Below are 132,608 nucleotides of genomic sequence, written 5' to 3'. Positions count from 1 at the left end.
CAGTTCCCTACACATGTAGGACAATCTTAGGCACATTATTAACACAACGGTCCCTACACAAACTAACACCACTCTAACTCTCCCAACAAAACTACATCCACACCTGCACTTGTGGTAAAGACACCCTTGGCAAATCTCGCCCAATCTGCATGCAGCTACATTCCGGCCAATGCCTCTGACTCCAACACTCACCACATCCACATACAACTCCGTTGCAACCACCACCCCCACCAATCCTCTACCACGATTCCCCCCCTGCGATTCAATCACTCTCTTTAACTCCTCCACGCCCCAACATGGCTGGACGCCGTCATGACAATGATGGGGATATCGACCTCGATGCGGAGGCTGACAATTTCTTTAATCGAAGAAATAATAACAATCAAGGCCGGCATCCCTTGGGAAAACTGGAACCTCCCAAATATATCGGTAGGGGAGATCCAGCCCGATTCCTCTAGCATTTTGATGCCGCATGCCGTACAGGTGGAGATCAATCCCATGAAACCAAGGTGGCTTAGTTTCCCATGGCCTTAACTGATGAAGCGTCTGAATGGTACTTAAACCTTCTAGTGGAAGAACGTGCCACATGGGACCTACTTCAAACAGAATTCAAACGACGCTTTCAAACGGAAAGGCTACAAGACGCTCTCCAACTCAGCAAGCTCGAACAAGGCCGCCGAGAAGATGTACACACGTACCTAGGTAAGATGAAAAGATTAATCGCCAAATGTGACCCACGCTCAAATGCAAAGTATCTCACGGCATGGTTCATTGCAAGACTAAGAAAGAAAATCCGAAAGGATATGAAAAAGATAAGCAGCTATGAAATGTTCAGTGCTACTCATGGCGGTAGCCATTGACATCGAGGATGGCATGACCGACTCAGACACTAGCAGTGATGACGGCAGATATAGTACATGCGATAAGCGCTCAAAAAAGGGTAAATCAAAGGACACTGCCGAAACATCAAATGAAGATGCCTAGAGGCCATGACCATGAAGCTAAAAGAAGACATGACTGTTCCCATTCGAACATAAGTCCCACAGCTACTCAGGAATCCAAATCCACGACCATATCCAAGAGCACCAAATCCAGCTCCTCAGGTAGTTCCCATACATCAATTACAAGCCGAGGAAGTAGACTCACCATTTGAGTATGAAGCAGAGTACCTAGTGTACTATGTAAAAGGTGCAGAGGGTTTAGTACCAGTTTATGCAAATCAAGTACGTCCCAACACATATCGCACACCAATCAAGTGCTACGATTGTGGCAAAAATCATCGGATCCCAGAGTGTCCTCATCGTGGTAGCCCAACTACTTTCCAACCCCTTTGTAGAGATTGTGGCATAGGACATGCCTGTATGGATTGTCCCATGAAAAATAAAGGCCGAGAACAAACAGAGGTTAAGCCTGATGTCCCAATCTACATCATTGGGGTGGACCATCAAAGTCTGGGTCTGGCAAGTGTAATATCACAACCTGTAAATATAATTACACGCCAACAGAAAGAGGCCACAAAGGACCCTAACATTCCAATCCAACCAAATCGACTTATGAAAAAGAAAGCACAAGTGCCTCCACCTCCGTCAAACAATGAGCAACCGAGCTCATTCACATCAACTCCCGAGCCTCAAATAAAAGAAGCTCCATATCCAAATGTAGAGGTGGAGAAGGCTCGTTTTCAAGCACTTCAACAATGGGTACAAAACGAACAAGCTCAATTTGAGGCTGAGAAACAAGCTCAAGACCCAATCCATGACTTAGCCCCACAAAGTATTAATACTGTACTCGAGCCTCTATTCCAACAACAGACTCCACAACATAATATACCGCCATGTCAACTTGAAGGATTGCACATCCTCTTTAGTGGCGGCATCTTTTCTAAACCTGCATCCATGTGCATGCAGTGTACCATTGATCATTAGATTGGTTGCCCACACTCTCTAGCATCCTGAGTTGCCCTGTGTCAATTCCCATCGGAATCCTCCTACGAAATCGTCCCAATCTTTGGGAAAGTTTCAAAGGATGGATTGAACTCACAAATCCCCCTCCACCTATGAATGACATCGAAGATATCCCTGTGCAGATGGGTGAGAGAGATGACATACACAACATTACCGTGCCTTTGATCCACAAGGCATATAATGAAGTCCAAGCCATAGTGGATGGTGGAGTAGGTGTAAATGTCCTATCAAAGGAGCTTTATGAAGAATGGGGTCTCCCACCAATGCAAAAGGCTAATTTCAACATACGCCTTGCCGATGATTGAATGGCGTGTCCACAAAGATCGTAGGAGTCTATTTTTTCCTTCAATTAACAATCTTGGATCTCCCCAAAAAATCCTATCAAATCTTACTGGGACATCCTTGGTTACGGGAAGCATCAGTCCTCCATGACTGGGGAACTGATAGACTCATAATCCAGAATCACGATACAGTAGTCAAGGTGAATGTGGGGACAGAAGCTATAAAACCAAATGTGCCTAGAGCATTGGATGACACATCTTCAATGACAATCTCAAGCAAATCAGCTCCCTTGCAACAGCATGCCATAGCAGGTGACTCACAAAGCAATGTTAATAACTGGATAGAAACATTGGCAACCATCGACAACTGCCATTCATTAGACCCCATCTTCTCACAGGTAGATGCTAAGGTGCTATAGGTAGATCCTCCACTCACACATGAAGAACCAATCGATCTAGAGATGCCATTCTTTATGGCTGACCTCGAGTGGAATAATGAACCTGAAGAAGGTACCCATACCAATGATGACTCAAATTTTCCTTGGGACCTTGAAACAGAGGCTAAGAATGCTAAAATTGAAGATCAAATCTTTGATAATGACTTAGCCATTCTGCATGCCCTAATGACAGTCGAGCTCCCAAAAGTTGAACCCCCAAAATTGAATAATAGCAGAAGATCCCGCAAGAAAGCTAGAGGAAATCGCAGAAAAGCCAAGGCCGAGCACTTCAATGAATTCGAATGAGTCCAAACAAGGATCATCGAATTGTAGCTTGCAAAGTCAGCTCCCTCAAAATTAGAACCACCGCCTCTTGAATGGTCCCCTGAGGCTGTGCAGCAAATGAACCCTTACTGGGAAACACCTTACCAGTGGAAAAGTTACCCCACATTTCCTAGCATAAGAAGTTTAGAAAGTATAAGCCACATGTGAGTATGAAGATCGATCAAGAGAATTTACTCCAAAAAAAAAAAAAAAAGAGAGAGAAAGAAGAAAAGAAAAGAAAAGGTCTCCAAGAGCCAAGCAAATTAATACTATGCCACCTGCACACATGGCACATGTCAGGCTAGTTCAACACCATCAAAGGCTGATCTTCAAGAAGTGCCAGAGTACTTCAAGAATTACACAAGTGGTAGTGTCCCCATAGCAATGCCAAGACCACTAAAAGAATCTGAAGTTCAAGCTGTGCTGCTAGAAACGTTGGATGGAGTCTGATTCAACACAACAATAAACGGGAGTTGGACTGAAGCGCTACTACATCATTACACAAGCCATCCCCGACAAAAATGAAGCTTTGGGAACCCCAACTCTTCAATAGTTTGCACTAGATTGTTACACGCGCACTCACTAGCATATGCACGTTTTTGCACATTAGATTATTACACATGCACTCACTAGATATGTACGTTTTTGCACATATAGTTTGTACTAGATTGTTACATGCACACTCACTAGCATATGCACGTTTTTGCACATTTAGGAAGACCTAATCAATTTCGTATTAGGGATGACCGAGTCTTAGTTTCCCTATTAAATCCTACAAATAAGCATAAAGTTAGACACATCACGTCTACATCATCGTTTAGCCATGATGTGCGATTAGATGGTTGCCATGGGAGAATTTCTCGGTCATTGGAGCCAAGATCATAATAATTCAATGGGATGAGGGGGGAGGAGTGGTGGCACATACACCCAACTTTGCTAGTAGCCCAACCTAGCATAGGCGATCATATACATCATCGTCTAGCCATGATGTGTGATTAGATGGTTGCCATGGGAGAATTTCTCGGTCATTAAAAAATGCTAATCTGGGCGGCGTGTGAACTAGATGGCCCCTCATGCAAAGTCATTGTCATTATAGTCAAAACTAAAGAAAGGAAAGATCAAAACAGGACATAAAATTAGCATTGAGTCGGTTCATTAGGCTGTAATAACAACAATAGTTCTCATTCTAAACTATTGTTATTACAGCCTGATACACCAACTGAATGCTAATCTAAGCTTGTGAGCTCGATGGTCCCCCATGCAAAGTCATTGTTATTACAGTCTGATTTCGTGTCAATGCTAATCTGAGCCTGTGAATTAGATGGTCCTTCATACATAATCATTGTTATTACAGTCTAATTTCGACTGAATACTAATATGAACATATGAATTAGTCGGTCCCTCATGCACGGCCATTGTCACTAAAACAAGCTCGGTGGCTATTTGGGATTTATATTTTCCCTTTTTTAGGATTTCTTAATCGAGATTTATTGAAACAAGTGCAGTGGTTGTTTAGGATTTACTAAAGAAAATATTTTGTGGGGGTTGCAAGTTATTCCTAAACCAACAAAAATGCATTTCGTTGCCAGTGCCTACCTCCTCTAGCCTTAACTATCATACACCTAACCTGTCATATTCATCAATGTAATGTGTGGGCAATCTATCGGTACACTGGTCTTCAAAGATGGCAAAGATCTCACAAGACGGCTTGATTTGACAGATTAGAATATGTGAACAATTACATCTTGGATAGCAGGAGAGCAAACTATTTTTAAAACCCAACAGGTCTCGAGTGAAGGAACATCGAAGGAATAGAGATGGAAAGCCACAGAGGCAATGACATTTTTCCTACCGCTTGTCCTGAGCTTGATGAAGCCATTTCGCAAGGTGTCCCTCGACAACCCAAGATTGTCGTAGATGAGATCGATCGCTTGGAGGAGGAACATAGAGTTCCCAAGAGTGTCATTTACAAAATGGTCATATTGCATGAGGAAATGTGGGAAGGCCTTCAATACTATAAGAACCCACAGTTTGCGAAGTATGTTGCTGAAGGCTCCCACTATGCAAAGTGTCAAGCCTGCATCCTAGAATCCTTGCGTAAATACAAAGTCCTTCAAAGATCTCGGACTTAATCTCTTGGAATCTTGGATATATATTACCTGGGACTTTTTTAGGGGCTGACCACCCCTCTAATACAGTCGGCTTTTCAATAGAACTTGAGTTAAGTAGTAAATTGTCTTCTTTGAAAAAAATAAATAGTAAATTGTCTTTGTATTTATCCATACTTAGATACGATGGTGGTCTCTTTTCAAAATGTAGAAGAGTAAAACTCGGTTGTATACTACCTGGGTATATAGCTTTAGGGGCTGACTATACATTTGGCTTTTCTATATAACTTCAGTTTTAAAGCAATAATTCACCATTTATCCATCCTTGGATACAATTGCTTCACTCAGCTAGACCTTTAATTTGAAAATGTTGCATTTAGTTGGATTCGAAGGTTCTATTTTCTTATGACTGCTTCACTCATGACGTGGGATTCGATGGTAATTCTAACCGTGTGATATGTTCTTACAGTAGTCTATCTCAGCTTAATGCTAGTTCTCATTCTAAACTATTGTTATTACAGCCTGATAAACCAGCTGAATGCTAATCTAAGCTTGTGAACTAGATGCAAAGTCATTATTATTACAGTCTGATTACGGCTCAATGCTAATATGAGCCTGTGAATTAGATGGTCTTTCATGCACAGTCATTGTTATTACAGTCTGATTCCGACTGAATGCTAATCTGAACCTATGAATTAGATGATCCCTCATGCACAGTCATTGTCACTAAAACAAGCTCGATAGTATACTGTTTGGGACTTACATTTTCCCTTGTTTGGGATTTATAGATTGGGATTTAGTGAAACAAGCGCGGTGGTTGTTTGGGATTTACTAAAGGTTTTATTTTGTGGGGGTTGCAGGCAATCCTAAACCAACACAAATGCATTTCGTTGCCAGTGCCTACCTCCTCTAGCCTTAACTGGTGTTTGAGCTGACCCAATCACGATTGCATGATGTTCCAACCACCGAGCTGGTTTAGGACCATCACATTAAGTCCAACTGGCTCTGATGTTTGAGCTGAACCAGCCACACGGTTGCACGATATTCCAACCACCGAGTTGGTTTAGGACAATCACATAACTAGTGTTTGAGCTAACCCAACCACAATTGCATGATGTTCCAACCATCGAGCTAGTTTAGGACAATAACATTAAGTCCAAGCCAGCCTGGTTCTGGTGTTTGAGCTGAACCAACCACACGGTTGCATGATATTCCAACCACCGAGCTAGTTCAGGACAATCACATTAAGTCCAGGCCAGCCTAGTAAACTATCCCAAAGCTCAATCACAAACAACCACCGGGCTAGTTTAGGCAACCACTGATCTACGTTGTATCAAGAAATGAAACAAGTAAACTATCCCAAAGCTCAATCACAAACAACCACCGCGATGGTTTAGGCAACCACTGACCTACGTTGTATCAAGCATGTGTATGATGTGCTCGTCAAAAATCTTTTATCCCATCTGCTTTCTACAAATGTCCTTGTTATTTGGAGAAACTCTCGAGAGATGCACGAAGAGTGGAAGAAATGCCTAATCATCTCGATCCGAGTAGTCTATGGGCTTCAACAGAATGCAAGAAAAGGAGAGGCAGCCTAAGTGCAGAAGTCATTGCAATAGTGGAGATGTTTTGGCACGAAAATACAAGGTGTTGGTAGGGTTGTCACTCTATGAACTTTAGAGTGCAGGCTAAAGCTTGTGAAGACTCAAGAATGGTATTTACCTGAATGGCCTGATGTTGCTTCCTCGAATGCTACCACCACTCATGACATCACAGCTCGTTTTCTTCGCTGTGATGGTAATGATTGAATGTGTGCATCTGCAACAACTGCTTCCTGCTGTTGCTCAACAACAAGGAGTCTTCTGTTCCTTGTGCCCTGACCAAGCTTTTCAGCTTTTCTATCTCACAGCCTCTGTTTGCTTCTCTTGTAAGCCATGGCGAGCTGCATGTCGCCATGGCAACGATCAATGAAAGATGACAATGCCAAACCAAAACAAAGAGAAGCTAGCTGGTGAGGCAAGTAAAGAATAGAAGACAACTTACCTGAAAGAAGACAATGGCAAACCAAAGTCTGCGCAAGGTCATGTCAGGTGCGTGCGGGTTGCAAGGCATTTGCGGGGCGGGGGTAGGTTGTAAGGTACTTAATCTTCCAAGATTTGATGGGCGGGAGGTGTGAAAATTTAAAATTTACGGGAGTAGCAAAATTTCAACCGTCAGTTTTTCCCCCTTCGACGATACACGTCAACAGAATTCTGATAGTTTGATGAACAATACCATCTTTTGTATATTTTTCTAAAAAATAATTGTTGCATCACAACACTAGTCATGAGTAAGAATGACTTAAATGATTAGTTGAATAGTAAGAATCCGTTTGGATATACTATGAGAATCTTGGGTAAGAGAGAATATGTTACATTTGTTCCAACCAAACAAGATTGAACAGAATTAACAGGGGTTTAAGGACAATACATTCAAGAAGCCACCTGGAAATGGATAAGTGGAATGGGGTAAGTACTCTATGATTTTTCATGAGAAAATGCCCATCTTGAAACTAAATATAAGAATAATGGAATAGAAAGAGCTGAGCAGACTTGAACTAGCTTGGCATGATCTCTGGAGTCTTATGATTGGAAATATAAGGGAGATACTGAATAAAAAATGTACTGATGTTGCAAATAGTAGATAGGATAAAACACACACACACACACACACACACAACCGTGATACTTACACACACACACACATACACACACATGTCCCCTTGGAGACCCTTGTGATACATGGGGATGCTTAAACATGGACTATTCTTAGAAGGGAGATGAAGAGCTTTTTAATTTTTAATTTTATTGGACTGGGAATTTCAATTATTATTGTAAACATGGGATTAGGATTTATATTTACATACTTTATAGATTACCCTTATTACAAAGTCCATAGCCTTCAGATGTGGGGAACTCATATGGATCTCCATAAGCCACATGGATTGTGATGGGGGAAGGACATTAGGAGGTGAAACATGGACTCCATGTATATTAATAATGTGTATTTATCCCCTAAAACTATCAAAAGGGCTTACCTACAAATGTACATGATCAAAATGTGGAGTTTGATCAGGTAAGGGTGTGCTAATTCTATTTCCATTTTCTCAAGACCTGTGAGTTTTGCATCAGAATTCCAAAGTAGTACATTCCGAACTGATCAAAGCACTGTCTGAATAACTCCAAGCTGGAGATTGTTTGGTGCTTTATCCTAGAGTCTTACCCATCTGCCCCATTGAAGTGTCTATCCACCATGAGAGCACTATGATGCTTCACTACAAAATGCTTATAAATATGGAAACAAGGACTGTTGATCTGGGAGCATCCATAAATGTGAGTATGGTTTGAGCTACTACTAGGGAGCTTATGCACAAAGTCTTGCTCAATCTTTAGTATTCCCTTTTTGAACAAAGTGTTTTGTAAAACATGTCAATCCAACTTGTGTGGACGTGATCAAGGAGTAGTCAGCAAATTCTGATACAAGTCATGATGGAACAACATGCCAAATATGCCAAGGATCAAGCTTGTAATACTATTGAGAATAGCCAAGCGAATTTACAAATTTGGTGTAAGTGTGTACAAGAAAATAGTTAACAAATTGAATTTACAAGGGTAGCTATGAATATGAACACCGATGATAGATCCGGCATGGCAACAATTGACACGTGGTTGCTAACAAGGTGGTTGCTAACAATGCTAATAATGTTGGTAGATGTTGATGTGAACTTTGCTGATGTGCCTTTTGTGGCATGTGTTGGGTTGATGTGGCCTTTGCCCCAAACCTATATGAATAACAACATGGCCTAAATAGAGTCTAAAGAAGAGGAGTTGATGGCATCAATGGAAAAGAATGAGATTGGGCATTGATGCTTGAAGATGCTACTAGCTTCTTGCCCTTTTTGGGAATGAACCTCGCACTCTCTATCCTTTTTACGAATGCTCCTTTTAGTTTCGCTAAGAAGTGAGACTTTAATATTGGCATCAAACGTTTATATGCCCTAGTAAACTTAAAATTTGAAAGATTGCCAAGATTTGAAACTTTTATGCAAATTTTTAACATTTTCACCAAGATTTACATATTTTACTTAGAAATTCAAAAGAGACTATATAAAATCATACTGTGTTGTTTCGATATCATGAAACTTAAAAAATTAGCTTGATAAACTTTCGTCAAGATTTTATATTAATATAAAGTGTAGCTTCGATAGAAACATCCATGCAAGTCCTCGTGCTCTCTTACCTTGCAACTCTTAAGTCTTTTGCAACTTTGGTGTGGGTTGGTCATTTTTCTTTGTGTCCTTTACGACAAGAAAGAACATCAAGAAAACTTAATCATTATGCCTACTGGGATTTGTAAGTCCTTATGCAAAAAGTGTCATGCCTACAAAGAAAATGCGAATCCTTGTGAGCCTAGTCCTAAAAACATGTGGTTATCCAAAATGTTAGATAGTATATGGCATAGATTTTTGGTGTACCTAGATATCAACTTAAATATGAATATGTACTAGCCAACCTTATAGGTTTTTTTCCCCACAAGCTATAAAAGCTTATTCCATGAGCTACATCTTTTGTGATCCATGAGTTGCTATAGATTTTGGATTCCATGATTTGGAAAGTTTGAGAAAGAAAGAAAGAAAAAATCTATCAATGTTTGTCAAAGCTCATGGGTCTATGAGACAAAGTACAAAATACAAAAAGTGGCTTACTACATCTAGGTAGCCAGAGAATCAAGGGAGTGCACAAGGCTTAGCTCCTCCCAAGTTATTATAAGGCATAGCTACATTCTAGTACTATCATAAGGTGGCCTTTGTAACATTAGTTTAAGATCAAGAATCTTTGGGTTTTGCCATAATTAATGCTTGCCCATCTTAGTAAACCCCCCATTTGTGTGCCTTGCATGCTTCCTTTACTTTGATGAGTTCAATGTTTCTTTGTTTGAGCTAGATCAGAGTGAGCTCGTCAAATATCCAAATCTTCCTTTAACTTATGTGTTTGTCTGAGGATCTTAACTCTTGCTACCCTTGCTCGAATGACCTAACATCATTGTCCATGGCAAATGCCCACGGCTTCGTGCCTATTCATTGCCTGATCACCCACATAAAATCTGTCTAATCTCACGTAGTCCATCATGGCTTTGCTGCCCTCGAAGCAAAGGCTTGCCTTGAAAAAAACTTTTGAGAATTGGAATCCTTTATTCCCATGACTCAAACATGAACTCGTCGAGTTGAAAGGATGAATCAAAGAAAGAGTCATACAGCTGTCTATCCCATGATAGGAGTACCCAAATAATTCATCTTTGAAGAGTACCTTCCCTACATTTTCTTATTACGACAAATCCTCTTTAAATGATGGAAAATGTTACATCCTGAACAGGGGTAACCATGGTTTCACCCAGCTAGGCCACGGTTGTAACAGGCTTATTAACATTTGATAGCCAGGCGTGAAAGGGACATGAAGGTCAGCCTACAGATGAGGGATATGATTTGGGATCGTTCACTATCAGGTGAACTGGCTCAAGAACACCTAAACGAAGGAAAATATTACATCTGGAACATGACTAGCCATGGTTTAACCCACCTAGGCAACTGTTGTAATTGGATCGGGCTTATTAACTCTTGATAGATAGGCATGAAAGGGACTTGAAGGTCAGCCTACAGAGGAAAATTATTTGGGATCATTCACTGTCAAGTGAACTGGCTCAAGAACATCTAGAACTTGTACTCATGTCCTGAGGTACTTCCATGACCTATAGTTAAGTGGTGAGTCTTCTAGCTTTCCCTAGAGAGTTATTCTATGTCATTTTCTGATTACATTTCTCTCAAATTCCAAATGTGAGCCATGCCTAGACCCAAGCTAATGCTTTTGAGGAAGTCAAAATTCGTCTGCAAATTGGTGATCGTTGCCCCATAGGTCAACAGGCACTTGGTTATCAGAAGCAGCCTGGCATGGGAATACATTAACTTACTTTAGCTATCAAAATCGATGTCTCAAACATCCCAGTTCACCTTCTACATACATTCCTGATGGAGTATGAACTTTATACATCCTGATTGTGGTTCGCATATGAGATTTTGAGCCCATTGCTTATGCAGTGGTGTCATCCTGCTTCAACATGTATCCACTTGCTTGGTATTATTTCTTTTTTATTAAGAAATGAAATGTTTTCCTACTGTTTAGTTACGGACAATGGGGACTAGGTCTAGCATTTGAGGGTGGACCCCCTTGCTTGGGGTTATGGGCATTAGTGACCCACAAGAGTGATGGCCTCTCTTTGAGAGGGACATCTAGAAACCACACCCCACCTGAGTACCCAAACATGGGACCAATCAAATGCACAGATTGCATACTGACCTAGGAACCATTCAAGAGAATGTTCCCTGAGCTTTGGGTGTGGGCCTGGCAGCATGCCAAGAGTAATGGAGATACAAGATAAGACGACAAACAAATGAGCTCAGTATGGTTCACTTATGACCTTAGAGTACGTCAATAGATAGTCCAAGCTGTTAGGAACCCGTGGGTGCAATCAGAATTGAGTTCTGACAACTTTGAAATTTTAGGGTTTTTGGGAGTGACGTGGCAGCTGACACGTGGCAGACTGCCACATGGAATCTGGGTTGGCAGGTCAGTCCACCTATCCCACACATGTGGCAGCATGCATGGCAAGTGACAGGGCATGCAGACCAAATGTTTGGCCCCAAATGTGGTAGATTTGGGGCAGGTTGTAGGCTTTCCTCTTTGGGACTGCAACCCACCAAAAATCTGGGACAAGTGTCCACCTTCCACTCTAAGCCTGGGGGGGGCTGAGCCTATAAAAGAAGGCCTCTCCCCTTCTTTTCCTACATGAAAATTCGTCACTTTTCTTCTCCCTTCTTTTGGATGATGCAGCAAAACCTCTCCAACTCCTTAGGTGTAGCCAGCTTCTCCCCAGGCCATTCTCACCTCAGCAGCACTTTCTCTCTCTATAACAACACATTCTCTCTCTACAGTTCCAGCCCCTCCTCTCTAAAAATCCGCCCCCTCTCAGCTCTTCTCGAACAGCAACAACATCCTCTCTCCTTCTCCTAGCCTAGAGCAGCCACAGCCCCTTTCTCTCTCCTGTTGCAATCTTTCTCTCTCTACTATAAAATTTCTCTGTCTACTGTTCCAGCCCATTCCCCTTGCAGAAATTTGCTGTGCACCTCTGGAACAGCAGCAGCTCCTCTCTCACATCCCCTCCCTTGGGATCAACATTGGCAAAATCCGCAATCAGCAGTTCAAGTATGTGTTTGGCAACTCGCAATCATTTCATTCAAACGCCTCTGCAAAATCCGTTGTCTGAATTGATAGAAAGCACCGAGTAGTTTACAAGTGGAAAAGCAGCCAAAGCCCGGTTTTATGCAGACTGAACAAAAAAGCCATAAATTTTTAAAATCCATCACTTGGGACTTTCCCTGCATACTTACTTTTCTCATTTTCTAAGATCGTAATGGTAAACAATAAATCAACATTCATTTGTAATAGGCCTTTTGTACATGGGCAATATGGGTTAACTTCTTTTCAGATCATCCTCAACAAGAAAATCCCTTTCTGATTTCTCCAATACAGCGTCAATGTCAGCTTCGGATGGTAGGAATCCTAGAAGTGGCAGGGGGAGTAAAGAAGATGCATTACAAAGAATCAAAAGTAGTGCCAGATTATTGAAATTCTGACTTGTCACCCCCAAAACCTGAGTGAGCCATGCACCCAGTAGACCACCAAACACATTCCCCCCATTGGAAATGGACATAAGGGTCGCAAAAAGAGTGGCCTCTATGCCAGGTGGGCATAGTCTTGCTGCCAGAACCAGGATAGGCATAAATGAAGCCTGCAAAAAGGCAACAGTGTTATGTCCATGCTTTCAAGTGCAAAGAACACATTTTAAAGCTACTTCGTTAAGAGAATTGATATTTGCAAAAGTGAAGAACGCAGAGTTTCCTGAAGGCAACGATAATAATGGATCTGAGTACTGAGTATATATGAGGTGAGCGCTTGAAGATAGGATTTGAAGGGGCCAACTCATTGCACACTCATGGTGTAACAGTGAAAAGATGTGAAGCCTTCTGCAGGCCAGCCATTTACTATTACATTTGTGAACATTGGCCAACTAATACTGTGACCCAGGAAGGAATGTCTCTTTGATACAACCAATGTTTTTTTAAAACTTGAATGCAGTAAATGAAGAAAATCACATCCAAAGACTAGATGCGAGGTAAGACAAAAGGTGCTTTGAATAAAGCTAAAAGAGTGAAAATGGGACGCCAGGTCTCTCCTCAAAGGCCACTTCTATTAACGCATTGACAGGGTCTCTTATACCTGGCAGACCTGCCAGATTCGTGTGAGTACTCAACTTAGTATTAAAACTCTGGACTTCCGAATCAACTGCAAACGATATGGGATCTCAACAAGTTGGCCAATAGATGATCTTGATTAAGGTACGACAACTTCTATCTGCATACCTGGCCCTCCAAGCTCGCTCATGATGCAATCGAGCAATGATGGGGTCCACTGCTCCTCGCCGGTAGAGGCAAAGTGAAGATCCCAGAAAGGTTGGGTGCGGGAGCCAACCACCCCGATGGAGCCCCCTTTGAGGGGCTGCAAAATCAAAGGATACGCATAAGGAACCTCCAGAAAGTTCGGAGGCAGAACTCCCTCGGCAGGGGCTGCCCAAGGCAAGGTCTCGGGCCCGGGGCTGGAAGAAGGGGCCACGCAACCCTAATGTGGTCGAGGAGGCTGTGTCTTGGGGAGAGCTGGCTGGCTTTTGAGGGGGGGGCGGTGGTCGGGTGGTGATAGAGGCTACAGCAGGGTGGGCAGGAGGAGGGGGAGTGTCACGGGGACATCAAAAGTGATGTAAAGTCTCTTTGTAACTCAACCCACGCTTAACTTAGGGTTAACATTGGTTAACTGTAGTAATGGTTCGGCCGTGAGGGACTGGCTAGAGGACGTGCACGCTTCCTGAAGTCTAGGGGCAAAGTCTAGGTGCACCACTAGGTCCTAGGGGCAAGGCAAAGGCTTTAAAGAGGGGTCTAAAGGTTGGGCTCAAAGACAATCAACGTTGTCCTTGGTATGGGGGTTAGGAATTTAATGAAGGGGCAAATCGCAAGAAGGAGGTGCCATTTGTCATGCATGTGTATGCATGCCCTTCCTCCACCTTCCATCTCTCTCCCCGCACCCTCCCAGAGGTCTTGGACGTCTAGCAGAAGCTCCCTGTGTGGTTGGCATTGCATTTTGCTACTCTTGCTATTGTTGTGCTGCTCTGGGGGGACAAGCATTTTTCGAGCGAAATCTTCCGAGCGTCCGAGCGAAGGAAAAAAAAAGCTTCCAACGATGCAAAAATATGGCAAAAATGGATCAGAAGAAAACATAGTTTCACTTAGAAATATGTAAAGTATTATAGCAATTCCTATTTTATACAAAAATCTTTATGTGAATCTTTAGGAATGGTGAGAATATAATGGGATGGCTTTTGAAGAAACCCACATGTAGGGTAGACTTCTCTATGAAAATTCCCTTATGATCCTTCTTATAACCACTTAATAGGGGCTGGGATTGAAAAACCTCTCTCAACCTATCTTCATGAAAGGGTTTCTTCAAAGAAAACTTATTGAAGCAAGCCATCCACGTAGTTTCGCCAGCGAAACCCCTTTGAAGTAGGTTTTACAAGGTAGTTTCGCCAGCGAAACTACCTTGGACGACACTTTTAAAAGTGACATAGCATGTCCATAAATATCTTGTTATTTATGCTATAAAAACACTACAAAGATATTGCCATATGATATAAATGTGTTAATAAGTAATTATATATGTATAGTATTATTACATTGAGAGTGATTATGAGGGATGTTTTTTAAAGGAATTATTTTTCAACACTTTTTAAAGATAATAACAGGGGTACAAAGGGATGTCTATAAATAAGAAAATTATGTTGTGTAAAAATGAATGAGTGACTAGTCTGTATATTTTTATGATAAGGGATCTAGTTCTAGTGAAAATAGAAGTGTAAAAACCATGTTTCCTAAAGAAATAAAATTTTTTTAATCTCTTGAAAAACACGCTCGGATAAATCTGCTCATAGGTTTTTGCTCATAAAATTGACGCATCCCTGCTTTGGCTGCTCCCCTCCCTTTGGCATGTTTCTCGACGCAGCTTTGCTGCAGGCACCCATCTCGAGAGACTGTATGGAAGTTGGCGTGGATCTCGAGGTAGGAAGGCGGGCATTTCCTGCAGTCCATGCTGTAAATAGACCTCCCTATAGATTAAGCTTCACAGAAGAAGCTGAGGTGCGAAGACAACTGGAAGAATACCTCAAGCTGGGGCAGATTCAACCCAGTTTTTCACCTTTTGCTTCGCCGGTGATATTAAAGAGGAAGAAAGATGATACTTTTCGCCTCTGTATAGATTACAGAGCATTGAATAATATCACTATTAAGCACAAGTATCCGATGGCTCGGATCGATGATTTGCTAGATGCATTGCATGGAGCCGTAATTTTTAGTAAAATAGATCTTAAGTGTGGCTACCATTAGATCCGTATTAGAGCCGAGGATGTGCATAAAGCCGCTTTTAGAAGCAGGTTTGGTCATTATGAGTTTTTGGTAATGCCCTTTGGACTTACCAATGCTCCAGCTACATTCGTCACGCTTATGAACGATTTACTACGTCCGTATATCGGAAAGTTTGTAGTACATTTTATTGACGATATTCTGTTATTCATTAAAAGTATTACTGAGCATCATGAACACTTAAGAATAGTGTTCAGTACTTTGAAGAAAGCCACTCTTTATGTAAATAAGAAGAAAACTATACTGTGTATGGTTAGACTTGAATATTTAGGATTCATAATTACTCCAGAGGGGGTAGAAATGGATCCAAAGAAAGTGGCTGCGATACTGACTTGGCCAATCCCTCAGAGTCTGACCGCTTTGCGATCATTCTTGGGATTTGTCCAATTTTATCGAAGGCATATCAAAGGATATATCGCCATTGACTGATCTGACCTCAGATAAAGTACCTTTTATATGGGGACAGAATCAACAGGAAAATTTTAACACCTTAAAACAAGCTGTGGTCACAGGACCGGTGTTAAAAATAGTTGATCCCCAGAAACCGTTTTTCCTTGAAACCGATGCAAGTGGGATTGCGGTAGGAGCAGTTCTCCTCCAAAAGGGAAGGCCAGTAGCCTTTGAAAGCAAGAAGCTTTCTCCCTCTCAAAGAAATTCGCCAACTCATGAATTAGAGTTGTATGCTGTTGTCCATGCTTTGAAAACATGGCGACATTATTTGTATGGATCAGAGTTTTATGTGGATGTTGATCATGATACTCTCAAACATTTTTGTAAACAACCTGACTTGAGAGGCCGCCAAGCTAGGTGGGCAGAACTCATGCAGGAGTTTAATTTGACGATTCGGTACCGAAGAGGAAAAGATAATAAAGTTGCTGATGCGTTGTCACGCATTATGCATAACATAAGTTTCACGGTATTAGAGAGTGCTCTAATGGCCGAGATTAGAGAAACTCAGAAGGTGGACGAGTTCGTCCAAAGCCTTTGGCCTAAGGCTCATGTATTGAAACCTGGGGAAAAGGATGACCTGGCATCCAGAAAAGGCCAAACTTATGCAAGATATGCCATAAGAGATGGTATGCTGAAAAGAAATGGCAAGGTAGTAGTGTCATGTGCACGGATTGGTATCTAACGTGTACTAGGTACACAAGACTAGCTCAGGTAGCCTGGGGAGGCTTAGAGCTAGGCAGGCTTGATTCTCGGGTTGAGTGGCAAGGGTACGAACCAGTTAGAGGTCTTCGCTATTTTTGGCGCTTGGGGCCCGAGTCTATAAAAGGGGCCCAGGGGTTCAGTTCTCAGAGAGCCGATGGGAGCAAGTTTCGTTCCCAGGTGCTAGGTTTGATCCTGGATAGAGTCACGGATGCGCGCCTGCATCTTAGCGTAGCCCAAGGCCCAGTAGCAGATCCCAGGCTTCACAGCGCCACCTGGTGTTATGGGACACCAGGCTGGTTAGGATCTGGTTGGGAGTTCGTGCCAGTAGCTCAGCTCGTGGCTCGGAGGGGACATCTCCTGATTCGGGATCACATCCCGTAGATGTCATGGTTGGGTGGTGAGCAACCTGCTCAGTTTCTCACGTTGTGTGTGTTCTTGTGTTTGCTTGCAGATCAGAGGTTTCAGGAGTGCTGGGACGTGTCAGTTGGTATCAGAGCCAACTCCTGAGATAGGAACTTCTGTTCCAAGAATTCTCGACGATTTGTTCCTCCAGGTATGCCCTAATTTTGAAATTTGTGCTGCAAAGTTTTTGTAGGATCATCGGTTATGGAAAGTGGTCAGGATTTAGGGAAAAGGTAGGAAGAAGAGAGTGAGGATGAATTCGAGATTGCTGAAGGTTTAGGTAAGAGAGGGTGTGAGGTGTAGCTAGGAGAGAGTGGAGAGGATTGAAGGAGAGGCGTGAGAGGGGCTGTTGGGTAGACGAAGGGTTGACAGGAACCCTAGGGGATTCCGAGTTTGGTCAAGGCTGCGCAGTGGGTTAGGTGACGTAGGTAGGTGCGCCAAGCTGGAGCGTGATTCGGCCAGGCAGGTAGGTGCGCCATAGGCTGGAGCAAGGTGCGGCCAGGCTGCTCGGGGAGGCTGATGTGCGAAAAAAGCACCACCCTCCAAGTTGGGAGGGTGGGCTTTTCTAGAAAGCATAGCTTCCTAGATTAGCTGCACCGTCTCCTTTATAGCCTGGCGAGATCTCAAGCTCAGCCACAGCCTATGCTAGAGTGCGCCAGAAGACCTCTCCACACCTCTACCAAAATTTCGTCACCTAGGTACGGCTACAGCTGCAGCAGATTTCCGTACAGCACAGCCTGCAGCGGAACCAGCAGGGGGAGTCTCCAGGTTCACCTACTCGAGCTGATCGACAGCTTAGTACCCCTTCTTCTCGGCCAGCTTCTCTTCTTTCGTCACCTCCTCTTGGGACGGTTTTTTTCTCTGCTCCACTCTCCTTCCAGCTTCCATTCCACCAGTCACTTCTCTCAGTTCGCTACTCTTTTCAGATCAGATTTCAGACATGGCTGATTCTGTAAATCCTGAGTTTGCCATGGGTGACCAGGATTTGGACTACCCTGCGGAGGAAGACCAGGGTCTCTACGATGATCTGATTACGAAGAAAGCCTTCAGTGAATTCACCACTGCTCTTGATGGAAAGTTTGAGCAAGTTAATGCGAATCAAACGGGGTTGACACAGCAACTCCAAGGGATTCAGACTACCCTCATACTTCTAACTAGCACTGTTCAGGCGCTCACACATGTGGATGCCATGGCTTCAGTGTTAGGTCCGAACATAACTCCAGATCCTTTTCCCGGAGATCACAAGTCTCGTACCAGGGAGGTTGTTGACACTTGGTTGCACAAGTGGCAAGTACACTTCAAGTTTCACCCGTACCCAGATGACAAGAAAATACAGCTTGCACCCGGGTTCATGTCAGAAAAGGCTTTATTATGGTGGAAGGAACTCCAACCCAAGCCTGCAACATGGATAGATTTCGAAGGGGTCTTCAGGAAGGAGTTTCTGAAGAAGGAGGACGACTATGATATCGTAAGCAAGCTCAAAGCCCTCGATATGTCCAAGCTGAACTTGACTTTTGAAGTTTATCTTCAAAGGTTTCAGGATCTGCAAACCAGAGCTACAAAGATGGATCCAGTAACCTTGTTAGGTTTCTTTGTGAATGGTTTGCTAGACTCGTACAAGTTGCAGATCAAGGACAACAAGTGTACCACGTTGCAAGAGGCCATGAATTACGCGCGTATTTATGATGATACCATGGCTAGTGCAAAGGGAACCACAGTTTCCGACACAAGTGGGAAGAACAAACGGAAGTTCTTCCAGTCTACCATTGGTACCGGGGAGACGAAGTCTATAGACAACGCCTCCAAGAAACACTTGACTCAGGCGAAGAATGGTCGTGCCCGTTTTCTTCGTACCTTGAAGCTAAAGAAGGAAGGACGTTGCTTCTTCTGCGAGGAGTGGGGCCACACTAAGAATGATTGTCCAAAGCGCAAGAATCAAAAGCAAGCGCTGGGACCGAAGCTCCAGGCGGGTCCGGGTACCAAAGCCAAGGGAGCGAACCAAGTTTCGATGACAGGTATTTCTGTAAATGTCATTACCTGCCCACTTTTTTGTAATTGCACTTTTAATACTTCGTTATTTGGTTCCCATGATCTTTTCCGAGTTTATGGAGAAGTTAGGGACCAAAGCATTCACATTCTCTTTGACCCGGGCAGCTCTCACAACTTTGTTAATTACAAATTTGTGTAGAAGATGGGGCTGTCCACGATACCTAGCGATCACACCTATGAGGTGCAGCTTCCAGCTGGGAAGCAGTTTTGGGATCGCAAGATTGAAGCGCTTCCTATCCGGATTCAAGAATACACAGGGGCTCTTACGGGCTATGTTATGCACTTGGAGCATGTGGACTTGTTAATCGGAATAGAGTGGTTTAAAACCCACGATATTCGGATTGGATGGAAGGAACATACCCTTTCTTTTGTGGATAAGGACACCCAATTTTGTATTCAGTGTGATAATATTCCCTCTTCTCAGGGACTTATTGTATCTGTGATGCAGCTTCGGAATATATTAAACACTTCTCATTATGATATCTATCAGTGTGTTTTGATTCTGCTTTCTTCATTTGTTGTCTCTGTAAATAACAAGAATGATTTAAGTGTGTTTGAACACCGTGAATTGAGAATGTTATTAGATGGTTTCAAGGATGTATTCCCTGCTCAACTGCCGGAAGGTTTACCTCCAGAACGCGCAGTAGATCATCGCATAGACTTAGTACCTGGGGCTCAACCTATTAGTGTACCACCTTATACGATAAGCCAGCTTGAGGAGGATGAGTTAGCTTCACAGCTACAGGATTACCTAAATATTGGCTTTATACGCCCAAGTAAATCACCTTGGGGAGCACCTGTCTCTTAAGGAAGAAGAAAGATTCTACATGGAGAATGTGTATAGATTATAAACGATTGAATAAAGTGACAATTAAGAATCGATACCCTCTACCACGTTCCGATGATCTGATAGACCGTTTGGCCGGAGCGGAGTATTTCACTAAGATTGATTTGCGTACGGGTTATCACCAAATCCGTATCTATGCTAAACGCATAGATAGAACCGCATTGCGAACTAGGTATGGCCACTACGAGTTTCTTGTATTACCTTTTAGTTTGACCAATGCTCCAACCACCTTCCAGCAAATGATGAACGATTTGTTCCGAGATTTTCTTCTATTCCAAGAGGGCAGACCTGTAGCTTTCAAGAGTAAGAAGCTAGACGACACCCAATATCATTGGCCCACACTAGAAAAGAAACTCTATGCTGTAGTGTATGCCCTTAAGGTTTGGAGACACTACTTGTATGGTTCGAAGTTTCTTGTATTGACTGATCATCAGTCAATTAAGTATGTGTGTGATGGGTCTGAATTAAGGGGACGGAAAGCTAGATGGGCAGAATTAATGCAAGATTTTGATTTTGAAATACGTTATCGAAACGGTTCGTTGAATAGTGTGGCAGATGCCTTAAGTCGAGTCAAGTTTGTAAATGCTATGTCATTTACGGAAATATCCTCAGACCTATTTCAATCCTTGAGAGGGCTTTACGCAACTGATAGTCATTTCAGTTCTTATTGGCAGAGAGCCCAGGATGGGAGCTCCATGGTTGACCAGGACTCAGGGATTGTGCCACCTACGGTACAGGCGGCGGGAGGTCAGCGGATGATTAGGAACGGCTTGCTGTTCCGGAATGGAAAAATTTGTGTGCCAGATGTTCTGGAACTTAGATCCAAGATTCTCTGGGAGTGTCATGATGCTCCTAGTGCTGGACATCCAGGTATACATCAGACTCTGTCTCTTGTGAAGCATACCTTTTATTGGCCTAAGATGCGTGCATTTATTGAGAATTATGTAGTAGGTTGCCGGGTTTGTCAGGTTACTAAGGCAGAACGCCTTAGAAGCGCGGGTTTATTACAGCCATTACAAATTCCAGGTAATAAATGGAAAAGTATTTCCATGGATTTTATTACTGGTTTGCCTCGAACGCGCAAGGGTCATGACTCCATTTGGGTCATAGTCGACCGTCTGACAAAAATGGCTAGATTCTTACCTACTAGAACAACTATTTCAGTTGTTCAGCTGGCTCACGAGTTTGTGGACCACTTGTTTAAGCTGTATGGTTTACCCTCTGACATAGTCAGTGACAGGGACTCAAAGTTTACAAGTAACTTTTGGACACTTGTTTTTGAGAAGTTAGAAACTACTCTAAGTATGAGTTCCTCAGATCATGCACAATCCAATGGCAGTACAAAGAAGGTTAACCAATTGGTTGAAGATATGCTTCGGGCATATGTATCTAAGAGACAGTCTTCATGGGAAGATTATCTACCTATGATAGAATTTGCTTATAACAGTGCAAAGCATTCGAGTACTGGTTACAATCCTTTTATGCTTATGTACAGGTTTCAACCTAAGTCACCAGTTATGGTTGGGTTAAAAGGGATTCAAAATGATGCTGCAAAGAACTTCTTGCAAGACATGCAGGAAATGTGGCAGTTTGCCAAGGAGTCCATTAGAAGTGCCCAAGATCGGGACAGATTTTATGCTAATAGACATCGTTCACCTAGAGAGTTCTCTGAAGGAACGATGGTATATTTGCGAATTCCCAAGGAATCCAAGAGCCTAAGTACTGGTTTAGTTCCGAAATTATCCCCCAGATACTGTGGTCTGTTCAAGGTCATTAAAAGAATTGGACCAGTTGCATATCGACTAGAATTGCCTCCTGATGTTAAAGTACATCCAGTCTTTCATGTCAGTAGACTGAAAGAAGTCTTGGGTGCGGATGATCAACTTGTTTCTCCTCAAGAGATAATAGAAGTTACAGATTTGACTTTTATTCCACATGAACCTGAGTGTATTCTTGAATTTCGTGACAGACAGATTCGTAATCGATCTATCACGGAATACAAGATCAAGTGGAAGGATCGTGTTGCGGAGGATGCAACATGGGAGACATTACAAAACCTCCAAAGAACATTTCCGGGTTTTTTAGCGAACTCAGGAGTGAGTTCTTAGAGGAGGGGAAGTATGTCATGTGCACGAATTGGTATCTGACGTGTACTGGGTACACAAGACTAGCTCCGGTAGCCTAGGGAGGCTTAGAGCTAGGCAGGCTTGATTCTCGGGTTGAGTGGCAAGGGTACGAATCAGTTAGAGGTCTTCGCTATTTTTGGCGCTTGGGGCCCGAGTCTATAAAAGGGGCCCAGGGGTTCAGTTCTCAGAGAGCCGATGGGAGCAAGTTTCGTTCCCAGGTGCTAGGTCTGATCCTGGATTGAGTCGCACACGCACGCCTGCATCTTAGCGTAGCCCAAGGCCCAGTAGCAGATCCCAGGCTTCACAGCGCCACCTGGTGGTATGGGACACCAGGCTGGTTAGGATTTGATTAGGAGTTCGTGCCAGTAGCTCAGCTCGTGGCTCGGAGGGGACATCTCCTGATTCGGAATCACATCCCGTAGATGTCATGGTTGGGTGGTGAGCAGCATGCTCAGTTTCTCACGTTGTGTGTGTTCTTGTGTTTGCTTGCAGATCAGAGGTTTCAGGAGTGCTGGGACGTGTCAAGTAGTACCTAGATTCTGATCTCAAGGAGAGAGTCATTCGACAATGCCATGATAGCCCATGTGCGGGACATCCAGGAGTCAAGAAGACATGATCTCATGAAGCGAGATTTCTTTTGGCCAAAGATGAAAAAGCATATTCATGAATATGTGACATATTGTTTTTCGTGTCAGGTAAGGCAGAACGGATGAAGCCACTTGGCCTTTTACAGCCCTTGGAGATACCACTAAGTAAGTGGGAGAGCATTTCCATGGACTTTATAGTAGGGCTGCCTACGACACAAGGTGGATATGATTCTATCCTTGTGGTGGTTGATCGTCTTACCAAGATGGCTCACTTCATTCCAACTAGAGAGTCTGTTAGTGCCCCGCAAGTGGCGGATTTGTTTATTAGACATATATTTCATCTGCATGGATTACCTAGATCCATAGTGTCAGACATAGATGTCAAATTTACCGGTCATTTTTGGACTGCAGTATTTGAGACACTAAGGACTGAGTTGGAAATGAGTAGTGGGGATCATCTAGAAACGTATGGTCAGACGGAAAGAATCGACCAAATTTTAGAGGATATGCTTAGAGCATATGTGTCATTGAGGCAACATACATCGGACAAGTGGTTGCCATTGTTGGAGTTTGCCTACAATGATAGAAAACATTCCTCTACAGGGTTCAGTCCGTTTGAACTGAACTATGGTTATAGGCCAGCGAATCCAACTATAGTTGGAATACCTCAGAAAGTGCCTAGTGCCGCGAACTTTGTGGTTCAGATGCGGGAGATGCTAGCACTTGCGAGAGCTAACATCCGCCAAGCTATGGATAGAGCTAAGGCCTATGCGGATGAAAACCGATCCGCTAGAGAATTTAAGGAAGGAGAAAAAGTTTTTCTCAGAGTTGCTTCGCACTCTAAGTCTTTGACTGCAGGAGAGTGTGCTAAGTTATCTCCTCGATATTGTGGGCCATGGTTAATTCTAAAAAGAATAGGCAAGGTAGCCTATAAATTAGAATTACCACAAGGGTGTAAGGTGCACCCAGTGTTTCATGTTTCTCGTTTAAAGAAATTTCTGCATACTGGTGACTCACTAATCGAAGGTGTTGTTTTGTTTCAGGAGATAGAGGATAATGCAAGACGCAAACCAACAAGAATCCTGGACCGAGGAACAATGCAAGTACGCAATCGGAAGATACCCACGGTGTTGGTTGCATGGCATGGTCTACCTCTATCAGAAGCTACCTAGGAATCCGTATACCAGTTACGGAGAGTGTTCCCAGATTTCATCATCGAGGACGCTGATGCTTGAAGAGGGAAGGAATGTTATGCTCTAGCCGAGATAGCATGACCTCGGAAAGATCGGTGGGCATTTTCCCTTAGATGACCGACTTTTGTAATATTTTATGTGCGTAAATAAAATGGTCAAGGAAAGTAACTGCCAAGGTCCTAGGTGAGGGTGTATTGGCATCGACTAGGTTGTTTTGAGTGCTCAGGCCTAGGTGCACCTAAATGTGTAATAATGCCAAGGGGCAAATGTTTTAATTGTGCCAAGAGAGGGGTAAATGGTGTACCAAGCTAAAGGTCTAGAATGATGACATGTGGCAGAAGGAGCCATCTAGGGAGCTGAGGGCTTGTGGATATGCATGAAAAGAAATTGAATTTACATATCTTTTGTACATGTGATCCATGAGATAGGTTGGGTGAATATTCGGGATGCCAGCGCCTGTGATTTTGGATTAGCTAGTGAATCAACGACAAGCTGAGAGTTTAGAAAGTGTTCGTAAAAGGGCAGGAGGAAGACAGAGGCTAAGAGAGCTTTACAGAGGAGCACAACATCAGTGGCGGTGATGACCAGCAAGATAGTGGGGCACAACCGGTTTCTCCTGAGCATGCCACTGAGGACTCACAGGACAAGGTAGATGAGGCAGAGGAGCTTGATCCCAATGCCCTTTTTCAGTTGCGAATGCAAAAAGTGTAGCGGGAGGCCTGTCGCAGGATTATGCAAGCTCCTCCCTCCCCTGGAAGCATAAAGACAGCTCAGAAGAAACATAAGAAGCATAAGAAGACTCCTAGGCATGTTTCTTTCAGTGGAGAGCCTTCAAAGATTCCTTCGATCACCCCTATAGCAGGTAATGCCAACAACTTTCTCGGTCAATCAAGGACAGCAAGCCCTTCCTCAGCCATGATGCATCCAGGATATTTTGGAGGGGGATCGGTTTTCACGCAATGGTGGCGCCATCCGCAGAGGCACCCCGAATGCTAGGTAGCTTTATGGGCAGCACGCAGCCCGGAATGCATAATTTCCAGCAACCTATGATGGGTGGAATGCCCCCTGCAAATGCCAATATGATGTACTCGAACATTGGGATGCAGCCTCGAATGCAGCCAGGAATGCCTGGGACAATGGGCAATACTTGGAATATGCCGCAGATATAGGGAGTGGGACCTGGAATGCAAAACCCCACCATGGGTATGTGTGGAATGGCTCAAAATACGGGAGTAGTAATGGCCCCACCATTTTTGCAGCCCCCTGTTTATCCTAAAGGCAAATTGAAATATTACAAGGAGGGAGGGGCAACTGTAAAGTTTGAGACCTTCAATGGGATGCAGGACAGATTGAAGGCTTTGACATTCGTATAGCAGTTTGATGCTACCTACTTAGGTGGACACTTCACAGAATCCTCCAAAGTCTGAAAGGCGGCACCTTTTTTAAGGGCAATGCGCTCCAATGGTGGACAAACCTTCTCTTACAAGACAGAGCACCTACCTTTGGGTCGAATTCAAGCAGGTCTTCTCAGCAGCATGGCTCACTACCACTTTTGAGGTGAATATCATGACCGCCTGGTACAAGTTAGATGCTGCAGATTGCATAAATTTGGAGGGCTATAATAAGAAATTTTGGGAAGCCCTACTACCAGTGAATTCTTATAGACATGTACCGCTGTCCGAGCAAATTGAAAGATATTGCTGCAGGTTGCCAAAGGAGATTTGGGACTACTGCACGAAGACAAGGGTCTCCAATATGTCCCAGTTGGTTGAGAATGCCACTTACCGCTTATGCACTAATGCAAGGGAAAGTTTCTGGTTCAAAGGAAGCTCATAGGAGACATCAAGGTCAAACAGCAGCAAGATGGAATCCCCTAAGAAGTTCAGAAAGTTTTCGCAACCGATGAAGGCAAAGTTTGTTGCAAGATAGAGGCGAGTACCGACCCGTATGTCAAATGAGGAAAAGCAAATTCTTTATGATGCCAACAAGTGTTATATTTGCGAGGAAAAGAGGATTGATCAGAAGAATAAAAAACCCAAGCTCACTACTGGTCTTTTGCCAGACTTGGTTGGGGCTGTTGAGACTACAGATGTTATAGAGTTATGCCGGGCATGGGGCAAGATAAGAGACCAGACAGCTTTGATGTTTTTCGATCCAGGAGCAAAGGCCAACTTCATCTCTCCAGAGCTGGCTGGAAAGTTGGGAATTCAGGCAGAAGAGATGGGTCCGTTGTGTGATGCAAATATGGCTTGTCCAAGACTCAGCCAGTCAGTTACTCCGGTGATAGGCAAGCTGCGGATGCATATTCAAAGCTACGTGGACACACAAGAGTTCTATATTATGCCGTTGAATGGTTGTGATGTGTTAGTGGGGATACCTTGGCACTTTCGTGTTGGGGCTGTTTTGGATACAAAGAATAAAACAATCACAATCACTCACCGTGGCAAAGCCCACGTTCTTGATGCTAAATTTAAGGGAGAATCCATCCCTATTGTATCTGCTTCTGCCATTGGCAACGTAATGAAAAAGCATCTTTCAGCATACTTAGTGTTTGCATCCGAAAAGAAGTCAGTAGAAGAGTAGTCTCATTTTTCTAAGCTGGAAAAACAACGGACAGATTTTCTTTTTCAGTTTAGGGAATATTTTTCCGACTCAATTCCACAGGAGTTGCCCCCTGAAAGGCCAGAAGACCACAAGATAGATATAATCCCTGGTAGCAGCCCTCCTAACCAACCTCCTTACAGGGTATGAACAAGGTCAACGATTTGTTGGAGAAGGGGCTGATTCAGCCCAGCTCTTCACCTTACTGCTCACCCGTGCTGCTCACCCGTGCTCTTGGTCCAAAATAAGGATGGATCCTAGCGGATGTGTACTACAGATCCCTCGATAAAATTACCATTAAGAACAGATTTCCTATACCCATGATAGATGATATTTTGGATAGGTTACAGGGGTCTGGAATGTTGGTTATGACCAGATCAGAATTCAGCCAGAGGATGTTCACAAAACAGCATTTCATACCACATTTGGTCTGCACGAGTTTCTTGTCATGCCATTTGGGTTAACCAATGCACCTGCCACCTTCAACACAATGATGGACATGATTTTTAGAGAACACCGAGCCTTTGTTGGCACTTTCTTCGATGTGTTCTCTCAGGATGAGGCTGAACATAAGAAGCACCTGGCAATTGTTCTTGAGGAGCTACGGAAGCATAAGCTGCTTGTCAATGCCAAGAAAAGTGAATTTTTCATGCATGAGATCCATTTTCTCGGGCACATTGTTTCCAGGGATGGAGTTAGGATGGACCCCGCCAAGGTAGAGGGCATCAGGAATTGGCCACACCTGAAGAACATCCATGAAGTACGCAGCTTTCTGAGCTTGTGCTCGTACTACAGGAGGTTCATTAAGTATTTTGCAGAGATTGCATCTCCTTTACATGCCTTACAAAAGAAAGGGGTCACTTTCAAATGGGGTCCCAAAGAAATTGCAGCTTTTCACCTACTGAAGGAGAAACTCTACTCAGATCCTGTCATTATTTGGCCAGATATTCGCAAACCCTTCGCTGTCCAAGCAGATGCATGTGGGAACAGCGTATGAGGGGTACTTATGCAGGATGGTAGAGTCATGGCATACAAGAGTAGAGCATAGTTACCAGTAAACGGGAACATTTCGGGAACGTGGGGGGTCGGAACGGGAACGCGAACGGGAACGGGAACGGGGGAACAGGAACGCCATGTCATATGACACGTCATCAAATCACATGGAAACATACCAAAATATTCAATTAAAATGGGGGTTGCAAGGAGGCTGAGTGGGTGAGAGGAGGGGCTGAGTGGTTGGAGCAAGTAGGAGCAGCAAACTATGGCAAAAATCATGGCCAAAAACAGCAATTAAGTGACTTTTACCACTCCTGTGAAGTGTCAGAAGCTGAAACGCGATTTGGGAACACCGGAACGCGATTTGGGAACGTTTCCATGGAGTTCCCTCATCTGAGAAGTTCCTGGACGTTCCTGTTAAGTATGCCTTCTGGGAACGGCGTTCCCTAGTAACGATGGAGTAGAGTGCTCCAGGATGCTGAAATGAATTTTGGCATCTATGAGAAGGAGATGTTGGCTGTCATACATGCTCTTTTGACTTGGAAGCATTATCTTTTGGGTACTAACTTTCATGTTCAGACCGATCATCTAACACTGCGGTGAAATATGACAGACAGAAGCCAGCTGGACTACTGCAGCCTTTACCTATTCCCAATCGCCCCTGGCAAAGCATTGCCATGGATTTTATCTTTGATCTTCCTCGTACACCATTGCGACATGATAGGATATGAACCATTATTTGCAGATTCAGCAAGTAGGCCCACTTTATTCCCATAAGGAAGAAGATTACAGCAGACCAAATGGCGAGACTTTTTATGTCTCATGTGTTTAAACATCACAGGATGACTCAATCAATTGTCAGTGATAGAGACCCGCGGATGACAAGTCTTTTCTGGAGAGGTATCTTTGAGAATATGGGTACCACGCTGAAATTTTCATCCTCTTTTCATCTTGAATCTGATGGGCAGTCCGAAGAAGCCAACTCCACTGCCCTTGATCTTCTCAAGTGTTATGTTTCTGATCAGAAAAATCGAAATGGGAGCAATTTCTGCCACCTGTTGAGTTCGCTTACAACAACACTGTACACTCATCCACACTAAAATCCCCCTTTGATATTGTGGCAGAACGGAAGGTACCTCCCATTCTGCATACAAAAGAGAAGATTTTTGAAGCGGACAGATTTGTGGAGAGCTTAGATGTTGCTTACCAGCAGGTCAAAACAGCCCTCCAGAAAAGCCAAGAGAAGCACAAACGGGCAGCAGATAAGCATCGCCACGAGTTACTCTTGAAAGAGGGTGATTGGGTGCTGCTGCGTTTTCAGAAAGCACCACTCAGGAAGATGAAAGGCAAGACCAAAGTGTACACAAAGCTGAATTATGGTCCTTTTCAGGTTTTTTTTTTTTTTCAAAAAAGAGACTTCTATTAAGAAAGAAAGAAACCCGCTAGAGCAAGCTCTGTGCGGAAATACACCATGCTAAGCATGTAATAAAGAACACCTCAGAGAAATGAGGTAGAAAGAAACCAAGGCTGAGGCTGAAAATGCCATCTCAACCCTGTAGAAGTCTCAGCAAAGAAGGAAGAGTCTCTCCAATCTCTGACAAAAGTAACTCTCCTGGAGGAGGCTGCTCGAGATGATCCCTGCATGGTCGCCAAAATGGCCATCAGAGTGTGTATCGTATTTGTCCAAGTACTGGCCAAGATCTGAGAAGGGTGAACCTGAGAACCCTCCAAAGCCTCAGTGCATCTGGCTCTCCAAATGTGCCATGCTGCATTGCTAGCTAGGATCTCCCATGGAGAGTCGACCGAGGAGTGAGCAGCCCTGAAAAGAGTGGCCGGAACATCCTCTAGAGAGCACAACTCCACAAGGTGTCGTCGGATGTGAAGAGCCCAAGAGGAATCAAGTCTCTCAAAAAATACCTGGGGCCCTGAAAGAGTAAGCCAAGCCACTGATCCCCAGGTCATATAGAAAGGTAGGCGAACAAAAGTGCTGAAAAGTCTTGCAATCCCCTTCCATATGATTCTCGCTTGTCTACAATCCCAAAGGCAGTGTTGTATTGTCTCCAAAGCAGAAAGGCAGCGAGGGCAAGAAGGGTCTGCTCAGAACTTGGACCTCCAATGGTTTACTGCTATCCCACCATGAATAGAAAGCCAAAAGAAGAGAGTGATTTTTCTATTCCGGTGAGATTTCCAGAGTCTCTGCCCAAAAAAATTCTGCAAGTCAGCAGGAATCTGAAAGTTCTCCCAATGATGAGCTCTGGTGGGCCTCCAACTCTTACAGCTGAGTTGGAATTTCCTAGCATTACTGACCGTGTAACGAAAGAAGGGGATGCCCTTCTCTCGGTGCCCTTCATCTATCCATTCCCATTCCCATTCCCCAGGGTCCCACTGCAAAAACTTAATTGGGACACCTCCATAGAGCCACAGCCTCCATGAGCCAAGGGCGAGGAGAAGCGGGTCAGGATCCAAGTACCACTGTGAAAGAGAGCCATGCTCCATGAAGCCCACTATCTTGACTGGCTGAAATGGTACCTCCAACAAGATATTGTCTGTGGATCTGGACAGCCTGCCCCCCGAAGAAACATCAAATACTAAGGCATCCTCATGTGGGTCAAGAAAAGAAATCACGTTTAAAGGAACTCCCAATCTGAAAAATTCCCCCATCCAGGTGGAGCAAGTAATAGGCATGTCATCTGTGTCCACCCAATCCAAGGGCAAGGCTGCATCAATCTGTTGGACTCTCCCTGGACTCCCTCTGAGATTAAGAACCATCTGGGCCTGTTGGTCTGCAGGAAGCTTCCTGAAGGCTTTCCATGCTCCCACTGTAGATGCAGGGCCCTCTCCCATCTTAGCCACTGCATGTAAGGAGAAGCTCCAAGTGGTCTGCCAAGCTCATCCAAAATCCTGTCATTCCACATGATAGGCTACCTTTCAATCTCTTCACGGGTGGATAGGGGAATCCTGCGAAGAGTACTCCTGAAGCTGGCCCATGCTTTCAGGATAGCAACCATAAGAGGGGAAGAGGGAGACCTGAGGTGGGCTCTGGTGAAAACCCATCTAGTACTGTGTGTCCAATCCTCTCCTGAAGTGGGCGTGCGAGACTGTATGCATCTGATTAAAAAATCCTTCCAAGGCTCTTGCCCTGGCATAAGCCCTCTCACAACGAACTTGCAGAGTAAAGCTCTGCACTGTAGATCTGGGTCGATGATATTCAAAGCCCCTTCTCTTGTAGGAAGAATCAAGGTCTCCCAAGCCACCCTGGCTGTAACATCAGTTGTGCCATCTAGACCACTCCATAAAAAGTTTCGTACAGGCCTCTTAAGCTGAGTGATACAATCCCTAGAGTGGCACCAACAAGAGCATACAAACCATGCTGTGGCTAGAAGAACCTGGTTAACCACCACCACCCTGGAGGCCAAGTCAAGTTTGGCTGAGCTCCAGAAAAGGAGCTTTCTTCTGATGCTTTCCAATACCGGAGCAAACTGTTGTGAAGGAGAGATGCCCACCCCAACCTGGCAGCCCAAATATCTGACGGAGACGCCCCTCTGTACCCAAGTGAAGCCAATATCATTACCCCAATCCGGGGTGTCATCCTCGCAAATCCAAAAACCACTGGATTTATGCCAATTAATGTGTTCACCTGCAACCGTGCAAAACAAATCCAAGGCTGTCCGGAAGGAAGTGAGTGTCTTGGGGGAGGCATCCAAAAAAATAGCCGTGTCATCTGCCAACTCACTATCCAGGAGCTCTTCTTCCCGGCGGATAGGAAGCCTCAGCCCATAAATATCAGCTTGAGATCTAATGTAGATACTCATAGCTTCCGCCACAAACAGAAAAAGAAACGGGGCAAGAGGACATCCCTGGCGGACGGATCTGGAAATATGCAACCTGTCCCCTCTTACCCCCCCAATGAGCAACTGGCTATGGGCTGATCTGTAGAGAGAGGATACTCCTCTAATCCATGCATCTGAAAAACCAAAGCGAGATAGAGTACCCTCTAAAAAATCCTAGTCTACTCTGTCGTAAGCTTTCTCAAAGTCCAAGAGTAGAATGGCCAATCTCTGGCGGCTCTGCATGGCCCATTATGAGGCCTCCCAAAATGAGAAAATATTATCAAAAATACTTCTGCCATGCACAAACCCTGTCTGCGTGTCATGAATCAAATCTGGAAGAAAAACCTGTAGCCGTAGACTAATGGCTTTCGCCAGAATCTTGTAAAAAGTGCCCAATAGAGTCATGGGTCTCCATTGAGACACAAGATTCCTATTACCCCCCTTTGGGATGAGATGAATGAGACCATCTGTAAGTGAGTCCGGCATCTCACCAGAGTCCCACACACCCTACAGGGCTGATGCAATGTGATCACCAATCTGCTCCCAAAAAGTAATAAAAAAGGAGGGGGTAAGTCCATTTGAACCTGGGCACTTACCCTTGTGAAGGGCAAGTAATGCAGTCTTGAATTCTACATTGGTAAAAGGTGCATCCAGAGAAACATACATCTCATTCTTCACCAATACAGCATCATCAATGGCCTGTGTGCCTGGATCTGCAGTAAGAAGGGATGCAAAAAAATCTGAAGCTACACGCATGACAGCATCAAGATCTGACTGTAACACCCCGTTTGAGTCAACAAGCTGCGAAACACTATCTCTACTATGTCTGGGCCCATGAGTAGAGAAAAAGTGTTTGTTTACCCTGCCAACCATCTGAATCCAAAAGGATTCCCGTGCATGAAAGGCATATTTTGCTCTCTGATCCAACAATGTCTGCAAATGAGCCCTTGCTGCAGCAAGGCGCTCCTGAATCCAAGCATCTGTGGGCCTCTTCTGCTCTTCCCTCTGAAGGGACGCTAACTGCTGGCGTATACCAATCTCACATCTAAGAATCTCACGTCTCCTGGAATCCGCGACTGTATGATAATAGTCACTAATTCTGGATAAGGCTGCAGCTACCTGAGATAAGTGGACAGCTCCACCCTGTATGTGAGAAACCCAAATTTGTAAAATATCCTCCGTGAGGCTCTCCTCTGCATAAAAAGCATCCGGAATCCTAAAACTAGCAGAGCGTCCTCTCCGATGAGGCTCAAGAATCTGCAACACCACTGGAAAATGATCTGAGGTGGAAACCCCAGTAGAAATGCATACAGATTCTCCTCTGTAAGGTGCCCAATCGTCTACATAAAATATGTCAATCCGTGCATGAATGGGCATGTGTATATAGAAAGAGAGACCGAAATGCAAGTATCTCCCCATGTGCCCATAGCAGGCGACCAGAAGGTATGTCCTAAAAGCAGTTTGCCAGACTTAGAGCAATCACTGGCATCCAGCTTGTGTTCCTGGATAAAAAGGATATCAATAGCACCTCCAGTGACGCCTGGATGAAGCTGGTTCCGGATCAGCTGCCTACGGCGACGGTGTGGAGCTCCGCCTAGGCCCTGTATGTTCTAGCTGACTATCCTCATCGACAGGAGGATGCTAGATGGAAAGGCTTACCTGACCTAGTAGAGGAGACCAGCTTCCCCTGGGCCGAAACACTCCTGCTGAGGGCAGGAAACTCAACAGGTGAAAGGATCCCCACACCTGCTGAAAGGGAGGCCCTATCAGAAGGAATCCCAATGACCGGGACCCCTAAGGTGGAGGGCACAAACTCCTCATCATCCATGAAAGTTGCCGAATCTGCCAATGCCGAAAAAGAATTCCTGATAAGCAAGTATGGCCGAGGAGTGCGAAGAAGACCTGCACTCGTGGAAGATGGAGGAGAAGGACCTGCCAGGCCTCTATCAACAGAACTGGAGCTGGGGGTTGAGGAGGCCTGTGGCTGTGGTGAAGAGGAATCAGGAGCCCTCATCTGCGCCTGCACTTTCTCGGTTGTCCTGACTGTGGCACAAACAGTCTGCGGGGAAGTACCTGTAGCCCCCTCGTGGTCAGAAACCAAGGGGTCAGAAACCAAAGTGACTGGGGCTGGTGGATCTAAAGGCCCCTCCTGATGTGGAACTGTAGTGTATGGGGCTGCAGCAACATCCACCTCTGGAGTCTGGAAGACGTCTGTCTGGACAGGATCAAAAGTCTCCTCCTGAGGTAAGGGAGCCGCTCTAATAGCTCTCCATCGTGGTACTGGGTGTGCTGCGGGCATTGGGCGCCCTACTGCCCCTGGTGGTCCTAGGGTTTGCGAAGCAGGGCGCCTTGTTGCTCTTGGTGGTCCTGGAGTGCGTGGTACAGGGTGCTGGGGAGGTGCAGTCCTAGTGGTACGTGAAGGAGCCGCATCAGAAGACCTCTTGGGCCTTTTTCTCTTCCTTGGGCAGTCTCTAGCAAAGTGCCCAAGGATCCTGCAAATCCTGCACTGGTCCTGTCTACCTGAAATCTCGACTCTCTGTCGAAAGAGAGAGCCGTCTGGACGCTGAAGCATAATGTGGTCATCTGAGATGTTAGGGTCAGAGACAATGACCCTAACACGAGGCACCCCGTCTGCACTGACTGCCTCTGCCGAGGAAGAAGGCATGCCAGGAAGGGAGGGGATCTCAGTGACCACTCCGACCAATAGTGGCAAGCAGTCGATTGTAGACCTGGGGAAGACCAGGAAATCTAATGAACAGTGATGTGACCTGCCTGTCCTCCTCGACCGAATCCAAGCCCAAGGTGTAGGGTAAAAGAAAGATCCTCCTCGAACCCAAAGCCAGGGGATTAGCTTTGAGAACAAGGGTTGTGGACTCGTGGGAGTCAAAAACCACTTGGAAGAATCCACGTCCCAAAAGTCGAATATCCCTGAGGTGTGGGGCGAGGTCTCCTGGTAACGCCGCCAGCATCCAGTCTCTAGCCTGTGATCTGGAAGGGTGTGACCCAAAGATGCGGGCGAAAAGTGATGTGGAGCCCTCTAATTCCACATCTTTCTTGAGCTGCTGTAACTCGTCTTCTAAAAAAATGACGGTTCTCGCGGCCAATGGAGGTGGACAAAGATTGGCTGAATGGGGATCCATTTGCCAATCGATGTGAAAAGGCCCATTCCAACACTGAAAAAGCTCCGTCCGTGAAACTACTGCCCAGGACGCCCTGAACGCGGGCGCAGGAAGAAGGAGAAAGAGAGGGTAGGAAAGAGGAGAAGGGAAGGAGAGGATAGACTGAAGGGGGAGACTGAGGTAGGCTGAGGGGGAGGCGTGGGGAGCTGAGTTAGGAAGAAAGGGAGCGGGGAGGGAGAGGGAGGAGGTTTTTTTTTTTTTTTTTTAAACCCCTTTTTTTTTTTCCCCGGGGGGAGGGGCCTCCTTGGGGGGGAGAGGGAGGGGGAGGGAGGGGGGCAGGGGAGGAGAAGGGGGCGGGGGGGCTGGCGGGGGAGAGAGAGGGCGGAGGAGAAGGGGGCAGCGGGGAGGGGGGAGAGGGAGAGCAGTGGGGGGGGGAAAGAAAGAAAGAAAGAAAGTTTATTAAAGTCTTCGGGAGACCGTGAAGGTCTATGAGACTAAAGATAACTCATACAATGAGCATAACGGTGGCGGTCTCAAAACGGGCCAGCCAACCGTTTCTACAAAAAAAGAGGTTATGAAGGATGGTATGTCTAGTCCTGATACAAAAAATGTGTGTCTACCTCCAGATGATACAAAAAAGAAGGGAGGGGCACCAAAAATGGGGCAGAGGGGGGAGATACAATATATATGTGTAGGTGGTGATCGTCAGAGACCAATCATAGAGGGGCCGTCAAATGGGAGGCCGGAAAAAACCCTGCGATAGATGATTGGCCTCTGACGTCACGCGGCCTAGTCGAGCTCGGTCATCGGGGGCGGCGGGTGGCCCTGTGGATGAGGGCAACGGTAACCCCGGTGGGGCCGGCAGAGAGCAGAGACGAGATGTCATGGACCCGGATGTGTGAGTCTGTCCGTTGGCGTAGCTGTCGTGGCTCTGGCTCTCGCTCACGTCCGCGTCGTCGGCTAGACTGAGGAGAGGTATCCTGTGACTGGAAAAAATCAGTGATGGGCCGCTGGGTGTCCTCACGTTGTGTGTGCTGCGCGTGTCGCCGTGCTCGGAGAGAGGTATCGAGTCATCTCATGTAAGAAAGCGGCTAGGCATCGCTGATCCGGAACTGCAGCATGTGTGGGAGGGGGCCGAATCCGTCGCGGAAGAGGCAGTGGTACCGGCCTCGAATGGCATAATAGATAGGACATCTGAAAGCAAAGTGCTCCTCCGACTCGATCTCCTGCAAGTCGCAAAGTGGGCAAAGGTGGCCCTCTCGTGGGATACCCTCTGCGCGTCCGCTCTTGATCCGTAATCGGTGTGACGAAATCCTAAACTGACCAAGGGAGATCCGGAGTGCATGTGGTAGATGAAGCTGTGTGTAACCCAGAGGTGTGATGAAGCCCTCCTGTGAGATCTAGAGGCAGTGTCGGCGGTAGAAGTCGAGCTTCACAGGAAGCTCGGGGTGAAGAAACCATGTCCGCCAGGTGTGGAGCTGGAGCAGATCCGCTCGAATGAGCCGGTTGACCTCCTGGTCAGTGGGGGAGAGGGGAGATGGTGGAGCGTCGAGGCTGTACTGAAAAGGAGGCAACCGGTCTAAGTCGAGGCCCAGTCGGGTGAACCAACTGAAAAGACGACTATACCAGCATCGATGGTCCCCATCAACGGATAAGGCCATAGAAGAGGATAGGGCTAGCCAAGGTAGGCAGAGGCGACCGTCGGAGGAGGAGCTGAAATCCCTGACTCTGTGTAGATAAGTGATAGCCTGGAAAGCCGCATCGAGCTGTAGGGGTGAGGCGCCGAACTCTGCTAGAATGATCTGGTGTGGTACCGATGGTTTGCTACGGATCATCCGAGCAAACATCAGTATCTATAGGTGCTCGACTCGAGCCCACTCTGTGTCTGAAAGGTTGGCCCCCCCCCCGGGCTACCGTACATGCCTGTTGGGCGGACCAAAGAATAAAAAAGGAGAGACTTGGTCCGTGGGTCCTGGAAGTGGGAGTGGTAGCACTGTCTCTCCAGCCTGGCAAGAGCGGCGTAGCCCCGGCTGATCCTGGCCTGCATGGCCGGGCGCATTGTGAAGATTGGGCCTGAGAAGACAACGCCCAAGTATGTGTAAGAGTCAACTATCTCAACAGGGTCACCGGCGAAGAGGCACTACTCTCGGTGCATAGCGGGTCTAGAAGTGTTGAAGATCATCACCTTGGTTTTCCCAAGGTTGACCTTCAAGTCATGTGTATCACAGAAGACCTGAAGTCCATCCAGGTGTCGCTGAAGACCAGTAGCAGAAGAGGATAGTAGTACTACATCGTCTGCGTATAGGAGAATCTGGATGACAGCCTCCGCAAGAGAGCAGCCTGCACCTCCGAATGTCCTGATAGAGCTCGTCGATGTAGAGGCCAAATAGAGTGACAAGGGAGAGGGAGGGCGAGGGAGGGGGCGGGGGAGGAGAAGGGCAGGGGGGCTGGCGGGGAAGAGGGAGGGCGGAGGAGAAGGGGGCACCGGGGAGGGGAGAGGGATGACGGGGGAGGGGACGGGGGAGGAGAAAGGGGGCGGGGGGGCTGACGGGTGGGGGAGAGGTAGGGCGGGGAGGGAGAGGTAGGGGCAGCAAGGAGGGAGAGGTAGGGGGCAGCGGGGGGGGGAGAGGGAGGGCGGGGAGGAGGAAGGGGAGGAGCAGCAGCTCATCTCAGGTTTTTGAACGCATTAATGATGTAGCTTACAGGCTGAAGCTACCTGCCACTTGGACCATACGTAATGCCTTTTATGTGAGTTCGTTGAAGCCTTTACAGGGCGATGTGCCTGCTGACCTACTTCATGAGGATCAGCCCGAGGTTGAGGAGTTGGATGAAATCTTGGTTCCGGAACAGATTTTGGCACATATGCAAAGAAAAGTGAAAGATAGAGTTTCCTGTTGCTACCTGGTGAAGTTAAGGAATTATCCTACACTGGATGCAAAGTAGATGGAGGAGGGTGACCTGGCAGAGTCACCTCAGATTTGCAACTCTACCTGGAAGCGTTTCAGCTTGCGCCCACTGCAGTACAAGCTCCTACAAGTTCAGCATAGCAGAGATCCAGAGCATTTCCTGGTGCTGGAAAGGAGGTTAGCACCTCCCCTTCCTTGATTCACACTGCTCATGTATCTAGAGATCGCTTGGTGGCACTGATTGTCTCACCCGAGATGCTGCTTGCTGACATTACTTCTGCTGTGAGGTCTCCATGATGGGTGTTCATGACACTCGACACAGAGGATGCATTGATGTATGGATGGACTCTTAAGCTCTCCTAGCCCATATTATCATTATAGGTTGTATCTTACAGATGATGTATATTCTGGTATGGGCTATTTCTGCCTATTTACTTTACTTTCACTGTAATTTTTCAGCAGCAAGCTAGATAGTTTGTTGTTTTAAGAGGAGGCTATCTCACAGGGATGTGAAAAGTGATGTAAAGTATCTTTGTAACTCAACCCACGCTTAACCCAGGGTTAACCATGGTTAAGTGTAGTAGTGGTTTGGCCGTGAGGGACTGGCTTACCCCAGGTTTAACCATGGTTAAGTGTAGTAATGGTTTGGCCATGAGGAACTGGCTAGAGGACGTGCACGCTTCCTAGAAGTTCCTAGGGGCAAAGTCTAGATGCACCACTAGGTCCTAGGGGCAAGGAAAAGGCTTTAAAGAGGGGTCTAAAGGTTGAGCCCAAGGACAACCAACGTTATCCTTGGTATGGGGGTTAAGACTTTAATGAAGGGGCAAATGGCAAGAAGGAGGTGCCATTTGTCACGCATGTATATGCATGCCCTTCCCCCACCTTCCATCTCTCTCCCCTCACTCTCCCAGAGGTCCTAGACGTCTAGCAGAAGCTCCCTCTGTGGTTTTCGTTGCATTTTGTTGCTCCTGCTATTATTGTGCTGCTGCTCTAGCTGCTCCCCTCCCTTTGTCAATTTCGTGAGGCAGCTTTGATGCAGGCACGCATCCTGACAGGCTGTATGGAAGCTGGCGTGGATCTCGAGGCAAAAAGGCAGGCATTTCTTCCAATCCATACAGCCGTACGGACTGTACGGAACATGGTCCATCCCTCCCAAGGTGATGTACGGACTGACGGAGCATGGAGATCGAGGCATCCGATCCCAAGGTCAAGGCTTTGGGGCAGATCTGATTACATGTTGAAGTCTACAGCTCTTTCTTGCATTCTCTCCGCTCTCTTCCTTCATTTCTCTCATCTCCCGGTAGCTAGAAGCCTCCTGCACCCTGCGGGGAGCCTGGACAGAGGATAGGTGCGAGGAAGGAGGTCGCCCCTCTGCCATAGATAGCAAGAATTGGTTTCAAGTTTTGTTTTTCCTTGTTACACGTCAGAAGCCATAGTGAGACTGATTATGAGACAGGAATTACAGCGAGCCTTTGTTGGGCATTCGGTAGATGTTTTGATACTTCTGGAGCATATGTTCTCCGCCATGTCAGCAGCAAAGCAAGAAACTTGGAAGCGCTTCATTTCACCGCCATGTCAGCAGCAAAGCAAGAAACTTGAGATGTAAAATGAGACGCTTGAGTTTATCCAACTTTCGAGCAACCTTTCTTTCTCTTTCAGCCAACAATGCCGTGATGATCTCTTGAAGATTTAGGCATTGGGCTCTGCACACAGGGGGTTCCATAGGCTGCACGATGATGTTTGATCAATCCTCCATTGTTTTACACTCGGGATAGCCATGCCAAGCGCTCCCACAGCAAAGAGTGAAGATTCCGAATGCAATTACCAAGAGGAGGTACAGCACGCTATAGCCCAGATTTGGCTCCCAAAGGATGCCTGCCCGCAAGATGGGTGGGGTCATTGGGCAGCAAAGGCCATCCACAATAGCAGTGCAGAGTTGCACGCCTAGGTCTTGAGGCACAGGCAAGCTCTAAAGATGAGAGACATGGCCCTCGGGCATTGGCATCCACAAAGAGGTTGAGGGAGCGAGAGCCAAATTCTGCTTGGCTAGCTGATAGACATGAGCGTGTTTGCTTGACCCTACATGAGACCAAGGCCAGATGGGCAATACACATACAGTTTAGTCCATAACAGAAGCATTCTTGACAACATCTACATAGTCTAGGAAGCCACAAGTGGGTGCAGAAGGAGTCTCAACAGCTCTTGGATTTCAAGAAGACCAATGCTAAAGTGAATTGGGCCGGGAAATCTCAAGCCAATGAATAAATGAGTAGATTTTCTCACAACATTTGAGAAAGCCCTCACATGTGGGGTTGATCTCAGCTTCAAATGGGTACTCTGAGGCCAAACGGCTCTTTATATGGGCTGACACCCAGAGGACATACCCCTGCCAAGTACATGTAATGAAAATGGTTTAAGGATAGTTTCATTCAGGCACCAGGGCACCTGCAGATTTACCTTTCCCATGCATTACAGATCACCATAGGCAGCTCTAAGACATAGGGATTTGAGGCTCTAACTCTTTGTGACACAATGGACGTGGAGACAGAGGAGCATTTTCTAATGCGATGCCCCATATACTACAAGATCTGGGGGGGGGATATCATTGTCTTTTCACCCATGGGTACACAGGTGTGGGCAAAGTCATTAATTACCCAATCTAGAGATGTGCCGCACTATTCATACATGAGGTTATCAGACTCAAGTCTAGACTCATGAGGCCCACCACAAGACCTGGCTCTAGACAACAAGAGATCACAAACTTCATTTCACAGGAGAGCTGTGGTTGGGAGACACCGCAATCGTAACATGGAATCCAAGGCCGCCTCACACCACCCTTGAGCACACACTACTGAGAGGAGTTGTAGACACCAGTAGCAAATCTCGGATATGTTCCAGAGACACCGCAACTCTTGGTGAGATCCCCAGTGGGGCCCACATAGACCTCAGGCTAGTCATGACTGATACATTTCATAGACACAAGAGAGATGACATGACATGATTCGAACAAATCCCAACACATCGAAGTAAAGGCCTCCCTACTTCATCCCAATGGTGCTGCTTATCTCCTTTGACAACCCCTGTGTGGTGCGTGTAACTCTCTCATTCAAGATCACGACTACCATATAACATCATGTGCTATGCCAAAGCTCGAAGTTGTACAATCAAGCGAGCCCCAAGTACTCAATCAAAGGCCTTTCAAAAGTCCATTAGCAATATACTATCTGCTTCTAGTAACGAGCTTCCTCTATGATTGCTCTGAGGGTGATAATGTGGTCCATTGTGGATTGGTCTCGACTTAAACCTACCTGCGTAGTCACTCGCATGCCTGCGCATTCAGCATTTCACCGGTATCTATCTCAAGGACTAACCCATACACCTTGGCCATCAAATCGCAAACCATGACAGCCACTAGTTAATTGTGGAGATCCTATGCCTTGTTGATAGTGTCAGAAATGTTGTGCAGTCATGTGGAGGGAGTTAATAAGGAGAAGAACTTTGGTATCTGTGTCTAATTGCTCATCTATGTGCTCTAAAAGGGCTGCAAGATAGCTATATATATATGATCTAGTGATTTGTCAAAGTCATATTGGTAGTACATAGATGAGGTGGCCATGTGAGTGTCCTAAATACCTTGGGGGAGTGACATCTTTGAAGGATAAGTGGGAGTGGTATGCTCCTGGGATGAGGGTGTGGACTGTGAGATCATACATCTTTGAAGTGAAGCCAAGGATCCCATGATGGAGTCCCCCATGAGGGCAGCATATATATCACTCTGATCTTGGCCATCTTTGTAACGCATTGTAAATGAGCAACTCATTGTCGGTGCAAATGTCCAATAGATACATCCCATATTGTGTGACGTTGGCCCTGGCATGTACATCCTTTGATCTCCAATTAAAGCTGAGCTCTCCCATCGTATATGGGAGTATGATGGCATCCTCTTGGAAATCAAGGATCTCTAGTTGCATATCCCTGGTCCTGGTATTGAAGTCCCCCCTAAGAAGAATCTCACCTTGCTGCGTGTATCTCTTGATATCCTCATACAATGCCAATAATAGTGAGATATGTCCCCTCCCAGAGCAGTCCTACCATAATCAGATGTCTATGTGGGGAAATAGCATGCTACAATGTACATGACCATGGTCCGTGGTCTCCTAAGCTAGATCCACCACGTACCGCCTATGGTCATCTGTACCAGTGACTGTGATTTGTGCCTGAAGGTGAGAGCAGAAAAGAACTACTACTCCTCCAGACCCTCATATGTCTCCATCTGAAGGGATCTTTGACCAGTATGTAGACTACCACATGTACCCATGTACTTTGGGTTGCCTCTCTCTAGGCTCTGTGTGTCTCAATGTATATAACGAGATCTGTCCCTCAAAAAATAATGGTAGGGCCACAATATTTCAAAGGGCAAGTGACAACCCACAGGCTCTGTACCCCTACTTGGGAGGGGTACGGGGTTCCTATCCTAGATAATGACCCTCCCGTCTTTGTACACCGCCACTTTTCCTCCTCCCTGCCTTCCATGACCTTCTTTATGACTTGTTTCCTTCACTCGTCTTGCATAAGAGTAAGGTCCTTATTGGTGTAAACAATGGTAGCTTTTAGGTTGGCTTGTTTCAAGACATCTTGACGTGATGATGAGAGGTTTCTCCCATGAATCGTCTTTCCCTACCCTCCATGCACTCTCAATTTGTGTTTCCGCAATCCCAAACTATGGATGCAATGAAAAATGAGACTCATGCCTGATGGCAATGATGGACGAGATTTGAGAGATAGACATGTTACCCCATGGTGATGGCTATAGCATTGTGGACTATGTCATGGAGTCCCCTTTCCATTCACAGATTATTGATTTTACAGACCTTGCCCTTATGCTGGGAGCTGAGCATGCACCCTTATCCTTTCATCTCGCCCTCCATCAACCCATTCAATTCGATTGCCCCCTCCTCCTGCATATATGGTAGCTACATTATGCTTTCTACAGGCATAGACAATTAGTTGCCTTTAGATGCCAAATCCCAACTCCTTGTGCTTCTATCCACATTACCTCATGACATCAATTCCATGAAAAGGAATCTATTCCCCAAAATGATTGGTACCAACGAACGGTGCAAAGCGTTTAAGCCAAGCTCGCACTCCAAGATTCAAACAAGGAGCAGATCACAAAAGAATACCAACGTATGGTGCAACACAAGAACAACAATTTCTTGTAAGACAAGCAAAACTCTTGAGCATCCTCCACAATAGCAACTCTAGATGAAACTCTTGAAAATGAGAGAACGCCATGTCCCATTCAGGACATGAGACTTTAGGAAGCCTACACTGATTTCCTTTATGGTTTACCCAACCAGCCCACACCAAACATAGTTCCTCGACCTATCAGCTCCATACTCTCAAGAACATCTTCTTTCATAAGATGCTCTCAAAAGGTTACATTGTGGCAAAGCCAAGGATTATGAAGGCCTCCAAGAGAAATCACCATGCACTTAAAAAGACATGAGATTTTGTGGAGAAAGAAAGAAAGAAAGAAAGTTTATTAAAGTCTTCGAAAGACCGATGGGTCTAGTGAAAAACTTGGTACAAACGAGTTGTGGTAGTGGAGCTACTAAATGAGCATCCACACCAATGCAAAATGCGAAAAATGTAGAATGGTAGTAGTAAGTCCTAAGTACAACATAGTCATGTCGGTGATCGACTATATATCAATCTCATCATCATCATCAACAGCAGTAGGACATCAGGGTGGATGAGGCAATGGGGGCATGAAATCGGCAATAAAGTGTTGTCGGCCACTCAAAGGTGCAGCCCTGGCACATCTCCTAGTTGTAGCTCTGCGTCTAACCAGGGCTACTGTGACTCCTATCGGTCAGACTCCGACTCTAAACAAGGAGGGGATGTCCCCAAGTGTGATCTGTGTGTCAACCCTCTGTCTGAGCTGTTGGGTCACAGGCTCCGAGTCACGGTCATATCGAGGCCTCGTCTCGTGGGGGTCCATGTGATCTGGCTGAAAAAACTCCGTGATAGAGCTCTGAGAGGGATTAGCCAAGGAAAAAGTCTGATCCTATCTCCGTGCTCGAAGTATCCTCTCGGAGTGTCTGAGTACCTCATGAATGAAACCTGCCAAACATCGCTGGTCTAGGTAGGAGAGGAATTGGGCCAAAATCCCATAGCTATCTTTGAAGAGGCAGTAGAAACGCCCTCGGATCTCATAGTAAATAGGACACCTAAAGATGAAGTGCTCCTCTGTCTCAACCTCCTGCATGTCACACAATGTGCATATGCGCCTCTCCTTGGGTAGTCACTCTGCTTTGCTGCTCTCAAGACGAAGTCTATGTGAAGAGACTTGGAACTGCCCAAGAGAGATCCTCAGTGAGGGGGGTAGGTAAATCTGCGTGTATCCTGGTGGGTCAATGAAACCCTCCGCTGTGATATGTAAGAAGTGATCTCTGTAGAAGCTAAGCTTCACTGAGAGTTCACTCGGTCCCAACCAGGTCCGAAATGTGTGCAACTGTAATAGATCCTCACGGATAACCTGGTTGACCTCCTGTGATAGGAGGGGAGAAAACGGAGCATCCATGCTGTACTGGAAGGGAGGTAGTCTATCCATGTGGAGCCCCAGTCGCTCAAACCATCTCTCTGTGCGTGCATACCAGCACCTCGGGTGCCCTCCTGCTACAAGTGCAAGTGCAAGTGCCATAGAAGAGGACAGAGAGGGGAGTGAAACCCCCACCATAGGAAAGCCCTAGAATAGGCCAACCTAATTTAGGTTTCAGCCGACCTGCTACAAGGCCAACCTACCACATCACCCCAACTGCAACATCAACTGTCGATCAAACCACATCATCGCCACCTTGTGTAGTCTTGCAATGCCACATCATTTGTATGGCTGCCATGTCACCGTATCAGATCAAAACAGCCACATGGAAATTCGGCCTTGCTTCATCCACCTACCTATCCATGTTAAAGGTGGCTTAAGTATAAGACATTGATGCATCACTCATCACCTATCACAATGCTCCTAGCCTATCCTCATATGGGGCCCGGGGGTCTTACAAGTGAGCATCTAGATCTAGGTTGATGTAAAAAGGGTGGAGCATTGATGCTCCAACAACCCCCCCTAAATGTCCAATCTCTAGAATATTGCTCTGAAGACAGAGGAAACCTCTAGCATATACAAAAATGTGATTTTGCATGGTTTCAGTATCCACTGCTAGGTACATAGGATGTCTATCACATATTTATCTACAGAAGATGATTTGGCATGGTCTCAGTATTCACTAGTAGGTGATTTGTCTGAGTATTCACTGCTAGGTACATCGGATGTCTATGACTTGTCAAATTACAGCAAAATAACATGTGTGTAATGGGCTATTGATCCACAATGTTACATGTGACAGTGGGCATTGACGAGGCATGGACATGACAAATAGCATAGAGATGCAATACGAGGGTTTAACCCCCTACACAGCTATCAAAGAGAATTGGTGTCCTAAAATCTTTGGGACGTGATACAACAGATTTTCTATTGAGGTTTCACTCATGTCTCAAAATCGATTTCCTGAAGAATTTTTATCATGGTTCTTTTCTGTATTCAGATTTGTCTTCAATGAAAATGCCTACTTTGGATGACAGGTTCCCTTATCATACCTCCATCTAAAAAGCAATCTTGCAAAACAGCTAGCCCACTTGTCACAAGCCAAACTTGCTGCCCAGCCTCAGAACTTGATGTGTCTCAAGCATCCCCAATTTGAAAGACATGCTTGTCATCCATCAAGCCAAAAATTAGAACAGCAGTTGATGAAACTTCCCTTACTATGCATAGGCAGATGTGAAGTCAACAGGCTACTTCTTCGTTATGGCCTCAAGTTGGCCTTATAGGTATTGGCAAGGGGTTCTGCAAGGGCAAAGGCACATTTCAACGCTAGGAAGCATCCCCTACAGAAAATTAAAGTGCAATTGTATGCTGCATTCTCTTGTCTATTTCTAGTCGACTTTAATGACTTTAACGAACAAAAATGGAAATATTGTAGCATGAGTCATGAGAAGATTAGACCTGGCCAAGCACAGTCAAGATCAGTGTGTCACCCATGGCAAACCATTCGTTACTTATTCCTAGTTGCTGATTTGCTCCAGTAACAAGCAACAGCTGGAAACCACACAACAATAGCCAGATCATAAACCAAATTAAGAGGTAACTTAGCTAGAACTCCATGACTTGAACAAGCTGGGGTCCTTTTGAAAACAGGTTAGGAAGACACCTGTGTGAGTGATAGACCACACCCAAGTATTGTGGTCCAAAAAAACATCTTCCTTAATGAAACACTCTTCAGTAATCCATTGTAGACTCCCACCCCTGCAAGTGAAGCCACCGATGTGACAAGCCTAACACGTCCAAGGAACTCTGGGCCAAAACCCAGCTTGTTTGTCCTGTCAACCAATCAAACATGGACATTTGTATTCAATTAACAACTTGCAGTCAAAGCGTATCATCTCCAAATGCAAACAAAACACACACACAAAAATATTTACAATGCCTTTCTTTCAAGTATTAGAGAACGACCTCTAACAAGAAACTCCAATCTTAACAAATAAATTCAATAGACTTGACCAAGATAATGAGTTTTTAATGGTTATGTACTAATAATGTCAATTTCGAAGCATTTTCACAAGGAAAGCGGCACCTCGAACGGAAGCCACCCTAAGGTAACCGCCACACATTTTGGCAGAACAATTCACTAGCGAATTGTGTGTTAGCGAATTGTTAGCAACACAAAATTCGCTAGCTTACATTTTTGGGGATCCTACTAGGGAATGTTTGTGTTGTACATGCCAATGAAGGAAGATAATGGGATGGAATCTGCAAAAATAGCGAAGAAACCTCGGCACCAATGAAGAAGCAAGATGGAAGGAACTAGAGCAACAGTACTAGTAACTTCTAGAAGAGGTGCAGTCCCAAATCAGTGCCAGGATGGAAAAAGCGACAAAACTCCAGTGAAAATTCAATAAGCAAACAGTCATCTATGGAGTTAGCATGGCCCAAGTGGCTCTCGAACTAGAAAAGCTAGCGTCATTACTCTTCAAATACACCCTTACCTCGGGAAGATTGAGTTCTGGGCTTACATCAAATTATGGAAGGAAAGTTATGTTAGGAAATGGAGTCAATTTGAGTGACCTTTAGTGTGTTCTAGAGTAGTACTATACTACTTTATATCCTAGAGTGCCATGTGTCACTATAGGACTTATCCCATATACATTTGACACTTAGAGTGTGTGTGCCTATCCTATAAAGGCATTGTACTTTCATTGTCATTTTCATCAAGCCTCTTTGCTTAGTTGCATATTTCTTTCTCGCATTATTTCATTTCCATTATGCTTTCCTAGTCTTGCTTTTCCTTTCCATTCCATTCCATGTCTTGCATCTTCATATGGTATCAGAGCTAGACTATCTTCCAAGAGGTTGAGGTAAGAGATTGAGGACATTGAAGCCTCTCTCCCTCATTCCCCTTGGAGGAATGGCTTCTCCAATTCCATCTAGAGCTCTCTTCTCCACGCCATGATCTGCCACCTCTCTTCTCCTTCCTTCAGCTACATCTTTCTATGACCTGCAGACGATGTGATGCTTCTATCCGGATCTAGAAGCAGAATCACGGATTTGTGTCTTCAGCAAAGAGCAAAGTTGTAGAGGACCGCCCTTGCAAGAAGTGACGAAATTTGTTTCTGCGCGCGAATTTTGTTTTGGAGCTCAATGATTTGACAGCCCAAGCATGATGCAGCCAGCTCAACGTGCAGCTGTCCATTCTCTTCATCGTTGAGCTCTGCTCCAGCCCGCCATTTGCTCCTTCTACCTGACATTCTCTTGGAGCTACTGCCCGCAAGTTGGTGCCCGTATTCTCCCTCAGCCCTCCATTTCTCCCTCAGCTTGCTTGTGCCCTTCATTCTATCCATCACTCTTCTCTCTCCTAGCTACCAGCTTTATGGGTTCACTTTCCACCAACTCTCTCCTTGTGGACGAATTCAAGGGGGACGGATTTCCCACATGGCAAACAAAAGTGCAACTCCTTCTCATGAAGGAGAATGTTTGGGATGCCATCGAAGATGATGAAGCACTTGAGGCATCAACGAAGCTTCAAACACGAAAGATTTGGAAGCAACACAATTCGAGGGCCATCGCAATCATCGGGCTTTGCCTAGATGATTCATGATTCATCACATCGACTTTGAGTCCAAGGCAAAGGAGATTTGGGCATGCCTTGAGAATATATTTGGTAACAAGATCACCAACTCCAAGGTATTTTTGAAAATGCAATTTTATAAGCTGAAAATGGAAGAGTCTGATACTTTGAGTGCGCATATAGCAAAAACTCAATCTTTAGTTCAACAACTCTCCAATCTTAAGTGTTGCCCGGATGACGAGGACAAAATGGCTGTCCTGATGACAAGTATGGAAGGGATTTCTGGCTTTGAGAATGCCCTTGAAGTACTTCGCATTGCATCGACTACATTTGAAGATATGGTGTCTCTTTTGAAAAGGATCGCTGCAACAAAGAATCTCCATCCTATTCAACGGATACTACACAGGCACTTGCCTCCATCAGCAAATGGAGACCTAGGCGATCGACTCCACCAGCACAAGGAAAGACATTCAAGCCATTCAAGTGCACTTACTGTAACAAGCTCGGTCATATGGAGGACAGGTGTTACCAGAAGCTTGCTCAACAACAATCGAAGGATCATGCCAGTTGGGTGGCATCCGTCACTAGTGATGATGCAGACGAAGATGACCCGCCGACACAGGATTATGCTCTTACAGTCTATCTTCCGCATCTAGAGAATGATGGAGATCATGATTTTGCTTTCTAAAGCATAATATATTTGGGTACTCTGCCCTGGGGGTGTTTCCCAAAAATGAATGCAATATCATGTGTGTTGAGTCAATAAAGGTCCTTTGCCTTGGATAGTCCTCCTAAAATGATGTATTATATTTTTGATGTGTGGCTCCATGTTCCTCAATAGTTTTTGGAGCCAGGTGGGGATATACTGTGGGAGCCATGTGTTTTTGGCTTTGATAGGTCTATTTGTTGGTGCATTGGTCTCCTAGACCTCTGAGTTGATCATGCATCCATGCATGATGAGTCTCTAAGCCATGCTAGATGAGATTTCTATGTTATGCTCACTAGCCTCTGAGCCATGCTCACTTGTCTCTGAGATTGTGTGGGAGCCATGTCTAGTTCTAGATGGGCATGCACAGTTTTGATGACCATCATTGTCATGTTCTGTTCTTGGTTCCATTCCAGTAGTCCCTCATCTTTCCTCCATGGGGGGTTGTTAGGAAATGGAGTCAATTTGAGTGACTTTTAGTGTGTTCTAGAGTAGTACTATACTACTTTATATCCTAGAGTGCCATGTGTCACTATGGGACTTATCCCATATACATTTGACACTTAGAGTGTGTGTGCCTATCCTATAGAGGCATTATACTTTCATTGTCATTTTCATCAAGCCTCATGCCTTTCTTGATCATGTAAGTACTTTGCTTAGTTGTATATTTCTTTCTCACATTATTTCATTTCCATTATGCTTTCCTAGTCTTGCTTTTCCTTTCCATTCCATTCCATGTCTTGCATCTTCAAGTTACTTGCATCTAAATGAGTTCATCGACCTAGCACCGATGCAATTGCCAAGAGATTATCTATGGGTAAAGTATATGGAGCAAATGCCTTGGTATCAGGTGTGCTGATGACGAAGCCTGCACAAATTCAAAGAGCAATCCGTGCGAATCAATGCACAATGAATGTCAAGCACCAAGGATGATGCAAGAGCTTGTCACTGGCAAAGATATTAGCAAAAAGCAAAGATTGGCAAAAGCGAATAACCAAACTCATGGGAGCTTATTGCTAGACGACGAGGAAATTCAAACCAAGGTGGACCATGGAGGGCTTGAGTAGTTTGACACTGAAATTACAACACTCAAGACGGCAAAGAGAAAAGACCACAAGAAGACCAAATAAGTCAAAGCTCTGCATTCAAAGGAAATCCAAGTGTATCACACATGAAGGACCGACAAGCAATACCCCACCAACTCCACAAAGGCAAGGATGGGATTCAAGTTCAAAAACGTGCTCTGCGGGAATGGGGGATACATCATAAAGCCCACCAATAACTCTTAAGGGCGAAGTCCGCTAACAATGACAAGACCAAAGGTAAAAATCAAATCTCAAAAGTACATGGGACGAGAGGGTGAAAATTTTTGCAAAGTTTTCTACATTTATGACAATACTGCAATGCAACATACAGGACGAGTACTTGTACTTCCCCACCATATTTGTGGACAAAGCCATCAAGTGACTTGACCAATATCTAGATGGTAATTTTAAGACAATTAGAATGTGGGGCCTTTGTGTAGTCCAAACCCCTCGTGCTACCTTGGAATAATATGGAAAACTTAGCGGGGGTAAAGGCCCCCTTGGCGCACGTGATGACACGCGGCAGGCCGCAGAAGGCATTAGGACTTAATCCCATAAGCAATAATGTGAAATTATGGATCTCGCATATGAGAATCTTTTACCGATGAAACATTGGTTTTCCTTGGGCCCAACATTTAGACCCCTCTTAGCCTTGCCCTGACTTAGCATTTTGGCCTAGTGGGTGCACTTCGAACTAGACTAGGGACTTCTAGGAAGTTGGTGCTTCCTCTAGGCCAGTCCCTCGCAGCCAAAATGTCCACGGGCTTAGTTGCACATTGAAATTCAATGTCCCCGTGACATACCCTCCTCATGAAACATTGCAAACGTCCCGGTTTGCTTCCAGCTTTTTGCTTGGTTCCATCAGAACCTATAGCAAAAGTTCCAAGGGCAAAAGCAAGCATTCAATGCATGCAAACAAGCACTACTCAAGATGCACTATTTAGTTCTCTTATGGCCATCCCAAGGGACCCACAACAAGTGGTACATCATGAGTACACATAAAAGCATTCCATACATGCAAACATCTATGTTCCTCTCGATGCTTTACCCACTTATGGCCATCCCAAAGGACCCACAATTTGTGGTACATCAGGAACACACCACATAAATTCACAATCTAAACCACGCATATCCACAAGACTAGCACAGAAAGTGAACTGATACCTTTGGCATGCAAACTTACAATAAAGACCATCACAAGCATGCACTATGTGACAGTGATTGCAGTTTACCACTTCATGTTTTATTCTTAGAAGGTAGGGCATCCTGCTACTTAATAGCAGTGACCCAATATGCTATCCTTCCTAGTGTTGCATATATATATATATATATATATACCTTTGAAAGACTTAGATATGTCCAATCATACAAATTTAGATTTTTTGTTATTCTAAAGACCAAAAATCTACACAGAAAATAAAAGAGAAATGAAAGAGAAGAAAAAAGAGATAAACAAAAACTTTTAAGAAAAACAAAAGGAAGAGCAAAGCAACACTTATGTCGTCATCAATGCCCAAGCATAAGCAGCTATATTGGGTTTCTAAAGACCCACGGAGTCTCTTGGGCAAACCCAATGCTTACTAACACTATTCAGGTTGTTCACGTTTACCTCTTGTGTAATAGTAAAGTGATCAAATTACTACATTGAGTGCTAAAAGACTCCTTAGTTGTACAAAGGCGGGAAAATCTATGGAATTGGGAAGAAATGACTCCATATTTTGCCAAATCAGAAATATTTGAGTCAATGTGAGGCATTTTTATAACGTGTAAACCACTATATTCAGGTTGTTCACGTTTATCGTATATATCAACCTCTAATCCTATGGTAGATTGAGAAAGTCTAAGATCTAAGAAAACACAAGAATCCCCTCTTGAAGTGCAGTTCAGTTCACAAGAGTCACGAGGATAGATTCCTTCTTGAAAAGCACAAGCATCTTTGTACATAAAGTCTTGAAAGTCAGGAACATCTGGTACAATTAAATCATCTGTAAAATGCCTAAGATAAGGCAGGTATTGATATTGCATAAACTCAAATTCATAAGTGAAAAGATAAAAGTTTGCTAAAAAGACGGCACAACTAGTGCCCATGGGGATTCCTATAATTTGTTGAAACAACGAATCACCTATTGTGATGTAAAGATTATCTAAAAGAAAATCTATCCAAGAGCAAACATTTTCAACACTTACTACCTTTGCATATCTTTTCTTTTAAGAACCGATGTCATGATCTTTATTATTTAGTCCCAAAAAGTCAAAGCATAAAGCTGTTTTCTCAACTTTTAGCACTTTGCATCTATCTTTGTCAAATCTCAGCTTGAAAACTTCAGCCACTAGCTTTGTTATTCTAAACTTCAAGTCTTCCAACTCGATCTTTGTGTTGTAAGCGTAGTAAAATCATAGGTTTGAAGGAGAATAGGAGACTTTTTTTCCTGAATGCGTCCAGCCTGGGATTTGCAAACCATATACATGATTTGCAGAACCCGGTATAGCAAACCAAACGTCAACCACAAAAACCATCCATAGATCAATGCAACATCAGTGTGGAGTAACTAGTACACTCATCGTAGAGATCTCGCAGTAGAAATACTGTTAGTAAGCAATACCTCAGGTGAGACCAGCAGTGTCACCAAGTGACCTCTAGATATCCTGTGAGCTGTCTATATCATAAGGGAGAGGAGGTGCTACGTCCCTCTCAAGCACCAGCGAATGCTCCATACCTATGCTCTGCTGAGCCCGAAGGAGCCACAACTGCAGTTGGCTCAAGCTGAAAACCTCTAGGTACAACTGCAACAACTGAGTGAAATCTGCCAGTTCACCATCATCCATCCACATCGCATCTAATATCTTCACATAGTGAAGAGGAAACTCTAGCTCTAACTACTTTTTATGTGTGTGCCAACGACACTTCCGGAACCAAGATCTCAACCAGGTAATTATCCAAATATACCCTTTGGCACATCACCAATTGTTCCAGGGGCACAATTTCCTGTGAACACTAAATGTACAACAGCAAACCAGTGCTGCACATTGTAGTTTACAGCAGTTAATCAATCCTCAGTTTTGCCCCAGATTCTTTATGCATCCTCTTCCAAATTGTCCTCGTGCATTTGCCAATTGTTCCTTCCACAAACAGTGACCCTTTGCACGACAAAACTGATTGGCTGATGCATTTGCCAACAATTGCTTTCACCAACCATGGCACTTTCACGGACGCAGCAAAAACTGTCCCAACATGCATTTCCATTCAGCACACTGTTGTTCTCATGCATCCTGCTCAACCATCTCAAGAGCATCTTTGCTGAATTCTCTTGCTGTACATATTCCATTGCTTCATTCCATCAAACAGGACTTGCTTCCCAACATAACCACATGCTCACTGATGGTGTTGTCTGTCATCCCAACATCATCCAAGCACAACTCAGGCTGTATCATTCCTGATCTAGCTGCCCCAGTAACAACCACAGGCTCACCCCTTTGAGAAAGTTGGTGATATCCCGGCAATGGAACCACTGAAACCGGCCTTCAGTTTCCTAAAGGGCAGTAAAACATAATTAATCTTGCATACATCTCAATTACAGCCACTTCAATACTTATTACAGCCACTTAGAAATAGATCCAGCAAGCCAAACACATACCGAAACAATAGTCAGGAGCTAGATTGCCCTTGAGTTGGCCCCAAAATCATTGGCACCCTTTTCGGTATTTCTTTAATTTATTCAGAAGGCAAACAATACAACGAGGCCACTACCTTGCACTTATCCGGAACCAGCCAGCCGAATCTTATCCTAGTAGGCATTCAACAACCTGCAACACAAGCCAATCCCCGGCTTACAAAGGCATCCAGCCTCAATGCATAATTCCATAGCACAAGGCATCCAAAATCCAAAGTGCACAGTCCATGGCCAAACTAGCAACCATAATCAAAACAAATTCTCTGGCAAGCTGACATCCAAGTCAGCAAATATTCTCTGGCAAGCTAACATCCAAATCACCAAATATTCTCTGGCAAGCTGCTCCAGGAATCCACATAAACAAACTAGGCACTGTCCAGCATCAATCCCTTGGGCACAGAAAGTTTGCACACAACCCGGAGCTGTTACCAACAACTAGCCTCAGCCACACAACTCTACCCAGGCTATTACCCGTGCCAATCCTTTGCTGTCCAGCTGTGGATAATATAGCTGACGGGAATACAAAAGGAGATCCTCCATGTACAAACTGGTAGTGAATTCCATGAACTAAAACCTTGCTGTCCAAAGCTGACACACAGCCCTAGACCTAGCAACCAACTTGCAAGGGCTCACCCTTGTACTTTGCTTCACTGGCAATTCCCCTGTCAGAGCCAATGCTTGGCCTCAATCTGCATCCAATTCGCAAGTGCATACACTAGTACACAATTACCAGGCAAGGCTATGGCATTCCACACTGACTTTGTCACAACTGAGTGTGACAAGGCATCAATGCAAGCCCCAAAAGTGCTCAAATAGCCTCAAGGCATAAGAATTGCAATACATTGTCCCTTTAGCACCTTTCCAGGCACACCCTCTGTGGCTGGGTGTCTGTTTACAACCTGTATGGCCTATAGAGAGCCCCAACGAAAAATAGAAGCAATAACAACTTCAAAAATGACAAACGCAATCCAAAAGGAAGTCAGAATATCCGTACCCGCTGTGGAAGAGGGAGAGCAAGGCTCACGGGTGCAGAGGCCAAAAACAAGAGAAAAAGGCTAGAACATCAGCAACAAGACCTCAAGAGGTGCACACCAACAGCCTGTACAGCTTCCAGAAACAACCTCGGGGTGTGTGCCAGTTGCAGAAACTGCCATACAACAGAAAAAATGAACATGGGACTGCGTGCCAAGGGTTCTAGAGCAGAAAAGGAGACTTGGGATGTGTGCCAGCAGCAAAAACCAGTCCGTACAGCACTGAAAAAGGCCTGTTCAGCAGCAATCAAGGTCCGTACAGCAGCGTTTTTGCTCCTCGAGATGCGTGCCAATGGAATATGAAGCAAAGGAGGACCTTGGGGAGAGCACAATAGTGGAGGGTGATGGAGGGTGTGCATGCAAGCAGAAGGAGATCCTCCATGTACAAACTGGTAGTGAATTCCATACACTAAAACCTTGCTGTCCAAAGCTGACACACAGCCCTAGACCTAGCAACCAACTTGCAAGGGCTCACCCTTGTACTTTGCTTCACTGGCAATTCCCCTATCAGAGCCAATGCTTGGCCTCAATCTGCATCCAATTCGCAAGTGCATACACTAGTACACAATTACCAGGCAAGGCTATGGCATTCCACACTGACTCTGTCACAACTGAGTGTGACAAGGCATCAATGCAAGCCCCCAAAAGTGCTCAAATAGCCTCAAGGCATAAGAATTGCAATACATTGTCCCTTTAGCACCTTTCCAGGCACACCCTCTGTGGCTGGGTGTCTGTTTACAACCTGTATGGCCTACAGAGAGCCCCGACGAAAAATAGAAGCAATAACAACTTCAAAAATGACAAACGCAATCCAAAAGGAAGTCAGAATATCCATACCCGCTGTGGAAGAGCGAGAGCAAGGCTCACGGGTGCAAAGGCCAAAAACAGGAGAAAAAGGCTAGAACATCAGCAACAAGGCCTCAGGAGGTGCGCACCAACAGCCTGTACAGCTTCCAGAAACAACCTCGGGGTGTGTGCCAGTTGCAGAAATTGCCATACAACAGAAAAAACGAACCTGGGACTGCGTGCCAAGGGTTCTGGAGCAGAGAAGGAGACTTGGGATGTGTGCCAGCAGCAAAAACCAGTCCGTACAGCACTGAAAAAGGCCTGTTCAGCAGCGATCAAGGTCCGTACAGCAGCGTTTTTGCTCCTCGAGATGTGTGCCAATGGAATGTGAAGCAAAGGAGGACCTTGGGGAGAGCACAATAGTGGAGGGTGATGGAGGGTGTGCATGCAAGCACATGCATGCCATTTGCCCCCCCTCATTAAAGCTATAACCCTCAAAACTAATGACGCTGTTGGTTTTCCCTCACATTAAAGCTCTAACCCTATTTTACCAATGAAACATTGGTTTTCCTTGGGCCCAACATTTAGACCCCTCTTAGCCTTGCCTTGACCTAGCATTTGGGCCTAGTGGGTGCACTTCGAACTAGACTAGGGACTTCTAGGAAGTTGGCGCTTCCTCTAGGCCAGTCCCTCGCAGCGAAAATGTCCACAGGTTTAGTTGCACATTGAAATTCACGTCCCCGTAATAGGAGGTGTGCATTTCAATTTCCCAGCCCTTGGCCACGGATGTTTTTTATTAGGGTGAGCTTATTTTAGACATGAATCATAGAGTGCCTCCCAGACATTGACTCGTGGATTGTTGGAGGAGACTTCAATAATCCAAAACTCTACTCTAGCTTCTTGCATCTCCTCCTCTAGTAACAAGGAATCGGGGAACTACACCCCTTCGGTAGAAGTCCACGACATGGCTGCTCAAGGCAAAGCACTCTCGGGAATGATCCGACAACGTCGTCCCGGCTAAGATACCTATGGCTCATCCTCTGTGCATTGCCCAATCCCAACATAGAATTTCTCAAGATGCTCAAGTAAGCCATCAAGCCACCTCTGGCCAAATGAGTAGAGGAGGCTGTTGGGCAATCTGGAGAACTCTGCCTCGCGCCACCATGGGTCTCTGCCACTAATCGCAAAGATAAAATGCTCCCAAGTGTTGTGCCCTGAAGGGGATCACAAAAAAAGAGGCTCTTCCTACTTGCCCTCTGGGCAGGACGGCTCGTGTTGGGAAACAGAGAGGGACCCAATATCCTAGTGGCTTGCAGACAAGTACAAGAGCATGTGCCTTAACCTCTAGGACATGGAAATCCGCAGAGCATAGTTCTCTAACGACTCCTCCAGGGCACGCTGGTCCAACAGAGGGCATCCCAGTGGCTCGTAGATAAGTACGAGAGCATTCGCCTTGACCTCCAGGCCACGGAGATTCCCTCCTTGTTTAGAGTCGAAGCCCGATCCACGGGGGTCATAGTGGCCCTGGTTAGATGCAGAGCTATGACCAAGAGACGCACTAAGACTTTTGAGGGGTCGACAGCACTCTATTGCCGACCTCATGCCTCCACTGCCTCATCCATCCTGATGTCTTGCTGCTGCTGATGATGATGATGTTGATGATAATGATGATGATGCTGAGATTGATATATAGTCGAGACATGACTATGTTGTAATTAGTACTTAGGACTTAGTACTGCCATTTTGCATTTTTTGCATTCTGCATTGGTGTGGATGATCATTTAGTAGCTCCACTACCACAGCTCATTGTACCAGGTTTTTCATAGTCTCATAGACCCATCGGTCTTCCGAAGACTTTAATAAACTTTCTTTCTTTCTTTCTTTCTAACCACTCTTCCAAGGCATGCTCATAGTCTCATAGACCCATCGGTCTTCCGAAGACTTTAATAAACTTTCTTTCTTTCTTTCTTTCTAACCACTCTTCCAGGGCATGCTAGCCCAACACACGGACATGGTGACCACACATTTCTTTCATACCACTGGCCCAAGTCTACAGGGACCTAGCTCCAACGACCACAAGATGAGGGTGGGTAGATCCACTCAAAACCCCGAGGAAATTCTAGAGTTAACCATGGCCTTCTACTGTAAAATTGTTTCAATCAGAGGAGGAGACCCCACAGGTCCTCACAGCCCGAGAATCCATGTGGGCACGCATCCCTTCCGTGGTCTCTCAAGGCATGAGCAAACAGTTGGATACCCTGTTCATAGATGAGAAGCTGGAGGAGGCCCTCAAGGCTCTCCCATCACAGAAGTGCCTGCGAGAGGATCGCCTGATCCCAGCTTTCTTTAATTGCTTTTGGGAGAGCATTCATGCTCCCCTGCGGTAGGCATTACTCAACGAAGGCTGGATTTGCTTGATCACGAAAGGGGGAGACGAATCTGATATCCACCAGTGGAGCCCAATCACCCTTTGGACACCATTTATAGGATCTTAGCCAAGGTCTTGAGCTTGCAGTTGCATCCCAATCTTGCTAACATCATCCATAACACTCAAAGAGGTTTTGTCTAGAAACACAACATCCCAAACACATCTTCAGGCATTGTGGGCACAGGAGGAGCCTCGGCATATCATAGTCCTTCTCTCGTATTTTGAGAAGGCTTATAACAGCATAGAGTCGCCTTCTTTGGAGGGATCTGTAAGGACAATTGGATTCTCACAGCACTAGATTCAGGGAGTTGTAATCCTCTATATGGAGAGTGCCAATTAGATGCTTATTGGGGGCCACATAGGGAAGGCCTATCTCTATCTCACTCAGTGTGGCAAGGCTTTCCTCTAGCTCCATTTCTTTTCCCCTTCATGGAAGAGGTGTTGGGATACTTTCTGCATGCCCAACCAACTAGCTTCACAAGGATGTGATTATGATCCACCAAGAGGACGAGCTTCTAGATTTAGAGTTTGCAGACAACACAGCTCTTTTTGTGGAGGGCCCGGCAAAGAACCTGGGAGGAGTCCGTGGTTCCTTGGAGGTGGACTACCAAGCATCCAAGGCTAGGATCAACTAGACCAATCAATCAGCTTTCTTACTGTGTCTGAGGAGGTATAAGAGATCGTGGACTGGGGGAACACTCTTGGCTTCCGCTCGATCCCGCAATAGGTTGCAAGGTGGGCATTGACATTTCAGCAAAGCAGCAAATCACCCCCATGATAAAAAGTGTGCAGCGCAAGCTTTTGTATTGGAGCTCGGTCAAACTCTAGCTAGTGAGATGTACCCTCTTGGCCACAGCTTTGTATTGTAGCCTTATGTTAGTATTTTCATATAGAATGCATGGGATAGAGCTCAGGCGCTTGGTGCGCAACTTCATGTGGGCAGGATCGGATGGCACAAGGAACACAAGAGTCAGGGTCATTTGACAGACAGTGATCCTGCTCCAAGAAGAGGAAGGACTTGGCATCATTGACCTAGAGGTGCAAAGCAGATCCCTTTTGGGCAAGCTAGTAGCGCATGGACTCTCTAAACGCCTGGAAGCTCTTACTTTAGTGAGGGCTTCTCAAAAACACCCCCTGCACAGGTTGCCAGTGGCAGTAGTCTCATCAATGTTGCAATGACTTATTGCAAGAGACTCCTCACGTCATGCTTGACTTATACAACTGCACCAACTTAGAAAGCACCGAGAATATTGAAACTTCGTGAGGCATACTTGAAATGCTAATTGCATGCCTACCAAAAACTAAATAAATGAAAATTTTAGAAAGCCATCTTTCTAAATTCAGATGTGAACTTGATGGATAATAAAGGCCAGTACAAATTGTGACTCCAGTATGAAGCTTTTCAATGCAGTTACATCTACTCTACCACTGCATAAAACAAACCCTCCAGAGTTTGAATCTTAAATCTCTAGATAGTATCAACTGTGGAACAAAATATGAGCATTACCAACACAGTGAATTAATCAAGGCAGATAATACTCTTAACTGGGGAAAACACCAGAACCTCTAGTACAACGCTCCTATTTTCACAGCCAAAAGAGTGTTGCAGCTCGATTCCTTGTAGTGCACTGGCATACAAAGTTCAGCTTTTGGACCAAGCACATTAACGGCTAAGTGCAAAGTAGCAGTACGTGATGCACATTGGTTAATTCTAGCGAGTCAAGATGAAATTCTTTTATCAAATGCCTGGATGAATTTCCATTCTATTGAATATGACAAATCGTGAAGATACATGAGAAATATGCTTACGTGAAAAAGAACATAGCTGTGTCAGAGGTTGGTGTTGCTTGCCAAAGAAAAATGAATACAGTGGGGAAAAAAATGGTGGGCTCCTTGATTGTCTTCCAGAGATAGACCAGTTGTGCTTTTGCATAATCTAGAGCAGTAGCCTCAGCTGTAGAGATATTTCCCACTTCTCTCTTATCATTGAGATTTACAACTGAATGTGTAGTCGAATCCTCTCTGACAACTACTGCAACTGCAGAAGTCAGAAGAGGAAGAAGAGCTGTAACAGAGAACACAAATCTGCAGCAATACATGTTAGGAATAGTAAGCTTCCATGCAGACAACCAATTTCTTACCACAATCATGGATCTAGTGAGACTAGATTTTTGGATTACAGAAAGTTCTATTCTCTAAATCTGCACAAAAAGTAACGTTGTTGCATGAAATGAGGACTATCATGCATATAGAGCAATCAATTATATGTTCTTTCTCACCTCACACCGTATGTTTCAATGAGAGAGCCACTGAAGTAAGCACTCACAATGCCTCCTACAGCTGAGGAACCCCAACAAAGCGACTGAATAGATCCTGACGTGCCTTGTGGTTCTCCACGAGCCTTCTCAACAGCCATGGAGTCAACAACCTGATAGAACATTCTTACGAATATGAATGCACAGCCACAAACGTATCCTAAATCTTCCTATCCACAGTAACCCTTGGCAAGCAGCTGCAATGGCGTGATGGCATGTGTTTGAGCATATAAATATTGCAGTGCCTTTACACTTACAACATCAGAAAAGGCAACCGAAAGAGAGCTGAGGAGAATTGCTATCATAGCTCCATATTTGTTATCGACAAACATAGCCATAGAAGCCCATGCAGCAGCCCCAAGAAGGCCACATAGTATGAGATAAGACCTCCTTCGATAACCAAAAAGTGGAACCCCATCACTGCCAACATGCAAATAATGGTAGCATCAACTTTTGTGCCTTTTGAATAAACAAACATTACGCTCTGTAGTAAGAATCCTGAGAATTTATTTGCACATGCCTGATAAAACCATACAAGGGCTTGATCAACCATGGGAGTGCTGAAACACCAGATATGACTGCTGTCTGCATTGGGAAAAAAACTACAACACTTCAATGTTCTGCAACAGTCTTCAAGCTCACATAAAAATAAGCTCCAGAAAGCTGGCCTCTTTGATGCAACATTTTAGAACTACTCCTTGCAAATTAAAACATAGTACATCGCAGAGCTTAATTATATGCGATGACATTCAAGCTGAGTAAAATACTGTAGCCACTCTTCATCAAAATATCCATTCTCAACTATATTCTTGAAGTAAAGTGGTCCGAACCAACTTTACCAACTAAGCAAATGATAAGATAGATTTCCTGGCTGTCACTGAACAACCACCTACATAGAACAGAGCCAGCCCTCAAACAAAAAGGGAACTCTGACACGAAAGAGACATTATCTTTGGCATGGACTGAAAGATCTATGGCATCATAATATTTTCCCAGTACGCCGATCATGAAAAGAAGACAGTGCTAGACTTTGTAGAAGGCCCGGCAAGAAAAAAGGGAAATTGATAGCTGCAAAAGGAATTGATAACTGCATAACATGCATAAAGACAGTAATGCTTTTGCTTGTATTTAAATATTGAAATCATGTATGTACAGTGACAACAATGTGTCTACTATGATCAACTACACAAGTGAACATGAATTCAACGTCTGATATCCTGAATTCAGGACACAGAGCTCTTTTATATACAAAATAGAAATAGTTATCATGGAGCATAGTATAAACTTGCACAAAGGTAGTACTCATCATAAAAATTGAATATATCTTATCATAACAATGACTTTGTTTAAAGAATAAAATAAAGAGGAACGCACATTCCCATGGGCATGTGCACAAAGGACAGTTAATTAACATCTGGAAAAGGCCAAGATGCCTAGTGCAGCCCTTGAAAACAGAGTGCTCAATCAGTCCCATGTATCAAAAGCATATTGGAGATGATGTTCATGCAAAGCATAACAATGAGAAAGAAAGAAAGTTTATTAATGTCTAAGAAAGACCAATCGGTCTATGAGACTGGAAAAAACCAGATACAATGAAAGTTAAGGGTGGGGCCACAACATGGGCAACCCTTACCCAAGGCTGATATCTGCGACAAGAAAAAAAAGTAATTCACCGAAGGCTGATGTTTGTGACGAGAAAAAAAGTAATACATTGTGCAATCGCTGCGAGGGAAACCTAAATGGGGGAAAAACATCAAGGAGAACACCCTTGCCGCCTACCAATGGGTAAGCCGTCCATCCGAGTGGCTGGACCTGTTATGTTGTCTGTGGGACCACCTCCACCAGACGACTAAGGAGAGACAAGAAGAGCTCCTCTGACAGTGGCTTGGGATCTTACATAACTGACGGGCACCCATACCCAAGGCCGATGTCTGTGACGAGCAAAAAATAAATACATCGAGTCGTTGCTGCAAGAGAGGGGAAACCCACACACACACATAGTTTATTAACATCCAAGAAAGACCAATGGGACTGGACGATCAATGTCACTCGATGGGAAGAACTCTGTGATCCTGCTCTGAGAGGTGTCTGATGATGTGGCCAAGCCCCGTCGCCTGAGTAAGTACTCTCTATGTCGGACTCCCTCATGAATGAAGGCCACGAGGCATCTCTGATCTGAATAGGCAAGGAATCTGGAAAGGAGCCCGGAGCCGTCTCTGAAGAGGCAGTGGTAGCGACCTCGGATCTCGTAGTACACTGGGCACCTGAAAATAAAATGCTCCTTCGACTGAACCTCCTGACAGTCGCACAATATGCATAAGCGATGCTCCCTAGGAATCCCCTCTACTCTCCCGCTCTCTATGCGGAGGCGGTGTGATGATACCCGAAACTGTCCAATGGAGATCCGTAGTGAGCGAGGCATATGAAGCTCAGTGTACCCCAGTGGTGTGATGAATCCCTCCTCCGAAATGCGAAGACAGTAATCTCTATAGAAACTCAGCTTCACTGGAAGCTCCCTCAGCTCCAACCAGGTCCTAAAGGTGTGTAGCTGCAGGAGATCCTCTCGAATGACCTGGTTGGTATGTGGCCCAATCGGGATGGTGGGTGGGAGTACCGGAGGGGCATCTAAACTATACTGAAAAGGAGGTATCCTATCGATGTGGAACCCTAGTCTCATAAACCATCTGTGAGTCCGTGCATACCAGCATCGCTCGTCTCCCCCTGCTGCCAACCTCATGGAGGAATCGAGAGCCAACCATGGCAACCTCTGTCTCCCTGATGTGCAGTCCCCATATGATCTAACCCGGTGTAGATATGTGATGGTCTGAAAGGCTGCATCTAGCTGGAGTGGAGAAGCACCAAACTCGGCCTGAATGATGTGATGTGGTACAGACGGTTTCCCCGGGATCATCCGTGAGAGCATGAGGATTTGCAAGCGCTCCACCCGTGTCCACTCTATCTCTAACATGTCAAGCCCCCAACAAGGGCTGCCATACATACCGGCTGGTCGGCGGACCAAGGAGTCGAAGAGAAGAGCCTTGGTCTGAGGGTCCTGGAAGTGGGAGTGAAAGCACTGTCTCTCTAGCCGAGCCAGTGAGACGTATCCCTTGCTCAGTCTGGCCTGCATCGTTGGTCTCATCGTGAAGATCGGGCCGGAGAAGATGACCCCCAAGTAAGTGTATGAGGATACGATCTCAACTAGTGACCCACCCAAAGTAAAAGTAAACTGCTTCCGTTGCATGTTTGCTCGAGAGGTGTTAAAGAAAGAAAGATGTAATAACGTCTTTGGGAGGCCTTGCGAGCTTACGAGATGAGGTACAAACAAAAAAAGTAACGCATACAAGCCACTAAGGGCTGAGGCAAAGGGCTCGCTAAGGCCCTTGCTAAGCACTATGCTAAGAAATTCATAAACCCAAGCCTAGTGCTCAATACAACACACAAAAACTCTGAAATCTTGAGATGACGAGATGTGAGCGAGCTACGAGTGTCATTTATGATTCTGGTGCCATGGTAGCTCTTCCGTACTTTTTCCTCTTTAACCCGTACAATCCGTTGTACTACTGCTACAATTGGCATCCAACCATTGCAAATTGAGGATCTAGGCTGTTCTTTTTACCAGAAGTGATTCATTATAGGGTTTTATTGCTGATTACCAATTGGTTTTAGGGTTTCTAGGCTGGTTACAGTGGTATCAGAGCTCATCCTTGCCACTTCCCTTTGTGGCAACAATCCAAAGAACTACCCAATGGAGAAGGGGCACCGGCGAATTATAGAAGACGCAGATCTGCAGCCCAAAAGAGAGTTTTTCAACACCAAGATCCAGAAAAGGAGTTTCTAATTTGATCGCAATTCAGATCTGCCTCTTCAGCCTTGTAAGATTGTTTCAAATTTGTGAACAAAGCACAAGTGTTTGATCTGCAAGCAGCCCCTGAATTTTAGCGAAACTTGGCATGGGCAACTCAACCTTCTTTGCTGTTATTTCACAGAGAATTTCAATTTCAGAACAGTCCTATCCACTGGCCATCTGATTCATACTCTTTTATAAGATAGTTGTACAAAGTTTATTCTATTGCAGACCTTCAGGGAGGTCCGGCCCTTATTTCTGAGCGCTAGTGTGTTGTTTTTTTGGCCCCATGAGCCCTTTGCTTCAACCCTTAGTGGCTTGTATGAGTTACCTTTTGGTTTTGCACTTTGTCTCATGGGCCCGCGAGGCCTCTTGCAGATGTTAATACGTCTCTCTCTCTCTCTCTCTTTCTCTCTCTCTCTCTCTCTCTCTCCAGCCTCTCCTCTTGCTCTCCTCCGCCCGCTCCTGCAGTTCTTGCAGCTCCGCCTCGCCTTGCTGCTCCATCTTGCCTCGCCTCGCTGCTCCACCTTGCCTCGCCTTGCTGCTCCGCCCTGCTCCGCTCTGCAGCCCCGCACTGCCTCCTCCCTGCAGCTCCCTCCTCTGCCCTCAGCTCCCCCCTCCGTGCAGCTCCTTCCTCCGCCCGCTGCCTCCTCCGCTCAGCTCCCTCCTCCGCCCACTCCCTCCTCGCTGCGCCGCCTCCTCCCCTCCTGCTCCACCTCTGCTGCCCCACCTGCTGCAGCTCCCTCCACGCAGCCTTCTCCTCCCCTTCTACTCCGCCTCCTCCACTCAGCCACCTGCCGCCTGCTGTTGCTCCTCCCGCCTGCTGCAGCTCCCTCTTCTGCGCCCCCTCCTCCCCTTCTACTCCGCCTCCTCCACTCCAACCACCCGCTACCCTTCAGCTCCCCGCCATCCCTCACCCACCCCCTCGCGACCCCTCAGCTACTCCCTCACCCACTCACCCACCCCCTCGCGACCCCTCAGCTACTCCCTCTACCACTCAGCCACCCCCGCCTGCTCTCCAGCCACCCCCCCCCCCCCTTCCCTACTAGCCCCCCCGCCTGCTCTCAGCCTACCTACAGCCTCCCCACCACCCCTCAGCCTCTTTTCAGCCCCCCCCCCTGGGGGTACCTCCCATCATGGGGAGGGAGCTCATGTTCATGCTCCCGCTCCCGCTCTTGCACTAAGACCTGCACCAAACATGGGTCAATCAAACGAAATGGGAAAAGGTGGCAAGGATACACATAAAGCCGCCAAGAAAAAACAGACACAGTTGAAACTCGAAGATGTGAACACACGATACAACCGCAGTGGACTCGGAGTGGACAGCAAAGCAAGGCGAGGCCCACTTCCGCCTTAGCTTCAACCACAGCCTCAACTTCAGCTCCAGCTTCAGTCTTAGCTTTGATCTCAGCTACATCAGCTACATCCTCATACTCAGCCTCAGCATCTACTCCTGCTCCAGTTCCAGTTCCAGCTCCACTTCCGCCCACAACCTCTACTGTTACAGCTACTGGCTCTGATATACCCCTACCCATGGCATCGATTGCCCCATCCTCCCCTAGGATAGAGGGGTTTGTCATTGACACCATCTCTCCCTTATTCTCCCGCTACAATTCTCTCTCCGATTATGACACCTATTTTGGAGGGGTCGTACATTGTTCCGCACTACTCGACCTTTCTCTCCCCTTTGCCTCTTAGTCAGCCCACACTCCCTCACCCTGCTGGGATCGCCTCATCATCCCCATACCGCACCCATCTTACCTAGTCATCACCCACCCTCCAGTCTCTTCCTCACACTTTCAGGCCACAGTCCTATCAGCATCCGTTAGAGCACAGACGAGCTGACCCATCAGAGGCTTGGGAGTATTTGCTGATGGAGGTCCAAAGCATCCGAGAGCACAAGAGGGAGCTGTCACACTTCGCACACGAGCAAACACACTTCACCCAGGAGCAGGCACGACTCATACAGAAGCAGTCTCTATCCAAGTCCGGGCTGATCTTATTCAGGGGCTCAAACAGTAGATCTCACGGCTCCGACAGGAGGTCACTGCTGTACGTACAGTCCCAGGGAGCACCCCCAGTTGTGGAGGCACAGATTGCGACCATGCAATCTACCATCTAGGAGACATCCAGATGGGTCGACGTAGCCAAACGGGACCCTGCAAGGGTAACCGTTTCGGCTACCCTCCTAGAGCAACAGCAGAGAGCCAGTAAGGCTCTCAACATCAGAGTACGTGGGATTCCCCGCACTGAGGCTACCGCGATGGCACATGCGCACGCCTTCGTGACCACTACCCTAGGGGTGACTAAGCACAGGATTGAGAGAGCATGGCGGGTTGGGAGGGACCCCAACCGAGAGCAACCCCTTATCATCCGGTTCCATGACGCCCAAGCACGACTTTCGGCTTTACGTCGTAGGTCAACCTTACGAGACCAGCCAGCAATCTCCATGGACGAGGACCTCACTCCACTACAGGTTGAGGAGAGGCATTTCCTGTTGCAGTAGCGGGATCAGGCCCCCAAAGAGAGGAAGTGGGTAGTAGTATGAGATGGACTGTGAGGGAAAGAGGGGGGTGGAACGGTAGGAGACAGTCGACACTAGGGAGTGTGGGTGTGTAAGAATGTGTTGAGCCACACCACAAACTCAAAGGTTTTATTAGGATTAGGTATTCACCCTATGACTGTCTTAAGACAGTCATAGCGGTCGTAACATTTTAAAGGGTGGCAATGTGCCTTTACCCCAACAACCTCCCACCTAAAGGCCAATGTGCCTAAAGGGGAGAAAAGAATAAAAATTACAGCAATATACAGTCACTGTATACAAGACCATAAAATAAGAATGGTCTCAACCTAATCCCATGATGCGGCGACAATGTGCAAACCGCTCTGTAGGCAAGCTCTTAGTGAGCAAATCTGCAGGATTATCATCAGTATGCACCTTCACAAGCTCAAGCCGCTTGTCTTCCAGTACCTCTCTGATGAAATGGTATTTCACATCTATGTGCTTGGTCTTCTGATGAAAGACCGGATTCTTTGCCAACATGATAGCACTCTGACTATCACAATGCAAAACTGGCATATCTCCTGTAATGCCCAAATCTCCCACCAGCCGAGTAAGCCATATTGCTTCCTTGCAAGCCTCAGTGGCTGCAATATATTCAGCTTCAGTGGTTGACAGTGCAATGCATTTCTGCAACCGAGACACCCATGATATAGCACCTCCTGCAAATGTGAAAATATAACCGGTAGTAGACTTCCGGTTATCTGCATTTCCTGCATAGTCTGAATCTGTAAAACCATGCACCAATGCATCCTGCCTATCATAGCATATGCACAAGTCTTTGGTACCCTTGAGATACCTCAAGACGCCTTTCACTGCTTCCCAGTGCCGCTTGCCTGGATTTGCCATATACCTGCTGATGACTCCCACCGCAAAAGCAATATTCGGACGAGTGGCAACCATGGCATACATCAAAGAACCAACTGTAGATGCATACGGAACCTTGGCCATCTCAGCCTTATCATCATCTGATCTGGGGCTATCCTTACTGCTGAGTTTTAAATGAGGAGGCAACGGGGTACTAATAGGCTTCCCCCCCTCCATTTTAAACCTCTGCAGTACCTTGCCAATGTACTCTTCCTGTGACAGAAACAAAAGTCCCTTAGACCTGTCACGAGTAATCCGCATACCCAGTATGTGATTTGCATCACCCAAGTCTTTCATGTCAAAAGACTTACGTAGTTGCTTCTTCAAAGCAATAATCTCCTGCTGAGATTTGCTGGCAATCAGCATGTCATCCACATATAGAATGAGTAGCATCAAACTGCCCTCCTTTGCCCGTTTGGTGTACAAGCAGTGATCGGTCTCACACCTATGATACCCTTGGGACTGCATGAAGGCATCAAACTTCTTGTATCATTCTCTTGGCGCCTGCTTGAGTCCATACAAGCTCCTCTTGAGCTTACACACAAGCTGCTCTTTCCCTTTAACAGCATATCCCTCTGGCTGACTCATGTAGATCTTATCATGGAGATCTCCGTGAAGAAAAGCAGTCTTCACATCCATCTGACATAAATCCATGTCCTCATGAGCAACAAGAGCTAACATGGCTCTCAAAGTAGTCATCTTGACTACAGGGGAAAAGATCTCATCAAAGTCAATGCCCTTCTCCTGCTTAAATCCCTTGGCAACCAATCTGGCCTTATACCTCGGTAAAGCATTTGAATCCACTTTGACTTTGTAAACCCACTTGCATGGCAAAACCTTTCTGCCTGCAGGTAGCTGCACCAAGTCCCATGTATCATTATGAAGTAAGGAGTCCATTTCTGACTGCATGGCTTTCTCCCACTTCCTTTTCTCTGTTCTTCCCATAGCTTCCCTGAAGCTGGAAGGCTCACCACAATCTGTCAGCATGATAAAATCAGCCACATTATTGGCTCCTGGAACAAACCTGTCAGGAGGCCGTTGTACCCGGTTGCTCCTCCTAACAAAATGCTCCGTATTAGGCTGCTGTCTAGCCTGTTCGTCATGCATGACGGGTGGCTGTACCACCATATTTGGCTGTCCTACATCGCCATTTGCTGGCATATCCAGTGGTGCATCATTGGCAAAATTGTCTGGCTGATTTTCAGCCTGTATACCCTCTTGAACAGGGTTATTTACAGCAGCCTGCTGCTGCATATTAATGGGCATTCTTTGCTGTCCGACATCATCATAAACAACCCTCCTGTATTCCACAGGTTGCACGGGTTCTTTGTGTACACTATCCTCTTTAAAGATGACGTCATTGCTGCGTATAATCTTCCGTTTGATAGGATCCCATAACCTGTACCCCATTTCACCTTCGTCACCGTAACCCATGAAGATGCATCTGAAAGACTTTGGCTCCAGTTTGGTGCGCAGTTCTTTGCATACATGAGCAAAACACTCGCAGCCAAACACACGTAAGTGCTTGTATGAAGGTGGCTTGCCAAACCACACCTCCTCTGGCACTTTCAGCTCCAAAGCCTTGTTCGGTGACCTGTTAATTAGGTGAACTGTTGTTTGCATGGCTTCTGCCCAAAAGCCATGGGGCAATGCAGCATAAGACAACATACATCGAACTTTCTCCTGAATACATCCGCTCACTCACACCATTTTGAGGTGGATTATGAGGGGCTGTGAGTTCCTGTTTAATGCCCTTAGCTTCGCATAACTGTACAAAAGCATGTGACACATACTCACCCCCATTATCGGATCTGAGGCATTTCAGCCTGCAACCTGTCCGATTCTCAACCTGAGCGACAAACTTCTTAAAAGCATCTAAGGCATCGCTTTTATGCTTTAAGAAATAGACCCACACTTTGCGTGTGGCATCATCAATAAAAGTAATAAAATACTTTGCACCCCCTAGTGATAGCTGTGGCATCTCACACAAATCAGTGTGCACTAGATCAAGCGGTGCTCTATTCTGGGGAGTTCTCCTCTTATGAGGAGTCATAGAATGCTTTCCAAAAATGCAATGATCACAAGTAGGCAAATCTGAAAAAGAAAGAGACGGCAGATAACCCAAACGTGACAGTTCTTACATTCCTTTAACGGACATGTGTCCCAACCGGCTATGCCACAATGAAACCTTCGGCAGCTCGGTTATGGCAACAACATGATTACCTACACTGGAAACATAAAGAGGGTACAAGGTATCACTCTTATAACCCTCAGCCACTACAACCTGGCCATCAGTAATTACCCATTTGGAATCCCCAAATGTGGTGTGGTAACCACTGTCATCCAATAAGCCAGTGCTAATCAGATTTTTCTTGATTTGCAGCACATGATGGCGAACACCATCAAGCATAAATATGCGTCCGTCAGGGAATACTATCTGTATACTGCCAATCCCTGCAATCTGACATGCATAGTTGTTCCCAAGGTGAACAACTCCATGAGTACCTGTGTAGGAAGTAAACCACTCCCTATGAGGCGTAACATGAAAAGAAGCACCTGAATCCAAGAGCCAGGTGTGCATGTCATGGCCATCAACAACCAATGTATGTGCAATTACAGCAGAAGAACATAATACATCATGTCTGTCACTATCACTGTCCTCTGCTGCAACATTCACTGCATCAGTGTCATCTCCCTTGGCCTTGCCTTTGCCTTTGCTTCCACTGCTTGCATCCTTTGCCTCAGCCTTCTTGGCTTTCTGATCCCGTATAAACTTGAAGCACTTAGACTTCACGTGTCCCTTTTTGCCACAGTAAAAGCATTCAATATCTTTCTTACCACGGGACTGACTACGGGATTTGGACTTGCCAGCAGATATCCCCTTCTGCTGAGTCCTACCTCTATCTTGTACCTGCAAAGCATTGGAAGACTTGCTGCCCATATTGTTCTTCCTGCTCATCTCCTCCATAAGGAGAGAGCTTTCCACATCAGCATACATAAGAGTGACATTTGAATTTGACAGGGTGGTCTTGAAAGTGTCCCAACTCTCAGGGAGGGTACACAACAAGAAAGTAGCCTTGAACTCCTCATCAAGGTTCAATCCCTGTGCGATAAGCTGTGTAAAGATGGCATTGAACTCACTCAAATGTAAGGTCATAGCTGTACCTTCCTTCATGCGAAGGTCAACGAGCTTTTTCAGCCAATAAACCTTACTGGCTGAGCTCTTTTGGGCATACAACTCTTCTAACCTCTGCCATAGGCCATAAGAGGTCTTTTCTGCCTGAACATTGAACACAAGAGAATTAGTGAGAGTAAGCATGATAGACGCCCTTGCGGACAAATCAAGCTCCTCTCACTCATCATCTGCCATCCCAGATGGCTGGACACCCTTCAACCTTATGGGCTTAGAAATCTTCTTCAACAGAAGTACATTCAAACACTGTTCTGCCCATAATGCATAATTGTGTGCCCCTTCCAATTTCTTTATGTTCAGCATTGAGGATTCACTTCCCCCTGATGCCATATCAGACAAGGAAAGTGCCAGACTCCCTGTAAGTCAAAAAATGACTAAATAAAATTCTGATTTCTCAGAAAACCTGCTCTATCAAGAGCCAGGAGCACTCACAATAGTGCTGTTTTTTACTGTCAAAAATCCTGCAGCAAAACAGAAAATTTTCCCTCCAGTCACTGTACCTTCTGACACACTATACCGTGCTCAAATAGGCATAAAACAGTAACTACAGAATTGCTGCAGCTGTTCCACAAGTGTTTTATCAGTGCATCATCATCTGACGAAGCACAAAACACTGCTGTCCTGGACACTTCTCCCACCTCAGATGAGGTATTGCACTGATTAAACATGCATCAACCACCTGGCATACACTATACTGACCACTGAAAAATGCTCCAAACACCTCAGCCTGTCACAAACCTGCAACAAAGCACTGGACAAATCCCAACAAATCACCCTTATGTCAAGGGGATAAAAGGCATCTGAAGTCTCTACACAGTGACCAAAGTGCTTTCAAGCACAATCTGAGCAAAAGCCCCTTGATCAATACCTATACCAAGTGATAAACACCCTCAACAATGAGGTAGCATACAAAATTCAGCGCTCTCCTGGCACTTTCACCTGACAATGTAATGCATAAACTGCCTGTGTGCACAGTAGCAACACAGATCCCAACGTACAAACACCGAAAAGAAAGTCTTTTGAGCACTGTCAACGATGGACAGTTAGGGACCGAGTAAACTCGATGCGCCCTGGCCAAGCGTGGCTCAACTGAGATTTTCTAAGTGCCGTACACAAAATGTGACCTGCAAAGAAATGTCACTGATACACTGCAGAAAACGAGACCAATGTGGGCACCCTGGCTCCACACTGCCTCAAGGCATACACTGCATACACTTCCAGGCAAAGGCCCTTTGTAATAGTCACCCAAAAACTGAGATTTGCACTCAGTGTAAGCATAAAAGCCCTCTGCAAATCAAGGCATCTGACCTTCCCGAAAAATAACTGTGCAACCACCACACACTGTGGCACTAGTCACCTCAAGCACGAGGGACACGAGTGTACTTGCTGTACCTCAAACACACAGTTTTAAAACTGAAAATTCCGGGAATGCATCAAGAAAAAACCTCATTGTACTTCTGTACCTGCGTGTACTTGCAAGTACCACGCAAAAGAGCAAACTGCTCTCACTTTTTCCTTCTTCCCCGAACAAAGTCTGTCTGTGCCTGTGCAGCTGTACCTTCTGTACCTACGAGGGCACGGATCCCCAAAAAAAAAAGTCAAAATTCTCAAAAAAAAAATGCACTCGAACCTTGGCTGAGGGTACAGCCGGTACGGCTGTACCTGTACGTGCACGCGTCCCGAGGACGCTGCTGAACAGGAGATCTGTGCGTGGCCGGTTTGTGCACGGCTGTTCACAGCCCGCTGATGGAGGTCGGCTGCCTGTGTGCAGCCGGCTGCTGCTGGTCACACAACCCGCAGCTAACAGCTGCACGGCCGGCTGCCTGTCGCGGCTGGTCGCGGTCGCGACTGGCTGGTCGGCTGCTGCCTTGCAGCCGGTCGGCTGGCTGCAGCCGGCTGCTGGTAGCAGCTAGCAGCAGCTAGCTGCTGCTGCAACTATGGCTGCTCGCACACCTGCTGCGCGCGGCTGTGCTGCTAGCTGCTGCTGCAGCTATGGCTGCTCGCACACCTGCTGCGCGCGGCTGGTCGCTCACCTGTTGCGCGCGGCTGCTGCTGCTTTGAGCAGCGATTGCGAGCTGAAAGAGCTCGCCCTGCTTGCTGCTGCCGCCCTGAAGCACATGTGCGTGCTCGCTGCTGCCTACACCGAAAGGGGAAACGCTGGAAGAGAGGGGATGGGTAGACCGGAGTGAGAGGGAGAGGGTGGCTCTGATACCACTTGTGAGGGAAAGAGGGGGGTGGAACGGTAGGAGACAGTCGACACTAGGGAGTGTGGGTGTGTAAGAATGTGTTAAGCCACACCACAAACTCAAAGGTTTTATTAGGATTAGGTATTCACCCTATGACTGTCTTAAGACAGTCATAGCGGTCGTAACATTTTAAAGGGTGGCAATGTGCCTTTACCCCAACATGGACGACTCCTTACAGGCCCCTGTCGGGCACCCACCTCTCCTCCCGCATAGGGAGGCAGGGTCTATGAGACTCAGAAGTCCGAGACCCTATCCTGTACCATCTGGAACTGTAATGGTACCTTATGGTCAGAACCAAGGAACTTCTTGGAATCCTATACAGGTCACGACATAGTCTTTTACACACGCACACATCAGAGCCCAGAGCACCCACTACCAGTAGTCAACGGATATACATGGGAGTCTGCCTATAGAGATGAGACGAGGGATACAGGAGGGGTTCGAAGATCAGGAGGAGTCGCAATCCTTTACAGATCCACACTTTTGGGAACCATCTTAGTGGAGCAGAGAGATCCACACTCCAGGTTTCTCTGGATTCGGATCCGACACATGGATAGCCGGGATTTGTTTATTGCAGTTTGCTACTCCCCCCCCGAGACCTCCCGCTTTGCCAGAGATATTCGAGGGGAGGATGAGACATCCCCATTTGCTGCTCTTTATTAGTCCATCGTTGACTTCTCTAGCCACGGGGAAGTCCTCTTAGTTGGGGACTTCAACGCGAGAAACAGGCGCTCGTCATGCACCACTCCTCGACTTCAAGGATGATTCCACTCTACTGCCAGACATTGACCTTGAGGAGGCAGGTATGCTACGAGTTTCGGCTGACAGACGAGGACCGCTCACATCCTATGGGCAGGCCCTATTAGACCTCGGCAAGATGCATGATCTCATTATCTATAATGGTCTTGACAGATGGCCCGCATCAGGTGGCTTCACTTGCTTTCCACATGGGGGAGGCTTCAGTGTTGTGGACTACATCATGGGATCCCCTACCTTCACATCTCGCATCACTGACTTTACCGTAGCACCTCTCCCTCCAGGGGCTGATCATACCTATCTTTTCTTTAGCATTTCTACCCCCGCCGCACAGCACTTTCTACCCCGTTGAGCTCTTACTCCACTTACCGTGATATACGCTTTGATCACGATCACTCACCTACTTACTCTGGTCGTCTATACATTCTTCTCACATACATTGACTTTATACCCTTAGTAGAAGACCATGCTGCCCTAGTCACTCGCTCACTACACGAGGCTGCTCTTCACGCCTTTCCCCACACCACCCGCTCCACTCGTCCACCACCTCCTGAGACCGTACCCTGTAATAGCTGGTATGATGATGAGTGTAAGGCTTTACGCCGTCAGCTCAGATTCGAAACAAAAAAACAGCCTTCCGAGCAAATTAGAGACGCTACGCGAGCACCGCCGTCTAGTACGCAGGAAGATACTTGACTTCGTGCGTCGGAACGAGAAGGAGCTACTGAACATTCTGTTCAGTGACAACTCTAAGAACTTCTGGCAGAGATTTCTAGAGGGACAGTCCCCCCCACCACTCACTGACACTCAGGTGTGGTTTGATTATGCATGCACGCTCTATGATATCCCAAATCAGCCAGCCCCTAACCTATCACATATGCCACGCCCCACATCCTGCACCCTCTTCACTAGGGGAGGGGTAAAGGATGCTGTAATGAAACTTCATAATGGCCGAGCGAAGGATCATGAGGGACTATGCACTGAGTTCATTGCATATGGGATTAGCCTCCTAGCCCCGATCTTAGCAAAGCTATTTAATGAAGCCGTTTGCTTGGGGTTTCCACGCACCTAGACCATCAACACTATCTCACCCATCCACAAGGCAGGGGATCCCATGAACCATTATGATTGGACATGTCATGTCCAAGATTTATGCATTAGTACTTGATTCTGAGGTCAGCAGATTTGCGGAGTGTCGAGGACTCAGAGCAGCGGGACAGGCCGGTTTCATGCGGGATCATGGGACCATGGACAACATTCTCGCGCTTAGGTGTATCATCGAGGAGGCGAGGGCACGGAAGCAGAGGGTTTATTGTTGCTTTGTGGACTTCCACAAGGCATTTGACACCATTCCGAGAGCCCACCTCATATGATGCCTACAGGATCTGGGTTACGACCAGGAGATCATTTGGACTGTCATGGCACTTTATGAGCGAGTTTCAGGCAGAGTCTGGATAGGACCTGGATGGACAGACAAGATCATGAGCACTATCGGGGTCAAACAAGGGTGCCCATTATCACCTACCTTGTTTGGCCTCTACATTGACGAGCTCGAGATAGTGATGTAGGCACAAGGTGGGGTAGGTTGCTCTCTCGCGAGCACGCTGATCCGGATATTACTTTATGCAAATGACGTGGCTCTCTTGTCTTCCACATTCCGGACTTAGTTGGGCCCGAGTGATCTTCCAGTGAAGCTCGACTTCTACACAAATCACTTCTTACATATCACAGCGGAGGGATTCATTGATCCACCAGGATACACACAAATTCACCTACCCCACTCGCTGAGGATCTCCCTTGGGCAGTTCCGGGTCTCTTCACACAAACTTCGTATCGAGAGCGGCCGAGCCGAGCGGTTACCCAGGGAGAGGCGCATATGCACACCGTGTAACATGTAGGACGTTGAGACAGAGGGGCATTTCATCTTCAGGTGTCCTGTTTGCTATGAGATCCGCCGAGGGCGTTTCTACTGCCTCTTTAGAGATAGTTATGGGATGTTGGCCCGTGTCCTCTCCTACCCAGACCAGCGATGTTTGACTGGTTTTATTCATGAGATGCTCAGACACCGCGATAGGGTACTCTGAGCACAGAGACAGGAGCAGACTTCTCCCTCGACTGACACCTCTCAGAGCTCTATCACGGAGTTCTTTCAGCCAGATCACATAGATCCCCACGAGGCGAGACCTCGACATGACCGTGACCCGGAGCCTGTGACCCGACAGCTCAAACAAAGGGTTGACTCATAGATCACACTTGGGGACATCCCCTCCTTGTTTAGGGTCGGAGCCTGACCGACGGGGGTCACAGTGGCCTTGGTTAGACACAGAGCTACGACCAGGAGACGTACCAGGACTGCACCCTTGAGGGGGCGACAGCGTTCTATTGCTGACCTCATGCCTCCGCTTCCACAACCTCATCCATCCTGATGTCTGTTGACGATGATGATGATGATGGTTATAATGATGCCGACGATGATGTTGAGATTGATATATATATAGTCCGGATATGACTATGTTGTACTTAGGACTTAGTACTACCATTTTGCTTTTTTTTGCATTCTGCATTGGTGTGGATGCTCGTTTAGTAGCTCCACTACCACAGCTCATTGTATTCAGGTTTTTTCGCAGTCTCATAGACCCATCGGTCTTTCGAAGACTTTAATAAACTCTCTCTCTCTCTCTCTCTCTCTCTCTCTCTCTTTTCTAGCCGCGGAGAAGTCCTTCCACTGGGGGACTTCAACGCGAGGACAAAAGCCCGTCAGGTACCACTTCTTGACTTCAGAGATGATTCCACTCTACTGGCAGATGTTGACCTTGAGGAGGTAGGTATGCTACGGGTTTCAGTTGACAGGCGAGGTCCATTCTCATCTTATGGGCAGGCCCCATTAGACCTAGGCAAGATACATGATCTCATTATCTATAATGGTCTTGACAGATGGCCCGCTTCAGGTGGTTTCACATACTTTCCACATGGTAAGGGCTCCAGTGTTGTTGATTACATCATGGGATCCCCTGTCTTCACATCTCGCATTACTGACTTCACTGTAGCACCTCTCCCCCCAGGGGCTGATCATACATACCTTTTCTTTCGCATCTCCACCTCCCTTCGCACAGCATCTTCCACCCCACTCAGTGCTTACTCCACCTACCACGATATACACTTTGATCGGGATCACTCACCTTCTTAATCTGGCCATCTGTACATACTTCTCGCTTATATTGACTTCATACCCCTTTTAGAGGATCGTGCTGCCCTTGTCACCCGCTCACTACACGAGGCTGCCATTCATGCTTTTCCCCTCACCACCCGCTCCACCCGCCCACCACCCCCTGGAATTGTACCCTGTAATAGTTGGTACAATGATGAGTGTAAGGCCTTACGCCGTCAACTCAGATTCAAAACCAAAAACAGTCTTCCAAGCGCACCAGATACGCTACGTGAATACCGTAGAATGGTACAGAGGAAGAAACTAGACTTCGTTCGTCGAAACGAGGAGGAGCTACTGAACATTTTGTTTAGTAACAACTCTAAGGACTTCTTGCGGAGATTTCTAGAAGGACAGTCCCCTCCGCCACTCACTGACACCCAGATCTGGTTTGATTATGCACGCACACTTTATGACATCCCAAATCAGCCAGTCCCTAATCTCTCACACTTACCTCATCCCACATCCTGCACCCTCTTCACTAGAGGAGGGGTAAAGGATGCCGTAATGAAACTTCATAATACACCCTCCCCCACGCCGCGAGACAGCTCGACAGACACAGATACGAGATCTCCTCACATCTCATCAGAGAGCCACTAGGTTACCTAGATATACGAAACCTGAGCATGTACTAGGGGTGCTAGCTCTAAGCACCTGACACCCCTCTGTTATTTGGCTTTCGCTACTCTAGCATTTCGACACTTATTCATTAGTTTTAGCACTTTAGCTTTTTAACTTTCAGCAAGGGTCTTAGTGAACCTTTTGCTTCAGCCCTCAGTGGCTTGTATGAGTTACCTTTTGGTGTGTACTTTGTCTCATAGGCCCGTGAGGCCTCACACAAACGTTAATCTCTGTGTGTGTGTGTGTGTGTGTTTGTTTTGATTCCCAGAAGCAATCTGTTGTTGCTCCCCGTCAGATGGAGCTATCAGATGCTATTTTTCCCTGATATTCTTGAAATTCGAATTCTTCCTTGGAGATTATCTACAGGATTATCTACAGCGAATCTATTTCTATGATTTCACTTGGAACGTTGTAAATTGAGATTCTTTGCTGCGAATTATGTTCTTCTGCTACAATTGGCATCCAACCATTGCAAATTGAGGATCTAGGCTGTTCTTTTTACCAGAAGTGATTCATTTTAGGGTTTTAAGGCTGATTACCAATTGGTTTTAGGGTTTCTAGGCTGGTTACAGTGGTATTAGAGCTCAGCCTTGCCACTTCCCTTTGTGGCAACAATCCAAAGAACTACCCGACGCAGAAGGGGCACCGGCGAATTATAGAAGACAACAGATCTGCAGCCCAAAAGAGAGTTTTTCAACACCAAGATCCAGAAAAGGAGTTTCTAATTTGATAGCAATTCAGATCTGCCTCTTCAGTCTTGTTAGATTGTTTCAAATTTGTGAACAAAGCACAAGTGTTTTGATCTGCAAGCAGCCCCTGAATTTTAGCGAAACTTGGCGTGGGCAACTCAGCCTTATTTGCTGTCATTTCACAGCAAATTTCAATTTCAGGAACAGTCCTATCCCCTGGCGATCTGATTCAGTTCAGTTGTTATTCCAAAACGGCAAATCGTTTTGCTGATTTACTGCAGAAATATTTGATTTCCGTTCAAGATCTTGGAGTCATCTAAAGTGCGACTAAATCCTGATGGTTTTCTTCTCAATGATTCAGTGTTTTTCTGATCAATCTAGCTGCGAAATAGGTTGGGCTTGATCTCCCAAGCACATCATGACTTCAGAACATGGAAGCTCAGCCACCAAACAGCCCAGCCAGAGAGGTCCCGTAGGGCCAGATGATGATCTTGATGAAGAAGTTATGGGAATCAAAAACCCAAGGATCACAAAGATTACAAGCATGATCAAAGGATTAGATACATGTGGAAACCTCATTATTAAAAATCGGTTCCCAGTAAAGGCTAAGTTATTTGATTTAATAAGTTATTCTTCTGTTTTGTCTCTGAGCCCTGCATCTTTATGGGAATCAAAAACCCAAGGATCACAAAGATTACAAGCATGATCAAAGGATTAGATACATGTGGAAACCTCATTATTAAAAATCGGTTCCCAATAAAGGCTAAGTATATTTGATTTAATAAGTTATTCTTCTGTTTTGTCTCTAAGCCCTGCATCTTTATATGTTGTTTTCCTTGTTTATTTCAGGAAAACAAGAGCAATATACACTTAATTTGATTATTTCTCAAAGTTTTATGTTTCCATGGATTTTGGAAGGATTTTGGAAGAATTCTTGATGAGACAAAACCCAAGCATTGGACACAGCAAAGATATTCAAGTCTTATGCCAAAGATCTATGGAGCTATGGCATTAATTACTATGATCGGCGATATGGGATGTCTTTTCATGACTTGCAAGAGGGTGTAAAATCAGTTTTCACACGGCTATGTATTCCAAGTTATATTATATCAGTTTTGGAGGAGTCCAGTTATAATATCCCAACATATTGTTAAGGAGCTGGTTTCTTTTATCTGGTCAAGATTATAGACTCACAATATTCTTCCAGCATGGATACTGGGGGAATACATAGTTGGAAAGATTGGTCTCACAACCCCATTCCAGGGCAATCAGTTTATATGATTCAAGCATGGGTTGAAGAGTTTTTGGGAAACAAAAACCCCACTTGAAAGTACTATGTCATAAGTTAGCCCAGATTGGTCTCACAAGCCCATTCCAAGTCAATTAGTTTATATGATTCAAGCATGGGTTGAAGAGTTTTTGGGAAACAAAAACCCCACTTGAGGGTACTATGTTCTAAGTTAGCCCTGAATATCGTCTACAGTCATGAATATGGTTTATTTCATTATGACACAGTTATATGTTTCAAGTTATCTCATTTCAGAAGATTTTTGTTATGATATTCAGTTTTATTGTTTCTTATTATGGAGCATGATATGCTCAAGCACTAGCTCTTTACATGACAGTATTTTTCTATGGTCATTGTTGGCCAAGTCAAGATTTTATCATCCTACAGTTTTCCTTTATTGGGACCTGTTTGTAGAATAAATAGAAATCTTTATGATCTCGCATGGATTAATGTGGCCAGAGTGATACAAGTTTATAGTTAATCCGTCAGTAATATACTCTTTTGGACGGAGAAGTTTTGGGAGTAGTACATTAACACCTAACAGGCATGGTAAGTGTTTGGCGACATAATCAGTGAATGGAAATTTGAGAAATTCTTTAAAGAAAGTTCTTTCCAACGCGATTCTAAGAACAGGTTCATATTACTTGGAAAAGTATCAATATGGAATTTATCTGCAAATCACTCCATTTGAGAAGACTTGAAGAGTCTCTCAAGGAAAGAAGACAAAGAAAGGCTCCAAGAAATAGTTTTTACAAACGTCTAAGGCTAAGTATCTCTTTTATGTTGATAAATTTTGCCTTCTGTTTATTTGAAGATATAACCCTTGTATGGAAATGCAAGGAGAATAGTGGATTGTTTTCTCGAATTTGATTCAGGAAGACACTACTCATAAATGAGAAGTCCATGGAGCTTAATATGCTCAAGTATTGATACAAGTGATCATTGGCCGAGTAATTCTGTGATTTTATGGCTTTCTTTCATTCGGATTTGAAGACAGAGTTGCAGCTAAAGAAGCGAAGGGTATACAAAGCCCTTGGAAGAAACAGCCAGTCTTATTTCTAAACTGTTTGAGGATTATCCGCAAGGAAGATGTTAAAGCAGAATTGAAAATTAATGGATTTCTACCATGGTTCCGTTCTGTGTCTTCCTTTGGCATAATTGAAGCTTCTACCATGTACAATTTGGGCCCTTTTTGAAATCTGAGTAAACATTGTAAGGGATTTAGACACTAGCTGTAATAACAGCTAAGACCTTCCCACCAATGGATAGCATAAAAAACTCCTTGCTCATCGAGAAATTCTCAGGGAGCAATTTCCCAACTTGGCAGACAAAACTCCGGCTTCTTCTTATGCGAGAAGGGATATGGAATATCACCAATGGCAAGGAGCCAAAACCCCAAAGTGATGATGCTAGAATCAGTTGGTGGCAGAGTTGGAATATGGAAGCAAGAACTAGAACTAGAAACTGGAAATGAAATAACAAGACTGAAAGACTAGAAATACCTTGAGAAGAGTGTAGACAAGACACAAGCTAGACTGACTGATTACAATGATGTGACCCATTGAATATATGGGCCAAAGTACAAGACATAAGGCAAGAGTGCTTATGGGATAATTGTAGAAGTGCCACATGGCACACACTCAAGACATAAAGACTAGACTTAGACTTAGACTTAGACTTAGACAAATGTAGACTAGGAAATAGTACACTTAGTGTGCACTTATCTCCAACACCCTCCTTAAGTGGACACTAGGAGTAAGACAGAAAAACAAGACTAGAAGACAGACATAAAGACTGGTAGACTGAGAGACAAGATAGAAGACATGACAGACAAAGATCCTGAGACACCCCTCCTCAAGTGATATCCTCATATGGGTCCACAAGGGTAGGGACAAGATGGATCTAAAACACAGTCAGATTGATAGACAAATAGACAAACAGACAAGACTAGATAGACAGAAGACTGACTGTAGACAAATAGAAAGACCAAGACACTAGAACCCCTTGACCTACATCATCGGTGGTCAAGGTGGTAAACAAGACATAGAAGTAATCAGAAAGCCCATTTCTCATCATGTGAGGAAGGAATAGTAGGATCAACTGATGGAGATGTTGCAGCAACATGGGCTAAGGTAGATGCAGGGGCTGATGTAGAGGTTTTGGAGTAGCAGTCCCTCTCCCGGTGATTATCACGGCCACAAATGGTGCATGGATGAGCCTTGAAACAGTCCTTCTCCGTATGATTAGTTTTGCCACAATGGATGCAAGGCTTTCTTACCTTAGAACTTCCTTTCTTTGCTAAAAATGCAGTGTCAGTTACCTTTCGTTGTTGAGTTCTTTCTTCCTCTTGGAGAGCATTGATGATACCCTCAAGAGAAGGATTATTATGATACTTGAAGGTAGTGACAAGAGTAGCATAGGAGTCAAGTAAGCTTTTGAGAAGCACAGCAATAGCAATATCTTCGGAGATGGGAGACTTGACTGACGCAAGCTGAACCATAAGACTGCGAAGATAATTGACATGAGAGGCTATAGTAGCTCCTTCCTGCATATGTAGATCAAAGAATGAGATCATAAGTGCAATCTTAGAGTTTTTAGATCGGGCTCCAAAAAGGGTATCCAAAGTGATCCATGCTTGAGGAGCAGACTGTATGTCGGAGATGTGATGAATGTAATCATCTCCAAGGCCGAGCAATATAATAGCATAGGCTTTGTCATTCTTGGCAGTGACAACTTGCTCAGAAGGACCTTCGGGAGCAGCACGTTGAACAATGTCCCAAAGACCTTCTTTCATAAGATGGCACTTGATTTTGATCTGCCAAGTATGAAAGTTGGTCCCATTGAATTTGTCGATAGATATGAGAGAATGAGAGAAAGATGCCATGTGGGAAGGTCTTACCTCTTGCTAGGATGCAAGGGCAGTGTCTATTCCCTTACAATATTGCAGAAATAAATGAGAGGAGAGATCCAAGAAGCCGGTTCTCTCACTACTTTGTCAAGGCCATAGCATATGACAGCCCATCGAAGCAGGACGAACCAGCAAAAAAAAAGAGACTGTTAAGCAAACTGAAAGAGGCAAAAGCTCAGTACCTTAATCCCGGACAGAAGTAGAAGTGTAAAAAGGATGCAGATCTCCGTGAAGATGGAGCTGGAGAAGTCGTCAGCCTGTGCAGGTACGGATTCCGTACAGTCGTATGGACTGTACGGACAGCTGTACGGACTGCGAGCAGAGTACGGAGTACAGTCAGCGGCGTACGGACGGCGAGCAGAGTACGGAGTACGGACGGCGGCGTATGGATGACGTACGAAAGTACGGGCGACGCTGTACGGATAGCAGGTACAACAGCAGGAGCGGGTGCAGATCTGTCAGTGACAGCAGATGTTGCGCAGATCTGGCATGACAACAGATCTGGCGCTCAGATCTGTGGCTGAGCTGCGCAGATCTGGAGTAAACAGGAGCAGCTCCAGCAAAAAGGCGCAGAAAATGGAGAGGTGCTCGCAGCATTGGCGGGGCAGAAAGGTGCAGCATGGACAGCGGCCTGAGGCTGAGATGAAGAGGCAGATGTGTAGAAGGGGGCGCGGTCCAGATATAGTGGCCAACAGGAGCAGCAGGCGGAGAGAGAGATAAGCTGAAAGGAGAAGACGAAGCTATGACTGCAGCAGAGTGAGAGGAGAGGAGAGGGGATCTACATGCTCTGATACCAAGTTGGAATATGGAAGAACTAGAACTAGAAACTGGAAATGAAATAACAAGACTGAAAGACTAGAAATACCTTGAGAAGAGTGTAGACAAGACACAAGCTAGACTGACTGATTACAATGATGTGACCCATTAAATATATGGGCCAAAGTACAAGACATAAGGCAAGAGTGCTTATGGGATAATTGTAGAAGTGCCACATGGCACACACTCAAGACATAAAGACTAGACTTAGACTTAGACTTAGACTTAGACAAATGTAGACTAGGAAATAGTACACTTAGTGTGCACTTATCTCCAACAGGCAGAACCAAAATGATAAAGCAATGGCTATCATTGGCCTAGCTTTAGCTGACAACCTTATCCACCATGTGGATTTTGATAAGACAGCAAATGACGTTTGGGAAAAGTTAGAGAATTTGTTTGGAAATAAGATCAATAATTCCAAAGTATTTCTCAAACAAAAACTCTTCAAGCTCAAGATGAAGGAAACTAAAACCCTCAATGAACACTTGAGCAATCTTGGGTCAATTCTCCAACAATTATCTGCCATCCGCGCCATTGTTGAAGATGATGATCAAGTTGCTGTACTTCTCTCCAGTATTGAAGACATTTCCAAGTACAATGAGATCCTTGCTGTCCTAAGAGTCAGCCGCAATATGAGCTTTAAGGATATGGTAGCTCATCTCATTGATGAGGACCGTAGGCTTACAGAGAAAGCAGAATCTTCCTTCGAATCCGGCAGAGCATTCTTTCTCAAGAATAAGCCCAAGAAGAACGGAAAACCTCTTAAATGTAATTACTGTCAGAAACTTGGCCATCCAGAGGATCGTTGCTTCAAGAAAATGGCAAAGGTACAAGCCAAAGAACATGCCAATCTGGTTGCGGAGCAAAGCGAGGACGAAGACGATGAAGCTACACCTTCTGGACCTGAGGAACAAGCCTACACTGCTGCTATTTCTGGTCTATCCCTCCATGAGGTGATAGATGAAGAGTGGGCTTTCTAGAGTCATGTGTGTTAGGGTAGTCCCCCTAAAATGATGTAATAATTTGTCATTTTATGTGCCTTGTCCTATAAAAGGCTCCACTTACTTCCATGTACCCAGTTAGGAGACAAGGGGGGGTTGTTATGTCTTTCCTTTACCAGGCCTGGCCGAGTTCCAGGATGTTGGTGTACTCCCTCGACCTATGAGTTGGTCATGCATCCATGCTCAGATTTGAGTCTCTAATCACGTTGACATCTAAGCCATGAGAGTGCTTGGTTCAACCTCTAAATTATGCTCAGCTGTTAGCCTCTGAGATTGCCTGGGATGCACAGTCTGGATGATGTCATAGTCTCTCACCCTAGCTCCGAGGGGGGGTTTGTTGGAATCGGAGTCCTAGTGTGTGTGGTCCTAGTGTGTGTGGTCCTAGAGTCCTAGGAGTGTCCTACAATTATGTGAGTGTGAAGAGTCTTGAGGACACTTGTGCAACCTCATGTGGTATATGTGATTCCTCACCTAGATTATAGGATCTAGATTCTCTTGTGTGTGACCTCATCTATGAGGTGTCTGTAACGCTTGCCCAACCTATAAAAGAGGCTATGTACTTGCTGTGATTATCAATCTATCAACATCAGTTTATGCCTCAACTCTTGTCTTCAATCATGTGATCAAGTCTCTCACCCTCTCCTCATTTCCATCATGCGGTCCTTCCATGGGGTCCAAAGTGCCCAATAATGAACCCAATTAAAATGAAGATCATAACCACACACACACGTGCGCGCACACGCACACACTATAGTGCATAGTTTAAATCAAGGCACAGCTTTCAAGTTCAATGCCATTTGAAAATACGCAAGTGGCAAGAGTGAAGGCTCAAGAATCAAAATATATATGAATTTTATAATATAGATGGTCCAAGGATCATAAGTACGTGAATAATAATAAAACTAATACATATAAGTACCATTGAGCAGCTGGCTAGGCTGTAGCCTGTGCTAGAGCCTATAAACCAAGCCTCAAGGGCCTAAACTCTAGAGCTAGGACCTACTCCAAGGTCTGCTGAAGCATCCTCGTCACTGTGATCAGCAGAGGACACAACATAATGTGTCCTCAGAAGAAGAAAATGGAGAAATTTCATCAAACCAGTCTCTGGCTTGCATCTGATCCGACTCCTCCGAGTTTGTAGTAAACTGCTCCGTGGACTGCTCCTGCCCTTCCCATAGGCGGGTTATAAAGCAAATTCATAAAACTAATACTGCATGGATCAAATTAGAAGTTGATCCTGCTTAAAAGAAGGTAGCACAGCTTGTACACACAATCAAGAGTCTCACATTGTCCATTTCTAAACACAATCTGAGAATTCAACGATTTGTGAAATGACATATGGCAGTGTTATCATGCTTGCAGGATCAAATTAGAAGTTGATCCTGCTTAAAAGAAGGTACCACAGCTTGTACACAAAATCAAGAGTCTCACATTGTCCATTTCTAAACACAATCTGAGAATTCAACGATTTGTGAAATGACATATGGCAGTGTTATCATGCTTGCAGGATCAAATTAGAAGTTGATCCTGCTTGCAGTGTTATCATGTACAACATGTCAAAGCAAATAAACTTCTGTATTGTGACAGATTACATAAACCATCATTAAATGTCGAGGTGAATAAATAACACCAAGGACAGCTGCCCTTGGATACCTCGGGATGATAATAAGCTTTAAAGGCATATGATACCACAAAAGTCTAAAAGCAATATATAACAACATGGTCAATGCTTTTAAAAAACACTCTTTATTATGCCCAAAAAATGGCTGGAAACAAAAGGATGAACCTCTGCAGGATCAAGATGAAGATCATCCTTTAGGAAAAAGCTGACAGCAAGCCGAGAGAGCCCAAGAACACCTTGCACAAAGTACACCATTGCAATAGCAATAATATCTGGAGATAATTTCACTCCAAAAACTGTAGTTTCTCTTTCTTTCATCTTACGAATTTGTGACTCAGCTTCTGCCTCGTTGCCATCGCGGCCACTCTCAAGCTCATTATCTTGCATGTCTTTTGTATCTGGCAATGGCTGACCACGTGATGCTTGTAAAGCTGAGAAAAGCACAGACAAGACGACTCAAAAGTAAAGGGCTAGAGCAATATGCAAAGGAAAGTATATAGCAGTCCATAAAGCAGCAAATACAAGCATTGCCATTTTTGAAGCTAACGAACAGACTGAGATATATCCACACCCTTTTACTTTTAGGCATGGGCCCCTAAAAGGTTCATTTCAAAGACAAGCTCAAACGTTGTTTGTAGAATTCTCTTGTAAAGGTAAATCCTTGAGTCATAGTTTGCCATGTAACTTCTAACTTGCCGCTTAAATCATATTACAATGACAATTAAAGAGAAACTTCAGAGATGCTACAGATTCTGAGCTTGTGAAACATGCCTAGTCCCCGCAGTGGCGTGAAACGATGAGGAGTTTGGGTTGAATAAAAGCTTTGCATGTGCCTTTATGCTAAACTGGGCTGTAAGTTGTGTGCTGATCTGCAGGAGGAAGGTGTCATGCAAAGGAGGTCGTAAAGTGAAGATGAATGGGGCAATGTGCCCAAACAACGGGACAAACTTCGCAGTTTCCAAAATCACAATAAGCACCCCTAGGTTACCAACCATCAACTCAAACTAGCCAGTCCCACCAAATCTTCAGCACCGACCAAATTCCTCCCCCCTCCCCTTTTTTCTATTTCCTTTCAAAACATTTCTTCCTCAAGACCCCTAGGTATGTAGCATTGGATACGTTCTGTCTTATAAGTGGGAGATCCATCTCACAAGCTGTGCTTGTAAGATTCTGTTTCTGCCCCCTCTCCAAAAAGGAGTTTAGTCCTCCACGGTTCATTTTACAAACCTGAATTTAGCACGAATATAACTGCTCTACGGAGCCCACTTAACAGGTTTTTATATAACTCCCACCACTGTTTAAGGAAGTCTTTTGATCTGATGTTGATTCAAGATACCATCTACACCTATTCTCTCCTGCTAGAAGCAACAAGCTCAGTGTTTGCGACTAAAAACAGCTTCTTTTTGGCTTGTATAACTGCTACTCACAGCTACAGTGAGAACGAGGTGAACCTACTGTTCACAGGAGTCAAATTCAATATTAATGAAGTAAAAGATTATTCTCGACAGCTTTTTCACATTACACAAAGCACCTGTGAAAAGCGGCCTTTCGTGCGAAACGGAAGAGCAACCTTGAGTTTTCCAATTTACAAACTTGGAAGGCATATGGCTAATTCGACGGTCGCTAAGGGATGTGGAGATGCAAGGACGACTACAAAAGACGACTGCTATGACTTGAGCTTCGAACTTCAGTGCGTGGCAAGAAGGAAATGACTGCAAGGCAGCATGGACACGAATAGATGCCATTCACAATTGTTTCACAGGACTGGGATTCAGCCAGTTGCGGATCCGGGCAACCGGCTGCAATTTTCGTGTTGGGATGCGATTTGGAAAGGGGCATTAACTTCGTGGGCAGAAGGGAGTGTGCCAAATGGCAAACGCATGAATGGACTTACATTAACAGATTTTCAAGCTTCCTGAACATACATCTCACTTAAAGTCTTAGACTTGAAAGGTTTCAAGCTCTTACCGGCTTCCATGGACATCCCTTCTCAACCTTTACCCTCCCTTCTCTCCCTCGTGTTGATTCCAACTAGTGCTCCTCATGATTCTAGTGCATAGAGTAACATGAAGGTGCATTATGATTCTAGTGCTTATACAGCATGCACCTTCACCATCCATGACTCACTCAACCCCGTAATGATGCCTAGGGATGAAGTCTTAAGTTTACCCATAAGGAGATGACATCATTTTTTACAAAAGAGTTTAATAAGTCTCCCTAAGACACTAATATGTAGAGCTTTCACTCTTTCTGATGTCAATTTACTTGGCTTTGGTCCAAAAAATAGGCACCTCGAACTTACAGAAATAAAGTTCCTCCATATTAATTGTAGAAAGTCTTAGAAGGATTACATTTTGAAAGAACTAAATTGTATGCTTTGAAAGACTTCCCCATACAATTATTTAGAATGTAAAAAACAAATATATTCTCTAAGATCCGGACAACTTTGACATCTATGTAAAACCAAAGTGTTTGAGAGTTAGAAAGGCCATATATTTATGCAAGATCTACAATTTTCTATTTTGTGTAAGTAAGGTTGGCGTGAAAGAAAATGGTACACAATGGAAGATGACCACAAAACATAAGTACATATAGAAACTAGAGAGAATATACTAAAACTATTAATACAATTGATGACTGCTATGTTGTCCAATCGTGCGCTCTCATAAAGGGCACTTTGATGATGATCTATACAAATGCTAGACAAAGGACTCTGAGCACTGAAGGTCTGTGAGATGTCTCAAGACAAGAGGGGTGGCTATTATATAGTGTGCCATGCGGGTTTGATTGCTTGCCTATTATAGATCCTTTAAAGGTCATACTATCAAGATGATGGGAGCCCTAGCCCCAATCCCCCGGCTTCTTGGGGGACTAACGGCCCCCCAAACTCCCCCTCAAGGCTAGTATCAACTCTATAAATGTCATATCCACATATGGCCATCTCATAATCATCTAGTCTACAAACAAAGATACCTTCTAGTGTCTAGACTGGGAACCCTCCCAATACCCAGTGCCCATCATGGCTTCTCCTCATATGGGGGGGCTTTAGAACATTTGGCACTCGGAATATTGAGAGGTAACTTACATGAGAGGTGGACATTTGGCCTAACACTAACACCCCCCTTAATGTTCACCCAAAGATGAACTACTTGTTTGAACCAACGCGAGTCAATGAAGATGCTAAACTAGCTACTCACTCCCAAGAGTGATGTAAGCACAAGTGTCTTGCATATACAACACTCCATCTCCACAATTCCATCATCATTGAGCTCCCACACATAGTGATACAGGTTTTTGTTTTGTGTAGGCATAGAACATAAGGTTCTTAACAATGGTCCTACAACTCTTCAAGGTTGTCACTTTGTTAACTAAAACTTCCATGTCTCCCAAGATCCTCCTTAGCCAAATTGCTTCACAATCAACAAAGCATGTTGCTTCTATCGAAGATAATGTAGTTGTTGGTTGTTTCTTGCTAATCCAAGAGAACACTCCTGATCCAAATGAGGAACAATATGCAATAGTTGATTTTGGAATCATAACCTCCTACTTGATCTAAGTCGTTGTGCCCCACTAAGGTCTTGCCCTATGTGTAGATAATCTCATACTCTAGTGTACCCTTTAAGTACTTACGTATCCGCATCCCTACTCTCCAATGGTTCTCTCAAGGATGATTTGAGAACCTGCAAAGGCTACCAACTGCATAGCTGAAATCTAGCCTGGTGTTGCTCAAAAAAATGAGACTCCCCACAAGTTTCCTAGGTGATGTTAACAATTGGTGTTGTATCCTAAACTAAAAGGTTTGCATTCACCTCACACTCATCTTTAACCTATTAACCATGGACAACCAAAAAAACAAAGGAAGACACATGGTGGCTTGGAGGAGAGAAGAAGAGCCACATGTCACAAAGAGGATTGCTTGGAGAGTTTTTTGCAACCAAGAGAAATGTTTCACCTTTCATTTCTTGGAAAATGTTGATATTCAGGCTCGCCCACCTTTTCTTAAGCACTTCCTCCTCCCCCGGATCTCCTCCGACCCCCTCCTTTCCCTCTACTGCTTTACTTTCCCCTCCATCGACCTCACAATCAAAGTCCTCCCTATTTCGTGAAATGGCAGTCAATGGGGTCACTCCCAATGATGTCTCTTACAGTGATGCCATAGTATTGACGCGTAAGTTTGCAAAATTCCCATTACTTTTGCATCTTCCATTTACCTAGCATGATGTCTTCCTATTGTTTTCCACTGTTCTCGACTTTGTTCCTATCTTTTGCACACACCATTAATGTCAGCAGTTTTGAAGAATTTGTTTGATCCATTCGGTCCTAGCAGTTTTGATATTCACAAGCTCCAAATCCAGACGGGGACAAGGGCAAAGCGAGTCGAGAGAATGGAATACTTCTCTAAGATGGTGTAAAAATATGGATGACAAGGAGTCAAAGCATGTAATAGGAAGACAAAAGGTAGTAGGCAAGGAGTTGTTAGCAAGCAAGTACACAACTCCATCTTTCATACACTTTATCCCTCTTCTTTTTCCCCTCTTAGTAGCTAGATTACCCCCCTTCTCTCCCACTATCAGGACTGCCTCCTTGCCAAAACAAGGCCAAAACCCCCTCCAACCATCATCTGCAAATGTCAAGATGCTGATTGGTCAAAGATTTTTTGTATGTCCAGAGCGACATTAAGCTTTGGCCTTTCAAGATCATACCAGGGCCTCATGACAACTTAGAAGCCCATGATCGTAGTTCAGTCAACAACATTTTTCACAGTGCTCCCAAGATAAGCGTGAGCAATGATGCAACCTTTTAGGGTCCACTTGCCTTTTGATCATGGATGTGGGACATAGTGGAAGAAGTCAGCTTCCAATGAAGGGCATTGTTTGCAATTTGCTAGCTATTCATCCGAGTTTCCCGTTCGTGTTACCGATATAGGTATTCGGATTAAGAGAGATTTCTCACCATGGTCCATAATTAACAACAACCACACAAAAAGAATGGATAGTGTGATGATGGAAGGTAATTGCGTCATAGGTTGCACTGTGCATTGCGCACCTTGCTTGCATATGAGAGACAAAAATTTAGGAAAGAGATAGCAAGCTTGTGAGAGAGTGAGCTCTACCATGATAGGTAAACAACAACATGCCGTGTAAAAACTAGAGTTTGCAAACATGTGCAAGTTATGTGATAAAAGCTAAAGGGCAAGTCTTTGCGTGAGTACTCGAGGGAGAAGAAAGCTTCAAAGTTTGTTTGCTCGGATATGGTGGTCACCAGCTACCAATTTAGAGGGGTTGTGCTAATGGGTGAGTTTTCAAAGCTTTGGTCGCTAACACGTTGGGGGAGGGAGCTTGTGCCTTTGGAAAGTTTATTGCACCTTCATTAAACAGCAATATTTTTAGTTTTGAAAGTTTATTGCAGCTTCATTAAACAACAATACTTTTAATTCCGAGAAACTCTATCATTACATAACAATATTTTAAATCCGATAAGCTCTGTCATGTTGAATGTGGAAAGTTGTCAAACTCTAACGTAGATAGGTTTTGGGTTTTGGGAATGAAATTAGGACATTTACATGATCACATGCCTAAATGTGATGAGAATCATAACTATAGTCGCCACTATTACCTCCAGGGCTTGACAATAATGTTTTTTTTAATTTGAGTGGCGATACCTCTGATGTCTCCCTCCCGACAATTGAGGAGGGCATCTATCGACTTCTCTGATGTCTCCCTCTTGACAATTGAGGAGGGTAGATTTCTATTGTATGAGAGGATAGATTTCTATTCCACTATTACTGGACTTGACATGAATATGGATATGTTCAAGGTGAGTATTTTGATATCTGAATGGTGAACCACTTCGTGCAAGAGTTCAAGAGAATAGACAAGAACTCTAAGAAGGCTCAAACCATTGTGAGAGGGAAAAGAGGACCCTTTTGTTTACGGCTCAAACGACAGAGTTGGATCATTGTATGAGAGGATAGATTTCTATTCCACTACTATTGGAGTTGACATGAATATGGATATGTTCAAAAAGTGTATGGCTAAGATGGACAAGGCGATGTGGTGGGCCTATTCTATGCCTTGGAAGTTGATACAATCAGAGCAGACACAATAGTCCAAGGAACTTTGAAAATGGAGTTTTACAAAGGTCGACTCAGATTGACTTATTGTCTAGCTTGATCTCCAATTATTAAGGTACATTTTGTTAGACACCTTGGCTAGTATTCAAAATTTTATTCTAGAGGGGCTAGCATTTTTTAATGATGCGGACTCTGCAAGAAGTGTTACAACTAGGATATTAGCGAGTCACCCATATATATATAAGGCAGACAAATAGATAGTTAGATACTAGATAGATAGATAGATAGAGAGATAGAGAGAGAGAGAGAGAGAGAGAGAGAGAGAGAGAGAGAGAGAGAGAATGAGAGAGGTACCAGTTACAATGCGGATGGAGAGAGAGAGAGAGGGAGAGGGGGAGGGGAGAGAGAGAGAGAGAGAGAGAGAGAGAGAGAGAGAGAGAGAGAGAGAGAGTACTAGTTACAATGCAGATGAGAGAGAGAGAGAGAGAGAGAGAGAGAGAGAGAGAGAGAGAGAGAGAGAGGTACCAGTTATAATGCAGATGAGATAGAGAGAGAGGGGGGGGAGGGAGGGAGAGAGAGTGAGTGAGAGTGAGAGAGAGAGAGAGAGAGAGAGAGAGAGAGAGAGAGAGAGAGAGAGAGATAGGGGGGGAGAGACACAGAGAGAGAGAGAGAGAGAGTGTGAGTGAGTGAGAGAGAGAGAGAGGTACCAGTCATAATGAGGATGAGAAGGTAGGCATCAATGCCGTGATTGACCTACTTTGAAATAGGCATGAATTGTAATTGTTTATAAGGATTCATTTCTAATAACTCCCAAAGGCTTAACTCCAAAATTGGACAATTGTGTTTGATCACAATACGAAATCAAGTTTACTCTCCTCACGTGATCAATTAATTGTTGGAATTGATTGAGGTGATCGACCTAACAATTGGAGTTGATGTCTTTTACATGCTACAACAATGCATGAGTTAAGTACTAGTTCATTCTAAATGCCTTCAAGATTCCCAAGCATACCTCTGCTCTAAGAGATGAAAACCTTGCCTGGCTTTTGCCACACCTCAATGCCTAAGGAAAAATGCAACACCCACCACAACATACTTGCCACCATGCTTAGCAACATATAGGTTACATAAGGAGCAGTTTTTGAGAAACCAATACATCTGAAAAACTATCTATCCATTAGTACCATGCCCTTAGGGCTTGTTTCAAACCATTACAATGCCTTCTTATGCCTGACTAGACAATGCCTTCTTAACTTGCAAAGATTGTTCTTTGAACCAAGCACCTCAAAACCTGGTGGCTAAGACACATATACCTCCTCCTTGAGGTGTTCATTCAAGAACATTGATTTCATATCAATCTAAAAGATTGGCCATCAAAGACTTCAACCTATGAGTAGCCCTATGCAACAAGTCAAGCCTAGTACTTTTCCACATTTCCATCATACTTTTACTTGGTCTCCCATACCCATTTAGTGCCAATGACTTTCCGTTTCATCGACGATCAACCAAGTCCCAAGTCTAGTTTTTGATGATGTTGCCATACTCATGTTTCCTTTCCATTTTGGAATTTTTATAGCCTCATCACCTCGAAGGCATGTTGTGGTGCTATTGGAGTCTCCTCCTTGGATGTCTCCACCTGAAGTTAAATCTCTACTTTGGGTGCAGGCACAAGATGAGTTGTATTGGTGGTTAATGATAAAGTGGATGGAGCCATCTTCTCTCCATTACATGTGGCTATTCATGTGACTGATCAAGATCTTCTGCCTCTAGATCATATAAACTATATACCTTTGATTCCTAGCTATATCTAAGAAAGATGTATTTCTTACTCTATGGATCTACCTTCTTTCTGGAGCTATCTGAAACATCTGCATAACACTCACATCCGAATGTTCTAAAATGAGATGCTAAAGGCTTCTTAATTAAATAAGCCTCCAATGGTTCCTTGCTCACATTAGAGCCTTCATGTAGCTTTGATTGAGGATGCAGACTATACCATTGACTATCTCAGGCCAAAAAGTGTCAGTTAATTTTACCTTGTAACATAAATCATGCCATCTCTCATCCTTCACTGTCTTGTGCCACTCTTTAAGCTTTCCAAGAGCTTCAGCCTTATCCTATGAAAAATACACCCACATGCACCTACTATAGTCATCGATGGTCAGCATGAAGTAGGAACATCTCCCCAAAATTGGAGTAAATTTGTCCACATAGATTGGCATGTACCAACCCTAGAGGATCCTTTTCCCAACCGCCACTTTGTGGAAAAGACTTTCTTTGTTGCTTGCCCATTATACAAGCTTCACATGGTTCTTGCACCTTTGAAAATGCATGCAAATGTGCAACCATCCCTTTTTTTGGATCTCCTCAAGGACAACATGACTGAGGTGCTTGAATCATTCAAGCCATAACTTACTGATGCCCACTACAAATTGTTGCTCCTCACTACTTTGGCAACAACCTTACTAGTTGCAATAAAAATTTTTGCTCCAATTCTCTTAAGCACCTCCAAGCTGTGATCAGTTATCATAGCACCTAATAATATATTCTTCTTAAGTTGAGGGACTAGCAATACATTAAACAACTCTTTAGCTTCACCATCTTGGATGACAAAAGAAACGATACCTATACCTTCAACAAGGAATTTTCCTTTGTCGTTTCCCATCACATTGATGGCTCTTCAAGAGGCATCAAAGAGGAATACCGTTCCTTCCTACAGTTAGTCATGTGATGGCATGCTCCACTATCAAGGATCCATGAATCATTTCTTGTTGAAACATGAGTTGAGAAGCATTTCTTCAACTGCATCCCATAGCTCCAACTCAAATTCAATCATGGTGGTAGATTTATTACCTTTTGAAGAAGACTTAATAGTACCGTTCTTTTCATCCACTACTTCTTTTGATATATCCTTGGCTAGCTGACCACTCTTGCTGCAATAGTAGCACATACACTTGAACTTCCTGTTGAGATATGGTGCCATGAGCACATAGATTAAAGTGCAAAGGTATGTGATAAGGAATGTATTAAAGTAGCCACCCTAAGATGTGGACTACATGATGTGGAGATGTGGATTGAGGATATCCACAAGGAGAGATGTGGATGAGAGGATCCCACATGGTTTGACTATTCTAAAAGCTCTCTCTATATAAGAAGCCGATCACGTATTGTTGATTACACACATTGCAATAGATTGAGTGTTTTCTACCCTCTCTCTTGTAGTGCTTTGATCCTCCTTGATCCCTCACTTTGTCATGGTATCAGAGCATGGTTCTGCCTTCCACTGAGGCGCCATCTTTGTGAGAGTGTGATAGTGATTGAGAGCTTCTCGAGCGTTCTTGTGAGAGTTCACTTCCGTAGATTGTGTTGAAAACAAAAAAAAACACTTCCGTCTGTTTCAGAAATTTCCATCCATTTCCATTCATGAGAGAGCGAGAAATTTAGATTCATTCTTCACTTTATTCCCTTGAGAGATTGTGTGAAAGATATTTATGAGACACCTCTACTTTCCGAGAGAGAGTGAGAGAGAATCCTCATGTGGTTTCATTGATTGAATGTGAAAGAGTTCTCATTTCTTTGATCTATGGAGGATCTCTGAGGTTCCTTAAGAGATATTGAGGGTTGAAGGTACTTCTGGTTCGAGAGGACTAGCAAGCAGCCTATAACTCCAAGACTAAGGCTAGCCCTCCATCTATGGTCAGCTACCAACCACACAAGGCTTCATCGACTCAGTGCCTAGGTGACCTTGCCTAGGTGACCTGTAGCAGCAGACAAGCTTCAACTAGCAAAGCTCGACTCCATGCTAGAGACTTAGCTGGATGCGCCTTCACTAGTCAGCACGTCCTCGCCAAATGACCATATCGGTTGTCCGTCGAGGCTGGCACCTACAAGTAAAAGTAGTACAGCAACTAGTCGACCCTTGTGACCCTTGCTTTAGCCACCAGACCTACCTACGCCAAGCTTTACCGGCCGCTATAAACTAGCTCTCCTGCAACAACCCATTCTCTCCACAGCATTCTTCAATGCTCTAGTTCCAGCGCCGCTGCATCTGACTCGATGGACTGGCTCCCAGCACATAGATGGACGTCCTACATGCTGTAGCTCCCAAGCTATAGCAGACTCTCCTGCCCAGCCCATCAATGACTCCGACTCATAACCTCCTGCATGGCCAGCGCTTCACGCTCCAGCTACGACTTACTGTCTCCAACGTCTCACGAGCTTCACGACCATCGACAAACGGTGGCTACAACGATAGCCATCTGTAGCTTCTCCATCGAATAGTCCATGGCACTCGATGGCCGGTAGCCACCCATCCTCAAACTACAATTAGAAAACTCTGGCAAGGCCAAGCTTCCAGACTCGACTCCATCAGCAGCCAGTGAATGGCATGCCACCTTCAGAACCTCCGTCGCCTGAAAGCAACCTAAGGTTTCAAACCTTAGGCCACCTGGCTGGAAGATAGAAACTAACCATAGTTAGGTTTATTTGACCTTGGGTCAACAATGGATAAGGTTGGTCAACCCAACCCCGATCAGCTCAATCCAATATGCCATGGCTAGGTTTAGGTTCGGGATTGGTTAACTGCCACATCATCATGCCACCTAAGCACATAGCCTCTTGTTAAGCACAGTTTTGAATTCTGCATGTGAATCCTTGTGCCACATCATCAAAGGCCCTCTTCTTCACAGAACCTTTGACAAGCCATAACTTCCAATCCAAGAAGAATTTGGACAAACTCCAAAAAGGAAAAGTGATCGTCTTTTTGAGCTCTACGTGCCTGTCAGATCAGAATCATTGTGTATGCAATTAGACACTGCCAATATTGAAAAAAATCAATTGGTAAGACCTTTGCAACAAATGACAAATCAAAGCATGAATGCACACATCGTCGTCATAAGCATGCCAAAAGCTCAAGTGCATGAGATGACCATAGCAAAAAGCATGGCATCCACACAAAAGGCATTAAGGCACATGGAAGAACAAAGCATCATGCATCAAGCTACGTCAAGCAAAGAAGATGACGACATCAAGATGAAGCACTGAAAAGCAAAATCCTTGCCACCTTCAGCCCACATGTTTTGTAAATCAAACTTGATCACCTAAGAGTAGCTATGAAAGCACCCAGGGGAGGTATTGACATGTAGAAACTCACATTTGACCACCTTGCAGTAGCCAAAGGATCGTGGCACCCAGGGGAGGTGTTGAGATATGGTGCCATGAGCACATAGATTAAAGGGCAAAGGTATGTGATAAGGAATGTATTAAAGTAGCCACCCTAAGATGTGGACTACATGATGTGGAGATGTGGATTGAGGATATCCACAAGGAGAGATGTGGATGAGAGGATCCCACATGGTTTGACTATTCTAAAGGCTCTCTCTATATAAGAAGCCTATCACGTATTGTTGATTACACACATTGCAATAGATTGAGTGTTTTCTACCCTATGTCTCTCTTGTGGTGCTTTGATCCTCCTTGATCCCTCACTTTGTCACTTCCTCTTCCTCATGTCCTTATTCTTCTCATCCTTTTTGTTCTCACCACCCTTTCCTTTGGTGGTGGCTAAGAATGTATGTGGAGTGTCCAACAAGTCACAACGTAGACCGGGCTACGAGCATGATTCTCCAAGCCGACACTAAAAATTTAGTTCTAAAGATGGACATGTTTCCAATAGGGAATAATAAGAGAGGTACACACATGTGTGAGAAGTAGAAGAGCAGGAGACTAGACAGAGTCATGGCCAAGCTTCTGACTGAGACTCACAGTGAAGTCGTAAAAGTGTTGTGTCATGACAATAGTCATTGTTAGGACGACGGACATTTAATCATATACCACCATCCAAATAGTGGATGTCGAGTCCAGCACTGGTACAAGGATGTGGCCATATGCATCATGAGAGACCAAGGCTAGCAATATATTAAAGGTTCTAGTGACTAGTTGATAACAGCTTCGTCAGTGACAACTTGAGTCGAGGAAGTACCAAAAAGCCCAAGATGCCTACTGTCAAGGTCAAACTGGCTACTCCAATCAATGTTGAATTCTAGGATTTCATGGCGATTGAAGACAAAGATCCCTATAGTCACTTGTAGAGTTTTCTATGGGTTTGTCATGTTGCACTGACAAAGGAGGAGTACATGAACTACTTCCCATGCACATTAGCTAAGGTAGCTCAATGCTGGTTTAACCAATTCCCTATTATTTATTTTAAGAATTGGCAGCAAATATATGGGGCTTTCCTTAAGAGGTTCCAAAAAGAGATCAATGAGAAGGATGTCTACACAACTCAGTGGCCTAAAGGAGAAGGAACATGAGTCCATTCAAGAATTTGTGCTCAAATAGAGAGCTTTGATTAACTAGCACAGTACACCTCCAGATGATAAGTCATTATGAAATTGGTTTATTATAGGATGCATTTAAATTGAACTTCAATCTTCGAAGATAGTCAATCCGACAAAGATGTATGAAGATTTATTTAACCAAGCTGTTGCATTAGAGAAGAGTGCGCCATCAAAGAAGAATCTCAAAAAGAAAAGGGGAGCAAGTGATGAGACGAGGATGCTTCAACCAAGCCTGATAAGCTGAAGTCCAGTGTGAAAAAGGCCTTGAAGGAAATGGATTCGAGAAAATCAAGTCAGGAAGAGAAATGGGGTAACAAGTGCTCCAAGAAGGGACATACAAAAGATGACTGTAGGACAAAATATTGTGAGATTTGTTCCAAATACAAGCATGATGAGTCTACTTGCTAATATACTAAAAAGAAGAGTCATAAGTGAATCAGGTGGAGCCTGAGTCCAAGAACAAGGAAGCATGACTACTTAAACCCGAGCAAGGTAAGGGTAACAGAAAAAATGGGAAGGACAAGAATCAAGGATCTTCACAGATTCTTTGTTACCTGTATAATGGCAACCATCTGAAGGCTGAATGCTCTTTGTGGTAGGAGCATTTGAAATTACTCCAAAGCAATAGGGAAATACAAGAGGTAGACCCGGGATGCCATGCAATTTTAGCCGAGCTTTCGAGTTTGGTAGATGCCAATGTGATGACTCGCTTATAGCAGCAAGCCACTTAGGAACAAGGGTCTGCCTCTCCCATGGGTGATCTCCATTGGAAGGTACAAAAGTAGATTGCCTCTTGAATCACTCCAAAATTAAAAGGGAAAGCTCTTGTAGTGGAACTACCTCCAAGTTTGAGTGAGGTGCCACTAGTAGATAACTTGGCAGAAGCCTTGACAAGTTAGTCTCAGGAAATTTGGAGTTTTGAGAGGGACCTGAGTCCTAAAATGACAAAAGCATGGAAATTTTCCAACAAATGAAGGTCAATCTACTATAGCAGAGTTTCTCAAGATTACACCATATTGTAGGGATTTTCTATTACAACAACTACAAACTAAAGCACCCACTGTCAAGACTCTAGATTCACTAGCTACTATTCTTACCCAATGATTATAGTGAAAATAGTATTTTAAAAAAATCAAATGGATTAGGCATTATTGTAGATGGTGGATTTGGAGTCAATATCATTTCTTTTGATGTGGTGGTGAATAAGTTGCAGCTAAAGAACATGAAGCCATCTCCATTCTGAGTTTGAATTGTTCATCAATGACCTATGGAACCTATAGGTATGCTTTTTGATGTTGTTCTTGCTATTGGTGGTAATCACTATACAGTGAGTTTGTTGGTTATTCCCATGGAAGAGAATGCATATTCCTTATTGCTAGGAACACCTTGGTTGAAGAGTGCCAAGGTGTTGAAATGATTGGGGAACTAGGTTCATGATGACAATCAAAACTGGAGATAAAGAAATCCAGATTCCAACCAATCCAAATATGGTGCCCAAGGGTTGCAGACCTCAAGATTTGAAAGTCAAGGATCGATTTCCACAAGATGTTGAAACTCAGCTTATGGAGCTTCAGATTTACCAGTGACTATAGAGCTTGACATATTCCAGATACCTACTGATCTCAAGAAAAATATTAAGGAAGAAAATATTATTGCACAATAAAACTTGTATCCTAGTAATTTCACTAAAGATGCAATTGGGGAAAGAGACATTGTTGAACCACAACTCATGATTACTCAGCTAGGCTCTGAGCAACTGCTTCCAAATCCACCTCAGGAACTAAATCTGGTATTTGAGCAAGAGCCCAAAATAGTAGTCATCAGTACTTTTGTGGTTGATGATTATTTGAATGAAGTTATGAATCTATTCATGTAGTATAAAGATGTTTTGGCATGGAGCTATACAAATTTAAAAGGGTTTCTTGCAAAAATTTGCCAAAATAGAATTCTCTTGATCCTTGATGCTAAACCTATCAAGCAGCAAAGGTATAGAATGAACCCAAATTATGCAAAGCAAGTCAAAGACGAGTTGGATAAGCTCATTTAAGCATGTTTCATTTATGCTATTGTTGATAGAAGTGATTGGATTTTTCCTTTTGTGGTAGCACCAAAGAAAAATGGGAAGCTCCGAGTTTGTGTGGATTATAGGTAGTTGGATGACCAAACTGTACCAACCCTTTTCCTATTCCATTCATAGATGGTATACTTGATCAAGTTGCAAGACATGAGATGTACTCATTCATGTATGGATATAGTGGCTATAATCAGGTTTTTGTTGCACTAGAAGATTAGACTAAAACTACTTTTATTACTAAATGGGGTGTGCATGCTACTAAGGTAATGCCCTTTGGACTCAGAAATGCACCTTCTACTTTTTAGAGATTTATGATTGAAACTTTCAAGGATTATTTGACCAAGTTTACTGACATTTATTTGGATGATTTATGTGTTTACTCAACTGTTTCTACTCATTTGCAATATTTGAGTAAAGCTTTTGATAGAAGCAGACAAGTTGGTGTTTCTCTTAATCCAATAAAAAATGTTTTTTGTGTTTGAAGGCTTCTAAAACACATATTCCTAGACAACCAAGATGGAACGCCATATTTTAGGTGCATGTGGAAGCTGCGAAGATTTCCATGAACATCTCTTTTTAATCGCTTGAGTTAATATTGTTTACTATGCTAATAGACTCATGGCTGAGCCTGAGGATAATTATAATACAACTGAAAGAGAAGCTTTGGGTATGGTCTATAGTGTTTGAAAATTCCATCATTATTTGGTGGGTAATCCATTTGTTTTTGTGTGGATCACTAGGCTTTATTATATCTTATCAACAAAAATGTCATACAGTGTAGGTTGGTGAGATGGATGCTTTTAATGCAAGAGTGTAATTTCAAAATTATTCATAATCCTAGTAAATTACATGCCAGAATAGATTGTTCTTCTTGACTTCCACAACAAACACTTGAGGGTTACTACCAATCTTCTTGATGCTAATCTCTTTGCTGTTGATTTCAATGAAACTGAATATGATAACTTGCTATAATATTTATCTCAAAGTACTTTTCCTATGCAAATGCCAAAATTTAAACGTAGGCAAATTGCTATCAAAGGCTAGAAATATAGTTTGATTGGTGGTTAGTTGTATTGCCAATGTGCTGATGCTGTCTTACACTAGTGGGTTTTGTTGCAAGAGCACATCCTGGTACTTGTAGAGGCTTATAAAGGCCTTGCTAGAGGTCATTTTGTAGGTGATCTTACAGCTCACAAAGTGTTGCAAGCATGTGGTGGAACACACTATTTCGAGATGTGGTGGAGCACAATATTTCGAGATGCCCATGCCTTTACTGTTCAATGTGATGCTTGTTAATGTATAGGATGGATGCTTCTACCAGATCATATGCCTTTGCAACTAAATGAGCCTTGGGGAGCTTTTCAACGATGGGGCCTTGACTTCATTGTCCTTTTGAAACAACCAAAAATCAAAATAAGTATGTGATTGTTGTAATTGATTATGCTACTAAATGGGACGAAGCAAAAGCTATTAGTGATAACTCTGCTCACACTATTGCTAAGTTTCCCTTTGAGAATGTCATTTGCAAATATGGATGTCCAATTGAGTTTTGTAAGTGATCAAGGTGCCCATATCATGAATTAATATTTGGAATCTTGACAAAGGAGTTCATGATTGTTCATCGGATAGCTATTGCTTATTACTACCCCAAGTGTAATGGACAAGCCGAGTCTACCCACAAGACTTTGAAAGTGGTACTTATGAAGACTGTTAATTCTAATTTTATTGATTGGTATACCAAATTGCATGCAGCATTATGGGCTTATCAAACTACTTACAAGGTCATATCTTATTTCATTTTGTATGTCCTTTGGATTGGAAGTTGTAGTCCCAGTCAAGTTTCTATTCATGAGTTTACATATAGCTATTGAGCATGAGTTAGGGGAACCTCAAGCAATGCAACAAAGAATAGAATGGCTAACTAAATTGGATGAATTGCACTTGAGAGATGCTTGGACATAGCATGTAATTCAAAGGAGGAGGAAGGCTTGGTACTATTGAATTAATTGATGTGGAAGGAAAAGTGATTCCTGATCTACTAATCATGGGAGCCGAATTAAGCCTTACCACATTGTTACAGCAAGTTTTGTAATAATGGACAATGCATAGAGGCTTAAGCGAATGCGATGTGGGACTGAGTCTCTCAAACTCACCACCACTACTGGCACTAATCATGAGGATTATAGCAAGTGGGTTCCAGCCAAGGAGTCACATGGGATGCTTAAATAGCAATGACTGCCTCCTTCTCTCCATTTACACTGCACCCATGGCTTTGTCTACTTTTGACACCAACCCCATGGCTTTGTCTGTTGACAGGGGTGAACAAGCTGCCAAGAGACAACGAGTGACTCTACAACTACAAGGACCCTATACAATCGAGCGACCTACACTCACAATGAAGATGCTCAAAAGAAATAAACTCTTGGACATGGCAAACTTGCCATGGATGGATATTTGGAGTCCTGGAGTCACACAAGAGATACACATAGCATCATTGTGGTTGGAAGGAGAATCCATCTAGACAGGTGGCTTTATGCAGGGATCTTCAAGTTGGTTCCAATGCCAGTGGTGCATGCAAAGAAGCAACAAGCTATAACAACTCATTGCAATAGGCAATTTGAGGATCATACCTTCCACTAGTCGTCGCAGGGGGCCATCTCATTAGCAAGGCCAAGGATGCTGATGACCAACCCTTCTATAGGTTTCTAACTGAGTACATTGGCCTAAAGAAGAGTCCAGGATATATTCCCCAAAAATTTGTAGCTAAGACACTTGCTATGGGTAAGGTCCAAATTGATTGGCTGGACATCTTTATAGAAACCTTTGACAAGTAGCTGAAGGAGGTGTGCACTGGCACATTAAAGCTCATTGTAATCTTGGCCTGCACATATGCATGATTTGGCACCCATTAGAGTTTGGGGCAATAGGGTGCCAAGGAACTCCAAGGATTGAAGGCTAGATCCTTAATTGATGTGTTGAATGGAGCATCGAGCGGGTCGGGAGAAGTCTTTGCAAAAGTGGGAAAAGAGACAACAACAACAAAAACAGGAGGATTAAGTAGAATAGTAAAGGCTAGCTTCACAATGGAGGAGTTTGAGTTGGAAGTCATGAGATCTCGAGAAGGACCATCACTTACCTCTGTTTTGAGTTTCTTATGGAAGACTCGATCGACAATAGCCTAGCTTCATCGGCAAACATTGAAGCCAATTCTAGAGGACTTTCCTACCACTATAGTGATTGCATCATCCCTAGAGAGGAAGCTTAAGCACAAGGTGTTGATTCCTCTAGCCTCTCCTAAGAATCCCAATGTAGAGTCCTCTTCCCCACAAATGTCAACTTCACTTGAATGAAAGGAGGCCACTGGGGGCATACCCCACAATGAGTATTGCTTGTGATATCGGTGGTTGGGCCAACATTTGAGGCTCTGTCATTGCCCTACTTTTGCCCAACTAATGGGTTCACCATTTCCACAGTGGATCACTCACAACCCAAACCTTCCTAGCATGTTTACAAATGAGTCTTGAGATGCTATGGAAGGAGTAGGTGATTGAGGATGTGTTGAACTAGAGTTTGGAGCTACAAATGCTCTAAGGTTTGGATTTTCACCCATCTCTTTGTTAAAGCTCATTAAATCTTTAGATTTGGACATCTCAACTTGGGATGGTCCATGCATTGAGTGGGCACTAAGTATTGAGGATACTGATTGAATAATTGTGAGACATAGCTAGACAGAACGTTGTTTGAGGCACGATCGTCATGCTTTGGGTCAGCTCCTAGGATTGTTCTTGATCTCAAGTGCATATGTTAGTATGTGCAATTGCTTCCCCAATTGTAGGTTAAGTCTGCCTTGATGCAAGGTCAAGGGGTGACAGCCCCTTGTGGTTTCCCTTGCTCGCAATCCCAAATTTCAGGTGCTAGATTATACTTATATCCCTACTTTTTCCCGATAGATCTAAAGCACCAACCTGACGGGATAAAGCTAAAGCACTGATCTGATGGGATAGAGCTAAAGCACCAACCTAGCGGGATAGAGCTACATCACTGACCCGGCGGGATGATCAGGATGGCTCTGGTCAGTGGGATAGAGCCATGCCATCAGTTGGTGGGTTATGTGGCTATGCCTCCGAGTCGGTGGCTTAAGGCCTTATGGCACTAGGTCAGCCTATCAGATCGGCGGGATAGCTAGTTGATAGAAATTAATTAGGGCGCTAGGTTAGGTAATTGATATGTGTTAGTTGGCGGGATAGGGGGCTATCCCTCTGGTCGAAGGGTTAGGGGGGGCTAAGCCACTGGGTTAGCAGGATAGGGATTAACAAAGAACTTGCAATTTTATCGCCTAGCTTTTTATGATTTTTGATGATTTTGAAGTTTTTGTTCAGGTTTTTTTTGTGATATGGGGATGCTAAACTACCTAGTCTACCTACTCAATGCAAAAACCAACATTTGAATGGCTAATGGGTGATTTGCACAAAGTGATAATTTCTCCTTCTGAACCACTTTGAAAATCACTTCAAGAATCACTTTTGGGTGTTTTGTTTGGATTTTGCTATCACACACACTTAGCAATACTCTAAACTATCTTCGTATCAATTCAAAACACTAAAAAACGTCAACAACAAACTCAAAATGACTCAAAATGCTTTCCAATAGAAAATGACAGCTTCTTCTTTTCCCTTCCAAAACTCACACTTCTCCACTCATTCCTCTCCTACAACTCGACTATCAATGCTCCTAGTTAAGCTTGAAGCAATGAGCAATGGGTAGCTGATGAGAGAAAGCAAGTGCAATGCAAAAGCATACCTTGAACTCCCTGGCAATGGCACCCAAAGATGTGTAGTCTCAACGGTGACTAACGTGTCAAGGGGATCTTGAAGGAATGCCGATAGAGCCTCCACTCCAAGCTACTCCTTGTGAGAGTAATACAAAGCACAAGCCATCTGCAAGTGTCACTCAAGTGGCTCCTGGATTGTTGCAATGTGTTTCCACAAGAGAAGGAGGGAAAGGGGAGAGGGGTAAAGAGGGGGGCAGTGGAAGGAGAAGAGGGGAATGAAGGGGGATGGAGTGGCAAATACAATGGCACTACAAAGGAAACAAGAGAACATCCAAAAACACTCTTGGAAGTTTTCCAAACTTGTGCATCCAACAATGAAGACCAAAGTCAACCACTTGGCCTTTTATACATGCCACCTTTTGAAGGGAGGGCCAACCCTATTCCCTATATACCACTCTCTTTCCTCATTCTTTTACAAACATCTTGGCCCTATTTGGCTCCAAGGCATAATTAGCTCTATAGACTTGGCAATATCCACCATCAAATGACATTGCCAACTTATGTAGTTAACAATATTCCTCTTCCTTTCATCCATATCCTTTTCATGTATGAGATTCTAGAAACACCTCTTGACCACATCAAATGACAATATTCCTCTTCCTTTCATCCCATATCCTTTTCATATATGAGATTCTAGAAACACCTCTCGATATGAAGGAGAACTTTGAAGTCAATAAATCTGTAAGTTTAAAATATTTGTGAGATCTACATTTTATTATAGTAATATAGGTGGATTCATTAAAGAGTAAAACATGAGTTATAAAAAGAAATATAAATATTCAATTTACAAGTTCTTCCTAAAAGGGGTCACTTAGTTTAATATTCCTATATCCGTGTGTTCAAGGCCTCTTTTAGATACCCCAATGTAATCATCCCCTTTGTAAGCTTTTTTGGAATTTTAAATTCAATCTATAAATGTATATATTTAAAAAAAAACTTTAAAATATCCTTCTATAAGATGCAAACACACTTCAAGTGCCTATGTAGTGTTATTCAACCTTCATGAGAAAATCAAGCTCAATGGAGACAAGCTATGAAGGAGCCTTCTACACAAGGTTGAAGACCACATAAAAACCTACTCTCAATCTTGGTCTCACCATGTCCACCATGGACCATTGTCATGGCTAAGGGGCCAACTTCCTGCATCTTCAAATGCCATCAAGATGAGGTTAAAGAAATTTTCTTAAGGAAGGTTGAATAAAAGTATACTCTCATCCTTGTCTCACCCTCATATGAAGGTCTTGGTCTAGGTTTCAAACGGCCCAAAAATGACTACGATCATTGCTAGTAGCATGGATTCCCACCATTGATAATTGTATAATAGGGGATATCAAATGGCCTTAGACTCCTCATCCAAGTTGTGTAGAGATTGGTAATACACTTCCAAATTCTAAACAAGTTTTGAGCCTCGACCCTCAAAATACTTCCCCAAAAGTTTTTGTATCATTAGCAATATTGTGCACGTGATCCTTCTAAAGCCTATAGTATCCTGCTCAAGTGTCCAAACACTAAGTGTGAGAGCTTGGCACGTACATATTTAGTCCTCTATAAGGAAAGAGATGTTCCAATATCTTCAAATATCATATATGGATTGTTGTCCCAATGGTTGGTAAACAAGGCACACTCTTGCCTAAGTGACCACTTCATAAAAACCCAAGCTTAATTGAGATAAGATGTGAAGGGCCTTCTAGATAGGCTTGAAGACAACCCTACTCTCAATCAAGATATCACCCTTAAAAGAGGTACATGGCTTAGGTTGCAACCAAGCCTAAAATCTCTACTTGTAAATAATGACAACCATTGACTACCATCTGGCCGAGGTGCAAGATGAGCCCTTTAGGATTCTGTCTACATAATATTGAATAAGTCGTGGCCAAATCGACAAGTTCCCCTAGTTCACCTTTAAATACCTTGCATCTCCCTCATTCTAGTCATTTAATAGCTAGCATTTCTATCTAGTTTCTAGCTCCCAAGATAGTTCTCATTATTTTCATTAACTTTAGACTACCTCTACTGTCAACTTAGTAATTTCTAGCTAGCCATAGTGGAATCCTCCTCATTTGATCTTTCACTTAGCGTATTCTAATATAATTAAAAGAAATCCCTCATTAAATATAATTAAAAGAAATCCTCCTCATTTGATCTTTCACTTAGCGTAATCTAACATAATTAAAAGAAATCCCTAATTAAAAGTGTCTCTTAGGAACATCTTGATGGACCAAGAAATTCTATGGATGTGGAAATGTGTCCTTTTTCTTAGTTGAATATATGAAATATTCAATGGCAAATTGCCTCCAAATTTCTCACTATAATTGTCATTTATAGGCTACATCCCACATGGCTTAGGTTGTTGGAGTTTGTACATGCTGGTAGCAAGTTCTATGTGGAACTAAAAGGATCCATTATCTTCAAGCTCTCTAAATGCTTTGCAGGGGACTATGCGACTTCTAAACCACGTCATGAATCTAAATCTTAACTCTAGATTCTATATATGTTCAAAACAAGCTAAATTGAAGCACACAAAAGTAAAACTTAGAGCCAAAAATTTACTTACTAAAATAGAAGTTTTCCGTTTAATAAATTTAGAAGTTATGGGAAAATCCACATCATTTTTTTTTCAAGAAAATTATTTCATTTAGTATGAATGAAAACTGCGAGAGCAAGCTCAAATGCGGGAGTACATCATGCAATGCATGAGGAAAAAATAGCTCAAAGTGAGCTAATAAAGAACCAAGGTGGAGGTTGAAAATGTCATCTCAACTCTAAAGGAAACTCAGAGAAGAAAGGAGATCCCCTCCAAACTTTGAAAAAAGTAACTCTCCTAGTAGTGGCTGCTCTAGAGGATCCCTGCATGCTCCCCCAAATGGAAATCAGAGTGTGTACTATGTCAGTCCAAATACTGGCCATAGTTTGGGAAGGGTGAACCTGGATACCCTCCATCACCTGTGTACACCTGGCTCTCCAAATATGCCAAGTTGCAATGCTAGCCAAAATCTCCCAAGACGTGTCTACTGAGGCATGAGCAACTCTGAAAGGAGTGAGGGGAACATCATAGAGGGAACAAGACTCCACTGAATGTCGCTGTACAATGAAAGCTGGATCTAGATCATGTCCCTCGAAAAACACCTATGGGCCAGTAAGAGATAACCAAGCCACTGAACCCCAAGTCATATAGAAAGGTGCTGTATGAAAGATGTTGAAAATCCTAGCAACACCTTTCCAGATCGTCCTCACTTGTTTGCACTCCCAAAGGCAATGATGTACTGACTCAACTGCCATGTGACAATGAGGAAATAAGTCCACACATACTCCTTTTCAAGGTATCCAAAACAAGTTACTTGATGCTTCAGTTTTACTTAGCCTGCCATCAACAACAAGAGCTCTTTTGAAGCTATCATCTCCCTAGGCAACGTTATCATCTCCATACCTTCTCATAAAACTACCAATCTATATGATATCTTGGCAGCTACCTTCATGTTATGCCTCTTTCCCTCTTCTACATAGGTTGCTTACTCCCAAATTTGAACTAGCCACGTATGTTAGAAATAGGATAGCAACATTAGAATCATATATGGATGCATTCCTTGGATTGTAAGCAACCTTACTAGACATTACAAGCATGTTTTTCATCTATGTATCCCTTCTTGTTATCAAAGAAGGTGGTTCTAAAATGGTGGTCCATTCCTCATCACTATAGCTATGGTAGCACTTCGGCATGATGTACTGGCACTCTCCATTTCAGCCCAAGAATGCTCAAGAATGCCCATCTACATGCTCCAGGATACTTCCATCCTCACAGGCATCTTACCAAGTGACAACCACATCATGTGTACCTCCCAAGCTATCCCTATAATCTGCAAGTCATTAAGCAACATTCCCTTGTATAGCTAATGTACCTCATTGTGGGTTGCATATTGATGTTTGATAGGTGGATAATATTTGGATAGTATTTTAGAAGTATTTATGCATACTTAAGTGCTTATAGATATGTAGGGTCACCACTTGTCAGGTGTACCTCTTCAATCTCATGCTTGGAAATGTATGAGAGCCAGAATGTGATGTTCTGGGATTAAGGGTTTTATATCGGAGATTTTGCTCTAGTAGTAAGCACTTGACATTTTTGAATGACTACTTTTTCCTATTTGTTGATTTGCTCTTTGCAATTCAAATAGTGTTGAGGTTTGAATTACATTGCAATGATGTTTCTCTGCACGATCCGTAATGGTACCCTTACATTTTTTATATGATGTAAAGTTACACTGAGTTTTTTGTTAGTTTGGAATACTTTTGTGGGTTCTAGATGAACCTCAAAACACTAGCAATCTTGTTGTTCATGTACCCTACCAACTCCAAGACTGAGGTTGCCAAGAGATGAATGTTCTAGGTGAAAGTTGAAGGATTATAGGCATAGTTTTGTGGTGGAATTTGATTACGAGATTAATGAAGATTTGACATTGTGTAAAGGACAAGCATCCATGAAGAGAATTTGATAATACGAGTGGAATGGAAAGCAATGGGAAACAGTTTGGATGTCAAATTCCACAGATCAATCGGGACCCATTGCTTCACATACGTGATCACGAGGGTAACGTCCCAGTCTCAAAATGATGCTCCTACGACTTTGTCAGAAGAATGCATGCAGTGCGATTTGGTTTTGGTAATCAAAACTATGGCATTGGCTTAGTGGCAAACCAAACATCAATTGCAATATGACCCATTTCAAGTCGGAGGGACTTAGATAAAAGAATCCGGCCATAGAACTTGAAGATGAGGAAAATTGTACACCAGTTAACAGAGGGATTGGAACGCGTAGCCGAAGAAGCATCTGAAGAATCCGATGATGATCAATAGTTTAGTAGTACCCATAGTAGTCCACGGTCTCTGAATCTAGCATCAACCCAAGGAGGGGCTAGAACCATTACGCTCTTGGAAGTGCAGGACCTAGCCGAACAGAGGCAAAAGGAGAGGCTAGCACAAAAGCAAGCATACGTGGTACCTGAAGATTTAGCACGACCAAGTCTGAACCCATTTCAAGTGTTCATTTTTGGAGCATCAAATATTGCGAAACTATTCAGTCTAGACAAGCAAAAAGATATAGTAAGCCAGTTTGATATACAGACATTTCTAAATCCAGTAGACCCAGTAATCCCAGTAAGTCAAGAGAACTAGGATACTCCATGGAATACGGAAGCCTATATGAATCCAAAAATACAATTAATCCAATTATTTAGTTAGCAGTGAAAGTGCTGCAAGTGCTAGTAGTGGCAATAGTGCCAGTAGTGCCAACAGTGCCATATGTGCTAGCAATGCTGCAAGTGTTAGTAACACCATGAGTGCCAGTACCAACATCAACCGATTCCTCCAGGCAACCCAATGAATCTACACATAAAAGTTTGCAGCCATGTTGTGCAGTTTGAGACCAGATGGCAGGCAAGTGGCTTCGACATACTATTTGGGGATCCAAAAAAATTACAACAATTTGCAGGAATCTTAAGTGGTAAGGCTATGAATTGGTTCAACTCGTATGGCTTGGTACAACTTATGAATTATGAGGAGATGGAGACAACTTTCCTGCATAGGTTTTGTAAGGTAGAAAACACTAAATGACATCTGCAAAAAGTTGCAAGAGATCTGTCAGAAGAAATCAATGGTGGAGGATTATGCACAAAAATTCTGAAACCTTAATGCCAGGTTGCTGGGTGTGGCTGAAAGGCCCACAATTGAGACACTGGTGGAATACTTCTACAAGGGATTAAGAAAAGAGATACACAACAGAGTAAGTGGATTGGAGATCCAAGGTGCTAATGGCTTCAATGACTTAATAGATGCAGGTAAAAGAGCAGAATGGCGATGCAGATAATTTAAAAGTCGATCCAAGGGCAATGACATAGACAATGAGTGTGATTATGATATAGATCAATCTAACAATGATACGGACAGTTATGACATGTAAATCTAGAAGTGAAAATATCTAAAGCGATTCAGATGATGAGGACGGTAAGTCCAAAAAGAAGAGAAAAGAAGAAGAAGTCTAGCAAGAAAGAGACAAAGAGACAAAGAAGGAGAGGCTAGCGCAAAAGCAAGCACACACGGTATGCAAAGATTTAGTAGGACCAAGTCACGAATGAACCCATTTATAGCCTACCATCCCATATTTGGATAGCATGTTCAATCCATACTGCCTCTACAAGAGCCGTATCCCACTTTGTGATCTAATCACCTCAATGCCCAAGAAATAATGCAGCTCTCCCAAATCCTTCATCTCAAACTTTTGCTTCAATAGCATTTTCACATGAAGGATATCTTCATCACTATCACCTGTGATGATCAAATCATCAACATAAATGACAAGCATCATAATACCTTTCTCTGTTTTTCTGACATAAAGTGAGAAATCTACCTTGGAAATTTGAAAGCCAATAGTGACAAGATACTGTCCTATCTTGTTAGACCATGCTCTAGGTGCTTGCTTCAAGCCATACAAGGCTTTCTTCAACCTGCAAACAAACTCAGGATGAACAGCGTGAACATAACCTGGTGGCTGCTCCATAAAGACCTCTTCTTGCAAATCACCATGCCAGAAGGCATTCTTTACATCCATCTGATGTAAAGACCATCCCTTTGATGTAGCCATAGCAATGACTGCTCTTACAGTTGCCATCCTTGCAACTGGACTGAATGTTTCTTCATAATCAATGCCATATGTCTGTGCATACCCCTTGATAACTAATCTTGCCTTGTATCTGTTCACAGAGCCATTTGCATTGTGCTTCACCTTATAAACCCACTTACAGCCAATTGCATTCTTGTCTTTAGGCAAAGGCACCAATTCCCATGTAGCATTTACTTCCAAGGCATCCATTTCTTCATCCATGGCTTTCTCCCATTTTTCTTTTCCCATGGCTTGCTCAAAAGAAGTGGGTTCTGGTTCCTATATCACTTTGACCATATAGGCATAGTGAATGGCTATAAATCCATCATATTTGAGCCTATCCATAGGATACCTAGCTCTAGTAGACCTGCACAAAATAGGCTCACTTCCAGGTGCTCTCAAAACATCCCTGGTCTTCCTTACTCCACGTGTAACAATAGAAGGAATACCCAACTCATCATCAATGCTCTATTATGAGCCACTGGATTCACCATCCACATAAGAGTGACCTGCATTCACATCAAACATGGGCTGATCTACCTTCTCTTTTCCTTTTCGTGGCACTTGCATACCACTATCTGCATTGTTTCTGCATTGCTTTGAGGAGATTCTCCTAATCTCAATTTGCCTGTCCATGGCAAAGTATGTGAACCACTGCTAGAGGACACTGTAGGTCCACTAATATTTTGTGATTACTGCTGTGAATTCTGTGCAGCATTACCATTTTGTGCATCTACATCATTAATCACATTTACTGGTTTATACTAGTTACTCATCTCATCAAAAACAACATCTCTGCTCACTGTAAACTTATGAGTAGAAGAGTTATAGCATCTATACCCTTTCTGCTACAGAGAATAACCAATAAAGATGCACTTCTCAGCTTTTGGATCCAACTTGGACCTCAACTCATCTGGCACATGAACATAGGCAATGCAACAAAAAATTTTCAAAAGAGAAATATCTAGTTTCCTACCAGTATACATCTCCTCTGGCCTCATGCCATGTATTGCTGCAGTGGGAGTCCTGTTCATTATGTAAACTGCTATAGCAATTGCTTCAGCCCAATAATATTCTGGTAGGTCTTTTTCATTTAGCATGGCCCGAGATACCTCTCCAATATGCCTTTTTTTCCTTTCTGCAAGTCCATTTTGCTATGGGGTATGACTGCATGAATATTGCTGCTTTATGCCATGCTCCTGCAGGAACCTTGCAGACTCATTTGAGAGGTACTCTCCCCCTTCATCTGACCTTAGGCATTTTATTTGCAAGCCTGTTTCTTTTTCAACCATAGCTTTAAAAGCTTTGAAATGCCCAAACACTTCACTTTTCTTTTTCATAAAATAAACCCAAACTTTTATGCTGTAGTCATGAATAAAAGTGACAAAATAATGATAGCCTCCAATAGATGCAACTTTAGTAGTCCACACATCAGAGTGGATTAATTCCAATGGCTTCTTACTCTCTTGAACATGTCTAGGAAATGGTTTCCTTGCCTGTTTTCCAAATTGACAGGCTTCACATACCTTATGCATTTCTGCAACCTTGAATTTAGGCAATCCTGCAATAATATTGTGGGCATGCATTAATTTAGGTCACTGTACATTAACATGACCAATGTGTTTATGCCAGATATCAATATCTGTAACTACATCGGTCCCATCTGCAAACAGTGCTGCACTCAATTCAGGCATGTCCGCATCCAACGTAAACATCCTGCCCTTCTTCTTTCCTTTTGCTATCAAGCGACCATTATTTTTCATATCCTCAACAAAGCATCCATGAGGATTAAATCTAACCTGCAAGCCCTGCTCAACCATTTGACCAATAGAAACCAGGTTCTTGGTGATATTCGGGACATGAAATACATCAGACAGGTATTTCTTTTTCCCATCCTGCATAGACAAAGGAGTTTTACCAATCTGCACAATAGGATGTGCAGTATCATCACCAGTCTCCACAAATCCTGGTTTTTCCATTTTCCTTGCATCCTGCATCCATTCTGCATGACCTGTCATGTGGTTTGATGCACCTGAGTCAACATACCACACATCATTGCTTTCTTCCGCACTTGTCACAAAATTGGTCATGTGCTACACCATAAACAAATGCTCATTTCTGTCATCATCTTGTCTACTAGAAGATGCATAATTGCCTTGCTGCAATTTTCCATTCATGATGTCATTCTGCTTTTTATAGCAGTCTTTAGCCATATGACCCATTTTACCACAATAGTAGCATTCAACATTGCTGTTTGCATTTTGGCCTCTCTGCCATCCACCGCGACCTCTTTGGCTCCCCCTGCCTCTAGAGTTACCACGTCCTCCTCCATTGGACTGACTGGTTTTCTTGAGTTTGCTACATATTCTGATTTCTACCACAGCCTTCAGATCGGCCTCCTCTACCTCTACCTCTACCTCTTCCAGCACTTGAGTAGAAGACAGTTTATTTTGAAGTTCCTCCTGAAGAAGATGCACCACCATTTCTCTGCTCTTCAGAAATTAGAAGAGCAAACAACTCCTCAAAATCAGGAAATTTTTCACGGATGGCAATGGATGTCCGGAACTGTGCATAATCCTTTCCTAGGCCATTCAAGGTCACAAAAACTAAATCATCATCTTCCACTGGCGACCCAATGGAAGCAAGTGCATCTGCAATTTTCTTCACCTTCATGTGGTAGTCATTGATGCTCATATTTTCTCTCTGCACATTGTGCAAGTCCTGCTTGAGTTGCATTTTCCTGGCTTGCATATTTGTGCTATACATTTTTGCCAAAGTATCCCATGCCTCCTTTGGCATACTTGCATTCTGAATATGCACAATCATAGAATCTGAAATACTGATAGACAGCCAGTACATAACTTTTCTAGCTCTCTCATGCCATCCTTTAAATGCCTGCATTTCCTGTTGATTGGGAACATTAGGAAGAACTAGTTCTTCTTCATTTCCTGTAATGAACTCCCAATAGCCTTTTCCCATAAGGAAATTCGTCATTCTAAACTTCCATGCTTGGAAGTTGTTCTTGTCAAGCTTTTCAGTGACAATCTGTGAAAGAGAATCAGACGCCATTACAGAACACTACAAAATATTTTGTCACTGCAAAAAACACAGCTTCTGCCTCAGAAGGGCAAATCTGCAAAACTGATGAAAGTGGTATTTGACCACACAGTCACTTCCTAGTGACAATTATGCATGAACAGGCAATAAGGATGATTCTATAACTCCTAATATCTCTATGCACAGGCATATGATGCAATTTCTGTGGCAACTTTTCACCGACCTGCAGAGCAGTGGTTGCATAGTAAAAACAAGGCCTTTTTCTCAGTGCTTGTGGAGAACTTCCGCCTCCAAAACGGGCCCCGAAACGGCCTCGAATTAGAAAAATAAAGTCACCAAGGGCTTTGGCCTTTATCGTAGCATATACTGCCCTCTCACCACACCGCGAAGGGCGTCTCAATCTGAGACAATGCACTCTTGCACTTTCCGACTGTGCTACCTGTAGAGATTTGCTCCCAAACTCGAAAAAGGAAAGCAACACTGGTCCTCTTACCAGGACACTGCTAACTTGGTTTGCTTTCTTGAGCTCCTTACCACGAACCAGGCTCTGATACCATGTGAAGATAGTGGGAGAGAAGGAAGGATCTCACTTGCGGCTTTCTCACATACACAATGGGGGAATACACACAAAGGTGGAGGCTAAAAACAGTTTTCCTGTTCTTAGTTGTGAAAGCCAAAAAGAACTCTAGTACAAAGAAATAGAAGAACCCTATATGTGGGTCTCAAACCAAACTTAGCTAACTAAGGTGGCATACTAACTGAGCCACGAACTAGTGTACATAAGGATAGCTATCATCCAGCTATTATTCATGGGCAGTGTACCAACTGCATCTGTAGCTAACAAGTCAGTGACATAAATGCACAAACGGTCACCCTGGCATATCACAAGTGGAGCTCGATATCTCAACAGATGAGGAGGAGCAAAAGTTCCTAGATGCAAATCCATTGGTGGTCCTAGGTTACAAAACTTGACTCGGCACTGTGGGCATACATAACAGCTTTTAAGGTGACCACAAGCATGACACCATTCCAATTAGTATATGATTTGGAGGCTGTTGTCCCAATGGAGTTCATATAATTGAGTTTGTAGATTTTGGTGGAAAAGATGAGCCTAGAGGAGTCTGTGCAATTCCAGTAGGAGCAGTTACTTCGATTGGTAGAGCCAGTATATGGTCCAAGTCATTCAAGAACAGTGTAAAGCATGGGTAAATTGGAATATTAAGTTCAAGATCTTTAGAATGGGAAATATGGTACTGATAGAACACCGGGAAGATTCCCAAGCAAACTTAAATTGAGATATCAGCATCCATACCAGATTGTCAAGGACCTGAAATATGAAACTTTCTAGATTGTGGACCTACATGGCAACATTTACCTAACACCAATCAACGGATTATGCATGAAGCCATTCATAGCAGTATGTGAACCGATGGCCCAGTCGGAGGATCTAGAATTGGAAATATTAGTCGGGGCAGTACCTGGGTGTAATATAGAGATGGTGGCAGTTTGTATTAAGTGGACTGATAGTTTGCATGTGTGGGTCACATCAAAGAGATGGTTTAAGCATCACACAATTTATTCTTGTGTTCAGTCCACTATCATCTCAGTCCTTCAAATAAGTTGGAGTGCATGTAAGATCAATTTCATCGATTCAAATCTCAATATGCAAGGTCTTCTATGCACTAGCTGACCGTTGACAATAGTAAATACTGCAAGCACAACTTGACACACCAAGTGAAGCTTTGTGAGTTAATTGGGAATGATTACATATGTTGAATAGCTAATACCACAAAAAGCATACCTTTTGTGCTGCTCAAGCTTGTGTACCACGTCTCATTTGGAGAATCATCTACCAACAATTTTGGTATTGAAAAGGCATATGGATTCTTGGGCTGAGTTTTGCAAGATTCAATTTGGCTATGACTATAATTGAGCCATCTTGGTCATTCTGATGCATCATAGTCTCTAAAAATTTAAGTTGAGTGAGTCTTCTATGATCCATTCAACCAATCAAAGTAGCGTCATACTATTTTTGGATCCCAAATTTATTGCCCATGCCTTCTACCCTTGGTTTTCTAATCCAACCAATGCTAGTTCCTACTCATAGATAAATTAAATGCTACTAAGGTTAATTATCCATAACAAAGGTTAACTCAAATCTAAGATCAACCCTTGAGGGTCTACTAGAAAACCTAACGTAAAAATTGCACTTTCAAGAGGCGATAATACTAGATTCATTTCTCTTTATAAAGTTTTTATTTTTTTGAAATTTTGAATTAAAAAATCTATGTATGTTATTATTAATTCTATAGATTAAGATACCCTTCCTTTGAACCCACCCTAGGCCTCATACTTTTGCCTGCACCCCTAAGGGGCCAGCTAGACTTCAAGTACCGACTAAGAACTAAGGTCGATATTGATTTCCAAATCAAGATAGGCTCAAACCATGCTTTGAAATAATGCAATGTTAATCGTGCTCTTTTATCACAATCATCATATTTTTATTTGAGTTCTTTTCTATTATGAAAGTTGAAGCTAATGGCTATGCTTCAGCTTCTATCTTTATAGTGACAATACTATTTGAAAGTTGTTAACCAACTTGGATTTTTAATTTCCAAAATTGTTGTCATTAATTTTGCTATAGATGATGTTGTCATTTGATCTTCCCATACCTAAAATCTTGATATAGAGTTATGAACTTAAGGCTTATGAAGATTTGAAACCATTACTTTCCATGTATGAAACGTTTGGTTGAGGACACAATGTAAATTATTACTTTCCATGTATGAAAGCTACTAGTGAAGATGGAATAGAAATTGGATCCAAGGTGGTCAAGATATGGGCCAAAAGATCTTAATTCAAGCTATGATTAGGCAACGTGATGATGGTTGTATGAAAGGTATCGTTAAAGACAAAATTTAAATTATTACTTTCCATGTATGAAAGTTGTTAGTGATGGTAGAATGGAAATTGGATCTAATATGTTCAAGATATGGGCCAAATTTGCTTAAGTAAAGCCATGATTATGCAAAGTGATGATGGTTAGTTATTGGTAAAGACTTGTGACATGTGGCAATGCTCATGCTTGCGAGTCACTTCTTCTTAGACACGCCACTTGGAATGCTAAGATGGTATCACAGAGGTTATGCTTGTGGATTGGATTGCACTATGTGACACAATTGGTTGCTTTAGGTCATGGATAGACTATGCACGAGCAACATTCATTGTAGTTGCATTTGTAGGATGTGAATACCCATCGGTCGACTTGATTTTTGGTAGTTGTTTTGAGCACATTGCTGAAGCAAACTTGAAGGCGGTTGGTATAGGGTTTGTTAAATCTGTGGGTGGTCACATTTCATTTGCGTTAGCTTGTGCTTAGCCTATGGGGGCATGGTGGAGCATGATCCAATCCCTCATGTGGAAATGAACTTGAGGGGGCTAATGACCCGTTTGCAAAACTTGTGACATATCAGAATGGAAGTATAGTCCTACGTATAATGTTGTGGATTGGAGGTCCTTGAATATATGACCTTGAATGAAGACCCTCCTCCTATCCTAGCTGGTTTCCATTGGGGTATGGGAGGCATAATATGGCTATGGGGTGAAGTGTTTGGACCCTCACACCTAGTGCTTCCTCGACATGCCTCTTGTCACATGAGCATAATTGGCCCCTAACATGATTAGCTCAAAGCATTGTGTCAATGGCAAAGTTTTTAGCTTGTATATTTGATGCTTAATTTGATGTGATCATGGAAAACATTTGAGAAAAATCTCACTCAGAGATTGCACTGCATTGAGACTGCATTGCTCTTAAAGAAATGTCTTAGACTGATGTTTTGACAAACACATGAATTTCTATAGGCTTTATTGAGGAAGAAGTGATGGTCACTTTGGACATGCTTAGCAAATAGCACGTGAAAGTATTTTTAAAGGAAGGTGGAAACTACTGTTATACATGGGAACATTCTTGCAGTACATTAAATGATGAGGTGTGCTAGTTTTGACTTTAAACAAGCTAATGTTTATGAAAGTGTATGCGAAAATTGTGTTTGTTTGTGTAGCTTCATGTATTTACTAATATGTCAAATTCATGGACTATCGCTTGGATATTGTTCATGGTTTAACATAGTAAGATTGTATTGAAATTGCTTATCAAAGCAAGGTTTTGATTTGAATGGACAAGATATCTTCAAAGTTTATGATAGAACATGAGCATTTTGTACTTCTTTTTTGTGATTCATTAGATTTTCTATGGGAGGACTTCCCTTTGGATATGCCTTGTAATGTCCTTTTTCCATGTTGTCATTGTCTTTGATTTGGTTTAGAAATGTTCAATATCTTGGATCAAAGTCACGTTAAACTAAAGAATATTGCGATGTGGAAGTCCGTAGAGCATTTGAGGCTTTTGTTATGGCTTGCTTGAATCCTACCCATCCACATTTTGTGAGGCCAAGTCCCCTACCCATCCACATTTTTTGAGGCAGAGAGGCCAAACATACCCCTCTTGGAGGACCAAGATTTGAACCAATGACATAGTTGAACCATTAGGCTTTTGCCTAGGAGGAAGAGCATCGAGTTATAAGATTATGGAAAATTTTAAAGGGGGATGGCAAGATATGTCCGTGAGGTTGTGACACGTGGGCAAGAAAACATAAAATAGAAGGGGGGAAATGCCACGGCGGACGGCGAAGCGGGCGGCTGGGATGTCTCCCGCATAGGCAGCCACAGAAAAGGCGACCGTGGTAAAGAGGCGAAGGAGAGCCGTGGGATGAAGCAAAGATGGACGGCCACCGAAAAAAGAAAGAGGCGAAGGAGATCCGTCGGATGGGAGGAGATGGACGGCCACCAAAAGAAGAAAAAGGCGAGATGGGCGGACGAAGGGAAATTATTGTGGGGACATTATCTGGAGGGAGGGGTGGGGATTGGGTGAGGGATGTCCTAAAGGGTAAGTCTCTTCACACAGGGGGTGAGAGTTTGGGACGGGTGAGGCTTGTGTGGTGGGAGGTGATCTTGTTGTTCGTGTATATGCAATCCAGCTCCGTCGTCTCTCTCGCCAACTCTCATTTTGAGCTCCACTCTTTCCCCCACCTCATTTTGAGAGCCCTTTCTCTCTCTGTCTCTGGTTGTTTTTCACGGTGTTTCTGCCATGGCCACAACGGCTGCTTCTTCCCTCTCGTCTCCCGCCGTTGCCAATTGTAGCACCTTTGCCTCTGCCTCCCAGGTACCGCTTTCTCCTCCGCCTCTCTTGCGTTCCTTCTTGCATCTCCTGTCTCCTCGGTTTCCTTTCTGGGACTAGCTTAGTCGGATTCGTCTATCGATTGCGCTTGGTCAGCTTGCCTCTCCTCACAGGTGACATAAGTGTTAATTAAGTACAAAAGCTTACGCCGGCATGCTGTCACGCAGTCCAGGCTCTGTGGGTCGACCGCATTGAGGTTTTGAATTTTGGTTGCCTGCGTAATCTGCGCCCTTCTTGCAGGCTTCCGGGAAAGGGCTTTCCGAGTATGCTGGGCTGAAGAGTTCCAACAGCCTTCCCTTCGGTAAAAAGAATGAAGACTTTGTATTGAAAGTCGCTGCCCAAACATCCGCTGTAAGGCTTCTTTCGAAAATTAACGCATCACCTCCAACTTACGCAATGCTACGACGTGGACCCTTAATTCAGCGTCTACTTTCCTCTCTCTCCTTCCTTCTGTGACTGAGGTAGAGATGTATGGGTTGCAGGCAGCGTCCTCAGGACAAAAGAGGGCCGTAGCGGAAGCAAAGATTAAAGTCGCGATCAATGGATTCGGAAGGATTGGACGCAATTTCATTCGATGCTGGCATGGAAGGAAAGACTCTCCTTTGGATGTCATTGCTATCAACGATACCGGAGGTGTCAAGCAGGCATCCCATCTCCTGAAATACGATTCCATGTTGGGCATATTCGATGCTGACGTCAAGATCGCTGGCGATGATGGTATCTCCGTGGATGGGAAGGTAATCAAAGTCGTGTCCGACAGGAACCCGCTCAACCTTCCTTGGGGGTAAGTACTCTATCCTTCTCCGATGAGCCGATTCCCCTCAGTGCTGCACTAGATCTTTTTTTAGTTTGGCTTTGTTCTCTGATTTCTGATGCCCATACGTTTACTGGCTTGCTGTCTCTTAAAACTGCTTCGATGGGTGCAGAGCTATGGGAATCGATCTTGTAATAGAGGGTACAGGCGTGTTCGTAGATGCTGAGGGTGCAGGGAAGCACATTACCGCTGGGGCGAAGAAAGTTTTGATAACTGCTCCGGGCAAGGGTGCTATTCCAACCTATGTGGTGGGTGTGAATGCCGAGAAATACAGCCCCGATGAGCCTATCATCAGCAATGCGTCCTGCACCACCAATTGCCTTGCCCCTTTTGTGAAGGTTTTGGACGAGAAATTTGGTGAGCACAACATCTGGGAGGAGCTGCGTGAGGATTGTAAAGCTCTCTAGCGGAATTCTTACTGCGATTTGTGTATATGCCCGCAGGAATCATCAAGGGCACCATGACCACCACTCACTCGTACACCGGCGATCAACGACTCCTGGATGCCAGTCACAGGGATCTGCGGAGGGCCAGAGCGGCTGCCCTCAACATCGTACCGACATCCACAGGTGCAGCCAAGGCCGTGGCACTAGTGCTGCCCAAGCTCAAGGGCAAGCTGAACGGCATAGCCTTGCGTGTGCCTACACCCAACGTGTCCGTGGTAGACCTTGTTGTGCAGGTGGAGAAGAAGACCTTCGCAGAGGAGGTGAATGCAGCATTCCGAGAGGCGGCTAGCAAGGAGCTCAACGGGATATTGGCAGTGTGCGATGAACCTTTAGTGTCTGTGGATTTCCGATGCTCAGATGTGTCGTCTACGATTGATTCGTCGCTGACAATGGTGATGGGTGATGATATGGTGAAGGTGGTAGCGTGGTATGACAACGAGTGGGGATACTCCCAAAGGGTTGTAGACCTTGCTGATATCGTTGCTAACAACTGGAAATGACAGCTGCCACTAGCTTTGCCCAGCCATCTTCTTCGCCTCTCGCAGGCCTTCGAACTGTTTACTACCCTCTCAGAGAGCCAGCAAACAATACCTTCGTCCATTTTTTCCTTCCTCCCTGCTCTTTTCCTTTTGTCCCATATGACGGCGTATGAATAAGCTCCAGCTCGTAACATCTTCAGCCGCTGCCTAGCAAATTGTTTATTAATACCTGAAGTGTTAATTTGTTGCTGTTGGTCTTAACTTGATAATACTCCCTTCTTATTGGTGTCGCTGTTCTCTCGAATTCTCACGGATAGGGAGTTGTGATAGAATAAGGATGGGATAAATCGTGTAAAATCAGCTAACCTAGGAAACGTAGCATGTTGTGAATGGTTTCATCTGAATTCTAGCTTTAACGTTCTTTTATAACATAAAGTGCCATTCGCTGATGCGAAAATGAGAATCTGAAAGGTGCAACGTTTTGTCCATACTTATTTCTCGAACGAGAAATCTTTATAGACGACGAGAACCAGGAACCACTCGTCATTTTCAATGAGATAATTCAAGGGCTCCAATTTTCATGTTATGCATCAATTTTAAGAGCGTCCAATTTGTGCAAACAATTCATGGCTAAGATTTAACTCTACGTACAGCTACGTTACTTTTTATCCAGCAACATGTAGAACATTCAACAGCCTCTTCAAATTTTTACTTGGGTAAAGAATCGTAGCAAATCGAACAGCCTCTTCAAATTTGTACTTCGATAAAGAATTGTAGTAATCCCACATTATCCATCTCATGATATGAGATCACTCGATCAAATGATTATTTCCTACATAAATCTTCTACGTTGCAAGATTTGATCCTTTCTAAAATCTAAGGCATCCTCAAAGCTAGTATCAAGAAGCTGTCTCCTCTAATCATATCCAGTAAAATACATCTAGAGTCTATCTTCTTAGTGAATGCTCTATGATATGGTAGCAATATCAAAGTAATAAATGTTTTCTTTTTTTAGTAAATACTCTTTGATATGGTAGCCATATTAGATTAAGTATAAGTGAATCTAAAAAAATGTGAGCCTTGTGTTCCATCCCCTAGCCCATGTGTAGCATGAGGAAGCTTTGAAACATTGAATCAAAAACCTAATTTTGAATTTCCATTTGAAACTGTAAGAAAAGGGTATTGACTTTATTCTTACTTCCCATGTGAGAGACATGCTCTATATGTTTTCCTTCATTGAACTCCAAACTTGGTTTCTTCAAAAGAAAAGACATTTTCTACTTCATTTGCATACATGGCAAACTTAACTCTTTTTTAATGATAAAAAACTTTTTGGGTTTGAAAGAGAAGAACAAATGGCTTCTTTCTCTTTACTCTTCTTCTTTAATTATCCTTCCATGCATATATGAAAGGCTCTTCAAAGACATCATAAAGGCATGGAATCTCTTCTTTAAACGCATAGAAAGGGGTGAGAGTCTTCCTTTGTAGAAAGCTTCATGTGGATCCCTAGATGAGCAAGGAACTCATAAGACCTATCTTTCTTTCTATCATACTAATAAGGACCAACCAACACTTTTGTGTAGGCAAGGATCACATATCCTAACCCACCCTCCACGAGTATACATTAGGATTTTAAGAGGGGAAGTATGCAGGGATTCTCCATAAGCTTACTCAACATTGTATATTATACACAATGGAGGCAAATTAAACCATGTTGTTGTCATAGTATAGTAAGCATACATCACCAAGCATACAAGTGCTTGACCAATACATCAGAGCTAACTTGACACTCTTATGTCTGAATGTTTTAAAGTTAGTAATTATGTAATAACTTACTATGTTATAGACCCTCTTTAATTTAGTTGCTAATCTAGGGACAAAAAATAAGCATTTACCCTCTTCCTTTAATTGGTCATTTCCCTAATTAGTTTACTTTTAGCAATTGAAGTATAAACTCAAAACCCTATTTTCACTATAGCACCACCATGATCATCTCCAATAACAAAATTGGATGCATACATGGAAAGAGCATGTTGGTAAGTTTGGAATAGCACTTGTTTCATGTACTTTTTGCAACTGAAATATTAGCCCAAACCCTTATTTTGCTATAACAACACCATGGTCATCTCTAATAACAAAATTATATGAGAGCATAGTAACCTAAACACTTTTCCTCTTTACATAAAAGAATTTGAGTTATGCACGAAAAGATATGAGCAATTTTAAAATATTTAAAAAATGAACATGACAACATATGCTCCCAATATAGTATTAAACTCTGCATTACCCTAGAGTGGCAACATGGGTATCAAATAAATGATAGGTGATGAGTTCAAAGCCCTATAGCCCCTTCTATGTTTTGGACTAGACAATCCATGTGGCATTGAGATGAACACATCACCAGTCTGAATTTGGCATCTAATTAACCTCGGAACATAACCATTTTTGGATCGCCTAATCAAAGGATTTCCCTTCATGTGGCTGAAATCCAAAAAATATTTGCTCGGAAACCTAAATCCATACTACCAAGAATCCAAAAAATAGTTGCATTCTTCAGCAAATGACATCATCTTTCTAACATCAAAGTGCTGTGTCGGTAATCAAATCTACCACATAGACCATTTGGTTTAACATGTGGAAACCTAGTCTAACGTAACTAAGTAATAAACTAACCTTATCACATGGGATTTTATCTCTATCCACATTGACACATCATCAGCCACAACCTCAACTTGGACTACCAGGTAGTAATTGATTGTGCCACATGGACCAATAAAATTTATCATGTCATCAACCACATCACCATGCCATGTCATCGAACCATGGCCACATCAGCTCCCAATTACCGCATGGACTAGCCCCTTTCAATTTTTTGAATTGACATCTCAACAACAAACTTGAACTACTACATGGACCAACCAAAATTGACATATCAACCATACCAAAATTGCCATCACTCATTAGGAAAAAAGGGAGCTCATTTTGGGGCCTTTCAAGGTTTCAGAAAAATGTCTCTACCCTAAAAAAAGGCAAAAATATGAAAAAGAAAATAGTACTTTATGTTGTTATAAGCATGTGGCATTAATGAGAAGACTTGTTTTTTATTCTTTATGGTTCGCCTATCGTATCAACAGATGTGGACCCAAAATTGCCATCACTCATTAGGAAAAAAGGGAGCTCATTTTGGGGCCTTTCAAGGTTTCAGAAAAATGTCTCTACCCTAAAAAAAGGCAAAAATATGAAAAAGAAAATAGTACTTTATGTTGTTATAAGCATGTGGCATTAATGAGAAGACTTGTTTTTTATTCTTTATGGTTCGCCTATCGTATCAACAGATGTGGACCCAAAATTGAAACAGAGCTCCATTTTGAAACATTCCCGCATGGTGACCCAAAACAACCATCCACTTTCTCTTGTTCTCCAGCGCCATTCTATCTTCAACAAGCATTCCTCTACTTTTACCATGATGAGCCATTCCATTTTCTCTTCGACAAGCATTCCTCGTTGCATCACTATTGTTGTGATGCTCCAATAAGCTCCTTTCACCTTTTATTCGCTTGTTCTCAGTTTCATAATTTTGTTAATGTCTTACTATTTTGGTATGTTTCTTTGACTTCGCAGGTATTAGAGTGAGGATTTCAGATGGCAACCAAAAACTTTGGTCGTGCCACTAGGAAACGGTCTGTTGCTCTACTTGGCAAAGATGTGGATGTATAAAGTATCTCTTTGCCATGAAGACCTGCCTCACTAATCTCATGTGTTGAAGTTTCCAATACTGTGAATGTGGACGGTAGTTGGAAAAGGATAGCAATGGTGAAAGGAGATTAGTTTCTAATGCAACCCAACAAGCGGAGAAAGCAACAATCAACTAACAATTTTTTGGCTTCTTGGAAGGGCAGAATGAAAGACTTTAGAGTAAAAAAGGAAGGCACAAGATGCGTTAGAGAGGTTTGGATACAACATGTCTACATGCACGGAGAATGTATTATGAGATCATCCTGCTTATCTTTCACACCATAGACCCAATTGTAAGTGTATTAGTGTAATGAAATACTTGAAACAAAATAACTGTTTCTTTCTATGACAGACAATCTCTTTGTTTTGGTTTAGATATATATCCCTCATCATACAAAGAGTGGCAACCAATGGAGTGCATTCTCGGATTTTTTGATGCTTTACATGGTGCTATTGGGGAGCTACAGTGCAAAGGTAGAAAATCAACAATGCTGGCTGAATCGGGTATATTTTTTTATGATCACTTTTATTAATTGATTGACAATGCTCACTCACACGGTTTATTAAAAAAGCAAGATCTCCTGGCATGGAATACAGTTGATTGGCTAGTCCCTAATGGCAACATCATATAATCATATAGAGCCAAAATATTTTTGGAAGTACAGCATTTCCTGAAACCAAATATTGCTACCAGGATAGTTAAAATCAACATTTTCATGCCACTTACAGTTTTTGTAGACATTTTCAGGATTATCCAATTAAAGTTTGTAAGACAATGTTGACTTTTAGAGCAAAAGGGTATGATGAAATTCCAATTCCAATATTTTTGGATAATGGTTGGGATAGAATGGTGGCCAACAATGTGTATCGTGAGGTTGCTTATAACTCCATCAACATTAAGTACATGATTGCCTCGCAAAACTTTATTTTCTCTTTTTACTATAAATGTAGCAGGATGATAAGCACAAAACTTATGGCAATGGACCAAGAAAAGAGGTCATCAGGTCCAATAATTGAAATAAATGTTATTGAGAATGACATCCTTCTAACATCCATCTCACTGGGACAATGCTGCACTCTCTCTTAGTTACGCAATGACATTATTATGGAGACTGAGAATAGTATCTGTAAAGAATTTTCAATAATTTTGAACAACAGGAAAGTAAGTTGGTTTCCACCCTGTGTTTCTCCTAATTTGATTCTCTTTACATTTGCATAATACATTTACATATTGCTAAAAATTTATTTTTGTAGATACTTCAAAGGAGCGAAAGCAGAATTCAATGCAAGGACATTGTAAATAGAACAATTCAGATAATACAAAGCTATTGACTCCAAGTATTACTTGCAATTTAGATAATACAAAGCTATTGACTCGAGGTATTGACTCCTTCTGAGAATCTTCTAGATGCCGCTCAAGTTGCTGCTACTGTGGATCCTGTTGCTATACATCCTATTGCTGCACATCCTCCGTTGGTACTACCTCCTTGTGCATCGACTCCTCCTGCTCCTTTGGTGTCCCTACCTCTTCGTCCATGGGCTCGGGCTCGGGCTCCGTGCTGCTTTGATGTCCCTACCTCCTCGTGCATAGGCTCAAGCTTTTGTGGTAGCTCTTCCTAGAAAAGATCAACTGTAGGTTCTCCTTCTACATCCTTCAAGAATTGTTTGAGTAGGTCATCAACACCGACACCTTCTAGAATATCTTCTAGATTGCTAGTGACAAGGACATTTTAAGCCTCTTGTTCCACCTGAAGATCCTTACGGCTTTTGAACCCTCTCCTGTATGGATTTTTTGGTCTATGCTGGACAAGGGGAAGAGACCTCTAGCAGCTTCAAAATTGTCTTTGCTCTGAAGCTATGTACATATTCAGAGCCAAAACTATCCTCTTTTATTTGTAATAAAAACAAAGAATGTTTTCAATCTTTTTTGTATCAATGCATTGAATTTAGAACTTCTTAAATAGTATGCAATAAAAGTACTCACAAATTCAGGCTGTTTCTCTGAAAAGTATGTGACCATCATATTTTGTACTTATTAGAGTCCTCCATCCACAAGAGAAAGGATCCTTCTGTTGTGATGTCTGTTTTATCAAAATAGAAAGCTAAGATCTATATTGGACTATGAAGAGTGCAAAAATAAGAGGGAGATAAAGATAAGTGACAATGATTACTATACCTGCAATTGCATTAGTTGAGTTGAATCTAACTACAATGGGAATGAAGGGCAACAAAATATAAAATTCATAATTTTGCATGTAAAAGGAATATGGCTGGCTTTTCAAGAGAAAACCTAAAAATCGCGTTTTAGAGCAAAAGTATGGGGAATAACTGACTTACAATTCTAAGTCCTGGTGGGTACCCTTTAAGGAGTTAAAGGTATAGCATAACTTTTGTTGTACTTCTATATGCACCAAACTCCAGTGATTGCTGCAAGAGAAAAAAATAACATGAGGGGATTAGACCAAGAGAGTGTAAATTTAATTTGAACATATCAAGATTTTGTCAATAGAGGGTAGTAGTGGAAAAGGTTAGGGAACATACTTTGAATAATATGGGAGGAGAATCATATCATCCACATCCAAATTGCAAAAACAAAACCACTTGGAAATGCTTTTGGTTGATGTCTTGTTATCCTTCAACTTGAAAGATATAGCTAGATCAACTATATACACAGAGTGCTGAAGGCTCCAGTGGATTTGAATCTTCGAAAAACTACAAAATAATACTTCACTTACCTTATGAAAAAGTGAATGGTACAAAGACATAAACACAATTGACCTAGAAAGATATACTTACTATAGAGCTGCAAGCATGATTGTGCAAGTGACATGTTTTTCTTTCTGTGCTAAAGGCATGATGCAATCTTCTGTCAAGTCCCAGGTCAGGCAGGTCATCATTCACAGTGATCCTTGGTCCAAGTTGTAGGAGCTTCTATTGAATTTGCACCATCCTCACTAATGTCTAGGATTGCAAGACATACATTGTTTCTTTGACTCTCTCCTTGAGGGACTCTTCATAGGCAACCTTGCCTTTGGTCTCATGTTGGTGAGTGACCTCTATGATCTTGACTGCATCTTCTTAAGGTTTCCTGGCTGGAGGTATCAACAAGATATCTCTCATTTTTAGATCATCCCAATCCTCTGCATTAAGGATCTTGTCATATCTATATTGACGCTGACAAGTGTTTGGATGTCTTTTTTCATGATAGTGACCCTGTGTGCATGTGCTGCTACCATCATGGTGTCCATGAAAAAATCTATAAGCCACTCTTTAGTAGCTTCTTGGAGAGCAAGCAGTGCAATTTTTTGCCATCTAAAGTCCACATGCCAGTTGATGCATATTACCCTCACAAGCCTCTGGAATGGTGCCATGGATACTGCATACCCTATGGCTTTCTGAGCCTTCCTAATCTCCATCAAGATAGATTTGCTTTGGCTCACTCTCTTCTTCATGTTCCTTGCTAGCATGTGCACAGGCTTCCCCTTCTTTGAGGATTTTGATATGGATGGAGCTGTTGCAACCCGTGCAATGTCCACACCTTTCCCTTTCCTTCTAGCTATTGCTTTGGTTCTTGCCATAGTCTATTGTGTTCTTCTCCTGGAAAAAACCCAAACATAACAAGGAAATAAGCCACCCAAGAGTTCGCTTGAAAACGCGATATGGTGCAAAAATATGGAGAAAATATTGAAATCGCATTTTCAGCAAATATTATTTTACATACTTCAGCAACACACACCATGCAAAAAATTTGCTAGAAAACACATGGAGGAGAAATACAAAGAAAAAGCTGAAATCGTGTTTTTGAGCAAATTTAGTTGAAGCATAATCTAATCAATCAGTTGGACTCCACCATCCTCCTAAACCTTAGAATGCAGAAGAGATGTGCTCAATAAAAACAACTCATAGAGTGTCTTTGAGAGAAAGCTATGGAATCGTCATTTCACCTTAACAACAAGAAAAACCAATGACTGGTGATAGTTTGCTTACTTGGGCTTGTGAGGTTGGAGCTGGATCTGGGGAGGTGTGAGATGGAGCTTGGAAGATTGTGGTTGGAGCTGCAATGGGACTCTATGATGGAGGTGGTGAGGTAGTGAGGTTGGAGTTGGAGCTACAGTGGGACTCTGTAATGGAGGCGGTGATCTGGTGAGGTTAGAGGCCATTGAAACTAGAGATAGGGATGAAATGAGGGGTAACTCTACTTAGTGGTGGTTTTGTGTCAAAATCTATGCAAGCAATGATGAGGAAATAAATGCACATGTACCTAGACTATTTTTCGCACATGTGGTTGACAAGACAGATGTGACATGCATTGAAAACTGTGCCCTTTCCTCTTATCTACACTTTTCTCCATCCCTCTAGTAGTTTTGATCTACACTTTCCTCCCATCATCCCCCCCCCTTACTGCATCTGTGGAAGAGCCACAGACAAGTAACCAGGGCCAGCCATGGGCAGAAAAAATCCAGGTATTCATATATCCCACGTTGGAAGCTGCTATATTTGTGGGTAGTAGTGTTTTATTGATCTATGATTGTCTAGACCTCACCTTTCCTTAGATCCCAGTCCTTGCTCCATAGAGGACAATAATATTTTCTAGAAAATGTGATTTGAGGCTCTATTTGCATAAAAACACCCTATATCACGTTTATCCACAAAACATGCTATGTGTGCTAGTATTTAATAAAAAATGCAATTTGGAGTAGTTTTCTTGAACAAACTTGAATATCGTGTTTTTGAGCAAATTGTTCTGCAAGACTGTAGAATGTTTGAGAAAGACCAGTTTACAGAAGGTACTAACCTTATTAGTATGTAGATAACAAGAGCTTCATGGGTGACAACTTGATGGTTGTCAGCTTGATAGATCTTGAGCTATAGTGGGTCATTGTGATAAAGCTGGTGAGGTTGTGGATAACAGTTAAATGGGTGTCGGCTTGATGGGTTGGAGCTAAAGCTGTAGTGGGTCTGGATGATGGAGCTTGAGCTATAGTGGGTCGGTGTGATAGAGCTTTTGAGGATTTGGGTGACAGTTTGATGGGTATCAGCTTGATGGGTTGAGATAGAGCTGTAGTGGGTCTGGGGGAAGGAGCTGGAGCTATATTGGGTCAGTGTAATAGAGCTATTGAGGTTGTCTAGCACAAGCCTGTAGGGACGAAGATGAAACTAGAGATGGAGATGACAAAGGGAATGATTAAGTCTGGCAGCTTGGTCTAAAAATAGGTGCATGCAATCACTAGATACTTAACTCACTAGTACCTTGAAGACTGTTTTGGGCATGTGTGGCTGACAAGTGTGACTTGCATAGATATCTGTGCCATCTCCTCTTATCTTCACTTTTCTCCATCCATTCAACAGTTTTGAATTGAAAGCTAGCTTAACCTGTGATGTTTTAACTTTCTTCGTCGCTTGAAGTCTTTGTAGTATTCCTTGATAGAACCAATGGAAGACTTCTTTTAAACTTTTGGCTTTTTGTTTTCCTCCAAAATGTTGTGTATGTCTAAAGAATGCATTTCGTGCCATATAGTGTGATTTCTCCATTCCCTGTGTGGACCAAATTGTAGGGCATCCGTATTTTTTTACAAAGAAAGGAAGGCAATTGTAGATTATATGCTATTTTGATACATAAGCAAGTGGGCATTAGAATATATAAAAATAATATTGTTTGCTTTCAAAAAAAACATGCACAAAAATAGGATATTTTTCTTACCATGTAATGAGTGATGTTCCATGTTGTCCAAGCCTCTTTCATTACCTTTCCAAAACTTTTACCGCTTCTTCAAATGCTTGTTGATCATTTTTGCTATAGGTGGCTTGGTCATAAAAAACAAAAAGCTTAACTAAGCATTTCCACACTTCTGCCTTGACATCTCTTGCCAATGCGTCTGCCTGATGATCTTTGATAGCATTGTGTACTTTTCTCCACAAGTTATACTTTATCCTTGATACATATGTTGTTTTATTGCCATTTATTTTTCTTTTCTCTGGATGAGACAAAAATCTTCAAGCCTTTACTCCACCAATAGATGGCTTGATAGGAACATCTTTTCCATTTGTAGATTTGTAAAGATCCTTTGTTATATGTACATCTCCTCCATGGAGACCAATTTTTGATAGCACTACTTCTAATGATTGTAGTGCATCTTTTCTTCTACTCTGAGGGCAAAGTTTCCATGCAAATCCAATATATAGGAAAACTGGTTTCTCAATGATCCTACATAATGCATGTAATGTACAAATGTGAACATTGCATAATGGGATCTCAAGAACTGCTTTGAATTTTTTATATTTTTTATCTCTGTTGGGTGCTGTTTTCCACCATTAAGAATCTAGGACGTGTGTTGGTTCATTGCTAGACAAGCAAGGAGATTTTGAGTTACCCCCTTTGCTTATATTGAACATACACTTTAGTGTCTTCAGGTCACCTGCCATATGCCATTCAATTTGAAAATCACCCTTCCCTGGAACATGAAGATGGTGCCCTTAGACTTGGGACTCTTGATAATTGATGGTATATCTATTTGATGAAATACCCAATAAAGTACTGCATGGTCCTCAGTCTTCACCTATAATTTAAAACCACAGGCTTGCAAGATATATGATATAAAATTTATTACACTTAGAGCAAAGACTAATTTGGAAGGTGATAGTTTACATACCTTAAATGAGCCCAACCGCCATACGTGCTTTTCTAACTGGACATTGAAATACTTTGAGCTGGACTTTGTGATCGATTGATCAAGTGATTGATTCATCAAAGTGATAGAAACTCTATCTTTTTTTCCTTGACAATTTCACACTCATCAAGCTTCACAAGAAACTTCAAAACTCCTTTACATTCTTCAAATGTGATACTATAGAACTCAACCATTAGTCTCTGCAATTTTTCAAGATCTATAAAAATATTATTCCAAGCATTATATGTAGTGCTTCCCTTTTCACTTTCATATACACTTTCGATATGGAAGTACTGTCCAATAAACTTATCAATTTCTTGGTTGAGATGACCTCATTCCTTCCACACTTGTGCTAGTGTTGGTAACAACAAGTGTTTTATCCGTTGATCTTTAATGTCGATGACACAACTCTAAATATTGAAGCATATCCCTTTCTGCTCACTCAACTCACATCAAGAGCCTCTTGAATTTTCGTGATATCAGCTTTACTTTTTTATACAAAGTCTTTAAGAACTTCACGTTTTACCTTCTTAAACTTCTTTTCCTCTATCATGTTCTTTGCAACAACAGTGGAGACTAAACCTTTCATTTGTTTGATGGGAATTAAATTACGATCAATATTTTCTTTGTGAGGTCCTAAAATTTCCCTGCAAAAGTACACTTTGCAATATCACAGATTTTCTTGCAAGACAGATAGACATATACAAATACAATGGCTAAACAAGATTTACTCGTACCTTGCTTTCTATACTCTACGTTTACATCCTCCAGTGCTAGCTTTCAACTCCGCAATGTTTTGAATTCTCTTGCTTTGTTGTCTCTCTCCAAGAACCGTTCTCTTTATTCT

The 132,608-nt window shown here is 43.6% G+C and overlaps 3 protein-coding genes across 4 annotated transcripts; 2 read left to right on the top strand and 1 right to left on the bottom strand.

Annotated features, from left to right (window-relative positions):
* Nucleotides 1–12,585: 12,585 nt before the first annotated feature.
* On the bottom strand, nucleotides 12,586–87,435 carry LOC147884483 (Major facilitator superfamily protein). 2 transcript variants are annotated; one of them, XM_087398381.1, is made up of 9 exons: nucleotides 87,327–87,435; nucleotides 85,524–85,789; nucleotides 60,261–60,325; nucleotides 59,998–60,160; nucleotides 59,705–59,853; nucleotides 59,235–59,510; nucleotides 45,805–45,973; nucleotides 45,600–45,692; nucleotides 12,586–12,995 (listed from the first exon to the last, which is right to left on the bottom strand). In XM_087398381.1, exons 1-9 carry the CDS (start codon nucleotides 87,340–87,342, stop codon nucleotides 12,678–12,680), a joined length of 1,515 nt encoding a protein of 504 aa, XP_087254507.1. In that variant the 5' UTR covers nucleotides 87,343–87,435; the 3' UTR covers nucleotides 12,586–12,677. The 2 variants fall into 2 exon arrangements, with proteins under 2 accessions (XP_087254507.1, XP_087254506.1); XM_087398380.1 differs by lacking the exon at nucleotides 87,327–87,435 and adding an exon at nucleotides 86,890–87,280.
* Nucleotides 26,033–26,668, top strand: LOC147884484 (uncharacterized). The gene has a single exon (XM_087398827.1). The coding sequence runs from the start codon at nucleotides 26,033–26,035 to the stop codon at nucleotides 26,666–26,668; it is 636 nt and encodes a 211-aa protein (XP_087254953.1).
* A 31,972-nt stretch (nucleotides 87,436–119,407) lies between the features above and the next one.
* LOC147884482 (glyceraldehyde-3-phosphate dehydrogenase A, chloroplastic) lies at nucleotides 119,408–121,607 on the top strand. The gene is made up of 5 exons (XM_087398264.1): nucleotides 119,408–119,604; nucleotides 119,860–119,970; nucleotides 120,102–120,403; nucleotides 120,546–120,790; nucleotides 120,877–121,607. The coding sequence occupies exons 1-5, from the start codon at nucleotides 119,530–119,532 to the stop codon at nucleotides 121,377–121,379; spliced, it is 1,236 nt and encodes a 411-aa protein (XP_087254390.1). The 5' UTR covers nucleotides 119,408–119,529; the 3' UTR covers nucleotides 121,380–121,607.
* Nucleotides 121,608–132,608: the final 11,001 nt, after the last annotated feature.

Source organism: Dipteris shenzhenensis, chromosome 27 (genome assembly GCF_047967505.1).
Source record: "Dipteris shenzhenensis isolate YYH24624 ecotype China chromosome 27, Dip_SZ_1.0, whole genome shotgun sequence".
NCBI classification, from domain to species: Eukaryota; Viridiplantae; Streptophyta; class Polypodiopsida; order Gleicheniales; family Dipteridaceae; genus Dipteris; species Dipteris shenzhenensis.
This window is presented reverse-complemented; position numbering and strand designations above follow the sequence as displayed.

What these genes read in the sequence shown, in the direction of transcription:
- LOC147884484 (XM_087398827.1), top strand. Translation starts at nt 26,033, where the DNA reads ATGTCAAATGAGGAAAAGCAAATTCTTTATGATGCCAACAAGTGTTAT.
- LOC147884483 (XM_087398380.1), bottom strand. Translation starts at nt 87,103, where the DNA reads ATGGCATCTATTCGTGTCCATGCTGCCTTGCAGTCATTTCCTTCTTGC. An exon ending in ATTGAAACATACGGTGTGAG is followed by an intron (nt 59,511 to 59,704) that starts GTGAGAAAGAAC and finishes GTATTGCTGCAG; the next exon opens with ATTTGTGTTCTCTGTTACAG. An exon ending in ACAGCTATGTTCTTTTTCAC is followed by an intron (nt 45,974 to 59,234) that starts GTAAGCATATTT and finishes ATTGGTTGACAG; the next exon opens with GACAAACAAGCTGGGTTTTG.
- LOC147884482 (XM_087398264.1), top strand. Translation starts at nt 119,530, where the DNA reads ATGGCCACAACGGCTGCTTCTTCCCTCTCGTCTCCCGCCGTTGCCAAT. An exon ending in TCGCTGCCCAAACATCCGCT is followed by an intron (nt 119,971 to 120,101) that starts GTAAGGCTTCTT and finishes TATGGGTTGCAG; the next exon opens with GCAGCGTCCTCAGGACAAAA. An exon ending in CCGCTCAACCTTCCTTGGGG is followed by an intron (nt 120,404 to 120,545) that starts GTAAGTACTCTA and finishes CGATGGGTGCAG; the next exon opens with AGCTATGGGAATCGATCTTG.